The 120,493-nt window shown below is 37.0% G+C and overlaps 8 protein-coding genes across 15 annotated transcripts; 2 read left to right on the forward strand and 6 right to left on the reverse strand.

The window, feature by feature from the left end:
• Positions 1-5,393: 5,393 nt before the first annotated feature.
• tk1 (thymidine kinase 1, soluble) lies at positions 5,394-10,033 on the forward strand. The gene is made up of 7 exons (XM_053513063.1): positions 5,394-5,578; positions 5,794-5,825; positions 7,488-7,601; positions 8,153-8,246; positions 8,909-8,998; positions 9,281-9,400; positions 9,643-10,033. The coding sequence occupies exons 1-7, from the start codon at positions 5,513-5,515 to the stop codon at positions 9,823-9,825; spliced, it is 699 nt and encodes a 232-aa protein (XP_053369038.1). The 5' UTR covers positions 5,394-5,512; the 3' UTR covers positions 9,826-10,033.
• Positions 10,034-10,190: 157 nt separating this feature from the next.
• On the reverse strand, positions 10,191-16,365 carry syngr2b (synaptogyrin 2b). The gene is made up of 4 exons (XM_053513062.1): positions 16,069-16,365; positions 13,427-13,664; positions 12,743-12,879; positions 10,191-11,949 (listed from the first exon to the last, which is right to left on the reverse strand). Exons 1-4 carry the CDS (start codon positions 16,174-16,176, stop codon positions 11,719-11,721), a joined length of 714 nt encoding a protein of 237 aa, XP_053369037.1. The 5' UTR covers positions 16,177-16,365; the 3' UTR covers positions 10,191-11,718.
• A 2,455-nt stretch (positions 16,366-18,820) lies between these two features.
• On the reverse strand, positions 18,821-26,367 carry si:dkey-93h22.7 (titin). The gene is made up of 10 exons (XM_053513918.1): positions 26,079-26,367; positions 25,671-25,976; positions 24,458-24,739; positions 23,417-23,719; positions 22,590-22,892; positions 21,632-21,733; positions 20,987-21,011; positions 19,453-19,588; positions 19,305-19,370; positions 18,821-19,096 (listed from the first exon to the last, which is right to left on the reverse strand). Exons 1-10 carry the CDS (start codon positions 26,092-26,094, stop codon positions 19,055-19,057), a joined length of 1,581 nt encoding a protein of 526 aa, XP_053369893.1. The 5' UTR covers positions 26,095-26,367; the 3' UTR covers positions 18,821-19,054.
• A 2,166-nt stretch (positions 26,368-28,533) lies between these two features.
• On the reverse strand, positions 28,534-33,570 carry LOC128542680 (platelet endothelial cell adhesion molecule-like). Its single transcript, XM_053512634.1, has 8 exons — positions 33,403-33,570; positions 33,292-33,318; positions 32,884-33,189; positions 32,032-32,313; positions 31,422-31,694; positions 29,869-29,895; positions 29,460-29,765; positions 28,534-28,856 (listed from the first exon to the last, which is right to left on the reverse strand). The coding sequence occupies exons 1-8, from the start codon at positions 33,497-33,499 to the stop codon at positions 28,570-28,572; spliced, it is 1,605 nt and encodes a 534-aa protein (XP_053368609.1). The 5' UTR covers positions 33,500-33,570; the 3' UTR covers positions 28,534-28,569.
• Positions 33,571-35,567: 1,997 nt separating this feature from the next.
• On the reverse strand, positions 35,568-42,502 carry LOC128543403 (B-cell receptor CD22). 6 transcript variants are annotated; one of them, XM_053513813.1, is made up of 10 exons: positions 42,413-42,490; positions 41,122-41,385; positions 40,741-41,034; positions 39,616-39,885; positions 39,211-39,513; positions 37,776-37,826; positions 37,537-37,590; positions 36,130-36,258; positions 36,013-36,040; positions 35,568-35,932 (listed from the first exon to the last, which is right to left on the reverse strand). In XM_053513813.1, the coding sequence occupies exons 2-10, from the start codon at positions 41,345-41,347 to the stop codon at positions 35,860-35,862; spliced, it is 1,428 nt and encodes a 475-aa protein (XP_053369788.1). In that variant the 5' UTR covers positions 41,348-41,385; positions 42,413-42,490; the 3' UTR covers positions 35,568-35,859. The 6 variants fall into 6 exon arrangements, with proteins under 6 accessions (XP_053369788.1, XP_053369789.1, XP_053369793.1 ...); XM_053513812.1 differs by having other exon boundaries at positions 35,569-35,932; positions 42,402-42,502; XM_053513814.1 differs by lacking the exon at positions 36,130-36,258 and having other exon boundaries at positions 42,402-42,502.
• Positions 42,503-45,115: 2,613 nt separating this feature from the next.
• tmc8 (transmembrane channel-like 8) lies at positions 45,116-56,401 on the reverse strand. Its single transcript, XM_053513912.1, has 16 exons — positions 56,179-56,401; positions 55,282-55,471; positions 55,015-55,163; positions 52,613-52,753; positions 52,495-52,532; positions 52,138-52,277; positions 51,739-51,886; positions 50,927-51,094; positions 50,136-50,290; positions 49,874-49,955; positions 48,069-48,166; positions 47,777-47,963; positions 47,558-47,688; positions 47,287-47,439; positions 46,854-46,932; positions 45,116-45,880 (listed from the first exon to the last, which is right to left on the reverse strand). The coding sequence occupies exons 1-16, from the start codon at positions 56,222-56,224 to the stop codon at positions 45,779-45,781; spliced, it is 2,007 nt and encodes a 668-aa protein (XP_053369887.1). The 5' UTR covers positions 56,225-56,401; the 3' UTR covers positions 45,116-45,778.
• A 67-nt stretch (positions 56,402-56,468) lies between these two features.
• Positions 56,469-89,695, forward strand: tmc6b (transmembrane channel-like 6b). 3 transcript variants are annotated; one of them, XM_053513016.1, is made up of 21 exons: positions 56,469-56,580; positions 72,211-72,369; positions 73,284-73,405; positions 74,356-74,469; positions 75,740-75,901; positions 76,031-76,142; positions 77,707-77,785; positions 78,248-78,499; positions 79,039-79,217; positions 79,512-79,656; positions 79,770-79,925; positions 80,389-80,558; positions 81,653-81,737; positions 82,403-82,500; positions 82,633-82,728; positions 85,204-85,279; positions 85,755-85,888; positions 86,004-86,180; positions 86,317-86,395; positions 88,714-88,809; positions 88,914-89,695. In XM_053513016.1, exons 2-21 carry the CDS (start codon positions 72,311-72,313, stop codon positions 88,929-88,931), a joined length of 2,409 nt encoding a protein of 802 aa, XP_053368991.1. In that variant the 5' UTR covers positions 56,469-56,580; positions 72,211-72,310; the 3' UTR covers positions 88,932-89,695. The 3 variants fall into 3 exon arrangements, with proteins under 3 accessions (XP_053368991.1, XP_053368990.1, XP_053368992.1); XM_053513015.1 differs by lacking the exon at positions 56,469-56,580 and adding an exon at positions 61,033-61,118; XM_053513017.1 differs by lacking the exon at positions 56,469-56,580 and adding an exon at positions 61,033-61,118 and having other exon boundaries at positions 76,034-76,142; positions 88,914-89,694.
• Positions 89,696-92,212: 2,517 nt separating this feature from the next.
• notum1b (notum, palmitoleoyl-protein carboxylesterase b) lies at positions 92,213-110,643 on the reverse strand. Its single transcript, XM_053513018.1, has 11 exons — positions 109,979-110,643; positions 105,335-105,387; positions 105,152-105,247; positions 102,507-102,567; positions 100,962-101,020; positions 98,875-98,977; positions 95,256-95,447; positions 95,074-95,171; positions 94,804-94,951; positions 93,830-93,877; positions 92,213-93,714 (listed from the first exon to the last, which is right to left on the reverse strand). Exons 1-11 carry the CDS (start codon positions 110,308-110,310, stop codon positions 93,399-93,401), a joined length of 1,506 nt encoding a protein of 501 aa, XP_053368993.1. The 5' UTR covers positions 110,311-110,643; the 3' UTR covers positions 92,213-93,398.
• Positions 110,644-120,493: the final 9,850 nt, after the last annotated feature.

The following is a 120,493-nucleotide window of genomic DNA, read 5'->3' on the forward strand; positions in this document are numbered from 1 at the left end:
AAATGATCCTAAACACTTTTAGTGTACTGGTAACACATTTGCAATACTGTAATATAGAAGGTTGTATGTACTGTATGATATAATAAAGTATATTTGTATTAATCACAAAGTGTACTTTTTTAGTATTTGTAATTGACCAGAAGTATAACAGCATGCTACTGCTGCAACAAAAATATACTCATAGTATCTTAATCATGTATTTGTAATACAGTAAAAAAAAAAGCTGTAATGTACTTATAATACATTAAATATATACTTACATTTCATTAATTACTGTCAGGTATGTACGTTAGTACACACACAGCCATATACTTTAAGTGTACTAAGTGTACCTAAAGTTGTTCCATTTTAGCACACAAAAGTATACTTAATACACTTAAAATTGTGCTTTTGTAAAATTTAATTACAACTTAAATACACTTAGTACAAAATTAGTTGTTCCAAAATAGCAAACTTCAAGTATACTAGTCATTAGTCTGGCTGCAAGTACATTTAAGTATGCTTTGGCGTGCTAGGATTTAGTATACTTGGCATACTTTTTTTTTACTTGGTTGTGTTAAGCTACATAAAGGATTGTGTTAGCATGATTATCTACCTGCTACCCTAAACTATGAAAGTAACATTTAAAGACAATGTTTCATATAAGCTGGCCAAAGCTGGACAAAATGAGGGAAAATAAAATATCAGTAGTATTATCAGAATAAGGGTTATATAAGACAGCTTGCTGGATTCTCCTCCTCTGTTTTCTGTTGGAATCTCAGCTTTTAGCTATTATGCAGATCGCAGTTGGAACCAGCTTCCAGAGGAAATCAGATGTGCTAAAACATTAGTCACATTTAAATCTAGACTCGAAATTCATTTGTTTAGCTGTGCATTTATTAAATGCAATTTATTGGCTAAACTGACTGCACTTTATTTTATGTATAACATCTATTTTTAACTGTTTTTCTTTAACTGTTTTATTTTAAATCAATCGTTTAAAAAGTTTTATTGCTAACTGTTTTATTTTGATTATAAATGACATTTTAAATTGTTTCAAAAGTTTTACTGCTAAGATTGTTCAATTCTTTGATTCTTTTATTTTATTTTATTTAAAGCACTTTGAATTACCTTTGTGTAAGAAATGTGCTTTACAAAGAAACTTGCCTTGCCTATGTACCTTCAACTCGGTTGCACCATAAAAGGTAAAAAACTTTTTCATCAGAGGTCTTTTCAATACCATTAAGGGTACATTTATCGAAAAGACGCAAATAATGTTCCTTGAAGAACAATTTTGTATCACTGTGTACATTTTTTTCTGTGAAATGTAAATGACTGCAACTAGATCAAACAGAAGGTACAGTTAACAGCTTGAAAGATCAACCTCGATTACTTATTAATTACAGACTTAATTAGTTAATTACTTGATTAATGGTTTAAAACTATGTGTTGTTTAAGGCATAACCCTATACATTTTAATCTCTCCAACATTTGAAAACAGGTCAGGGAAAAGGAGAAAAAAGGAAAAATGACAATACCGTTCTTTGCTTTCATAGTTACATGTTTAGATTTATAATGTGCATGTGTGTGTGTTCATGCTTTGAATGCAAATAGATGCAGACAAAAAACTGTAAGTATACATTTTCAAGGTTTTTTCTTTCTTTCAAATTTTAAGGATTTTAGGATAGCTGTGATTTAAAAAATATCCTTTTTGCTCAAGGTCAAAGAGGGAACATTTTACGATTTTAAATGAGATATACCCAACAAATTAATTTATATGGGTAAAATAAAATTTTGATGTTGGAGGCATATTGAAAAATTTATAACCAAAATAAACAAAGTTTAACCTACACCATAAGTGAAATCAAAATGTTGAGTAAAAGTTATTTTATGAACAGTTATGTGTTGGATTAAATAATCTACTTTAAAATTAGGTACTTATAAGCAACTTGTTCAATATAAAATAACACCTGCACCAATAGGTATTAATTAAAAAAGCTAAAGTGAATATTTTTACTGAGATTTGTTCATATTTTTACCACTGAAATAACGACGCCAAAATGGTATATGTGAAATTTAACACGTTGGAGTCATTTTAAGACAAAATTATTCTTTATCAGATCTACTTTCCCAATTTCCTCTGTGATTCACTTTCCGAGTACTGAATAGGAAGTGTATTTGGCTGACGACTAAAAATTACAACAAGCGTAAACAAGGCGTGAAAAAAATCTTGTCTGTAAATTTTGTACAATTTCCTAATATTTAGCCACAAATCCAATGGAAGTCAATTCCATATAATGCTGTCACACCAAACAAAATTTTATGAAATTACAGTTCATATTAAAGGGTTCCCCTTTGTTGCAGGTAGACATGTATGTGGGTTTCTACCTGAAATAATAATATCACAGATTACATTAAAGCTGATCATTTTATTTCTGGCTTTAACCTTTTAACTATTTTTACAAACTCAAACAAAATAGTAAATGAGTTCCATTTAACTTGAGAAAGCCTCGAGTTTGTTTGTTTGTTTTTTGCTTTCCTTTCCTTTTATTTAATTTTAGTTGTATTATTAATGTATGCTTATGCAAATCACCCGTGCTTCTCTGCGAAAGCTGGACCCACATAGTCTGCTAAGGTTTGTCATTCCCATAGTACATATGATATTTATATAAACCCATTTAGAGTGAGGTTCATGTAAATTTACTATTCTGTATTTGTTTATCTTCCAACAGCGTAAAATTACAAGCGTGCTCCAAAGCTTCCTTTTCCTGTTAGACGTGGGAATGCTGGAGACCATCAGGGAGTGTACAGTCCATCAAGCCCGCAGAACAGAGCCGACTGGAATTTGGCAATTCATGAACTGATGGCATTCATTTTAATTCTGTTTGTAAGAGCAATCATGTGTCCCGTTGGTGCCGTTGTGGATTGCTGGTCAGAAAACTTTCTGGTTTCATCAAAGAGACAATGCCCCGAGATAGATTAATTTCAATTATGCAACACCTTCGATTTAATGACAAGGACATGCGGACAGAACGGGTAAAAACAGACAAATTTGCTGCAATCTCCGACATCTAGACACGCTTCAACAAGAACTGTGCTGAGAGTTTCACTCCAGGAGAACACATGGATATAACCAAGCCTACCAAATACATCCTACCAAGGTTTGTTGTCCGTTCACACAGTATATCGCAACCAGGACAGACAAATTTGGGATCAAGTTCTGGATGGCCACGAATTTGGAGACCAAATATGTCTGCAATGCATCTCCTTACTTGGGAAAGGACCCCAGTCATCAGAAGGGAGAGAGGCTGGCAGAGAATATGGTCATGAATCTAATGGAGCCATTTTTGTGACAGATGAGTTAAGACAGGAGTCTCCATGGACCTGAAGGATGAGGTAAGACAGGAGTCTCCATGGACTATGATGTTTGCAGATGACATTGTGCTTTATAGCAAGAGCGGGGAACAGGTGGAGGAAAATTTTGAGAGGTGGAGGTACGCTCTGGAAAGCAGTGGAATGAAGGTTAGCCGCAGCAAGACAGAATACATGTGTGTAAATGAGAGGGACCCAAGAGGATCGGTGAGGCTACAGGGAGCAGAGGTAAAGAAGGTGCAGGATTTTAAGTACTTAGGGTCAACGGTTCAAGAGTGTTCAAAGGAGTTGAAGAGGCTGGTACAGGCAGGTTGGAATGGGTGGAGAAAAGTGTCAGGTATGTTGTGCGATAAAAGAGTATTAGCGAGAATGAAAGGAAAGGTGTACAGGACAGTGGTGAGACCAGCAATACTTTATGGCTTAGAGACAGTGGCGCTGAAAAAAAGACAGAAGGCAGAGTTGGAGGTAGCAGAGCTGAAGATGTTGAGGTTCTCTTTGGGAGTGACAAGGATGGATAGGATCAAGAATCAGTTTATCAGAGGGACAACCCACGTTAGATGTTTTGGAGATAAAGTCAGAAAGGGCCAGATTGAGGTGGTTTGGACGTGTTCAGAGGAGAGATGGTGAATATATCGGTAAAGGATGCTGAGGTTGGAACTGCCAGGCAGGAGGTCTAGAGGAAGACCAAAGAGGAGATTTATGGATGCAGTGAGAGAGGACATAAAGTTAGTTGGTGTGAGAGAAGAGGATGCAGAGGATAGGGTTAGATGGAGGCAAATGATTCGCTGTGGCGACCCCTGAAAGGGAACAGCTGAAAGACAAAGAAGAAGAATCTAATGGAGCCATTTTTGGATGATGGAAGAAATGTCATGACGGACAATTTCTTTACTTCATTGTCACTGTCGCACAGATTGCTGCAGCGCAAAACAACGCTACTAGGCACGGTGAATAAAGTCCGGCGTGAACTTCCCAAACTTGCAAAAGACACTGCACAGCGAAAGGTATTCTCCACTTCAGTGCTTAAAAGTGGCAGCGTCTCCTTGACAATTTATGCAGCTAAAGAAACAAGACTGTGTGTGTTCTAAGTTCCAGGCACCAAGACGTGATGATCGGTGACGACAAAAAGAGAAAAACCTTATACTATACAGGCCTATAGAAAAAGCACATATACTCATGACTCTCTCTCTCTGCTTTTACAGTGTGGTGTAGACGTGTTGGACCAGATGTATTCCGTAAGAGCAGCAACACGCAGGTGACGCATATGCTGGACCTGGTGGCGGTGAATGCCTACATTTTGTACAAGGCATGTACAGGGTGGACAGGCAAAAGAAGATTGTTTCTGAGTCTTCTACCTAAGGAACTCTGTTGCCGATTCATGCAGCACAAGGAAAAATTGGCACAAAGGCAGGCTGCTGAAGCTGCTGTGCCAGGTACTGTACAGACAACGCAGTGCCAGGTGCAAGAAAGCTGCAACAAGAATCGCAGCAGGTTTACCTGTGCAACATGTCAGAAATTCACATGTGCCAAATGCAGAAACGATGAACACTGTGTCTGCAAACGCTGTAAAGTTTGAAACACTGTAAAATAAAACAGACTTCTGTATCTTATATACTTCTTTTGTATAAATACAGCAGGCATTTCTGAAAGTTTCCATGTCACACACAAAGGTTGGCCTGCCTTGGTTTAAGCTAACAAATGCAAATGTGCCAGGCCTCACAGGTAATGTGTTTGCAGAACAAATGCAAGAGAACAATGGAGCTGATGGCATGTTAAAAAACTCAGCAGGGGTGCCATTAGGTGTGAGTTCCAGGGAATTTACGCAAATTTGCGCAGGCCTAGAAAATCTACTGTTAAGACTGTAGTTGTTACATAATTTTGTTTGGTGCCCAATATTTTGTGTTAAGTTTTACTCAATAAAGATTTATATATATAAAAAATTGTCCTGAAAGTCTTTACAACATCTTGCTTTGTTCTGTAGATCTTTTTTTTGGGGGGAGAACGTGCGCGTCCGGTCTCTACGTCACTTCCTGTAATGTGTGTCTAAGCAGCTGGCGGGTGATTTCAAATCAGTTTGGGCAAAACCAGGGCTGTCGGGTCAGTGCTGAGGCGGCAAGGGTTATTTTATTGTGATTGTGTTTTATCCAGAAATAACATTTAGACAATGGACTGCTTGAATGTACCCAGGATTTTGCCAAATTCTCCAAGAAAAACGCGAGGTCAGATTCAGGTGAGTGTTTATGCAATACTCTTAAAGGTTTTACAGGCTAACCTAAACTAACTTAAACATACAAAAATGTTAAGTGCATCTTTATGATTGTTCTTTTGCCCTATATATGTACTTTACACGTTTGGTGTGTCAACAGTATGGTTTATTATTATTAATAATAATATTATTATTAACCTATGCTAACGGTGGCTAACGAGGCTTTTGTTTGGTTGCAGGTTATTTTTGGACCAATGTTCTCAGGGAAAAGGTGAGAGGATGTTTTTATTGAGACCTTTTTTTTTTTAAATGGATATACATATGCGTATCCCTGACAAAAATTGTGTGCTCATTTTGTTTGAGTTTCGTTAACTATCTTAGTTGTTTAAGCGGGTGGTTGAGGAGGAAACAAAAAAAAAATGAGCGCGAGGAAGAACCGCGAAAATCCAGTCACGTCGCCAGGGTGCACATATTTTTATTTTATTTTAGACCATTTTACCCCTTACATACATTTCTCAGGCCTCTCAATAGATTTAAGTCATACATATTTTATATACGATTAGTTATGTACAATAAAAAAAAAAAAAATCATATCGTGTCATATCGCTTTGTATTCCTGAACTTTCCCCATTTAATGTCAGTGACGTTCACAGTATTTATAACGCTTTATTAACTACTTATTAAGGTATGGATTATAAACAAGGCGAAAAAGAGTACTAACTATAAATGCAGTTATTAATATAATAGCAGCTTATTCTGGACATGGATTACATTTACATTGTTGCATTTTCCCCCTCACATCAGATCTGCACCACATTTGAATGTGGTTCTGAATAACTTTTTAAAAATTCTAATGTCTGTTCATATTTAAATATTTTCATATGTAAATACAATTTTTTTTTAATTACTTTTTAACTTTTAAGATTAGCTAAAATTTATTTATTATTTTAAATGATATGTTTGGACAGGATTCATCATTTGGTGCTGAAATGATGCATGCATCAGGGAGGGTGGTCAGTGGAATCAATATGAAATGCCCCCTTATCAGTCCTGTAAGATGGTACAGTCATTAAAAAGAAAACCAGTAACCAGGCTGTTTGGAATTTATTTCTTTATATTTCTAAGGCAATTAAAAGACTTCATTAAGAGCAAAATGCAAAGACTGCAATAATCACAGTGAAAATAACATAATAATTTGTCTTTCTACAACAATGATGATGGTTCTGATGAAAAAGTTGCTGTTTTCTACCCAACACGTTTTAACAGGGAATTGTTTAAAAGCAGTGATCAGATAGGAGCCGAATCTTATTTGTTTGTATCTAAACAGACAGGAAAAAATAGGGATGCTTTGATCAGGGTTTTTGGGCCGGATCCCCAATAATAGAAAGCAGAATAGGCTGATGCTGATCACAGGTATTTTTTATTTATTTATTTATTTATTTATTTTTAATATATCTACCATTTAAAGTGTTCTATTTATTGTAGTATTGTTTATTTATTCATTACTATTCAAAACAACAATGCACAATACAATTTAGATATGAGATAAGTATCATAAAATGAAATTAAGAGATAAGTATCATAAAATGAAAATATTTATTTATTGGAGGGCAACATATTCCAGTCCTATGCTACTATTCTCACACGTTATAATGTTCAACACATGGAACAAGCGGTTTATGTGTTCTGCCAGTTGAAAGACAACCGATCAATAGGGGAAAAAAAGGGATTTTTGGCCCCCTTGGAAGAGAAAAAAACTGTTTTGTGTCAAACCCTTGCACGTGTTCATCAAGGTCCACAATGTAAATTCAGTTTTTGAGACCACATTGGATATGCCACTATACATGTTAATGCAACATCATTTCTTTTTAAATAATTATAATATAATTTTGTTTTTAACTTGGCTCTCTTTTTTTTCTTCTGCAATTCATAGTACTGAGCTGATGAGGAGAGTCCGACGCTTTCAGATTGCCCAGTACAACTGCTTAGTCATCAAATATGCCAAAGACACACGTTACTCCGACTCGGGCATGGCCACACATGACAAGTAAGAGCTTTCACGTTTTATGGAGGTGTGCATATACTCCGATCAGCCATGATGGAGGATGATGAATGTATGCTCAGCACACCATGTGCCATGATTGTGTGCAGTCCCCATATGCTGCCAGTCTCTTTGTGTAGGATGCAAAACCCTCTCGGCGTGTGGTGTGCCTTGGTGCCTGGCATTGGATCTTTAGCGGTGGATTCACTGGTTGCTGTGGGTTGCGTTGTGGGGTCTTCATGAATCGTACTTGCTTGTCTGGCACATTCCATAGATGCTTGGTCAGATTGAGATCTGGGGAATTTGGAGGCAGGATCAACAACCTTGACCTATTAGGTTGCTAAGCCCCATATGTGACAGCTGTGAAACACTGAGTGTTCTGATATCTTTCGATCATGGCCAGCATTGATTTTTCAGCAATTTGTGGTACATTTGCCTTTTCGTGATTGGAATGGATACGCTGACCTTTGGTCCCTCCATGATGTAGTATATAATTGATGTACCATAATGCTTTAGATTTTAAAATGTATATAATTGTTTATGGTCTGTTCTGACAGAAATACAATGGAAGCTGTGCCAGCTAACTGTTTGAGAGATATCTGGTCTCGTGCTCTACAGGCCTGCGTCATCGGCATTGATGAAGGCCAGTTTGTAAGTACTGACTCATTTCTTGACTAATGAGGGTGCATTTACCTGTACAGGTCTGGAGGCTGCTGAAGTCATTATTTTCCAGTCAAATCTCAGGGACTGACTGTTGCTATAGTCACGCAATCATTCTTTATACCATTACTGTAACATGTTTGTCATGGGGGGAAAATAGCATTAAATGATTTCGTGATCCCCCTGTAAATTTCATGAGATGCTACTGAACCCAAAACATTTTTAGAGACTTTGATTCCTTTGGTGTTGATCTATTTCCTTTTAAAACAGGAAGGCAGGAAAGGTGCATGACTGATTTTCATACCAGCCAATTGCGTTTTAAACATGCCAAACCTTGTCCCAAATGTATGCTCAGCACTGACTAAAACAGGATAAATAATGCAGCTACTTTTCAGCTGTGTTGGATTTCTCACTGCCAGTTTGCCCAGTGGGAAAATGCATAATTGCTCCTTGTGACTGTAAAATTAATACAAGGCAGTAAATTTATGTATTATATATATGTAATATATAATAATAATAATATATCATGATGAAATGATCATTCTTCAACATAAATAGTAAAAAACACATTTGAGTGCAGTTTTTTTTTTTTTTTTGTTAATAGTTTTATTTTGCATTAATTTGAACTTTTTATTCTCTTTATTTCATTCTAGTTCCCAGACACTGTCGAATTCTGTGAAGCCATGGCGAACATGGGAAAAACCATTATTGTCGCAGCACTTGATGGCACATTTCAGAGGAAGGTGAGCATGCTCATGTATTCATCTGACTTTGTTATGCGAATAAATAAGGACTTGGTGTAATTATACAGTGTCATTTTCTTAAATTGTAATTAATTATTGAACATGTAATTACCTTCTGAATAATTAATGCGGTTATGTACAAATGCAGTTTTGATTTAGTGATTGAATGGAATAACAAGTACTACTATGTTGCATGGCAAAATGTGGTTAGAGATCTGTTCTAGCATCATTGGGTAACATTTTTGTTCACTCACTCACTCAATCCTGTTTTTTCCTCCATAGCCCTTTGGCAACATACTGAACCTGATCCCTTTGGCTGAGAGTGTCGTGAAGCTGAACGCAGTCTGTATGCAGTGCTTTAAAGAGGCGTCCTACACAAAGAGACTTGGAGCGGAGCAAGAGGTCAGACATGGGCTGGACAAAATGTTTTGTGTAACTTGTGTGTTTTTGGAATGAATCATGGTGCCCTGTTATACAGCAAACCCACTTATTGCTTTGATATGAATTGTAAAAGATATCCAGGAAGATTTTATTTTTTGGCTTTTGCTTAACATGCAAGCAAATGTTCATGGAAAAAAAAAGACTATCCTAGAATTTCTTATGACTGGACTGGGTTTCATTCATTTTTACTCTGGATGTTTCAGGTGGAGGTGATTGGAGGAGCTGATAAATACCAAGCAGTGTGCAGGGCATGTTATGGAGGTTTGATGGAGAATAAAGAGAACTGCGCCCCCCAGAGGGATGAGACACCCCCTCATGTTCTGAAGGGGAAGCAAGTGGACTGTAGTAGTACATCACGCAAGCTTTTCTCTTCTCTTCACTTATGAACACTTACTGTACCATAAAGCATTATTTAATTTAAAAAGAAAACCAGTTGCTGCAACAGCCACCCTACCTGACGTTTGAGCAGTGAGCGCTTAATTTATAACACCAAAATATAGTGCTCAAAGTGCTATAGAAATTTTTACATACTTGTCTTTGTCACTTTTATGTTGTGTGTGTGTGCGAGAGAGAGAGATTAAAATGTCAGTTTTTATTTCACACCAAATTTTGTTCAGTTGTTATTTCTACTTAAGCCCATAATGGTTAATTAATTGAGGGTAAGCTTTATATATTAATACTAGAAAATCTTAATGTATAATATGAATACATTTGGGAAGGAATTAAAAGGCCCATGAGATATTAGTTGCAAAAAAAAAAAAACCCTTTATTTTTTGTTCCCTGGTAAATGTACATTTCTTGTAAATTGGTGGTTTGTGCTTTACATCCAAACAAAGGATATCCCATATTCTCTTAAACATTTTAAACACTTAAAACCAGTGTTTTAAAAATAAAAATGTTAACATAGAAAATCTGATTAATAAAATAATGGCCAGTGCTTTAAGAATTACCCACATCCCAGAAAAAATGCATCAAATCAAGTAGTGCAAATCATTAGGCACATGTTCAACTGAGGTGAAATTAGGGTTAAATGATTAGTAATAAAGGTTCTTAAAGTGTACACTACACTACACTTCCAGAGGAAAACAATCTCTAACAGATTGAAAAGTTGTCTAATAAAAAAAAACTACTTAGAGTCAACAGTCAAAAGATTGGTGCTGTATGTTTGCTGCAATAAATGAAAAAAGACAAGAACCTGAAACTTTGGCACGATTGGTTTGGCTTGTATTAAAACGCTTTTCTTTTTAATTGATAATTTCCAATTGGTGCAATACTTCTGGGTTTTCTGTTGGAAAAGTGTTTTTACACCAATTAAATCAAACTGGATTCAAGGCACTTACAGTTCAGATATAAAATCTATTTTTTTTTTTCAGTAGTCTTGTATAAATTACAGGACAAAAACTAACTCTTCAAAGGCACATGTGAATGAAATCAGAGCTTCATTTTTACACTGCAGGCTATGGCTATACAGGGTGTCTCAAGTCTCCATACAGAGTAAATTAACACTTTAGTTTTAAGCATAATGTTTTCTAAAATCTTTCATACTCTGTTTAGTTATATAGCCTTTAAGAATGTAAAGGCCATAGTAGTACAAGGAAAATATATAGCAAAGAGACAATAGGAAAGGAACATGTTTTAAATGTGATTAACATTAGATGTGTTACCACTAGAGAGAGAGAGATGACTGTTTCATGTAAAGATTTTTTGTAAACTGAAGTATTCATTTCCTCTATGTATGGAGACACTTGGATACCCTGTATTTTGGGTCATAAGAGCACACAATGGACATTCCTAAGGAATTATGGTCAGCTGACTAAGTACTGCTTCACTGGAAAGCACAGCTAAATCTAAATGCAAGTAAGCTTTATAACTCTTATGTGCCATATCATTCAGGGTCACGATGCAATTTACAGTGTTATAACGTGGCATTGCTGAAGTAAAACATTCACTCACTACAGAGCAGTCAAAGTTTAAGCGCAGTAACAGCTTACTCTGTCAGCAGTATCACAATGACTTGCATTATATTTAGGCACCATTTGTGCAATCAGTGACAATCAGCTCTGGGTAACACAAACATACAAACAATTTCAGAACACAGAAAAGCTGTGCTTCGCTGAAAGCAAGCACAAAGAATAACTTCATGGTGACTGAGAGAACCAGCCAAGTTCAAGGAATGCCTGAGCCCATCAATACACAAGAGCTTTCACTGCTTGTACAGGCTCCTTCCATGCTGCATGTCATGATCATCCCTTTTTGCCTTCTCTCGAGAAGGGCCCTTGTCAGTAGTTTGGTGGCTGGTAGTTACTGCCAATCGAATCGGGTTTTCCAGTGAAGGGGGGTTGCTGGTACAGGTCTGACGGGTAAGTAGTAGGTGGGTATGGTGAGGAATTGTGAGGGATCGTTGATGCCTGGTAAGGTGAGGTGTGATCTGGAGCAGATTCTGCAAAACCTTGTCCAAGCTGTCCAAGGCCTTGGCGAAATCTCATTACGGCAAAAAAGGTGATCACACCCTGTGTGAAGAAATAACCAATTTATTCACAAGTCTATTCTGTCCTTTTTTTTTTTTTTTTACATAATTATAGAACTGGTATTGGTATTTTAAACATGTTAATTAACCTTATTCTCTGTGAACTACTTTAACAAACAGGCTTATTGTACCATGGTGTTCAGAAACATGTGTAGGCATGTACATATTCACTGAAATTTAGGAGAATATACCACCTATAGCCCAACTATTTGCCCATTTCACATAACTGGAAATCAAAGATAATGCTTTTGGTGGTTGAACTTTAGATTTAGGTTGCAAGATATCACAATCCCACTGCTTAGAAGAACCAATTTTAACAAATAAAGTAGAGGGGGAAAAAAAACCCATCAAATTCACGTACACAGTCATACACAGTACGATATGCAGTGAAATGCTTTTTCGACTACCAGTGACCTTAAAATAAAAACTTAAACATAAGAATAAATATAAATAAAAGGTAATATGGTAGAAAATAAAGTTAACTGGTAAAATATACTGTACAAGTAAAAATAAAGGCAAATTGTATTCCAATCCAGAATCTCTTTAATGCTGTTTTTCCAGCAGAATGACTAACAAATTTCTGCACTTCTTCTAGTTTATTTTAAGATAAGAAAAAAAGTCTATCCTTTAATTACAACTATATAACCTTATCAGAAGTGCTTTAATCCAAAGATCCTATACATTTAACATTGTGCTTTTCCCAGTAATCAATTCCTAATAATGATCTGCATAAGGAATGTAAAAAAAAAATAAAACTCATTGAAGTTAAGACTTACCCAAGCAACGAAAGAGAAGAATGAAAAGGCAATGATAGCTTGAGCTGCATCAACAGCAATGTGCCCTCGCTCTGTGGTGTTTGCCCACTGATTAGCCAAGTGGCAAAAACACACAAACCACAGAAATGTCCAGGCACCTGTTAAAGCATACAGAGAGTGAAAGAGAAATAATTAATTAACTAATCCTATTCAAATTATAACAGTACAAATGGACATATTTCTATGGACCTTCATATTAATTAAAAACATTTTTTATGTTTTTATTCATCTATAAATAAGACCATTTTATATCATCAACATTTGTGCAAGTTGCCTTGTGTTTTATAGACTTGGGATACTGTTGTCCTTGATTCTTTCAGTCTTGGGACTTCAGAGTTTCCTGTTTGCTTTAAAAATGGTATCATACATACCATCATTTTGCCCTTTAAATTCCTGCTCCTAAATCAGTCACTACACCATTTTTAGACCTTTTCTTACCTAAAGTGTAATATGTATATTTATTGTGAACTTGTGTTTTAACAAGAAGTCTCAGGGTTTATTTTTGCTAACTTCCCCGTACTGTAAATAAGTACAATATGGAAACTAATCTACTTCAGGGTCATGATGTGAGATGATGGTTTTTCTATTTTTGTGGATTTTCCATTTTTTCAATTTTGAGATGTGACCTGTTATGATCTGTGTTACCTGAGAATCCCATGTCAGCAATTACAAGACGCTTCCTGTCCTGTGCACTGCTCATCAGGGGAAGATAAGCATCAGCTAAAAGGAAGGCGATACTGGCGAAGAAGGCAATGATACCGATGCCCACTCCATAATTGCAGGATGAGTCATTTTGGTTAAATATGCAGACCACCTGCGATGAATCTTTTGGATTTACATATCCCTCTGCCGTAATGGTAGCAAAAACCACAATGGCAAACACCTAGATTTTAGCAGGATTAGAAAAGGGGAAATGAAAATAAGAAGAGGTTTAAAAACATTTAAGAAGAACCTATTTTTTTTCCACTTTACGGGTAACCAAATGCTTGCCTTTAGATTTAACTCTTATTATAAGATATTAATGTACAAATAACAATGACAAAAAATAAATTAAATATGTCTAAAATATTGAAGTGCTTACCATAAAATTATGGATTTATTCATGAGACTTACTGTACTTACGATATAAACTAATGAATTAACTACAAAGCGACATACGTGAATACAAAGTCCTTAAATAGAATAACCATATAAAATTGGATTTCTTAGAAGAATAGCTTCCACTAATCATAATCAGGATTAACAGACCTGCCTCAGCTCAATTAAATATTCAGTATGGTGTAAACAGGGTTTCAGTGGAAATGTACAGTAAATGTTGAATGTAGGTTTAGTTGAGTGTGTGTGTGTGTGTGTGGGCCTGGGAAAAATAAATTAAGGTTTCTTAAAGTGATTAAAGCTGCTGTCATTTGTATGCTCCGTTTAGATAATGTGACAGGATGAACATTTTGAGAGCGGTACGGTAATTAAAACTGAATTAGGGTTATATCATTTTTGCCTTGGTCTTAGTGGTAGGCTTCGACTCCCAGCCAATGCCCAAACCCAGCAACTTGATGCAGGGCATCCTTAGTGCCAATCCCTAGCTTGGTTATATTATGAGGGTTGCACCAGGAAGAGTACTAGGCGTAAAACCTGTGCCTAGTTTTATGCCGATCGGATGGCACTCTTTGGCAACCCATTGAAGAAAGCAGCAGAACAACAACAACAACATATTAATTTCGCCTTGGTATGTAACCATCAAAAAACTTGTGCAAGTGTTGGACAAGTATAGTTAGATTACCAGATTTTAAGCTGACTTTATTTGTTAAACTTGTTCACCATATTTGCAAGAAGAAAAGGTAGCCTAAATAGGAAACAAACGTGTCATTGTGTATTACTGGCAGAAAAAAACTAGATACAATCTTTTACTATTATTCAAATATAGAAACATTTGACGGGTTTTTCCAGCTGCTGCAAATGTCATAATTTCCAAAAAAAAAAACCCTTGTAGTTGTTTTCTTTCAATTCTTTTCCATGCATAATACATGTAGTGATGTGCTTAGAGCAACAGATCATTTGTAGCTTTCTTAAAGTAACTGTGACAGACATCTTGTCTGATAAGGAAATCAGAAACAAGGTCAACCCGATGTGGTCGGGAGCTGAACGGGTACATTCGGGAGATGGCATCAGAACAAAGAGAACAATCAGTAGGCAGTACATGGTCTTTCTCTGTACTTCCTATACTGAGCTGCAAACTTCCTGTGTAGTTTTTGTACCAAAAAACCCAACGTCTGACACATGCACCAAACCAAAAGTGACACAATGATGTCTACGGAAAGATAGAGAGTGTTGGGGACTTTTTGGCAGCCATGATCATAACAACTCTCATGTTACCCAGCCAGCTGTCCATGTATTCAGCGTTTGGACATGTCAGGCACACTGTGTCCTTTTTCCAAGGATTTACATCATGTTATTCTATTACTTTATCTAGATGACAAGCATCTCATAACATCTAGGTATACGAGTGATGAAAATGCACAAGTCTGCAAAGCCTTTCAGGGAATGAAAGTGACACACAAAGTTCACACAGACGCACACAAGTCCTCTTTTTTTTCTTTCGTCATGGCCACATGTGCAGGCCACGAATCACAAGATGCAAAGGGGGGTGATGAAGAAAGAGGAACATATTGTTTTCTATATCAGTACCGAACAAGCTTTCTGAAAGATGTCATTTGACTTGAAACCAAAAGATACAGTTCTTTATCTCGGTTCCTCTCTCTCTCTCTTACTAAAGAAAACAAATATTTGAACAAATAACCTAGAAATGTTACAAATGTAGCACTGCAAACAATATGCATGACGTCATACCTTTTCAGTTACGCATTAAACAAACTTTTACCAGAAGGATGGTTTATTTAACAGTGTAAACGTGGTAGTTTGGCAAAAAAAAAAACTTTGAACATTATAATAACAGAATAAAGACGCAAACCTTCTGGTCGTTCTAGTCCTACGGGTTCATTTACGCATATTCAAAACAGAAACCAACCCCCGAGCGACTGCGAACTTTTGAACGTTTGATGACCGTTGAAATGACGTCGACATGTACAAACGCATTTTTAGGAAATGTTCTGTCACATATTTCTTTTTTACCAATTAATGCCGACTGTTGTCGGCCAGGGACGCGACATTGCCGTCGAACCAATGTTTGCTCTGAGGGAGTGAACTCCTACGTCAACAACAAGAATAATATGTATTTTTTAAACCATACCTTCCGTAAAATGTCAGTGTCGTTTTATTTTTAGGTAACTTACCCAGCTGAGAAATCGTAAAATAGTTAGTGGCTGTTTGATAAACTTGTAAAAGTCGAAAGAGCCGCCGGCTAAGGACGCTCCGTATGCGGTAGTCTCGCCCGTGTCCATGTTTAATTCACACCCTCCGAAGACTCGCTTTTTTGGATTCGCTTCAGATAAACGATGCTGCCGGTTTTCTGCGCTCTCCTATTCTGTTTAATGTGAAACTGCTTAAAGTTCCTTCCTTTTCACCAGAGATTATCCGCGTGTCTGCCAGGTACTGCTGGAAATCCCGGATCTTTTCAGCGGTTCGTTCAGATCATTCGGTTCATCTCACCAAAAAGAGCCGACTCCTTCGGCCATTTTGTTCTAATCATCACTCGATAGATTCTGACTGGTGAAAAATATTTGTTTTGTAGCAAATAAAGTTCTAAAAAAATGTTTCGTGTTGTTAAATCAAGCTGATGAATTGAAAGAGGATTTATTACGTCTCATATGTAAGTCGGCTTGTAGCGTCACCTGAAAGAGCCGAGTCAAAGAGCCGAGTCAGTGAGTCGACTCGTTCGCGGCGACACAGAGTGTTGGTTAAGTCAAACATTGTAACCACTCCCAATTCGAGAACGGTAGTAAAACTAAAAGCAAGGACAAGTAGGTATACACAGCACACACACACACACACACACACACAAACCGATCATAAAAAAGCGAACATTAAAAAAGCACTGGGAAGTAAAGCGTATTGACCTCGTAATAATTAGTATTATATCACCCTTTGAAAAACACATATTGAAATGTAATCACTGGTGAATAGTTAGTTCACTCACTCACTCACTTACCGTTCATACCGGTTTATCCTGTATACAGGGTTGAAGGGGGCCTGGAGCCTATCCGTGGAGACTTACAAGGGTACGAGGCCGCCTGGACGAAACTGTCGGAGGAAACCAGAGCACTCCGAGAAAACCCACAAAGCACAGGGACAACACACGAGCTCCATGCACACAGACACAAGGTGGCAATCGAACCCGGACCCTGGAGGTGCAAGGCGACTGTGCTAATTACTAAAGCACTGTACAGCCTTGAATAATTAAAATGAATCATATGGATTATATTTTCTTTTGTACTGTATCATGTGAATAGATGAGTTTGTGTGCTTCACTTATCTGGACAATAGATGGCTCCAGGATGCACTATGGGATGAAGACATACCGATGAAGAAGATGTGATGTTCTGGGCTGTTTACAGAATGTTACACCTACATGCAGATCAATTCCTGCTTTCTGTTTCTCCCCATTGAGGATGGGTTCCCTGTTCAGTCTGGTTCCTCTCAAGGTTTCTTCCTATTACCATCTCAGGGAGTTTTACCTTGCCACTGTCGCCTGCGGCTTGCTCACCAGGGACGATCTGATCATTTTGATTCATGCACACTCACATTCCATACAGACTTAAATAATTCTTTTCATTGTGTAAGGCTGCTTTGCAATGACAGTTGTTAAAAGCGCTATACAAAAAAAATTGAATTGAATTGAATCAAATCTACAAAAGATTTTTGTAGTTTAATTTTTTCGAAGAGATGGCAGTGGCCTCTGTCATCAAGATAATGCACCCTGCTGAACTGCAAAATCATTTAGTAATGGATGGGAGAAAAAGAGAAGAAGTTTAAAGTGTTTTCTTAGCTTTAACTTTGAATATCCTTGATCTTGAACTGATTTACCATTTGTGAGATGTGTTGGACTATTTAGTCTGAATGACCCAACTTACTAATTTTTTTTGTGCCAGAGCACGCCACAGCAAACCTTCTATGGTCTTTTTGGAGTCCATGCCGGATGGTTCAGAGTTTTTTTGTGACACAAAAGGAACCTGGACTTTATAAGGCAGGTGATTTTACTGTAATGGCTAATCACTGTACAATCAGTTTGTAAATTATCATTGTAGCTATACTGTACTACACTGTATATGTAAAAGACAAAAGGTGGCCCAGGGTGGCTTTGGCTACCACAGATTAAAGGCCACCCATCATGACACTAATCATTTCAGATAATTTTGATTATTAAAAAAGTTACACACAAAAAATCAAAACAAAAATATCATGTTTTTATTAAATGTCAATGTGATATAATATTAACATAGTTTCTTACACAAAAATAGTATACAATGTCTTTATAAACCTGCATATGTTCTATTGTTTATCAACTATTTTCAAGCAAATTTACAGCACAGTAAATTCTTTTACTCTTTTACTAACACTATAAAATCAGAATAGTTACGTTACCACAAAGACTTTGGACTTAATAGCCGTACAACGTGAGCTAACACAGATTCCATACCTTCTGTAAAACCTGATTATCCATTTTACATCGAATACATTGTTGTGTCAGCTGAGTACAAGCATCAGTGGAAAGGATAAGACAGAAAATCTGGCCTTTTCTACAAAGGCATTAACATGGTTAATATTTTGCCTTAATTTGAAATCCGTCCATTCATCCATCTACGAGCCTCTGTAGTCCAACTAAGGACCGTGGAGGCCAGTAGTGACCATTGTATTTATTTCTATTTTTATAATCGTGCTACATTTCAATTGTCAACATTCACATGGACATTCATATACTACGGGGAATTTGGGAACACCAATTAACCTAATCTGCATGTCTTTGGACTGTGGAGGGGAACCGGAGTACTCAGAGAAAACCCACCAAGCACGAGGGGGAACATGCAAACTCTGTGCACACAGGCCTGAGACGGGAATCAAACCTGGTCCCTGGAGGGGCAAGGCCACCGTGGTGCCTACGTTTTAAATACTGAACTACTTTAGAAATTGTGTTACACAATTTTAACCTTGTTTTAGCCTTTTCACAATTCTAAACTGTTTATTTCCCAGATTTAAAAATTAAAATTTTCTATGTGGTCTCAGACTTTTCAACCTACTGTAGATGTTTAAATGTTGTTGTTTTTTTACACTCCTGTATTTAAAACTGAAATTCAAAATTATTTAGAAACTCTATACAAATATTCAAAGGTTGGGGAAATAGTCAGGCTCTTCCTCTTCTTCACTCTGTAAAATAAACAAAAAATAATCTAATAAGAGTAGGACTATTATTAGACTTTGAATTTTCGCACCGTAATGCAAGCGACAGAATTGTGCACTGTGAACATTACTGGTATTCTGTAGTTCTGTCAAACTATGGGTGTTTATGCAAGCCCTATAAATTCTAAAGCTTTTACATAAGAAAACAGGGGAGTCTTTGTGTAATTAAAAGTACCTCATCAGAGTCTTGCAGCATGGATGCTTGGACAACCTGTGTATCTTCAATATATGAGTCAGTATCCTACACAAGAAAAAAATAAATAAATGAACACAGCGCGTAACATCATCACGTTTCAAATCTTGGGGGCAATATTTGTTCTTACCAGGTCATAATATATTCCTTCTTCATATTCATGCTCTTTTGTGTCTTCAGTCATTTCAAAAACACCATCATCATCATCATCATCATAATCATCATCCAGCTTGCTATGCATGTCTGAGAAGTCTTTCACTCTAAAACTAAAGGAAAGGCGTTGTCACAAGTTTACTTTACCAGGGTCATAGCTCAGATGTGTATTTAGATAAATGGGGGATGGTAATGGTGTGTAAAACTAAGGCTTGTGTGAAATGTACATAATAGTGTAAAAATGAAGATATTGATACAGTGGATCCATGAAATAACTCGGTTTGTATAACAGTACCGGTGAATTCTTGATTCTGATTGCTCAATCTACTAAAAGGATATTTCACTAGAACTTGCATGGTGGATGATTCATAACTTTGTATACAATATTCTGCTGGGGTAATAAAACACCTCGGAAAGTGCTGTTATAAGAAAACAATAAATTTTAGTGTGATGTAAATCCACTTTGTGTTTGTTTCTCTAAATCACATTCCGTACATCGTGACTAATTATTGTGCGGTAACATTGTGTTTTTATTAATTGTCCAATTTCTGTTACCATATACTGTACAGTATACTGCCCTCCGAAAAGCCACCATTTCAGAAGTATCTAATTATCGGGCTGCATCAAACGAATAAAACACTCAAGGAAATTTAAATTTACTGGAACTTGTGTTAAGAACACTTCTACACGTTATTAAAACCTAGAAGGATAGTGCTGAACATGACAACTTTGTAAAAATAAAGTGGTTGGAAAGAAAAATAAGAAGATTAATTAAGAACTGAGATTGGTTAAATAAAAACGCAACAGTAAAAACCATAGCTATGTTTAATAGTGAACGAATTTCACTATAAAATTGTATAACATTTCCACATGCACACAATACGTGACGAGAACTTACAGGATTTGGACTAAACAGCTGTTCGGTTGTTAGATTGACTAATCAGAAAAATAAGCTTTGATTATTTTTACGAGAAAAAAGGGCTTGGTCTAATGGATCAAGACCATTTAGTCTGAGGAGTTCAAACTGTTCCTATTCCAGAGCGATGGGCAAGTCAGGGAAAGAAGGAAAGAGTGTGAGAAGAAGCACCCATCATGTATAGTGGCCACTGTACAAGCCCTTTGGAGGCTCTGGAGTGTTATGATCTGGGGTTGCTGTAGTTGGTCAGGTCTAGGCTCAGCAACGTTATGTGGTAATAAAATCAAGTCAGCTGATGACCTGAATGTACTGAATGACCAGGTTATTACATTAATGGAGTTTTTTTTCCTGACGGCACAGCCATATTCCAGGACTCAAATTGTGAAAGAGTGGTTCTCAGAATGAGGAATAATTTTCCCATATGAACTGGCCACAACTTTGTGTGTTTTTTTTGTTGTGCAGGCTATGTAGAGGATGTTAAAATTTGATCACATAGCAGACTAAGTGCATAATCAGCAAAATGTCACTGTGCAATAATTTCTTTTTTTTTTTATTCTTTTTTTTTTTTTAGCAATTTTGAACTTCTTATACTTACTTATATATCCTGGACTGCCTTTTTCCTAAAAAGAAAACAAAAAGCAAATATTACAATACTATTTCCTTATTTAAGTAATACTCAAATGCTTCTCAACCTAATCTGAATCAACCCTATCTACTATTTGAACATGTTTCCCTTCTCTTTAAGAAGAAAAGAATATGAAATCAGATGACCTGAAACACTCTTACAATGAAAGTCTAAAGGTAGTTCTTACTAAACATTCATGCAAAGCGCATAAACTTATACAGAGTTTTCATTAACCTTATTTTGTAATTGAGTTTTAAATGTGTAAAAGGAAATGAAACCTTTTTTTTTTCAACAGGAAGAACTTTAGATGGTTTCATTTCACAGCTTGATGATATCTCGAAGCTTGATTGCAATTGTAAGTAACTGGAATAACTCACAGTATTATTGTAATGCTCGAGTTGTAATGTGGGAAAAAAATGTTGGGAAAAGCTTTGGTAAGACTTCCTAAACCTCCAGAATTTCACTGTGAGTGATATTTAAACTATTTGTCTTCAGATTATTATTCATGGTAATTGTACATGTATGCCAGATGAGACAAATAGGTATAATGTTAAAAAAGATAATAATATTCCTTTAAAAATTGATTTAAAGACAAGAAATGAGATCTTTACTTACGTAACACCACTCCATAGATACAACAAGCGAACACAGCACAAATCAACAGCGCAAAAAAGGTAAAAACGATGATTACCACATAAGTTGGGATTTTGTTTAATGCTAAAAAAGAAAAAAAGTAATTAATAAGGATGAACCGAAATTAAATTAACATTACTACAAAAACATTACTACTTCAACAGACCCTAATACTAAAATTGAGTTTTTATTTTCATTTGCATCACAGACTTTCTATTCTTTTCCATTAAACTAAAAAAAGATAATCTATGCTAAGAATGTGTTTTTAAATATATAAATTCCATAAATCTTACTGTCTTATTTTCATGATGCATAATGACATCCTATCCTACAAGCCCATTTACACAAAAAAGTTAAAAAATGTATAAATAAAGGTATGCACACTGACAGTCACAACTATATGTGGTTCTTCCCCAAACTTTTAACCACAAGATGGAAGCATACACATGCCTTTGTATACTATAGCATAAAGATTTCCTCTTTAGTGAAATTAAGGGGCCAAAATCTGAAATGCATGAAAAATTCCTCCATGTGCACAAAAACCATATGGTCCATGAATCCATAGGTTGCCACAGTTGGTGTGAAAGAACACTTGTGGCTTGTACAAAGCCTTAACATTAGCCAGAAAATTAATACCTTTGGATGAATTAGAAAATAACCCCCAAATAAGCTTTAAAAACTAGTTTAAAGCCTTTCTAGAAGAGTGTCTGTGATTATAGCAGCAAAGGCAGGACTGATTCCATATTACTATCCTTAATTACTATCCAAGCACATATGGGTGTGATGTCAGGGTCAGGTGTCCACATACTTTTGACCAGGTAGTGTTGTCCTACCCCACCCAGCCAAAAGGACCATAAATGACAAAAATTATTCATTTCCTGGTACATGTTTTTTTAAATTATTATTATTATTGCACACCCAATGTTAAAAGTTCTGTTACCTTCATGACTAATCAGGTACTTTGGACTGCTCACACTTATAGTGTTATCGAATGAGTTAGCAGCCTCGCAGTGGTAAACCCCACTACTTGCAATGTCTGTCAGCCTAATTACGAGATCGGAGCCATCTGGGCGGTCTGTCCTGTAAAATTTTCCATTTCTTTCCAATCTTCTGTTATTGAGGAACCAGTAGTATTCTGGAAACGTTCCTCTCACATGGCAAGATATATATACAGCATAGACACTCAAGTCCTGCTGTATGTATTTATGTTCCAGTGTCATTATCGCATTGCCCCTTACTGCCTCTGCAAATAAGCCATATTTAGAGCATAATTATGGACAAATCAGTGCTTTGGTAATTATAATCTGTAAATATTACATCCTGTCATGTAAGAAAGAAAAAAATATTATGAGAGAAACAAAAAAGTGTAAAAATGTTATATAAAATTTAATTTTCAAATGTTAAAGAAAGAAAAATGTAGACATTTGGTGCAAATGGTCATATTGAGGTGCAAATACACCCTGAATGGGACATCAGTGCATCAAAGCAAAATTAAGAAAATATTAGCTAAGGAGCTACAAACTTACATTATCTTTCTTTAAAACATATATTTTTTTTGTAGAAAGAAAGATGATTTTATCTTGGTCTAACTTTTTTTAAACAAAACCCTGCAATTAGAACAGGGATGTGTAGAATTGGACGTCTACTGGACAATTCTCTGAGACTGTATTCAATACATACTGCATTTGAAAACTATGTTTTAAACACATTCATGTAATTGTATTTGGCATAAATTATTGGAAGTAAATTTATAAAAAATCTACATACCCACTGTGAGGTTCAGATCTCTGCTCTGCGCTGATGTTTTCCCATAACTCGCGGTGCAATAGACCATGCCCATGTCTTGGTCCAGTTTAATGGGCACATGAAATAAGGCGTTGTGGTATTTTGGTAAGGCGTCCTCTTCAAGGATGTAATGTTGCAATTTTTTCTTGTTTTTTGTATTGTGTATTGTAAGGGCGAAGTCTATGCGCGGGGATCCTTTTGTCACCTGGCATTTCACATAGGCAGTAAAGTTTCCGTCTGCATTCTTGACAACCCTAAATGAGATCTTAGGCTGTAACAAGTGCTCTGAGTTGGGCACAGTGGGAGAAGGGTGGTTAGAAGGAGACAGGGAATAAAAAATGAATTAAAAAAAATATATAAAAAAAAATAAATAAAGAAAGAAGACAAACTGATTTAAGCAAACGTCCACCCTGAGACATGTTAGATATATTTATTTTGAATATTTGTTACAGGTTTATTGATGCTGTCACTAATGTTTTGGTTCATGCTTTATTTTTGCTATCTGTAATATCGGAATTTGGATGTCTGTCACATTGATGCCACAGGTGCAGTAAGAGTGGTGTGTTTAATGGAAATAAATTATTTTAATTTATTAGTTAGTTAGGCTCAATCAGCAATACACAAGATGTTGAATATGATGGCTTTTTAAGGTTGTATTACCATGAAAATTTATATTTTTGAAGCTGATATGTTTGAGCATATAAACGAGAGCTGAATAGACTAAAAAATTAAAGTGCTGCTGCGTAACTCACTTTACATAGAGATGAAGAAAGGACTAAATCCCACTATATGAGTAGCAGCTGGTAGTCAAACAGCATTGTGGGTAATGTAGGAAACAGTTAACCAAAGTGAAAAAAGGTAACTTAGAATTTTATCATAAGAAAATTCAGGATCCCTTAGGAAATCTTATGTCCATCCAAAAATAAAAATTAATAGAAATATTGTTATGGGTAGATGCTGCCTTGTGTTTGTGCAATTACTGTATATTGTATAGATTCATCAAAAAAACTGCTAACTTCCTACCTTTAATACGAATGTTCATTCCTTCACTCTTACTGGTGAAATAAGTTGTCTCATTAAAGTAGTTTTTAGCAACACAGACATATTGTCCGCTGTCCCGGCTGGAAAGGGTTGGAATAGTCAGCTGGTTGTTAGAGCTGTCACTGTGGAGCAGTATATTATTCAGGAACCAGGCATATGTTACATAAGTCCCTTCAGTTATATTACACTCCAGAGTCAAGCTGTCTCCTTCCCAGAAATCTTCAGAAAAAGTTCTTGATATGATCTTTGCACCTTTTACAGGCACTGAAATACACAATTTCACATATTATTCCATGCAATTCTGTACATCTAATTTTCAGGATACACATTATACCCAAGCTTGCAGAAAATGTTTAGTGAAGAAACTAAGAATATAACAAGGGTATACAAGTGTATCTGAAATGAATATGAACAGTATTTTGCACATTTATTTTGCTCATATCTATATGTTTTAGAAAGTATTTATTTTCTAAAAGTGAAGATATTGCTAAAATTAATTATTTTAATTTATCATATCTTTGACAGGAATTTAAACAAAGGTTTCTTAAAACATACCCAGAAAATACACAGAAATGTGTTTCACTTACTCATCTTCTATACCGCTTTATCCTGTATTTAGGGTTGCGGGGACCTGGAGCCTATCCCAGGAGGCTTAGGGCACGAGGCTGGTACACCCTGGACAGGGTGCCAATCCATCGCAGGGCACACACACATACACACACTCACACGCTCATTCACAAACTACGGGAAATTTGGGAACGCCAATTAGCCTAACCTACATGTCTTTGGACTGTGGGAGGAAACTGGAGTACCCGGAGAAAACCCACCAAGCACAGGGAGAACTTGCAAACTCAATGCACACAGAGACGGGATCGAGCCTGGCTGGGAATCAAACCCAAACCCTACACCACCGTGCCACCTACTCTCATAACAATTTGTGTTTCAAATTTGAATAAATATTTGCCTAAAATTTCTGTTCATAATAAATTGTCCACATCAATTATGATTAAAAAGTCTCCTGGGATAGGCTCCAGGTCCCCGCGACCCTAAATACAGGATAAAGCGGTATAGACGATGAGTGAGTGAGTGAGTGAGTAATTATGATTAAGCTTTGTATTGTAATTACATTCCTAGGTTAGTAAATTATTATCTTTTTGACAGCAGGCATTTTATTTTATCTTCATTACTTACTTACCAACTACTTGGAAAATCTTCCAGGCACTGAAAGTGGAATTGATCTCGGTGTGGTTTTGTCCACTGGCCTTGCATATGAACCTTCCATCATGAGAAGGTTTAGTCATAATAATGAATGTGGCTTCCTCTTTATCATGAGCACTGTATTCCCCTATAGGCTTATTTAAATTATGTTCTCTAAAAAACTGATACAGAATTGTCAGGTTTGTTTGGATGTTGTCCAGTTTGCAGTAAAATTCCTCAATGGAACCCACAAGACTAATTGAAGGACCGCTGAGTACAGGTTTATCTAACGTGCTCTGAGCATCTGAAATAGGAAATAACACTAAGTAAATAACACCCAGTTAAACAGTGCACATACTCACATAATCATAACAGTCAGCTGGTGTCAGATATAATAATCACTTACCTGCCTCCTGCCACATGGCACAAAAGCCTAAACAAGAAAAAAACAAACTTTAAAACACTGTGTAAGTTGTTATTAAAGTTACGTTTACAAATGATGATCTGACTTTTTACCCGAAATAACCAGCAGCAAAAAAATCCTTTTGGTCATTTTCCAGCAGGTTGTGTTGATGCTTTTCTCATCAGAATCTAAGCATTGAGTATGAGACATGTCATTAGATTATATACATAAATGACAAATATTAAATTGTCATGCGCTCACACACGTCTATACATGTAGACTTTGGAGGGCACTCCTTACACTGGCAGGAGTTGGATAATGGGGCACACCTCTTTGAGACTCTCCTCACTTCACCATGTGCACTGAGCTGATAGGAACTCTTAGCAGTTTGATGTTAGAAGCTCTAAGCGGTGATGTTTGTTAGGAGTGATCTTCCTGTTTATACTGTAGAAACAACACTTTATGATACCTAATATTTTTTAATAAGTACAACTTGATGCCAACAGTCTGCTTGGTGATGTCTCTGTATAAGTTTTTGTTTTTATTAATTTGTGTGCTAAAAACATTTTTAAATATTCCTCAAAATAAATCTAAAGCATTTGACTTTGCAGTGACCTTAACTCTAATCAGTTTATCTGCAGGTTTCAATGATTATTCCATCGAAATCAATAAACATTTAGTCACTTGTTATAGCACAGTGAAATACGTTTTTCTCCATATCCTCATATGTTAGGAAGCTAGGGTCAGAGCGCAGGGTCAGTCTGCATCAACCCTAGAGCATACAGGGTTAAGAGCTTTGCTCAGTTTAACTTCTGGTTGTGATTATAACTCCCTATGAATACCATAAACATTTAACCACTCATTCTTAAGATATTGTGGTAACGGGAATTTTGGATGAATATTTGTTAAAGTGCTCTTCACATCACCACTGATATCAGTATATCTTTTGAGAAGAAAGACTTTGATGTCTTTTGTACAGGTTTTGTTTACAGGAAAAGGATAGCAACATGGATATTACCTGCTCGTTTGCCATTTTACTTGTCACTTGCAGAAAGCTTCTTTTCTTAAACTACCATTCAGTCTAGGATTTCACAGTGTGTGTATGTGTGTGTTTCTTGGATGTTTTTTAATGCAAATACTAAAAGAAGCTGTACTGCTTTTTGCACTTGGATTGGATTTGATGTTGCTAACAACATCTCAGATTGCTTACTGCATGTTTAATTCATAGAACATTGAGATATTTTCTATTTCCTTACAGACTATAAACTTTATTATTGTATGGGCTTGACAGTAACATGAGAAACATGATGAGCTTAATTATTGTTTCATGATAGTAAATTTGTTGATATAAAAATGTTAATGAAAAATATTAACCATATAGTGTAATCCTACACCATTAATACCACCATCTATAAAATTCTGCCCTATGTACAGTAATTTGTCAGTGTCTTTATCACATCGCAACTGACTCAAAGTTATAGTTAGAACATAATAATAAACAGATCATTCCTTTCTGTCATTATTGAATTTATAATCTGTATATATTAAATGATTTCATGCAAACTAACAAAGTTATAATCTGTTTGAGAGTACAGATGTATATAAACAATAACACAAAAAAAACAATATTTTCTAGACAGATATTTAATTTAGGCAGGATGGTGGCTAAAATGGTTAGCACCGTGGCCTTGCACTTCCAGGTTCCGGGTTCGATTTCGGCTTTGTGTGCATGGAGTTTGCATTTTATCCCTGTGCTTGCTGGGTTTCCTCCCACAGTCCAAAGACATGCAGATTGGACTAACTGGCCTTCCCAAATTTAGACATTCATTAAGTATCTCATTCACTCGTTGTCTATAGCGGCTTATCCTGTGTAGAAGGTCTGGAGCCTATCCAAGGAGACTTAGGGCATGAGACGGGGTACACCCTGGACAGGGGGCCAATCCATTGCAGGACATATTCTTTTACACAGGGCAAAGCAGTATAGATGATGAGTGAGTGAGTGAGATATTTAATTTAATAATTAGACTTTTTAAAATGAATTATTGACAAACACACACACAAACACATTCGCACTAAACATTATTTACAGATTACAATTATAAACACTCTTATCCTTAAACAAATACAAATGATTTTTCAATGTAAACAAAAACAAAAAAAACAAATATCCTCAGAAATACACTGTTGCGTAGGCAGATGATTGGACTTTTTACAAAATGAATTGTTGTCAAACACACACAGATTATGTTCATTATACTAAAACAAAAAAGCAAAATCTAATCCAAACACCATCCTCTATCAAACACTTCCACAGCCTTAAAGTTTTTTTTAAATACTTTCAAAATATGCCTTAAAAATCACACACACACACACACACACACACACACACACACACACACATATATATATATATATATATATATATATATATATATATATATATATGTATATATATATATTTATATCTTTTTTTTTTTCATGTGCTGCTCGAGATCTAAGGGTTAACACGAACGTTCATTCCTTCACTCTTACTGGTGAAATATGTTTTCTCATTAAAGTAGTTTTTAGCAACACAGACATATTGTCCGCTGTCCCGGCTGGAAAGGGTTGGAATAGTCAGCTGGTTGTTAGAGCTGTCACTGTGGAGCAGTATATTATTCAGGAACCAGTCATATGTTACATAAGTCCCTTCAGTTATATTACACTCCAGAGTCAAGCTGTCTCCTTCCCAGAAATCTTCCGAAAAAGTTCTTGATATGATCTTTGCACCTTTTACAGGCACTGAAATACACAATTTCACATATTATTCCATGCAATTCTGTACATCTAATTTTCAGAATACACATTATACCCAAGCTTGCAGAAAATGTTTAGTAAAGAAACTGAGAATATAACAAGGGTGTACAAGTGTATCTGAAATAAATATGAATATGTATCTATATGCTATATATCTACTGTATATCTATCTAGAAAGTATTTATTTTCTAAAAGTAAGGATATTGCTAAAATTAATTATGTTTATTTATCATTTATTTGACAGGCATTTAAACAAAGGTTTCTTAAAACACATACCCAGAAAATACACAGAAATGTGTTTCAAATTTGAATAAATATTTGCCCAAAATTTCTGTTCATAATAAATTGTCCACATCAGTTATGATTAAAAAGTCTCCTGGGATAGGCTCCAGGTCCCCGCGACCCTGAATACAGGATAAATCGGTATAGAAGATGAGTGAGTGAGTGAGCAATTATATATATATTCTAAGGTTAGTTAATTTTTTAACAGTTAATTTTTTAACACATTTTTTTAATATATTGTAAGGTTAGTTAATTATTTTTTGACAGCAGGCAATTTATTTTATTTTCATTACTTACAGTACTCACCAACTACTTGGAAAATCTTCCAGGCACTGAAAGTGGAATTGATCTCGGTGTGGTTTTGTCCACTGGCCTTGCATATGAACCTTCCATCATGAGAAGGTTTAGTCATAATAATGAATGTGGCTTTCTCTTTATCATGAGCGCTGTATTCCCCTATAGGCTTATTTAAATTATGTTCTCTAAAAAACTGATACAAAATTGTCAGGTTTGTTTGGATGTTGTCCAGTTTGCAGTAAAATTCCTCAATGGAGCCCACAAGACTACTCGAAGGACCGCTGAGTACAGGTTTATCTAACGTGATCTGAGCATCTGAAATAGGAAATAAAACTAAGTAAATAACACGCAGTAAAACAGTGCACATACTTACATAACCATAAAAAATCAGCTGGTATTCGATATCATAATCACTTACCTGACTCCTGCCACATGGCACAAAAGCCTAAACAAAAAAAAACATTGTGTAAGTTGTTATTAAATTCACATTTACATAAATATTTACATGTCAGTCATCTCACTTGCAGAAAGCTTCTCTTCTTAATTCAAAGAAAATTAAAACCTTGGTGAACTTTACCCATGAAGTTCCAAACAAGCTTCAAAACCTAGTTTTTAAATCCTTCCTAGGAGAGAAGTTGTGATTATGATAGCAAAGGTAGGACTGACTCCATACTTTGAGAATAATATGTTGAACAAGCACATATCGGTGTGATGCAGAGATCAGGGGTTGGTCAGTGGTTAAGGCATTGGACTACTAATTATAAGGTTCATAAGGACAGGCCGTCTGTCAAATGCCCAAATTGAGGTGTCCACATACTTTTGACCAAATAGTATAGATCTACACCATCTAGCCAAAGGGACCATGAATGACAAAGTTATTGGTATTTATGTACTGGTACTAGATTGACTTTACATAGATTAGTCTTATGTTTGTGCTAATGGGTACAGTATGTAATAAGGACATTTGTGCTTATTAATGCACAGCCAGTATTAAAGTTTCTGTTACCTTCCTAACTAATCAGAGACTTTGGACTGCTTACACTTGTTGTGTTGTTAAATGAGATAGCGGCCTCCCTGTGTCTTCATGGACCTTGCTTTGTACCCTTGTGCGCAGATATATTGGAACAAGAAAGGGCCATCCCCAAATTGTTTCCACAAAGTTGAGAGCATGAACTTGTCCAAAATGTATTAAAGCATGGCTGAAGCATTAAGAGTTCCTCTGACTGGAACTTAGGGGCGAGCCCAACTCCTGAAAAACAGATCATAATCTCCCTCCAGCGAACTTTACACTTGGCACAATGAAGTCAGAGAAGTAATGTTCTCCTGGCAACCACCAAACCCAGACTCATCCATCGGATTGTCAGACATAGAAGTGTGATTTGTCACTCCAGAGAACACGTCTCCGCTGCTGTAGAGTCCAGTGACGGCATGCTTTACACCACTGCACCTGATGCTTTGAATTGTACTTGGTATGTCAGCCTTAAATGCAGTTGCTCAGGCACATGAAGTTTGGAGGTCTATAGCTATTGACGTGACCTCTAAAACCACAGGTTCTGTTGTTCCTAATCGCTCCTACTATGGTATAATTCTACTAACAGTTGACTGTGGAATATTTAGTAGTGTAGGAAATTTCACGACTGGACTTATTGCACAGGGGACATCCTATTACGGTACCATGCTGGAATTCACTGAACTCCTGAGAGCGACTTATTCTTTCACAAATGTTTGTAGAAGTGGTCTGCATGCCTAGGTGATTGATTTCATACACCTGTAACCATGGAAGTGATTGGAATACCTGAATTCAATGATTTGGATGGGTAAGTGAATACTTTTATAATACTGTGCATCCACTGGATACTTTTCATGATACTCTATTCAAAACTTACTTCATTTAAAAACTGTTTTAAACACATTAATATAACTGTATTTGGCTCAAATAATTTAAAGTACATTTATTTCAAATCCACATACCCACTTTGAGGTTCAGATCTCCGCTCTGCACTGGTGTTTTCCCATTACTCGCTTCGCAATAGACCAAGCCCTTGTCTTTGACCAGGTTAATGGGCACGAAAAACACGCCGTTGTGGTATTGAGTGATGTCTTCAGCAAATTTGTGATTGTCTTTAATAAGGGTGAAGTTTATGGGCAGGGATCCTTTTTCCACCTGGCATTTCACAGAGGCAATGAGGTTTCCCTCTGCATCTTTGACAACCTTAAGTGAGATTTCAGGCTTTGACACGAACTCTTTTTGGGCACAGTGGGAGAAAACGTGGTTAAAACATGACACAGGGCAAAGAAAAAATTAATAGACATTAAACTTATACCCAGAGACACATTAGATATATTTACTGTATAGTTAAATATTCGTCAAACAGCATTGTGGGTAATGTAGGAAACAGTAAACCAAAGTTAAAATAGGTAATTAAAAATGTTATTATAAGAAAATCTAAGATCCCTTAGGAACTCTCATGTCCATCCAAAAATGAAAAATCAAAAGGCATGTTATTCAGGGTAGATGCCTTGCAACGGTGCAAATACTGTATATTGTACAGATTCATCTAAAATACTGCTAACTTCCTACCTTTAACAAGAACATTTCTTCCTTCACTCTTGTTGGTGAAATAAGTTGTCTCATTAAAGTAGTTTTTAGCAACACAGACATATTGTCCGCTGTCCCGGCTGGAAAGGGTTGGAATAGTCAGCTGGTTGTTAGAGCTGTCACTGTGGAGCAGTATATTATTCAGGAACCAGTCATATGTTACATAAGTCCCTTCAGTTATATTACACTCCAGAGTCAAGCTGTCTCCTTCCCAGAAATCTTCCGAAAAAGTTCTTGATATGATCTTTGCACCTTTTACAGGCACTGAAATACACAATTTCACATATTATTCCATGCAATTCTGTACATCTAATTTTCAAAATACGCATTATACCCAAGCTTGCAGAAAATGTTTAGTGAAGAAACTGAGAATATAACAAGGGTATACAAGTGTATCTGAAATGAATATAAACAGTATTTTTCACATTTATTTCGCTTGTACTGTATCTATATGCTATATATCTCCTGTATATCTATCTAGAAAGTATTTATTTTCTTAAAGTAAGGATATTGCTAAAATTAATTATGTTTATTTATCATATCTTTGACAGGCATTTAAACAAAAAAATACACAGAACTGTGTTTCAAATTTGAATAAATATTTGCCCAAAATTTCTGTTCATAGTAAATTGTCCACAATAATTATGATTAATAAGTCTCCTGGGATAGGCTCCAGGTCCCCGAGACCCTGAATACAAGATGAAGTGGTATAGAAGATGAGTGAGTGAGTGAGCAATTATGATTAAGCTTTGTATTGTAAGTACATTCCTAGGTTAGTTAATATTTTTCTTTTTGACAGCAGGCATTTTATTTTTTTCTTCATTACTTACTCACCAACTACTTGGAAAATCTTCCAGGCACTGAAGGTGGGATTGATCTCGATGTTGTTTTGTACGCTGGCCTTGCATATGAACCTTCCATCATGAGAAATCTTAGTCACAATATTGAATGTGGCTTTCTCTTTATCATGAGCGCTGTAGTCCCCTATAGGCTTATTTAAATTATGTTCCATAAAAATCTCATACAGAATTATCTCGTCTGATTGGATGTTGTCCAGTTTGCAGTAAAATTCCTCAATGAAACCCACAAGACTAATCGAAGGACCACTGAGTACAGGTTTATCTAACGTGATCTGAGCATCTGAAATAGGAAATAAAACTAAGTAAATAACACCCAGTAAAACAGTGCACATCCTTATATAATTATACAAACCAGCTGATGTTAGATAACATGGTCACTTACCTGCTTTCTGCCACATGGTACAAAAGCCTAAACAAGAAAAAAACAAACTTTAAAACACTGTGTAAGGTTTTATTAAAAATCACCTTTACAATAAAAGGATCTGATTTGTACCCAGAATAATCAGAAGAAAGAAATTCCTTTTGGTCATTTTCCAGCAGGATGTGTTGATGCCTTTTTCCTGAGAATCTGAGCAATGGGTACGAGACATGTCAGTAGATTATATGCATAAACAACTTTATTAAATTGTCAGGTGCTCACACACATCTAAACATGTAGACTTTGGAGGGCACTCCTTACACTGGCAGGAGCTGGATAATTGGGACACACCCCTTTGAGACTCTCCTCACTTCACCATGTGCACTGAGCTGATAGGAACTCTTAGCAGTTTGGCGTTAGAAGCTCTAAGTGGTGATGTTTGTTAGAAGTGATCTTCCTGTTTATACCCTAGACACAACATCAAGATGAAGTCTGGATTTTTCAACAAGCAGAACTTGATGTGAGCAGCATCACTCCACTACAAGTCCTTGTTATTAATAATTTGTTTGACATAAACATCCTCAGAATTTACTTTAAGCAAAAATGAACTTATTGAAGAAATCTAATTAACTATTTAATATAAAATTGCTAAAACTAAAAATTAAATAACATTTGACTTTGCATTGACCTTAACTCAATGTATTGCTCAATTCCAAAATCCAAAATTAGTTTATCTGCTGGTTACAACGATCATTCCATTAAAACTGACAAATGTTTATTCACTTGTTGTAGTAACTCTTTTCTTCACAACATGTTAGGAAGATGGGGTCAGAACTCAGGGTCAGCCATGACACAGTGACCCTGGAGCAGACAGGGTTAAGGGCCTTGCTCAAGAACCCAACCGTTGCAGTTTGGTGGAACTGGGGCTCAAACAGCCAAACTTCTGATCCGTAACCCAGACCCTTAAGCTAAGCTTTGACTGCACTGATCTTGTTGCCCTGATCCTGTTGGTATTAATGCCAGAAACTAATCAGTTTAGCTACAGATTACGATTATATTTCCATATAAATCCCATAAACATTCAACCACTCGTTCATGAGGATCCACCAACACCCTGAAAACATAATGCATAAAATGACTTAATTACCCTAAAATATTTAGTAATTAACCTCCAGTAAACATATTCAAAACATTCAGTAAACATGTTTGGCAACATTCAGAATAAGAGTTCCGTCTTCTGCAGTCAAAATGGTTCTTTGAAGTGATTTGTTATAAGTTGAAGTTAGGCTAATTGGCGTTTCCAAATGGCCCGTAGTGTGTGTGTGTGTGTGTGTGTGTGTGTGTGTGTGCCCTGCAATGGATTGGCACCATTTCCAGGGTGTACCCATACAGGATAAAGCGGTATAGATGATAAGTGAGAGTGAGTGAGTTATAAGAGTAAAAACTCCCTTTATTTCTCTATATAATCCTCTGCTACACCAATCCCATGCACTTATCCCAGCATTTCACTATTGCTTGGATATCCTCAAGGTAGAAAGTTTTCTCAGTACGCTGGAGCCATGATCAAACTGCCTGGTTCACATCTGAACCTAGGAACTTCTTTAATGGCCCAAACGGGTGGAAATCATTTAGTATGTGGTCAGGGATGTATAGGTGATATCACAATAACTCCCAGCCTCGTCTGTTTAATTTCAAGTGGTGCAGTGGGCAGTAAGAGACCTTACATTGTCTTGCAGTCCATTTTTTTTTCTATTAAATGAGTTCCTGGGAGGCCAGAATTTCATCAGTGATAATGACATAAAGCACTCAGTCTGATCATGGCTCTGGCATACTACCTTGATGATATCCAAGAACTAGTGAAACACTGGGATAGGTGCATTAGTGTATTTTCTCTTTATACAGTCTGCATACTTTTTATCATTACATTCTTGTAATCTATAGAGGTTTTAAGAAAAAAAAAATCAGAAAACAGACTTAAAGGTGGGATTCATTATATTCATATGTTATAGTGTTCTTCACCTTACTACTGATATTAATAAGATATCTTTTCAGAAGAATGACTTTGATGTCTTCTGCACACCAGGCTTTGTTTACAGGACAAAAGGCACAATGAGGACCAGCAACATTTATCCAAGCCAGATGTTACCTGGCAGTCATTTTACTCGACACTTGCAGAAAGCGTATTCTCTTACACTACCATTCAGCCTACGATTTCACAGTGCGTCTGTATGTGTGTGTTTATTTGATGCTTTATTTTTTTATGCAAATACTGAAAGGAGGAGAATAACAAGAGAAAACATGATTGAGAGGTTGATTGTTGTTTTATGGTAGTAAATTTATTGATATAAAAGTATTAATTAATCATAGTAATGTAGTGTATGATGTAAACAAAAAAAATACATACTGTACATTTGTACCTTCTTAGAATTCTTAGAAAGCATGTTTGTCTTTATACAAGACTCACTTGAGTGTCAACCAGAAAATGATTTTGAATCTAGTTCTCCTCTAGGATTCTTTCAGTGAAGTCCACATATTCATCATATTCACAAGTTAGAATCTACAACACTGACTGTTTAACAGTCATGCCTTAGTCTAGATTGTCGTTTCCATATCTTCATTGCGTGGCTCGAATATTGTCTCTGGCTTGTTGTGATGATTCTCAGGCCTAAAAGTAAAAGAAATTACTTGATAATGTAAAGGTAACATTTGCAGACACATCAGAAATGCTTAAAATAAAAGCCTTACCTTCTATGTTCTTGGTGGTTTACATGATCTGAAAGAAGCAGAGAAATCGTTATACATAATAAAACATTACATTATGAATAAAAGCAATGGCATCTGTCATGGCAAACTGAAACATACGGTTATCGCCTGTCGCTATACGCTCAGGGTTAATGCTCCAGAAGAGACAGCAAGCTCCGACCACAATCATCACAAACAGGAAGCAGCAGAACACCACAGCGATGACCTCTATAGGTGTCACTTCAAAATCTTTAAGATATTGTAAGACATACCAGTGATCAGCACTACAGTTAAAGATATTGAATAATAAGGCAATTCAATATATCCAACCCTTTTTTCTTCATATTTTGTTTCCATAAGACAGACTTTCTTGATTTTTATGCAGTCTTAAGAAATATTTTCCAGGCTTCCTAAAGGAAGAGTTATGTTTCTGTTTGTTAAACCACACAGTGACCTATGAATCATTCAAGCATAAAAATATCTAACTTAAAGCATGAATCAGTGAGAAACAGGTGCAGATGATGCCCGATGATCAGGCTGGTTACTAGTATACTGGTGATGCTGAATGTGGTTGGAACAGATAAGAGGGGAAATGAGGTTTTTGAGTTGTTTTTTTTACATAAACAACCTACAGTATTTAGAAATTTTATCTTTAGGCACTTGCAGCCTGTCAAGCCATGTAAAACATTTGTTTCAATCTTCTCAATCATTTAATTTATTTTAATATTAAGAAATAATGGGCAGCTCGAGGCTTTTGCACAGCACCGTGTATGTTACACTGACATATCTTGTAATGCAGCCATTAACATTTCAAATTTCTTTTTCTTATATCATGCTACATCTTTGACAGTTAATAATAAAAAAATTGGTTTATACTACATTGTTGTCATTCTTTTAGGTTATTGTCTCTAGGCTAATTTTAAAGGGGCAGAGCTAACCACACAGACAACCGTTTTTATTTAACCGTTTTGAAAGGAGTCTCCAGTGACAGTCCTTTGTTATACAGTCAGATCTAAAACCTTGGTTAAAGTTTTGTTGTTTGTTGCCTTTTTTCCTGGTGTGTTTTTTTTTTCTTAATGCACCTTAGGAGATATTACCCAGTATTACAATGGTATCTTGATAGTAAAAGCAGCAGAGATTATATGACATTACTTATTCACTGAAAAATGCGTCCTTTTTTTTATTAAAAGAACTTGATATTTCAGGTGTCTTCCTGAAAAAACTTCCCGAAGACATTTAAAAAGAGTGCTTAATAGTTCTGTAGGAATGAATATTGCCTTAGACGTAGTTTGTATGGGTTTCTAGTGCCAAAAGTCCTGTGAGAATCAGGGTTTATTAAATCCAATGAAAGATTCAAGAATGTCCACTATTGAACAATTGAAACATGAACAAGGAGTCATCTGGACTACTTTAACAACTGCTAACACTACATTATAGTACATAATATGGTACCTAAAGAAACTACTACCCAAATTAACTTATTATAATAAGTCATTTACTGCTCTGATTGCTATGACATGAACTCACCAGTAACCACATGTGTGGTGCTAGTATGTGTCCTGTTAAACAAGGTTGATAGATCTGAAATAATAATAGCATACAGATGTTCAAAAGTTAAGACATAGATAAGTAAAAAAAAATCCACAATCTACAAATTAACTCACAATATAAACTCTAAAGAGAAAACCTGTAGGTAGGTAATGTACAGTATATTGAAGCTGTATTACCTACATAATTGAATACAATGTTTATTACTCTGAACTCACCAGAAACCTCATATTTTGTAATAATGTTGCTGCTAAAGAGGATTGGTGACTCTGAAATAATAAAAGCATAAAATATTAATTTTAATGACAATTTCAAGACAAAAAATATATATATAGGAATAACTATAGAGACAATTAGGGTCTCACAATACCAGCAAGTAGTCCCACTTTGATGGGACTTACAGTATTTTTTTGTATGTGATATGTATTTCAATTCCCAGCATTCTTGGGTCAGTTATGTTTAATTCACATCCTGATTATGATTATGCTCAGGTGATTCTATTTATTCTTGATGTTACTCCGTCGTCACATGACAGAACACGGGACCACCATTTTAACGCAGCAGGCAAGGTAAGGAGCACTACTGTCGAGCTAACTAGGCTAGTGCCTCATGCTGGGGTAGAGCATAAACCTGTAAAATTTGTTCTTGCAATGTTAGGTCTGAAGAAAGAGCTCAGCAAATCCAAAGCCAGGGGAGCCAGAGTGGATTTACTTTATGGTTTCTGTGTGAACCAGGTGCCACATCTATAAGTGATATTCAGCAACATTCAAGGCTAAGGAACCTAGTAGAATTAATGCTGCTCAACATGGTGTTCCACATCAAAGGGTATGTGCCACCCCTAGTATTTTTGTGGGGACAGGGGCTCCGATGCAACAACCAATAAGTCCACAAGAGCAACTGATGATCAGGTTGTCCAGCCTAAATGGGTAGCTTCCTGCATTAGGCTCCATCAAATCCAGGGTGTCCTGGGTGAGGTTGAGAGGACAGCTTATTGAACTGCATTCTTATACTGCCTCATACAAGTATGCCATGCACTTTCTGAATAGTGCAATGCACTGTTTTAGCCAAGCCCTGTAATGCCCCCAACATAGAAGGCATCATATTTGCTCCATCTTCTGTTTTTAAAACCATCATGATGGCTTTGTCACTGGCTCCAAAGACATCACTGGTTTTAAAACCACTGTGCTGGCTATACAGGTTGGTTTTGAGGAAAATGAGCTTGTCCCACTGATGACTTTGAAGATGTCTATCCCATTCAGACACATGCCAAAAACCCATGTTCATCTCAGGTCCCATGCTCAGTTGCTATCCAGCTCTTACACTATGTTCCAGCCAGCAAATCTCTTGTTAATCTTTGGTCCAAGTTATCAGAGCCTCAACATCAGAAGAACCAATTGGAGTGGGTGTTGAGGCTGCGCTGAGCCAACTGTAAGCATATTGGGAGCTACAACTTAGGAGGGGTTACATATACAGTATTATTGCAACCTCATATTTTGTTTGTTATTTCAGTTAGCTATATTTTGTATTTCTATCAATTTATTTTGCGATTTTTATGACTTTGAACAGTCCTGTTTAAAGAACCCATTTATTGTCTCCAGAAAATGTACTTAGTATCAGCTTTTAATTGTAACCTGACTGATGAGAGGATCTCACCTGTCATCTTCACCAAGACCTCCTCACTCTCCAACCAGGATGAGTCAGAATTGAAACTGTCCCTCGCTCGACAGCTGTAATACCCTGAGTTCTCAGGGCTTATGTGTGTGAGAACTATAACCTGGTCATGTTGAACAAAAGTAGGAGAATTGGCCCCTAGGGGTATAGTGGAGCCATTGAAGGACCATGAGAAGACAGGAAACGTCCCTGCGGTGATCACACACTTGAGTAGGACAGCTGTGACTTCAGATTCTGCTCTGTGAAGGTACTCCACTTGGACAAGTGCAGTCCCTGTTACTAACACTGAAAGATATATACAGTACACAAATGAATCATGTATAAATACACCACTAATGTGTTACCTCTAAAACACGATGATAAACACGTAAAAACGAAGCTACTCACCAACTTCCAGACGTATTGAGTTACTGAAAAGGTGCTGGATGTTGTTCTTCGCTATGCACTGTACTTTACCCATATATAGTCCTATAGTAACAGGCTGAATAAACCAAGCTTCCAGTAAATTCAACTGCTGCACATCAACAGACTTCCCATTAAAGAACAGCTGGAACATCACTGGAGGGCTACCGTAGGCCAACTGACAGCTGAGGTTAGCATAGTAGCCTGTGCCATTTTGGAAAAGTGTGAATGACAGCCTGGGAGGTGATATGTATTCTGTGAACAATTAGGAAAATGTATTATCACTGAATGCATGATGCTTTTAACTACAGTAGTACGCTTATGTACAATGGTGCTATTAATAATAGTATGTAATACCAGTTGACTATTTTCCAATAACAGCCCATCTCGAAGTGTTTTATTCCTTTTATACCACTTAAATCCTTATTTTAGTTGATATTTTATAAGTATACATATTCACATTTACTTTGTAGCAGATATCGACAGTCGTTCCTTTGCCAGTGTCTAATGAGTTAATAGTTAAATTAACTGGTGAAAAAGTTTTTTTTTGTTTTTTTTTCAAGTGCTGGAGACTCCTTCCATAAATATTACACTGCCTTACAAAATGATTAACCTTATCAATAATTTTATAACCTTTGTCCTGTTTAAATAACAAATGTACAAGATACACTTTACACATTACATAATGCATCATCTATACATTTTCCTTAAAATTACCATTACCTGTTAATCTCGGAACAATAACAAAGTACACCTAAACCTGTGATCATTTATATTACACATTTCACAAACTATCTATCACCTAACATTAATATAAGATAATTTACTTTCACTTAGGCATGTAATGTATTCAGTAAGTCTAAATAGCAAATGCTGACATTTAAAGAGACATTCTTACTGAATTGTTTTTACTCTGGCATCATTCTTTTTTGCTCAGATGTCAACCTACGAGCATTCTCCTACGCCGTGCTGAATCTGGGGCTATTCTAAGGGAGTCTTTGTCCTGAGCAACTTGCGGTTGTGCAGCTAGATAGATATGGCATGAATTTCCACACATAAATAATTCCTTATTTTTAATCCTTATTAATAGATATTATGTAAACTAATTACTTTTTACCACAACGGTGACATGCTCACTGCTGGAGGATCTCGAGTTATTTCCCATCAAGTTTTTGGCCACACACAAGTAACTCCCAGCATGCCATTCAGATGAACTATTCACTGTCAGCATGTTACCAACAAAATGGTGAAGAGGCGAGGGTGACGACATTTCCTGCTCATTGTGGTACCAGGAGTAACCGAGATGAGTCCCCATTCTGGCCTCACAGCTCAGCTTAAACCCCTCTCCCTCATAAATGACAGGTGGGTTGGGTTCTGAGACTATGGAGACACCTTGGACAGGAACTGTAGGACATAAAACATCAAGTTAAGGCAAACATCGTGCTGGTTCCGTCCCAGACTCACATACACTTCCAGGAGACCATTACTCACTTACTACTTGTAAGTGTACTGGGTTGCTTATGCTTGTTTGGTTTCCTGATGTCACTCTGCAAACATACACGCCCTCTGAGCCCATGTTGACTTTTAGAGAAAATGTTATTGGGTTACTGTTTCTCTCCAGGACCTCGTCATTGTTCTTGATGAGTTCAAAGGTCAGTGGTGAAGGGGATCCTGTCAGCTTACATTTAAATGCTACTGTAGATTTCAGGAAGGCCATACTCGGCCCGGAAAGTTCTGGCCTGAGAGTAGATCCATCTGCACACAATACAGAGATTGAGATTAAGGTTATATTACTTAGCATATTATTTTAATACTGTATTATGTAATTTTATTACTCAACTCAACTTTATTTGTATACCACTTTAACATAATATAGACATAATTAAAATCACATCACGCACATAGAGCATAGTATGGCGCTCATTCATTAAGTCCATACCCAGAATGAGTGCTTGGGTTCAAACCTGTGAAAGAGTAGTTAGTGATGGACAGCAGCGCAGTAATCATGTATTTGTAGGAATATGTAACCACCTGATCAAGTAGTAAAGCAGCATTTACGAATAGAAATACATACATAACGCATTTACTGTTACATTACACCACTGTTGAAGTCGTAAATTAACTGCTTCTTTTATTAACTGTCACAGACAAGACTTTGCAATACTTTACAATGTATTTGTTTTGTTTTACTCATTTCAAGATAGAAAACAGATGGTTTTAGTTTATAGCTGCTATAATACAAATGAATAGAGCTCGCTTCTTTTGTAGACATACACATGTACTACAACATTAAATGTATCAATAAATGGATAAACCATAATACTTGTCTCTCTCTAATTAAGATAACTGGCAATTTGCTATAGCATAAGAGGAATAAACCATTTAATAATTAAAGGTGATTAAATTTAAATGAATTGAAAACAAAATGTAAGATGATTTTGTGCTGATTGTATTTGATAACGAACTTGAGTTTACTTCTAGTTCCTCCCTTATAGAACTGTTCAGTGCTATAAAAAAAATCTGCATGGGTACATAATGGTCAACTGACAGTAATAAAAAAGGTGTAATCATTAGCCTAAGGTGCTGTGTAGTATTGGCAGTGGAAAAGCAACATTAGAGACTGAAATGTGGTAAACAAAAATACTGGAAATGATCACATGCCGAGGCAAAACTATAAAACAACAACAGAAAGGACTATTAAGACTTATTAATTGTTTTATAATACTTAACTTCTGTGTTAAAAGATCTTGGAAGTATAATATCAAACTCACGTAGGACTGACATCAGAAGTAACAAGAGACATTGGTTCATTCCTGGCTCTTTCACTCTTTCACTTTACTGCTGGCATTTTAACTTCTGCATGAGCTTCTTAAGTGTGTGTGTGTGTGTGTGTGTGTGTGTGTGTATTTAGCCCTAAACACCACTCCTCCCTGTCATGTGTACGCTATAGATAAATATTTTTTTTTGAGTATTTGAAAAGCTTCAGAAAACACACCAATTTTTGCTCAGAAAATTTATTTAAAAAACAACAACAAGAAGACAATTTTTTAAAAAAGTCAATAGAAGGAAAAAGTTTATAATTTTACACATTGTTCAAGATAAACTGTCCAAAAATATTTTTCATTAAATAATCAAAGTATAAAGATGATAAAATATAATAAATTTCCTCCCACATTCCAAAGATATGCAGGGTAGGTTAATTGGCGTTCCCAAATTGCCCGTATTGTGTGTGTATGTGTGTACACTGCGATGGATTGGCATCCTGTCCAAGTTGTACCTTGCATCGTGCCCTAAGCCTCCTGGTATAGGCTCCAGGTCCCTGTGACCCTGAATACAGGATAAAGCGGTATAGAAGATGAGTGAGTGAGTGAGTGAGTAAATAAACTTACCCAAAGTGACATCTGCTGGAGAAAAGGTGAATTGCCGCTGGCTGTAATATACAGTAGACTCTTGATGCCGTAAACGAAGACTAATTTGTGAACGATTGGTAAAAACATATTTAATTACCCCACAAAAAGAGAAAGCTTAATAAATTTGCTGAATAAATATAGAAAAAACATATACAATATATATAACAATTCAAACTGATTATTTTAATACATTTTCAGTTCAAACATTTGCAAAAGCCTCTTTACCCCATTTGAAAAAAAATGATACAAACTGACTAATTCTTAGTAAAAAGGAAGCTTTTTAAGGCAGTAAATATTTGTCTTCTATATAGATAAAGGAAAGGTTTTGTCTGTAAATTGGTCATATCTTTTTTTTATTATTTATTTTTTATTATATCTTTATATTTAATACATTGGAGGAACAGAAATCCGTCTCGGAAAAATATCTGTATGTCTGTCTAGGCTAGATGAAATTTAATGTAACGTTGTCAGTCCTTCGATATTTGCCTGAAGTTTAATCTGCACCATAATTTAAATTGTTGGGTAAAAGGGACGTTAGGAGCAGTTTTGTGCCAGATTACCTCACAGCAGCCATCGCTTTCTCGGACGAATACAGCGCTTTTGTACCAGAAGTGGGCGTGGCTATGTGCGCCAATCAACGCGACAGTTTACCGTAAATACAGAGCATGTGGAACATACAGAAACGACCGTAAGGCCTTGTTCACACGGGCGTTGAGCTTTTGGATAAACGAACATGCTCTGAACGTCCTAGACGTTTATGTTGCGTTTTGTAGTGTCGCTTGATTGACTTCTACACCGGCGTTCGTTTGTCTCTGTCTAACGTCAGCCTGCAGCCCAAATTGTAGTTTGTCTGTAAGGCCTTGTTCACACGGATTAAAGTGGATCAACGTCGGATTAAAGGAAGGTTTCTTTTGTGGTTTAAAAAACATGCGAAAATTTCCGCGTAAGTTTTTTTTTACAATTATTTTATTTTGCCCTTTTCCGCATTTCCCTATGTATAGCATGTAGGATCATGGGATATATCCGGTCCTCCGAAGCGTAAAATGAACGCGCAGAAAACGAACTAGAAGCGGTTTCCTTGTGTTCGTTGGGTTTTGAACGCCAAGAAAAAGCTGCATGCAACGTTTTTTTAGTGCCGTATAAACGCGCAGCCGGACAAACGCACGTCACCAAAGCCCGTGTGAACACTCTCATTGATTCCTATGTGTAGAAAACACTCTGTGCTTGATCCGCGCTCACCGGACGCTACGAACGGGAAAAAACGCTCGATTTTAACGCCCGTGTGAACAAGGCCTTATGCTCCCAAATTCTCACGAAACACAAACCAACGCATTCCACCAGCATGGCTTACTCCAAAAAAGCTATGTAATTTTTGAAGGCTGAATTTTCAGAGATGACTGGACAGATCATAGTATGTTTGTTCTTTCTGCGGTAAGTTTAAACCCAGTTTGTCTCATATGTTCGAAACCGTGGTGCTAATTAAAGCAGATATGTAGAGCGACACTATGAAAGAAATCCCTGGTCGTTAGAGTGAACACACCCGCAGCAGTCCGACGTGAGGGCGTGTCAAATACCCGAACTGAAAAGGTTATGTGTTCAAATCAAAACCATTCTCTCAGCCGGTCACTTCAAGAGGTTGCCACAGCAGACCATCTAATTAGCATTCACTTTGGCACAGACTGGCACTGCACCCAGTAGCTGGCTTTGGGTATTGGGCATTGGCTGGGATTCAAACTAAGTCTTTCCACATGGTGGGTAAGAAGTCTATTATAATATATGATAAGCCATTAATGCTCTATATTATTATTATTATTATTATTATTATTATCATCAACTTTATTACAGGCTTATGGTAAAAACATCAAACAAAAAAAGATTTCAAAGACACAAAACACAAAATTGTGTGTAGACATATTATATATATATATATATATATATATATATATATATATATATGAAATATACTAAAAATAAAGCTAGAGTTTTACTATGGTACTTTTTGTAACTGTTTTTTTTGTAACAAACTTTAAATTTTTTTTTATTTCAATAAAGGAATAACTAAAATATTTTGTCTTACTGAAAGGATTATTAAACTGTTTATTCAACCAAAAAAACGTTTATTTAAAATGTGAAATTTATATACTGTATAAAATAATATACATAAATAAGTTAATTTAAAAACAAACAAACACTGATTTAACACAGATATGAAACACAGCGCTAGCAAAATTAAAGCTAATGTTATTTTGCTATAGAAATAATAGAAATTCAATGGTTATCACGCAGGTGAAAGTTATATGGTTGATAGCATTAGGCCTACAGAATACTGATATAATTTGCAAAGAGGCTATAAATGATTGATTTATTTTGTGTTGATTTACATAAAAAATGACTCATCTGGTATGGTAACCACTGACCACTTATCATCTAGAAAAGCCTCACATTTTCAGATCAATAATAGGTATTCTAACTTCAATGTCATTTCGGCCATTCAGGATGTTTTTCATTAAAATTTCACACTGCTACCAGTATTAAAATGTTAAGCCTATTGTGCTAACTAGCAGGTTTTGGCAAGCACAATGTATGACAGAATATTATTAATCAGCATCCGTTTTACTTCCCTATATGAAAACGGAGCCTTGCATGTGTCTCGTAGACAATTCTTTTAAAAAAAATCACATTATAGTTCCAGGCCCATTTGGTGTAGAAATCACACACAGGTGACTCATAGGTTCCCGTCATTGCTGTGGGACCACCTTTTGCGAGCGCTTGATCTTCTTCTTTTGTTTCCTGAGCAATGTGGCATGATGCTTCACCAGATAACGCTTGTCTGAGCTACACTGTAAGACAGAAACGTGTCCACAATACAAAATAAGTGAATGCCACTGTGTGTTTGAAACATAAGCCAAGAAAATTTCCATCTTTTCTCTACTAAACAACATGCATCACACAAGTTGACAAGTTTGACTGTTAGTTACTCCTTTGGAGTTGTTCACGCATTATGCTATTTGGTGGATTACCTGAAGACGCAGTACTACTTTATAGTCCTAGTCATGTTTAAAATAGAGAAACCGGTACATTAGAAAAACAAAATTAATGAAAATATTATGGCCAGGAGATATGAAATAAAACATTAAGCAAATTTAGGGCTGTGTTCAATGTTTGGCATGTATAGGGGAAATATAGAGGAAATATTAAAACTGATTGCATTAGTTTTATTTTTTAATTTTTTTATTTTTTTATATTGCATTAGTTTTATTTTTAATTTTATTGCATATTATTTATAGCTTTTAAACCTTTATATATATATATATATATATATATATATATATATATATATATATATATATATATATTTTTTTTTAATTTTTGCTCAGTCATGTTTGTAGAGTTGATTAAATTGAAATAAAATTCAGTTCATTATATTGCCTAGGATGTGCTGAAAAAAAGGTATGCCACTTTGTACTGCACAATCCTGAGCCCTATATATGTTTGGTAAAAAAACAGCAAAACATATAATAGCTAAAATGCTCTGAGATTTAAAGGCTACATGAAGTTTATCACTGCTCAGGAATTTGCAAATGATCTATTTATTTTCTATTTTATAATATTATAATAAAATATTACTATGTTTTTATTTGTTTGCTTAGTTATTATGCTGTAAATTATTCCATATGTCACACATAATCACACACACACACACACACACACACACACACACACACACACACACATTATATATATATAAGTTTAACCCTGCTCAAATATCCAATGTTATATCTTTTAAGTCCTGTCTCAGAATCCAATGCTTACCATAACAAGCATATCCCTAAGTCTTTCCATGGCCTTCTTATTGGCTCGCCCACGAGACATATAAAAAGTCAGGATGATACTATAAAACAGAAACACAAATTTGTTTATAACATTTACTGTTACAGAAACTGTCAGTGAGATTTAAAGAAAATTCAACTCTGTTATGCTGTGAAGTCATTTACTTATTATTCTGTGATTGCTTGCCTGTACTTGTCCACTTAGAGCGTGGCATCAATACTAAATTCCTCACACATGATAAACATATCTATTCTGTAAGGAGTGGCCTTTCGTCCAGTATGACCACGCCCACACCCTCAGGCCAGGAGGGTTTATTGAGTGATTTAATGAGGATGAAAATATTGTAAATCATATTTTATAACTTTCACATTCACTAGGCATACAAACAAATATAATTAAATACATAAATACTTACATCTCTGTTAATATGAGCGTGTATGCAAAAGCTTCAGATGTTATGTAACGTAGGCTTTCCTTTGCAGCAGGTGGGAGTGTGTTAACACAATTACTGGCCACAATATGCACAGACTCATTCCCTGGAAATGGACCACATTTTCCTGGGACGTCCCTGAGTAAAATTATGGAAAAGAGGAAAATGCATAGGCCCAATGTAAATAAATTAATCTAATTAAAACATGTTGAGTTGAATTCTTGGTTAATGAGAATGAGTTGTAGCGTTCCTATACCGTATTATGTTGACCCCAAGTGTCACAGCGGACATGATGAGGCCAAGTAAGAGCAGGAAATTAAACAGAACTGAAGAGCTGGCAGTTCGGAACATTTTCTTAGCTGGGTCGCAACATCGCACCAGATTGAACTTGGGAGAAGTAAAAAACATTTTTGAATGTATTTATCTCAAATATAAATTGAGCATATTTTGATAAATGCACGCAATATAGACGTACTTTGCTGATGTAAAAGATTGCCAGTAGCTTTAAAATGCTGATGGCTGGCAGGAGAGGACAATAAAAAACTCCCATCCAGGTGACTGTCTGGCTGTACACCAGATCTAAGACCTTCAGTGGGATCACAAACTGCTGCTTGCCCAATTTCTTTAAAAAATTTGAGGACAAGCAATTCTCCACCAACAACCTATCGTGGGGTCAAAATACATATAATTATGCTAAATATACCAGCTGATATTTTACAATACTCAGTTTTCTCTAATGACATGAAATAATAGTTAAGAAGTCATACTTTCTGGGATACGCCACCAAGAATGTACTGCAGAAAGTTGCCAAAGCGTGAAATATCATGAGCTTGTACATTTCCTTTCCAAACTCAGTCTCTGCACACTAAAAAAGAGAGAAATACACAACCATACACACAAGTATAGATAAAGGCATCGTTAAGGCCGTAGGTTATAAGCTCAACAATGCCAGCAAAATATCAGCCAAAAGAACATTAGCTGTTAGTTGCAAGACTACTATAGGTCAGTGTGACAGTTTGTGCTGTACTACAGCTGTACAACATGAACAACGTCTTTTATTACAATAATGTTTGTATACACTGTACACCTGCTAATTCATGTATTTTTTTTAATCTGCCAAATGCATAAAATAATGTAGAGGTCGAGTGGTTTATTTAATATTTAGAAATAAAGATAAAAAATAAAAATGGGATAAAGTTTGATTACAGTCATTTTGACTGTGGAATGGTTATGGGTGTTGGATGGGTTGCTTTTAGTATTTCAGAAATTACTAATGTCCTGGGGATTCTATACACAACAGGCTATAGAATCTACAGTGAATAGGAGAAAAACATTCAGTAAGGGATACAACAGAAGGAAATCACATCAGAATCTGAGAAATTAAATTAAATTAATTAAATTTGATCACAAAAATTCTGAAGTCCTGTAATTCCTATATGTATACTGTATATATACATAGAAAGCTATGCAAGACTTAAACGGGCCATTTTTAGGATGAAATGTATGCACCATAATTCACTAATTATATGTTGTGATTTCTTTTTCTTCTTTTTTACTCATACTAATATACCCTAGAAGTGAATAAAAAAATAAAAAAATTGATTTTTAAAGAGGCCAGATTCTTGGTCAGTTAAACTCTTGACATCACAGAGACAAACAGCTAGGAATGTAGGAATCTAGGGGATTTTTTTTATTTTTAACTTTTACACTTTTACAAAATTATAATTTAATTTAAACAAAAGTGTAAACTAATAATGGTCAATCTGGGCCTTGTGATTATTCTAACCTGAATTTTAGAGACCTGAATTTTTGCAACCTGAATTTTGTTACCTGAATTTGTAAGATTAAAAAATAATGAAGATTGTATGAATTTTTTGTTGTATTTTTGAACTGCAATTTAGTAACTTGAATATTTTTGCATTGAATTTTAAATGCTTGGATTACATTTTCACTTGAAACATACAACCACAATAAATTGCAGCGGCAAAAATTTCAAACACTGTGAATGCTCTACAGATTTTTTTTTTTACTTCAGATTAAATTTCAATGCAAAAAAATTCAAACATTTTTATTGCAACACGTTTTTTTTTAGTTCATGTAATTCAACCTGCTATTTTGCTTTGAAGAATTTTGGCACTAATATATTTCCATAGCGAGGGCCGATGCAGAGAAAGATGGAAACCTAATCACAGCGCCAAAACTCGCGGTGAATCATGATGATAGGGGTATTAGTAGTTAACAGATTATGAGACAAACTTTGCTGAGTGATGATGGTAGAATAATTATAAAGGTCTTGACTTAAACAACATACATGCGGAATCACAAAGGAGTTTTTATTTTTTGCAGTGAAAAAGTACTCAAACTAGTTACGTTTATTAGAAAGTAACTCTGTAATGTAAATGATTACTTTTTTAAGACAGTAATTTTGTACTGTAACTAGTTACTTAAAAAAGTAACACCCCCCTACACTGGTTAATCAGTTTTTAAAAGCCACCACAGATATATTGTACAGTTGTTGTTTTTTTTAAATGCTTGTGATTTGAATGTTTTTTTCTTGAAAAAAACAACTCACTTTGCTGCTCCCTTTGTTGCTTTCATTTCCTTTAAGGAAAAAGATGTACATGGCTAAGCTTCCCAATTTCAGCACGATGCTCCTGTTGGTTATAAGAACACAATCAATTTTAATGCACAGGGATGTATCAACATTGTAAATGCTGCAGTCCTAATAATGTGTACAGAACCTGATGTGAAATTATAATTTTAGTGGATGGATTAGAATGTCTGATTTTCAAAATAAAATAAAATAAACATTAAGATGATATATTATGACCTACCGAACCAAGGTGACATTAAGCTGTGTACTGAGAGAGTAGTCTTCATACACTGTGACTGAAGAAAAAATGTGTGGCATCACAGAATTGACTATGGTGATTGTAATGGGTGAACGATAGCTAACCAGGAGCTCCAATGTCCAATGAAGATTTTTAGGCTGAAAGAGTATAAGGGAGAGAGAGAGTCCAGGTTTCTTAATTTAATTCCTAAAGGCTTACAGTAAAAGCCTTTTTAAACCAATTTTCCTAAATAGATAGATGTGCCTAAGACTATTCTACACTACTGTATACAGTACCAGGCAAAAGTCTTGACATACCTTCCAATTCAATGTATTTTCTATTATAATACTGGAAATTTCAACAACAACGGAAGTGTTATTTTAAGACATGAAGGTGGGTCTTGCTTTCCTGGGATGGTCTTCATGAGAAGCAGATTTATCATGGTGCTTGATGGGTTTTGCTAACGCACTTGACTGGTAACTCTAACTGCACCTCTGCTGCAGAGCAGAAATGCGATTAGAGTTACCAGCTTCAGAAATCACCGATAAACAAACAGCAAATCAGATTAGAGCTGTCATGAAGGTGCATAATCTCAATATCAACTGTTCAAAAGAGATTACTGCTTATTTTTATGCCTTCAGCATTATTTTATAATGTGGAAAGAAATAAAAATTAGGAAATACCATGGAATTAGGAGGTGTGCCCAAAATTTTTGACTGGTAGTATACAATAATTCTTAATATGTTTTAGTTCTAAGAGTCACATGTTCCACAAGAGTCACATGTTTCCCTTACCATATATTGTTTTAGTTCAGTGGTGGAAAAATAGATCAGGTAGAAGGAGCTTCCAAGAAGAACTAACACTACAAAGTTGAGAATAACACGCAGGATGTGCAGGAGAACCCACTGCTTCAATGAACGTCCTAAGACTTTCTGACGAAACCTTTGCTCTTCAAGGTCCATCTAAAACAAAAGGGGAAACAGTATGTGTGATGTGTGTGAGAGATGGATTTTGAATTGAGGCCAAACTCCATCCCACAGGAAAACATACAGAGGAATGTATTGTCATAATGATAAGATATATATAAAAAAAAGAAACAATGATGTGGTTTGACAAGTGTTAGCAATTTACCCATACTAAAATGCTGTATGCTCTAATCCTGAAGTCTTTTAATCCTTATATTACTACTTCAGATTGTCTTCTACAGCAGAGTTTTCATTAATTATCGACATATACTTGGTTATTTTAGAAATGTTATAGAACATGCAATACAACAAGTCATGCAATTTCCTGTTCATGTTTAAGTTGCTGCTATAACCAACATCTCTTTTCCCTTTTTCTCTTGAAGTTGTGTAGTTTGTCATATTATTAAGAAAAACAAAGCATTCCAATGATGATAAACTACTCTGACCAACAAAAAGTGAGAATAATCCATAAGGATTATTATTACTATATAAACCACTGAAATTACTGTCAAAGCTACTATTATAGAATATTAGTCTCTGACGTATTCTAAAAGGTGAAGCACGACGGGGAATTGAACAGTGCCCTTGTGTAATAATCACTTTTGCAGTTCTTTTTCTTAGGCTGATGGTCAGGATCTCACCTTTAGTTCATTCCTGATTAAGCTGCGTTTAAGGATTGCTGCTTCAGGCTCCCGGATGCAGAAATCCCATCCACAGAACACTTTATAGCTCATATTTGCATTAAAATTAATGCCAGTCAGCCATGTGTGCTTATAACCAACCACTGTCCTATAAGAGAAAAAGCATATATTTAACCAAGTGTGGAGTGTTGTCTTTCATCAGCTGATTTAAGCTTGGCTTTAAACCAAAAACTAAATGTGTAAAACAAAGTCAAAAACATTTTTTATTCTTATTTTGTGTTTCCTTTGAATTCTATTATTATATTATCTATATTCTATTATTACCTCTTGTCACTTATAAATGTGTCACAGAAATATGCTCAGTAAAATTGTGATGCTTTGGTGATTAAATGCTCTGACCTGCGCACTATCATGATGAGATTAAGGAGGAGCAGGATGAGCATGCCAAGGAAAAAGAAGAAAGCTGTGTTTAAACATTTTGTTCCAAATGAGACATTTTTGTAGAAACCATAGAAAACTGGAGTGTCCTCCATAAAACCCTGTAAAACACAGAGTGGGATCAGAAGATCAGGAAATGTTTTGAAAAACTTTAGCTAATTAATTAGGAAACAATAATGTATTAATTAATAAAAATTTGCCCAGAAACTATTGGATCGATGCTGTTAAAAATTAATCAATTCATTAATCTGATTTAAACATTGCTTTAGTATAATTATCAAAGAAAATGTGTAGAGTAAAGAGCATAAAGCAACTTACAGAGCCCAGAAAAACATCCAAAAATAGTGACACGTTCCCTTTAAAAGAAAGGAAGGATGTCATTATTCGATAAACCAAACCAACAGAGACTCCCTAACCTCAACATCACTCTACTTACAGTTTGTGGTAATGTTTATGGTCCTGTTGTACAGAGAGGGACTCATCACAGAGCTACCGATGATGGCACAGTTGAGGAAATTTAGGAAGAGCAGGTACCTAAGGAAAACAAAGTATGCCTTCACCCCCGCACCAAATCTTCCTGTAGAGGAGACGAGACCATATGAAAGGTTAACACAGCAACATAGAAACATAACGGACATTGAACTCAGTACAGTGAAACCTCGGATTGCGAGTTACCCGGTTTGCAAGCGTTCCGCAAGACAAGCTAATTTTTTACAAATAAATTGTGGCTTGATAGACAAGCGAGTCTTCATATATGAGTACCAAATGTCATGGAGTTTCACGCTTCTGCTTCTTGTACACATGATCACAAATATGTCTCTGGCTGCGTTCCATTCCGAAGTGTGCTTCACAGGGTGCTCCCTACCTCCTGCTCCATTTGCAGAGAATGTCGGTTAAGGAACCTGCCCACGACAGAATTCCAGCATTCGGAACACCCTGCAAAGTCACCAGCACAGACGTCACTTCCTCCATGCGTTGCTATGGTAACAAGCACCTCGGAAACCTGTCGCTTCTGTTGTGTAAATTTTACACTAAGAAAGTGTTCCACACGGACATTAAATATAGAATTTGTTTTTTTCCAATTTTCTCCCTAATTTAGTCGTGGCCAATTCCTCCCCGTCACTAGGGGGCTTCCACATTAAGGCTACTACTACCACTCAGTCGGGAGGGCGAAGACTATCCCGTGTTTCCTCTGAACCGCGTGACGTCAGCCGACCGCATCTTTTCGAACTGCTTGCTCACGTACCATTAGGGGCGGCGTCACACACTCGGAGGAAAGCGCTAGCTGCTCCTTCCGCGCGCGCGAGCGAGCTCTCAGACGCCCCTGATTGGCTGTAGAGCCGTGATAAATGTGGGAGCGCAAGTACCTCTTATCCCTCTCCCCTGAGAGAGCTCGGCCAATCAGCTCTCTCTGTGCCGCCGGCTGTGAGAGGAAAACACCATCACCCGGGGTCGGAACCAGCGATCTCAGCGATCACTCGGAGGCCTCAATATTGAAAATTTATAGGAAAAATAAATATAATACCATTATAAAACCTACTATTAAAAGGTGTATAACTTGTAAATAAATGATTGATTAATTGTAATAATAATTGATTAAAGATGTACAGAGTTTTATTATTTTTTACATTTACATTTACATTAAGGCATTTGGCAGACGCTCTTATCCAGAGCGACTTACAAAAAGTGCTTTAATGTTTACAACATTGGATACATACTTACACTGGGTTAACTAGGTTAATAACTAAGTACCATTAGTCCAACACATCTGATTTTTTTTTTTTCTTTTTTTCTTTTTTTTTCGGGGGGTTAGTCCAAGTACTGGAGAAACAGATGCGTCTTGAGTCGTCGTTTAAAGATAGTCACATTTTTTAATACCGATTAGTAGCCTATATAATACTAAGGATTTTCTGATTAAATAAAAAAACATTTTTGTGTCCTTTTAATATGATGTGGTCCTCAATAATAATAAATTTATAAATCCTTTTTCGAGCTTAATTTTTCCACGCTCCAGCAAGACGCAATGACTGATTTTCCGGTGAAGTGAAGACCTGTTGTTCACTCGTTCCCTACAACGCTCGCTCGTTCCCTTTGAACTAAACGTTTTCGCTCCCTGCGGTTTGGAATCACACTTTCATGGCTGAAAACACTGTGTAGCATACTTCACAGGGTACTTCAGGCCGATTGAAACACACCTAATGGTCCTTCCCTCTCTCGTGCTGCAGAATTGTGGGTAATCGTCTCCCATGCTGGGTCTCAGTGCGTATGTGTCACTTGTATATTTAACATCTGTGTGTGCGTGTACTGTTTAATATGACACTGTGTGTGTAAAGCATCTTTTATGTTGTGTTTGTATGTGTGTGTGTGCAAGTCATCCACACGTCCTTTCACACGCGTGTGTACTGTTTCCCTCTCTCTTTGTCAGAAATCACTGATTCCGTTATTGTTTTTGCGCGCGCAAGTGTCATTAGAGAGTGTGTGCCTCCTCCCTCCTCCTCTCGTGTTCACGCTAACAGAAACACTGCTTTGTCGCGATTCTTTTTAAAGGTAATGAGCAGATTTATTTGTTTTATTTTTACTTTACAGCAGTAATTACGTTGGTGTGCGTGCACTCGAGTGTCATTCGAGAGGTTTCTTGTTAAATAAGCAGTGTTTCTGTTAGTGTGTGTGTGTGTGTGTATGTGTGTGTGTGTGTGAAAGTTTCCCAAACAGTAGAGTCCCAACTGTAAAGCGCAGGATAATTTTTCACTTTATATTATGTATTAATTATTTTTAGAAATTTGTTGTGAAACGAATAATCTTTGTTTTCTTTAAAAGGTAGAGAAAGAGAGTATATACCTTCAATGTTATGGAGGGTGGCTTTCCACAGCAGGAGTCCAGAGACGACTCTCCCCGAGTTCTCCCTCAGTCGTCTTCTTGCAGTTTCCTGACTTCGTTTCCATGATGCCCAGTAACCAATTGTGTGCCTCTCTATGTGTTGTCTCTCCCTGAATTTAGATAAAATGGACGATTAACTTTTTTTTTTCATTAAATAACATTAAACTAGTGACACAAAAACTAAAAAAATTAAACTACACCAGATGAATTCGCAAATAAATTAAACACCAAATGTTCCTTTTCTCCTGTAAACACAGGGGCAACGTCTTCAGTGGCTGATTAGGGTTCCAATAAGCCTCGGTTTCTGGTGATTGATCCTTATGCTGCAACCTTTTCTGTGAACTGGGCAGCTGCTCGTAGATATCAGTCTGATACTCCTCCAAGGTGAATTCTGAGTTAGCAGAGAAAGTGCTCTCCTCTGGAAATATACGAACAAAAAATTATGGAAAAGCTTTTTTTTTTTTTGAGATTTGAGAACATGTATGCAGGAAATCTCCAAAGTCACTTCTTTGTAACAGTAGGTTTGTTGCTAGTAAAACATCTTCAGAATGGAATTCAGTTCAGATTAATTGTATTTGTATAGCGCTTTTAAGAATGGATATTATATAAATATTACACAAGAAACATAAACGTTTCATAGTATTTAAGATATTACAGATATAAAATATTAGAATTATATTTCTGCAAAGTTTTATAATGTACAGTATGGACTGGCTGAATTAATGCACCTTATGGTAGTTTTAAATGCCACTTCCCTTTCATGTTGGTTTGCTTTATATGCATGACTGCCTAAATGGTTTTATTTTTAAGCCATGGATGGCTAAACCTTTTTTAACTTTTATGCATGAATTGCTACGTGTCTAAAAGTTTTACACCTAGTGGTTGTGCAAAACCACTTTAACATGTATTAGTTAGAATAAGAGGAAGTCCAGGTCTGCATGAAAGCAGTGAAAGAAAAGAAACACTCGATGAAAACAAATAAAGTTTTGGAGATCTTTCGACTTGCTTTTGTTGTTACATATACCCATCTGACATTAATAAAAAATATAAAATCACACACACGATAAGCTTGACTATCCGTACATGCATATAACACTTAGACATACAGACAGTTTTGACACTTGCCTGATAGCAGTCTTTCAAAACTGACAGCTCTGGAATCCAGCTCCATATTCTCTCAGTTTCTCACGAAATAAAATCCAACAATACAACGTCTCGGAAGCACACTTCTTGCTGTCAGTTGCACGTACATTTAAAAGCCACAAAAGGGACGAACGTTATCTCCAGCGGCCTTTGTAGGGCCAGTGTCATGGTGAAAGCTCAGGATGCGGTATTTGCTTCTGGGTAAAACTACAAGCATCACTGCTTACAGGAAGTCGTATGACACATTTTGCGCTTGTGGGCGTCAACGTCATGCAAAATGCCAAGAAGACTTCAAGTGCGAGCTAGTTACAAATCTGATGTACCTCCAAATTAGCTTGGAACTGTCTTCACTAATGGGAGTGCAAAGAGCTTTTCCATGGAGTTGTGAGTATGGCTGTTACTTATGCTTAGTGTGTAGAGTTTACTAGACAACTGTAGGAGTAACATACAATGTTGGCTTTAAGGTCGAGCATCTCTATTGTACTGTGGTGGACAATCAGGAACACTATGTGATGAGCTTGTTTAGCAGCATTTGTCATTTCATACTTATAATCTGTGAATTTTTAGTCCATTGTATAACGTAATAATGGAATATAATAATGACATAAAAGCGTAATAACTGTATCTTTCATATATAGTGGATCTTTAAAAATAATTCAAGGTACATACAGTAATTGGACCTAAAAGCACCACTAATTTACTTTTGAATTTTAATTTAAATGTTATTTAAAGGTACACCAAATAAAATATCACAAGAAAAAAAATATTCCTCAATACTAATAAAAACATTAGTAACCCCTCTTAAATTCTTGAACTCAGAATTGCTCTGCAAGGTAAAGGTAAAATATGTGGTATTTGTAAAAGATGTAATATGTGACATATTTGTCACACTTAAATGATTGACATCATCAAACTAATTTTATTATTATACAAAGATATCCCGAGCACAGAATGCAGTTAAATGATGATTTCATTTAAGGGAAAAAAGCTCTCCAAACAGCGCTCTACCTGGTCCCATGTAAAAGAGTATTTGTCTCAAACACACACATATACACACATAATAAATTATGAATGAACTATGATTAGACATAATTTTAGAAATCTTGCCACACCCAGGACTGATTCAAGTCATGCATGCTACAAGATCTCACATCATGCCGCGATCTGGAGAAACAGACGAGAAACAAAGTAATTGACATGCATCCATCTAGAAAGGGGAAGTTTTGGGACTCAAATGGAGAAAACTTGGAACAGTGCTGACCCTTCTTAGGAGTGGCCGGCGTACCCAAATTACTCCAAGAGCACAACAGCGACTCATTCAGGAGCTCATAAAAGAATCCAGAACAACATCTAAAAGACCTGCGGGCCTCATTTGCCTCAGTTTCATGATTCAACAATAAGAAAGAGAATGGGCAAAAATGGCATACATGGGAGAGTTTCAAGGCAAAAGCCACTGTTGACCAAAAAGAACACAAAGGCTCATCTCACATTCGACAGAAAACATCCAATACTTTTTTGGAAGGTGTGTGTCCTGTTACATCTAAAATAAAATGAAAACAGCATTTCATTAAAAGAACATCATACTAACAGTTAAACATGGTGGTGGTAGTATGATGGTCTGGGGCTGCTTTTCAGCTTCAAGATCTGGACAACTTGCCATAATTGATGAAACAATGAATTTTATGCTCCACCAGGAAATCATGAAGGAGAATGTCTGGTTATCAGTTCGTGACGTTCAAGCTCAAGTGCACTTGGGTTATGCAGCTGGCCAATGGTCCGAAACACACCAGCAATACACCTCACAAAATATACACAAAATAAGATTTTGGAGTGACCTACTTGAAGTCTGGATTTAAATTGATTGAAATCCTTAAACAAACCGTTCATGCACAAAGAAAACCTTAATTGTGGCTGAATTAAAATAATTCTGCTTAGCAAGAGTGGGCCAAAAATCCTCCCCAGCAATGTGAAGGACTCATTGACAGTTATTGCAAACGCTTGATTGCAGTTGTGACCACCAAGGGTGACATGACCAGTTATTAGGTTTAGGGGCAATTAATTTTTCACATAGGGCCAGGTAGGTTTGGAACATTTATTTTCAATCAATAAATTTAATTATCAGCATTTTGTATTTATTTGGGTTATTTTTATGTAGTATTTAAATTCCTTTTATTCTTTTATGCCACTCATCTAACTGAATTTAATCTAATCCAGCTATGGATCATCTACTAAGAAAGGCTTCTAGTAGATTTTGAACTGTGATTTTTTTTTTTTTGTTGTTTTTTTAGTTTTTTTGTCTTTGCGGTGCTTGCTTTGTGTATAGGCACATTTTATAATGAAACAGGGGCCTTTTATTTCCATTATGGGAAATTCTACAGCAAACAAAGACATCTTTGATATACTTATGGCAATCATCAGGGGAAGGCCCACATCTGGGTGTGATGGTCTGCTTTCCATTTAGCTATATAGTGAGTGTATTGCACATTCCGACAGTAGCTGAGTTTATGGCTATTTTATGGAGTTCTGTTGTTTATATTGTTCTCTATTCTTAGATTTTTCTCCCTAATGGACTAATCTTTAAATTCAATTATAATGTAAATTTTATTTATTACTTTACTTTAATTTTTTAGGTCGGACAGATTAGAACCTTTAACCAGAACCTTAGTATTTAAGATAGTGTGGTTTATCTTTCAGATAAAGGTAACACAAATCTACACACTGCATGTGGGCGTCACCCGCAAATGCAACCCGCAAAATGCAAAGGAATGGAAAAACAAACATGAATGAAATTTCCCCAGTGACGTTTAAGACACTCAACCTCACAGAATCTTAATAAACAAGCAATGTGAGCTGGCCCTGTAAATAACTTAGATTTGTGACAGCGATCACATGCCATTGATTTGCTATTCCAAAAAGTAACTTTGTTGCAATTACTTGGCTCAGTAGCCTCAGGTTTTTACCCCATTTATAAGAATTAAGTGGCTAATGACATAGTTTTACACCAACAAATGTGCACCTTTTGTCTCTGTATGTTTTTTCGGCTAGAAATGTGTCCGTAGTGTACCTTTAAATTATTACAAGGAAAAACACACTTTAGTACCTTGTTCTGAACATGTAGAGCATAGAATGTTTTTAACAAACTGATGCTTACTTTATAATGGTGAACTGATCAAAACATATTCTGGAGTGGCCAGACATCAACAGGGTGGACATAGCTAGTTAAAATAAATAATAAAAAATTTATTAAAAGAAAGGAAACTTGTTAGACTAAACTTATTCTGTTTAAGTAAATATGATTTATGTAATACAATATTTGCCTTTGTAAGTAGCAAGGTAATCTATATCTGGATAATTTTTAAATAGCCATAAAAAAGCAACTACCACACTCCGTTCTGACGTTGAAAGACCTGGATGGTGGTTGGACACTAAAAAAACACACTATAATTTGCCTTTTACTTGCACATTTGTGAGTGTTCACTGGATTATTGCTTGTGCATAGCTGTATGATAATAGTATCTGTAGCTGCAAATAGTATAATATGCAATAATTCTTTTTCATAAAAATGTATTTTAATGTAGTACACTAAAATTTTGGACTCCAATAAAATGCGCTCAATTACAGAAATGATTTATATGACATTAGTGCTTTGCATGCAATATGAAGTAATGTTGAAATCAATTTTGCCATACAGTATAAATTCAAATTCAAATTTTATTTGTCATACACAGTCATACACAGTACGATGTGCAGTGAAATGCTTATACCACCGCCAGTGACCTTATTAAAGCTTAGAGATAAGAAATAAATATGAGTAAAATAAATAAATATAAATAAAAAATATTGTTTGCCACTGATTAGAACGTCAAACTTCAAAAGCCTTAAAAATAGAGCTGGTGTTTTTTTTAATTTGCAAAGTCTCTGTAAAGCATTGCTTCAAGAATTTTGCACATTTGTATGTACATCATTGCTGTGAGATAAGAAAATATCTTTTTTTTTTATTAATATTTTGGACTAATAGAAATACTAATCTGCATTTTGAACGTATGAAATGTGCTATATATCTATGGGAATATAAGAAGCATTTAACAGCGGTGCCAAATTTTAATGCGCCAACTTTGTTAATGCTTCTCAGTAAATCCTTCCATCCATCTAGGTGATTATTGTATTTATCCCCATTTTTTTGGGCAACATTCACCCACTTCCCGCAATTTGGGAACGCCAGTTGGCTTAATCTGCATGTCTTTGGAAGGAAACCATGTCTTCTGGACGTGAAGGCGACAGTGCTAACCACTAAGCCACCATGCTGCCTTCTCAATAAATAGGGGGAATTATACTGTATGTCCTTACAAGTTTAGCAAAATGCCTGTTTAGTTTAAAAAAAGCTTCAATCAGTGGGAAAAGACATTTTAAAAATTTTAGATGAACTATGGGGTGGAAGGATTATTTAATCACTTTTTAAATAAAATTAATAAAAAATTATGAACAGTTATAAACTAATCAATTATAAAAAAAAAAATACAAATGCAATGATTATTAAGTTGCTGTCAGTCAGTGGTCATGAAGCATGCAGGATCCACTATGGATGGGACTGAACCACTTTTATAAAAACTTGGGGAAAGCTCTATTAAGAAACGATGTATAATTATTAAAATTATAATGCTGTCTAAGTATACTTTTTACAAATAATATTTTCAAGTGCTATATGTAATAAATAGACGTCATCGGTCGCTTTCCCCTCGCTCTGTGAGTTTGTCTAAGACTTGCAAACCCCACCTACCCTCCTTGGGGAAGCGGAAGTTGTCTGTTCCACTAAGTACACTAAGAGAGAGAGAGAGGGGGAGAGAGAGATACACACAGCTGTTGTGTGATAGGTGAAGGTCAGGTCTGCTCTGCTCTGCTGCGATAGTGGACCGGCAACTCGAGTGAGTAGTGTGTTTCAAGAATAGCAACTCTTAAGTTATGATGAGTTTTATTGAAGAATATACTGTTTTTAGTTCATTCTGCAAAGTTAACTCAAACTTTATACAGTCTGTTTACTGCGGTTTACTTTGTTATCACATGCGCTGCAGGTTTTGAGGAAGTGACGAGCAGTTGCGCTTGTAATAAATTGGGTTGATGTAAACATATGGGTTGATTAGAATTCTCTTTTATCGAGTGTAAGGATCCTGGTTCCCCAGCACCCCCCTGTCTCTTATTGTGTTCGTGTAAAAAGCCTGTCTCGGGTTTCTATGGTTTCAGTCAGCTTCTGCAAGAACAGCGCGCGCCGCCGACACCAGGACGCACGCGCGCGCGCGACGCAGTCAGTGATTATTAAAAAACCTGCCAAGATCAAAAACATCATCATCTGCTCTTTTTTATTCTTGTGCACGTGTCTATTCACGCCGTTACTAAATCTTTTGCCGTTAAAATCGCATGTTTTTTTTGTCGTGTTGTAACTCTTTTACACTATTTTCCACATAACCAGAACTACACACTGACTGCGCTGTTTCGGCTATGGAAGGCCAAAAGGCTCACATCGCTACAAACAATATGTGGGTTACTTTTTTCCCACCAGAAAATAAACATTTCTTAATGGCAGTTTGCCCAAAGTTGTAAAATATACCTCAGTATTGGTATATCAGTGTTTTTTTCCCCACCCAAGTATATTTGCTCCCACTTTTAAAACGTTTAAAAACGTTAAATGTTAAAAAATCTGTCCAGGAAACGATGCTATCCGTGATCAACCTAGTAGCAGGCAGTTAAATTTGTGAGACAGGGGTAGCTGCAGATCGGAGTAATGGGTGTGTCAAAAGGTTTGGGGGCGTGTCGAAAGGTTTGGGGGCGTGTCGAAAGGTTTCTCATTGGTGAAAGGAGCTTCTGCGTAATAGCTTCTATGTAATACGTCTACATACACAAATTTTGGCTATAGTTCCAGTAAGGAAAATATTACAATGCAGCTAAGGACATATTATAATAAGCAGAATGAGTAGCTCACCATCATATCTTTAAACGTCCGAGTCGTTTGTTCTTTTGAATCTATTGCACCGCATAGCGTCTATAGGAGTCACGTGACAAAGGAACGAACGACTCGGGACTTGTAGACTCATTGATGACTGTTCAATTCTGTTTCCTCTGTACTGCACTGCGTAGCGTCTATAGGAGTCACGTGATAAAAGAACGCACGACTCGGAGTAGATGAGTCATTTAAAACGAATATTAAAACTTATTAATTTTACTGATAACGGAATATTTCATGTCGGCCTGTTCCACTGGAAATATCTTTCACACCTGTGGGACAAACTATATTTCATTATTTCACATTTTGTTATCTTTTATCTTTCCTTAATTTGCAACAACATTTATCTTTTTTTTCCAGTAGTCCAATGTGATGAAACAAAAATTACTATTTATCCATGCGTCATGTCAGGGTAATGGGTAATGTTTCCATCTTAAAGTTCCAGGTTTCTGATTTTTAACTAATTTTTGTGTGTGTGATTTCTCATCCTACCTGCCAGAAACATGCCAGTACATTGATTAGTAATGACTAGTGTCTTATTTAAGGCATGTTCTCACTCGCATGCCTAGCATGTTCTCACTCGCACACTTGATTTACCTAGAAACAGACAGAAATAATTTGTTTAGTGATACAGTTATGCAGCCAGCTAGTTAGTTGAGGAGGAGCTACTCTACCCCATGTATGAACAACTAGCCGCAACCACATAACCATTTAATGTGTTTTGAATATAACTTACATGTGTGAAAATAAAGTAAATACACAAACATGTCCCACGAACTCGCAGACATTGTTCGTGGGACATTGTCTCTAGATCATTTCGACCCTGAGAAAGAAAGAGCATTTGTAGAAGTTAAGTGAATACGATTAAAAAAAATACAAAGATTTGCAATCCTACATATATATGTAATAGAGACTAGGCAACAGATTATGGTGCTTTGCATTATGGGTATTAGTTGACATGTTTAGTAGGATGCTTCTTCAAAAACAAACATGTATTTAGATTTTTTTTTTTTTTTACTTAAGTTTATTGAATTTTAATCTCAATTTTCAGAAATAAAAGTTACACCGACACATATTGCTTTTACCATTGTATCTGCGCTTGCTTTGGTATGGTGAACTTTACACATATTCGTTCCAAGTTCCACTAGTAAAAAAATATTACACAAATAAAGAAATACAGAACATTTACATTAAGGCATTTGGAAGATGCTCTTATCCAGAGCGACTTCCATTTTTATCTCATTATACATCTGAGCATTTAAGGGGTTAAGGGCCTTGCTCAAGGGCCCTACTGGGACAACTTGGTAGTCGTGTGATTTGAACCTGGTACCTTCCAAACCGTAGGCCAATGCCTTAACCACTGAGCTGCCCCTGATCCCTGAAGTAGAAATTAAATAATATGTAGTATGAAATGTATGACTAATGCTGTGGTACATATCATATCATATCACTGACCAGCCAGACTACAGGTTTCAGGTGCAGTGTTGTTTCCTGTGAGAGCTTGCTATTTCTCTCTCTCTATCACTCTCTCACTATCAACCAGGTAAACCATGTATGTGTTGCTTTGACTTATGTGTGCCTGAGGTGACATGCAAGCATTTTATAGATTGATTTGCCTAGAAACAGACAGAAATTGTTTAGTGATACAGTTATGCAGCCAGCTAGTTAGTTGAGGAGCAGCAAATCTACCCCATGTATGAACTAGCGGCAACCACATAACAATTTAATGTGTTTTGAATATAACTTACATGTGTGAAAATAAGACGAATACACAAACATTTGTTGGGAAATGCTGCTGAAATGTCCCTGAAGGTGGTTGATCTTACAGCTCCTACACATGCCATGCGATGCCTCTTCATTCCTTAGGCAACTCAAGTTTCACTGTTTTGCTTCCCTGCTGGAAAGATGCACTCCAGTTGCGATACGTTTCCCCACACTGGTCTTGAGAACAGATGTGCCAGTTTAGAATACAGAGAGCTTTCACCATTTCACAATGTTCAAGTTACTTGGGCACGTATCTTTGTCTCCACCTAAGATTCCATGTCTCTCAGTCCAACGCTGCCTTTTGTTCTGAAATCACAATCCTGTGCTTTATGCAGTGAGACCCCAAGCCTTGTCCAGCCTACATTCCAGATTTATAATCTAGGCAGTAGCGTGTAAATATTTTATTGTGTTACTGGCATGTACATGTAACATAACTGAGTACAACCCCCACACCAAAAAAAAAAACTTGTCGCACTAACTAACATTCATGATTTTGCATGCGTGTGCAGAAGCAGCAGGAATGCGAGTGGTATTGTGAACATGTGCACGTACACACACACACACACACACACACACACACACACACACACACACACACACACATGTTGCACATCCAGAACCAAAACATCCCTACTCCTTAAGGTTTCCAAGGCAATGTTGATTCCAAGTGAAACCATTATGCAGTTTCATGCACAGCAACATTAAACACACTGACGGTCTCTATCTCTCTTAAAACTTTCTCTCTCTCTTGTGAAGATTGTAGTCATGGGGTGTGTCTCCAAAAAGTATTTGCTGAGGTGAAAATTCTAGAAGACTGATATGCAAGCTAGTGCTTTCTGTACCTTTAACGCAATATCACAGATGTACTGTCAGCAAAAAAACACAGCTCATAAAGTGTCTATAAAAAACATTTTGTCTTCTTAGTATTCACTTTTAAGTCATTCTGAATTGTCTCTGGAGCACCCACGTTGTTCGGTTCACTGCTAACGCTAGCTACAAAGCTAACTAGCTGAATCCCAAATCCCTCTCGAAATCTTGATCAAGGGCACTACTTGGTGTGTGGAAAAAGAGATTGGGCACCCTAGCACACTAGCTTTTCTTTTTACACTATTTGAGGTTTAACCTCAGAACTGTTTAGAATACATGGTGTTGATGGTGCTGATATTCAGCATAACAGCATTCCCTCATGTGATATCGCTTAATTATTGACTTTATTATATATTAATCATTAATGGCTCAGTGGTAGGTTTTGTGCCTGCCATGCAGAACACTGGGTTCAATTCTCCCCCAAAGCCCAAACGCCAGCCACTGGATGCAGTGCTGGTCGCAAGCCTGGATAAAATGGCATGGTATTGGCTTTTAATACAGTAAGTTGCATGCGGATCAGATGGTCAGCTGTGGCGACCCCTTGATGGGAGCAGCCGAAAGACCAGCAACAACATATTTACATACTAATCTTTTTTTACATTTACATACATTTATTACATTTACATATTGAATTATTATTACATACAAAAGGACTACTTTTGCACTACTGCACTTTAAACGATGGACAATGTCACCGCAGCTCATCCTTCTATTTCACACTTTATAACCACACCATCGTGCTGCTGCTTGCACATTGCACATTTAGTACAATTTATATTTTAGCATACAATTTACTTTTGTTACAGTTTTACATTTATACATACTTTACATATTTCTACTTTATTTTATTCTATTTTATTTTATTGTAACAAAAGATAGTCAAATTTTTGTTGTATTATTTTCTATTAGCGTTTATGCCTCGTTACTTCCTTTTTTCTTTTCAAAGTCACAAACAGTTGTGTAAGCATTTCACTGCATATCGTACTGTGTCTGGTTGTGTATATGACTGTAAAGATTTTAATTTTTTAAACATTACTACTTATAGCCATCAGAGAGATGACAAATTACTTTGTATTATTGGCCGTGCTTTATAGTGAAATATGACCCAGTTGGCTTTCCATATAAGGCATCTAAACTTAACTTGAGATAAAAATCAAAGTTTTGTGAGTGAAGGAATCTGTATTGTATTGTGTTGTTGAGTACCTGGGAATATGCTTTAGTAAGAGTTTTCTTTTGAGATAAGAATGACTTAAAGGTTCTGAGGTTTGGTGCTCTTTAGGTCATGCATTGTTGTGAACCGCTTGAGAGAGAATTTGTGCATGTAAGAGAGAGAAACAAAGAGAACGAGAGAGAGAAAGAAAGTAATACTAATAACTTCCACATTTTTATTTTACAGCAGGTGGTTTAAAAATACCGTGTTTATAGAATATCTCGTAATGTTGGGGCTATTTCTGGGGTTCTATTTTTGGTAAAACTGTAAAACATCCATTTGTTTATTCGTTTGAACACAGTTTATTAAGGAGCAGCTAGACAGGGTTTGTGCCATTTTGTGTTACAGAAACAGCTGTGAATTTGTCAAACAGGATTTACTCATCCTGCTGACATCCTGGTTCGAGACTGACCTAATTATAAACACTAACTGTTTTACTTGTTTGTAGTATATGGATTGTTTTTGTATGGGTTCCTTGTGGTAATAAATCTAGATGACTAAAATAGTTTTCATTTTGGCCTTTCATGCTCATGTAAAGTAAACTGAGAACTGATAATGCTCCCCTGAAATCTTTAAGACTAAACACGTGTCCATTCAAGATGCCAATAAAGCAACATTGTGGATATACAAATACAGAACAGTTAAATGTGCTAAATATGTGTAATAGGTCTCATTCAGACAGGGACCCCAGCATGTAGAGTAGACTTTACACAAATACAGGACATAAAAGACTACAGATAAACAGCCAGTTGAGTCATTTATGTTCTTAGGCACTGTGCTATGACCATGTGGTGAAATTGCATCAGTTGCATCATCAGAATTACTCATCAAGGAGTGTTCTTCCTGTCAATTTCAACCTGCTCCAGTTTACATAGCCGCCAGCCATCAAAATGGACTTTTCACCCAATGCTATCACTCAGGAGATTATTAAGTGGTAACCAGTGATAGGCACGATAAAATAAATTGAAGAAAATTGAAACCAGCTACATTTTAGTGTTAAATGACGTCCTAATAGTGTACATTTCTCCAAGACATTTTTTTCCTTTATATTTTTGACATGGACATCACATATTAATGAACATTTATTGCAAATGTGCCAGAGGCTAATTTTCATCTAGTATCCCTAGACAGATCTTATAAATGTCCGACCTAAAAAGATAAAACTAAACAGTAGAATTAGACATAAAAACATATTAGAGCAATTACTAACAATTTATATGAAAGCAGCATCTGGCAAGCAGCAGATTTGACAGCACAAAACCATGGCCAGATTTTGGATAAGTGGTTGAAGATGGATGGATATATATATATATATATATATATATATATATATATATATATACTGTATAATACACACACTACAGTATATTGAAAGTATGAACAAGCTATTTGGGAGTCCACATAGAAAGCCTAAATGCAAACTGAAAAATAGTGACAAGAATGCTGAATATTAGGCCAAAAGTGAAAAAAATGCTTATCGGTCCTAATTCAGTTTATCTGTAGTGTTTATCTACGTTTCATATAATACTTCAACTTATTGTGTAATAATGTAATTGGATGACTGATTGCATGCAGAATAGATTACTTCAAATCACATGCACTCTTAACGGCAATCATTAATTCATGAAAATGCTATCAGTAAAAACCACATCATCGTACTACTTGAAGAGTTATCACATGCATGCATCAGCACATACTATGTTCTATTTCTAACAGGGATTTTTTTTTTTTGTTTGTTCTTCTTTTTTTGTTGAATTCTTGACACTTTTTGACACTTGGACAGAGTGTGCAACTGTGCGTGTGTGCACATTTACCAGACGTGTGCACATTTAACAGACGTTCGTATATCCCTCTCGTCATGGACTGTAAAAAACGGGATTCATTGTTTTTACTTTAAACATATTGTAGTAATATTTTGGCTATATTTTATGACGTACAAGCATTAATTTATTGTAGTTGCAATTCCCATTTTGTTAGTATTATATTGGGCATAATAGACTATGCCCATTATGTTAGTTTTACATATTGGGTTAAAGAGTTTTTAGAAATGGTTAAAAGGTTAAAGACAAATATAAGCTGATCAGCCTTAATGTAATCCGTGATTATTATTTTAGCTTGAAGCCCACTTACATGTCTACTTGTCTTTCTGCAGAGCTCTTTGTCTAACTTATTAACACTAAGAAATAAGATTTTGTAAGGTTGAGTATTTTACGCCTTGTTTACACTGAGTACTTCATTAGTCATCAGCCAAACACACTCCCTGTTCGGTAATTCGAGAGTGAATCACAGATGAGAAATCAAAAAAGTAGATCAGATAAAGATGATGTTTTGTCTTAAAACATCCCTGACTTGTTAAAATTCACTTGTACCAATTCAGCTAACTAATGCTAGTAAAATTATTTAGTTTAGCTTTTCTAATGAATATCTATTGGTGCAGGTGTTTGTTTACATTGAACAAATAGTTTATTAGAATCATAAAAAATTACATTTAAAATGATTAAATCTGGCAAAAAACAGACAGACAGGTTTTCTGAAACTGCTCCAATGTATGAAACGTAAAAATGTCATTGAAAGAGCAAGTTTTGAACCATGTACAGACAAAATCTTTCTTTTATATTTATACAGTAGATTATTTTATCCTGTGCTTTTATGTATGAAATTTCTCTAACCAAAACAAACTCTTTATATACAGTATAAAGTTGACTTTGATTCTGTAAAAATGACTTGGTGACTCTGGTCTTCCCTTCAATCCAAAAACAATAACTACAAAAATGCCTTTAGTACCAACAGCCCCAAGGTTTTCATTGTTAAATCAAACAAGTCCTTTATTTGTTAAAAAAAATAATAAAAATCAGATGAAATCCCATGTGTAGGTCAGAATTGAATTTCTTTCATTCTTCCACTGTTACTTTTTTATACAAAACTGAGCTCATGTTTCCTACAGTAACAGCAATGAGGAGAAACTGGGGCAGGGTCATTGCCTGAATGCACTCAGACCAAAAAAAAAAACTTGTGTGTGTGCACATGGGAAAGTAAACCAGACGGTTCAAAGTGCTGAAGTCAGCCCTTTCCTTAATAAGACACCGTGAAAGAGATTTATCACTCACACAGTTAATCTTTTTCTTTCTCTCATGCAGCCACACTGAAAGAATTTTGCACACAGAAAAAGAACGAACAGCAACAGCAGTTTACAGCACTGAAATTTGATCCTCACGACACTTTCCAACTTTCCATAGCAGTATGACATAAAGTAACATACAGGACCCTCAGTCTTTAGGGGGATGGAAACTGAACTCGCTCCATTCATCTTTCCATTGATTTCTAACCGCAGCCCTTTGCTGATGTCATCAATGCGTTTGCGTCAGACCGCCCACAAACAGATGGATTCTGAAAAGAGCCTCTTTTCTCATTCCCACACATACACACATACACTTACTAATGTGCCAATTACGAAGCATTTAGTAATTAATTGCCTAGTAATGTTTTCTCTATAAGCCTGTTAGTCTTCTTTATAAGCCTTCAGGTCAGCCAGTTGAAAACTTGTGGTTAGTGTTTTAGCATGCTCTCCAACTGGCCCTCACTACAGTTTACTGTTTAATTCAAATACGCACCCTTTTGAATCCAGTACATGTTGGGAAAACTAAAAAATGGAAGGAATGGCACCAGTCTTTTAATAAAAGATTGTTATTTGCCAGGTTTTTCTTTTATGAATAAACTATAACCAAGACTAATGCTAAGTGTATGCATGAAGAAGATGCTCACTCTTACACTTCACACTTACCCATGGGTGATTTATCTCAAACATTTTGATTTATGACATTCGGGTGAAGGCATCTTTAGTAAAGTCTGAGCAGTTAATGAGAGGAACAGAAGCCCTCACCGGAGAGATTGCTGAGCAACTATGCTTTCTGCACCACAATCTAGTGCTGCTGAATTGAGACGACTCGCTATGACTCACATTTCCATACAAGCTCTATTACTTCAGGCATGAAAACAAAACAGACTTTAAGTAACAACCAGTCCACTGTATGTGAATGTAAGAATGTTAATCTCCGACACCATCCCCAATATTAACCTGTTTAATGATATAAATGTTAAACTGACAACTGATACAGAGTTAAATCTCTTAGTCTGTCTGTTTACAAAAAATAAACAAAGGTTAGCAATATTAGCAAGCTAGATAGCTTTCATGGTAGCATTGTTTTACCATAGTAGGGTAAAGATTCTGTACATAAAGCAAAGTTCATATTATTTTATCATTTTTGTGGAATGCCTGGATTAGGTTTTATGTTTATGAACATGAGTTAACTCTTATCTCTAAATAATAGTGCTAACTGTTTACATTTGCAAGACGCACACACCAAAGTGAAATGTGTTGTGTTCAGGAAACCCTGATTAAGCAACACTCAAAAACTTATTCAGGTGGAACGAAAAGAAGCATGTTGTTCAGATTACATTGAATAAATGTCTTAGATAAAGTTAGTTTTTTCACACTGATAATATGCACAGAGCATGCATGAAAATACACACAGGTGCAGACAACTGCAAATCTGAAGGGTTTTCTCGAAAGGTCCCTTTTACATGAAAACATTACCTAACCAGCGTGCTAATTCGGCTAATGTTGCCTTATTTAGCTTTTCAGAAACGGACAGACCAGGAGATTCAGCTCCGCATCACTTGCATTTTAACTTGCATGGCAGTGGTAACCCAGCGGTCGGCCTGCTGATTGGACCGTCATGGGTTCAAACACAAGCAAGCTACCCTCAACCCACAGGTGCTCAGATGTATAATGAGATAAATGCAAGTCTCTGAGGGTTAAATGGCATAAATGTACATGTTTTATATTGTTTAACAGGTTAACACTGGGGATATCATTGTGAAATAGCAAGACACTGTCACTAGCTCCTATGAGTCTTGTTTAAGCAGCCTGTGTTTAAGCGCAGTGTTCTATACAGATAAAAAAAAAAAAGGGGGGGGGGGACTGCATTTTTTTTTTTTCATATTTTGTGTGGAGACACAAACACACAAGGCAGCACAGTGGCATTTATGTTTACATTCACATTTGGGCATTTGGCAGACCTGGCATAGTGGTTAACACTGTGGCCTCCAGGGTCGAGGGTTCGATTACTGTCTCAAGTCTGTGTGCATGAAGTTTGCATGGTCTAACTCTGCTTGGTAGGTTTCCTTCTGGTACTCACCTTTTAATTCAGTGGTCTTTTCATGATTTTTATTTCTTTTTACACTGTAAAACAATGCTGATGGTATTCAAAATATGCAATAATCTCATTTGAAGAGTAAGATGAGATGTGTCTGCTACTCATGCTTTGTAAAGCCTTTATATCGCCTCTAATCCGAGGTGCTGTTTGTTAATTGGTGATTTTTGAGGCTGGTAACTCTAAATGAACTTTTCTTCTGCAGCACAGGTAAGGTTTGGTCTTGCTTTTTGACGATGGTCTTCATGAGGGCCAGTTTCATCGTGGTGCTTGACGTATTTTTCAAAAGCATTTGACGATACTGTTCTTGCAAGATCTGTAACAGAACAGCTGACCTTAAACAGCTGATCATCTTAAAATAACAAATGATAAAATAATTGTTACTTAATTACCTAATGTCATATGTGTCATTCATATTTTTGCAATCTTTCTTTCGTTCTAGAATGTAGAAAATGAACAAACTAAGCAAAAAAAGTAAACATTGAATTGGTACAGTAGGTATGCCGGACGTTTGACTGGTACTGTATATTATCATCGTCGAATCTATACAATTTGCTACTCTTAGTTTGATCTAAATGAGTTGTCACTCTTGATTTGTTGCTTAATCAGGGTTTCCTTAGTGCCGCGTACACAACAAATTTCACTTTACTGTCAAACCAAAAATAGCAGAGATAAAAAAAAATAGGGATGAATAAGATTGGATCCATAAAGCATTTAGAGATGTGAAAATGTTGTCCCTGTTTTTTTCTTTTTTTTCTTTTTAGAATTTAGCCTAGAACATAGCTGGTGTATGTGGATTTTGGTGATGACACATCGTGTTCATTCATGTTCCCTTTGGAACGAGTGTGTATAGGTATTTCCATATTAGGAGACAGGCAACAGACATGTTGAAACATGATGAAGTGCTTAATGAGACTAAGCCACTTTTTGCTCTCTCTCTCTCTGCGTTTTTTATTCACTTCCAGAGCTGATGGAGCCGAATGACAGGAGGTAGGAGCAAGTGCTCGTCTGTGTCTGTGGACTTTGCATGACTAGTTGAGGCAGGACCCTCAGACTACAGTAAAGATGGCGCATCGTGGTGTGAGCTTCGACATAGATGACCACTTCATGGAGGCAGGACCAGAGTACGTATTGTTTACTCATAAAAAACGTAGTACACTCTTACTGTCTTTCTGTCTAACACTTCTCTTGCTGCCACCTTTGCACTTTCGCACCCTCTCATGTCTTCCTGTGTCATTTACGTCTTAGGCCATGAAGGCGTGCTTGTGGTGCGTTTCCTCTCTGCTTCTTTTTATTGAGCTGGTCAAAATGTCATGCTTTCAAGCTTTCCTGTTCTTTGTACACAAGAGTCTATACAGCAGAGAAGCCCCTTTGTTTTAGCTGTTTGTTTGTGCCACAGCTGAGGCACTGAGCATGTGACCAGTCACATCATGTGCGAGTGAGGCCCTTTTGTTTTGGTCTTTTGATATGGGGATGGATCGCTAGTGTTTATCTGGTACCACCCATCAACCATGAGCTTTTGATTCACAGGAAGAGATTTTACAAAGCTGTGCTCTCAACTCAAGTTCAGCCACTTTCAGCCAAGTTTGTCTTTGTTCAATTCATTCCACAGTGGTGACATTTATCTCATAAAGAGATTTACCCTTCACACTAAAGACCAACGGCTCCTTCATTTCGAGTAGAATTCTCTCTTTAATTAAACTATAATTTCATACATAATGTGTAAAATTCTATGATTTCAAAGGATTGCAGTATCCTTTTAAACCTGACCTCTACTGTTTTGTACATTGCAATTTCTACTGACTGTTTCTCTTTATTCAAAGCTGATAACTATAAATATAATCATAGTAATGTCTTAGACCTGGAGTACATTTGGCAAAATAATTATACCATTTATAATTATACCACCAATCATAACAGCCCTCATATGAGGATGGTACAAGGATATCCTCTATACGGCCAATGAAGTTGGGAGGATATGAAACTTTGACAATATTACCCACCCCTTACCGGTATTCGTCTGTTTTAACTTTTTTAGAAGCCCTGCAGATGAGGATGTGGTTCATGACTCCTTCACTCGGCTTATTGAAGAACAGACCCAAGATCTAAATAGTTATCAAGAGGCGATAGAGATGAACCCTCTTCAGGAAGAATCCGATGGTACACACACACACACACATACACACACACAGAGTTTCACACAACATGCTGTCGTAACACTGAATTTTAGTTAAGTGAGTACAATATGATCTGACCTCCTACAGACTTAATGTTAAAGCTGAAACCATTTAAGCAAGATTACTGTATTAGTTTTATTTATCTTCATTATTTATAAATAAGGTTGTAATGTATTTGCATCTGGCCTTTCCTAACATTATGAGACTGGCATACTTCTAACAAGCGCATTAAGGTCCGAGACCTTGTTAAATACTATCTAAGAGCTCAAATCTTTTTTAGTGCCTTAGCTTTTAAATGGTTTCTTTTCTTTTCTTGTACAAAGCAAAAATAATACAGTAATCCTGTTTAAATGCTTTCAACTTTAATATATATATATATCCATCCATCCATCCATCCATCTATGTATAAGAAGTATTTATTTTGGCGAGTGTGAAATTACATTGTGATGTTGCAGAAGTATATCCAAGTCTATCCAGTAAATTGTTTCACAGACAGACAGACAGACAGACTTGAATGTACTTAGATATACTTATCTTTAAGATGCATCTGAGCCATGGTCCCAAAATTTATAAAATATATCCTATGGACAAATGGACAAAACTATTGACTGGCCAAATCTAATAGATGTGTGTCTGTTGCACAGATTACCAAAAATAGCCCAGTTTCACATGAGAGCCAGGTGCCTAGTTTCACAACCATCAATAACTGCAAAAAAAGTCTATTTGATGTATATTACTAATATAATTGATGTTTTATGTAGAAATTTAATAAAGATGTATGCTAATCACTTCAATGTTAGTACCTCGCCATGTAAAACTAATGCAAATCCAAATGGCATCCTAAGCTCTTTAATTTTACAAGAGTAAGCAATATACATTGGGTCTTTTGCTGTTTTGTGCTCTAATGGCTGTTTGTCTCTGCACGTGTTTCAGATTTCTTACCCTTTGCTCTTGATGAGCAGGGGGGCGCGACTGAACCGTTGGTGGAAGAGCGCTGGTCCTCAGACACACTCAGGGTTCTTTCCTCAATGCCCAGCCGCACCATTGGTTAGTGTGTGTGTGTGCTAGCCACATACAGGATATAATAAATGCAAGAAAAGATTTTAAAAGCAGCAGGTTGGAACCTTACAAAACTAAAGATGTAAATATGACATACATTATGTTAGCTGATCAACTACATCTCGGTAATGGATCTATTCTTTTATATTTACTAAATAGAAGTTTGTTTTATAGGCAACAAAGTGAATTTCTGCTGTCTTCACTAGACAGTCTACCTGTAACCAGATCTGTAAATAACACGTTTATATGGGGCCAGGGATGTTTATGCTCTATGAACACTGTGTCTTATTTTATATCAACCATATATTATTTTATCAGCCTCCCACGAAACTTTGATGACTGTAAATGACTTCTCCTATTGTCTGTAATAGCTCTGTCACCTTGCACCTCCAGGGTCTGGGTTCGATTCCCGGCCAGGCTTGATTCCCGTCTCTGTGTGCATTGAGTTTGCATGTTCTCCCCATGCTTGGTGGGTTTCCTCCGGGTACTCCAGTTTCCTCCCACAGTCCAAAGATATGCTGGTTGTGCTAATTGGCGTTTTCAAATTGCCCGTAGTGTGTGAATGAGAGTGTGAGTGTGTGTGCCCTGCGATGGATTGGCACCCTGTCCAGGGCGTACTCCGCCTTGTGCCCTAAGCCTCCTGGGATAGGCTCCAGGTCCCCACGACTCTGAATACAGGATAAAGCGGTATAGAAGATGAGTAAGCGAGTGATGAATTACTTTTTTGTTGTCACTGTAACTAGCCTCTATGATTGACATTTCACAGTACTAGACTCTTTATGGTGTTTATATTGTCTGATAGTTGCATGTATTCATTGTCAGAACTAGGAATCCACAGTGAAAATTTTAACTTTTAACTCACTCACTATCAGCAGTCAGTGGTTTTTGTGGTTTTGCCTCTTGGCACAGTCAACATCTGTAATAAAACTTTTTAAACAAACAAAGTCATGATACTCAACATCCATTCTGCTCGCGTTCAGCCCTGCTCCACCCATACACACCGGTTCAGCTCACTACTCAGAGAGTTAAAAAAAAAAGGGCTGAGAAAATGTAATTAAACCTGGGGCATGGAGCTTGGGTGTGCTGTGTTAGTCATGATCCTTCTAGATCACCCCAAAAAACTTGTCCCTGTGTGTACTTGCTCTTAATCCTGTCCACCTGCCACACTATTTAGTACATGTGTTACTATAGCAACCTGTGCAAATATTTTAACCCTGCTGTATGAACAAAACCAAACCTTAGTCTTTTTGCATCCCAGGACGCAGTCGAGGCGCCATCCTTTCCCAATGTTATTCCCGCACCATGCAGATGTGCAGGCACAGACAAAGCCGACCCTCAATCCGCTCTTTCTCTCGCTCCGCCCGGCCCAGCATCTGTGGCTATCGTGTTGACAGCAACTCTGAGAACTTCGACAGGGAAGGTGAGGAGACCTAGTTTTGCATTGATGTGTATCTACTGTATATATGTAGAAAGAGAGCACTAAGTGATCAAATATGTGAAGATTCAGCCAGTTATTAGCAGAATAATTTGTATGACATGTGTTTGTGAGCAGAGAATAAGAGGGAGCGGCTGGTAAATAACTTGCAGAACCTGTCTGCGGGTGATCGCGTGCGCATGATAAAAGCTATTCCCTTGAACTTGGAAGAGAGGCGGAAACTCAGGTAAACACTTCCATACAGCACATGCTAATACATTGTCTCTGTTGTTTTTTTACTCCTTATATTTCAATAATACGTAGTACTAGTACAGAGCTTCACTGCTTATTTTAGTGGTGATGAACAGAACGTTCTACATCTAGACTAAGGGTGTAATCCATTACGTGCAACGATAATATCTCAAAACAAGCTCTTACTTGTAAAAAGTAATTATTACAGATAAAATGGATTAATTGCTTCAGAAATTAATTCACACATCTGCACATTAAAAATGAACAGGGTGTTACTTGTTGTCTAGATGCGTTGTGGGTAACACATAAAGCATGCATCTCTTTTTTTTTTTTTTTTTTTTCTTTTTTAAACCTACCCTACTGATATAGAACTCTGATGGAATGGATCTCTGAAAGGAGTTCCTGAATTCTATCAACAAAATGGTTAAAATATAATAAAAGAAGTTACACTCTATGAATACATGCTTTCAGGTGAAATAGACGTTAAACTTGATAAACTTTCCCATACTGGAGCAATCCTTTTTTTTTTTTTTTTTTTTTTTCTTCAATGGATCCCTACAAATAAGAAGAAAGGGTTCTGTTTACTGTAACCATAACATTAGTAACTACATGTTCTAATGTCTAACCACATGTTCTTCCACCTAAAAATAGTCTCCCCTCCAAAGGGATGAATTATATATGAAGATTTATTATTTATTAACTACAGTAACACATGAAGAAGTTTAAGAAGTAGCTTTTAGTTGTCACATATACTGTCTTAGGAATGCTGTGTTTTTTTAAATACGAACTAAAATAAAAAATATATTTTACATTTTTTAATTATTAATTATTAAGTTAATACAAAAAACATTTTTGATTTTCAAACATCAGTATTCCATTACAAAAGTAAAAGAAAAAGATTTGTATGCCAGAAAAGAAACTTCACGTTATATGAACAACCACTTTTCAGACAAAATAACAAAATGGAAGCTGCTGGGTTTTGCATGCAAAAAAGAATCGGGGCAACAGTCAAAGTTCTCGGAAGAGCTGTGGGTGGTTCTGCATGATGCTCGTCAGAGGAAACTTCCTTAAAACTGCACAAATTGTATCTTAGACTTATGGGTCCTCAAAGCATCATCATACCAAATACTGACCTTACTGTTTACTTGGCCTCTTATTATTATTATTTTTTTTTGTTCTTGAAGACATCCTTGCTCAACTGCATTTATGTGCAAGACTTTTGCACAGTACTGTACTTCATAGCACAATAAGAGAAATTCTTTTCTTTGCATACCCCAGCTTGTTAGGAAACTGGGTCAAAGTCCAGAGTCAGAAATAGTCAAGGGATCGGCTCAAGGGCCCATCAGTGGCAGTTACTCAGTGCTGAGGCTTGAACCCTTGATCTTCTGATCAGTAACTTTGAAAACTTTTAAGTATTTGCGCCACCACTCAAAAATATTAATCTAAATGTGTACGGTGCACAGTGACTCACAGTAACTCACAGTAATGTAGTGCCATTTGTGTGGGTATGCTGCACTATGCTGCGTGTAATATAATCATGCTGTCTTTTCCCCACACAGCCATTTGGCCAACTCTGGCCGGTCTACCTACCTCGACCAAGTCCCGTGCTGCAGCCACCTCAGAGATTGTTTTGTCATTGTAAGTCTAATTCTTCATTCTGCTTTGCACTACATAAAATGACTCACTCACTCATGCCTATATTTCATCATGTTGTCAAACCTACAGCAGCACACAAATTATGAATACCTTGATAAAAATATGACTAGATTAATGAAATGTTAAACCCATTTTATTGATAAATTGATGTTACGATAGGCATTTGCCATATATATTTACTAACACAGCTCAAGAAATAAATTTTGCCCAAGCAGCCCAAATTGACGTGTGTCTTGCGTCTGGTGTAAATTGCAGCTCCATATTAAATTGATAATTGCCATCTTTTTATTTTAACATAATCATTTTGTAAATGTAATCATCATAAACATTGTGTTTATGTTTTGTTAAATTGCAGTGTTTTAACAGAAATGCTGATCCTGCGGCAATTATTGTCGAAGTTTAAGACAATGATTTTTCACTTCCGTCTCTCTGTGTCCTTACCAGTCTCTGAAACAAAGGTGGTACACCTGGCTGTCCTTCGTCTCCTCACTGCAGTTATGGCAGACAGCTCTGAAGACAGTCAGTGGCCGCTTCGGGACTGGTGTCCTCTCCTACTTCGTCTTCCTCAGGAAGCTTTTCTTCTTTAATGTATTCCTTTTCCTCATAATGGGGCTGTTTCTAGTGATTCCTCAAGCCGTGCAGCTTCCAAAACAAACCAGATCTATGCTCTACGGCCTGGAGGTGCTCACCGGGACGGTAAGACCCAGTATGCATATAATGTGCATTACACCTCTGGTTGACGCTTAACATATATTTTAGATTTTCATCTCTATTGTCAAAACATGACAGTAGTTTTACAAATTTTAGAAGAATGCTGTTTATCCTGTCACTAAGACCCAAAACCTTACTGAGACACTTTATACTGTGAGACACTAAAATAAAATAAAAACCAGTTAGCTATATTCAGAACTGCCAAAATGCCTTTATTTCATGTAGACATCGTTACTGTTTAAGGGTGGTATAAGACATTATTTTATTTATAATGGCATCTGCTAAATGCAGTGTAAATAGAGTATTTTTCTAACTAGTTATCTTTTGATAGCCTGGGGTATTTGATTAAGCTGTAAGGTATTGGGGGTTTAATCATTGCAGATTAAAGCTCCAAGAAATCAACACTGAGTTAAGTATTAACCTGACAATAAGGGTTAATGCACTATAGAATTATTCTACACCATAACCAATTACTGTTCTTTCTCCTCTCTTTTTTGCTCTCTCACACATCCCCGCACACTCAGGGTTATTTTAAAGACTCTGTGATGTACTACGGCTACTATATTAACTACACTTTTATAAAGACCTGCAGTGATGGGAACCAGAGTATCTGTAGCTCTCATCTATCCTATAATATGCCTCTGGCCTATTTCTTCACCATCGGAGTGGCATTCTTCATCACCTGCATCATCCTCGTGTACAGGTCAGATTGAAGTGGAAATTTCAAAATACAGATTGGTGTGACAAAAATCCAGTGTATTTACACTTAATAACTAGAAGCAAATTTCAAACAAACATGTCTTTAGTGGCCATGGTCTTATTTTAGTTGTGTTCATATGATGTTTGACATTGGTTATTTAATCTTACATTTAAGCTGCATCTTGTGATTAAAATTTCAGGTTACTTTATCTAATCACAATCTGAGTCCTTGATGATGTCATCCATAGTAGAATAAAACACAGCTGAATACACTGCCTTTTAATGTCTCTCTTTACAGTATGTCCAAGTCATTTGGACAGAGTTTTCGAATTGACCGGTCCAAAGGTTTACTTGCCATAAAGGTCTTTAGTTCTTGGGATTTTAAAGTCAGTAAGAAATCCTCTGTTGGACTGCAATCTGAAAACATCACTACTCAGCTCAAAGTAAGCAGCGTCATTCTTCGGACACTGTGATTTGTACAATAAATTCTATTCGTACACACAAAAATAACCGGCGTGGACCTCACTCAGTCGCTGACTTTACATGGTGTCTGTAGGAGCTCTTAGCAGAGGTGAACCGTGAGAAGGTGAAGTCTCCTTTACTTCAGCGCGTGCCAGTTTTTCTCATCCAGTCACTTGCCTGGATCATATGCATCGTGAGCACTGGAGTGTGTTCCCTCGGCGTCTACTACTTCTGTGTATATGTGCATAAGGTGGGAAACCCTTTCTCTCTCTCTAACATACACACACACACACACACACAAATACATAAGAAAATTGCTTGTGTGCTTAATCCATTCCTAACAAGCTCAGTCCTTCGTACTAACATACTAATAAAAGACGTCACTGATGATGTTGGCAATTTGTTTTCCTGTTTTCTGCTAAATTCCAGTAAGAAATGGTAGAAGCTGAATAACGTACAGATGACTCTTATGCACAGTGTTTCGTTATTGTGGCTTTGAACTGAAATCTTGGCTTCCTGTTCCATAACGTCATGAATGTTACATTATTCGTAATAAGCGACAGCAAATTCTTGAACAGCAGTGTAAGTTGTGTGTGCGTGTTTGGCCTCTTCGGTGACATCTGATACTTGCAGTTTTATGAATGTTTTTTTTTTTTTAATTCAGACTCCTGTTGTTGTTCTATCTGTGTTGGTCTCTTTTTCTTAATCTGCAGAGTTACATAAACAGTACTGACCGTTCCGGACTGCTGGAAGAAGCTAGAATGCTGGCTCTCCCCGTGGTTGTGTCATCCATTAATCTGCTCCTGCCCGGCTTCTTTAATGTCGTGGCCTGGATGGAAGACTACGAGTCGCCGAGCACACACAACTACATTGCCATTTTCAGGTACCGTTCCAGAACTACAGCCAAAACACTACATTCTCACTAACTAGATAGTGAAATGTTCATCAACGTGGTTTCTATTAAATAGATAGTCAACACTCTCCCTGTTTAAGAAGTATCTAAAACTCTATGAAAAAAAACACTTAAACGGGCATTCAGGGATATTTTATATCTTGAGTTATTCATTTATTTATTTTTTATGTCGGCCTCAGTGTTTTCGCAGAGTTTATTATTTTAACGCAGCTATTTTAATTATCGATGCCTGTTCATTCATGTAGTTCTTGAGTCAGCCAATTATGTCACAGCGGTGAAATATGTTAAGTCATGCTGACACAGGTCAGGAGCTTCAGTTAATCCTGTTTTAATTCACAACCCAACAGAACCTCAGAAACTGTCTGGGTTCTCAAGAAATCTCTTGGGATTTTCACACATACCAGACATCTGAATAGTTGAAAACCCAAAAACATTAAGTTCTGCAAGTAGAAATGTCTCATTGATAAGAGAGGACATACTGTTCAAACAAATCTACACCTTTTTCGGGTATTTTCTGAGAAGTTGTGGGTTGCAAAAAAACGTGGAAGTTTCTCATTATTGTGAAACCTATACAAGTCTTAAGTCTGACATTGAGGTTAAGTGTGATTTAAGTCACACGGACTTTTCTTAGAAAATTACAACACGTCTTGTATGCCATGTGTGAGACAACATAGATAATCTTATTGTCATTTGCTACATCAGCTCGCCATTTTTTCCAGTCTCTAGCAAAACTATTGTGTCATCACAGTTTTAAGCACTGGATCAACTAATGTGTAGTGCATTACCTGTTTTCACGTCAGGCAAATGGGTTCACATTAACTCCAAATTCCTATTAAGTGGGAATTCTTACTGCCAGAAAACAAAACTGAATGTGTGTATGACTGTGTATGTGACAAATAAAATTTGAATTTGATTTGATTTGTTTGCTAGAGTTGGTGGAATCATGCATACATTATTCATATGTATCGAAAATAATTATTGTAAATAACAGTTGTATCAAAGAATGGCTGCTGAAACATTCATTCATTATATTCTTTCATGTATTTTATGTCTCTTTTTGGCAGGAACTTGATGTTGAAAATGAGCCTGCTTGCAGTTTTGTGCCATCACTGGCTGGGTCAGGTAGCAACTGGCCAAAATAAATCACTGGTGAGAGTCACTTGTTTTTTTTATTTATTTTTTTATTCCTGTACCATGTTATTAGTGGAAACATGACAATCTGTTATCAAATTGCGATAAAATGACACACTGTGATTAAGTTTCTATTCCAGTAGTTCTGATAGTGGTTCTGTCTGTTATTTAAATCATAGAGAAACGCTTTCGAATACTTAACGGTATCAGTAGTGTTATGTTGGGCGTGACCGGTCATGGTTCACACGTTATTCCTCTTGCATTCTTCACAGGCTCTCGCCTGCACAGGAATAACAACTTCCTGCTCCTAAGATTCCTTGGCGGGGTTGAAAGAGATTCCGCTACTATTTGCTACTTTTAGAAACACTGCCATTACATAATAAATTCTATAGCGCAGAGAAACAAATAGTCACATATCATCAGTGCTGTATTATAAGCATAAAATGAGACCGACTGCTAATATTTATTAAAGACGTCCAGCAGAGGTGCAGGCACAGTGTTATACGTATAGGAAAATGTGGCCATGACAAATCAAACACTGGCACAAAGTTTTGGCAGAAGCCGCACACGTTTAACTACACGTGATCGTAAACTTCGACGCTTGACGATGGTGTGTGTGCACACGTATCTGTGTGTGTATATATGTGGGTGTTTGTTTATATGCTGTTTTATGTTCTTGTCAGTGCTGGGAGAGTTTTGTGGGGCAGGAGCTGTATAGATTCCTGTTAATGGACTTCATCTTCACAATGCTCGATACCTTCTTTGGGGAGTTTCTGTGGCGGTGAGCTCTCAACCATACTGCACCACGTAAACATGAAATACTAAGCAAGACTAAAAAGAAAAATCGTAGCATTTTGTATTCCAGTACAACATTTTGCTTAAATTGACTTGTTCACATCATCTCCTCTTTTAGGTTGTTTTCACAGAAGGTTCTGAAGAGGGAAAGAAAGCCAGTGTTTGATATTGCCCGGAATGTTCTCGAGCTCATTTATGGACAGACATTAGCTTGGTAAACCACACACTTCATAATGCCATAGTGCCTTGGCACTTAGTGAAATAAAGTCACATGAAGATGGAAGGCTTGACTGATTATTTGTCAGGATGGAAAGACGGACGTTTTCTCAGTACTCATTTTAGTTTATTTTACTGAAGTGCTGTGTCTTAAGTGCTGCATTCTGGATGTGTGTTCTGTATATACTTCTAGTGGTTTGCACTTTGCTTAATGCTTGGGATGAAAATTGCCACTTGAATCATAATTCTGTGCGATAAGTTAAGCTTCGATAAAGTCATAAATAGCAAAACTGTGTACACACAAAACAAAACCTGATCCCATTCCTGCCATTAAAATATTGATTAAACACTAATGCATTTCTGTATGGAGATATTTATGATCCAAAGTGTGTTCAAACTGTTATGATAACACAAAGAAGAGTTTGAGCATGCACTGGAGACATTTTGAGAATTTGAGTGCACAGAAAACTGTTTTTTGGTAAGGGTTGAGGCCATATTTGCCAGTTCCGCTTATAATGCGCAACTTTGGGTTTCTTCTTCTTCTTCTTTGAAGCCGCTTAAATATTCATGATCGCTGGGCTCTTGCTGTTTAAATATGGTTGCTTAAGAGAAAAATCTAACAAGCGACTTTGTTTTTTACATTTATGGTCTCCTTTACCCCAAACACATTGTTTGACGTTGTCTAAACAGCCTCGCACTAATCAGCACTGTAACGCCCTCCCACACACCCCATGTGGACCTGCACAGGGCCCATAGAGATCCCACACCCCCGAGCTGTTATGGGTCTTCAGAAACATCACATCATTGACCATGTTAAGCTCGGTCGCTTCATATTACTCAAAAATGCAGCCAACAAAAATGTTCACGTATGGAAAAATAGAACAAAGATTAGGAAAAGGAAAAAGGTATTTTTTTGTTGTTGTTTTTATAATGTAGGCTAGTAATACATTTTTGCAGGTGGCGGAAAACAAGCACAACATCCACTTATACTAATATATATCTCATATTAGCTTACACAGTCCTGTTTACGTCAAAATAAGCGAAACAAAAGAAACCCACAAACTTTTTTGCAATTTTATTTTTCCTTTAAAAAAAAAGAATAACAAATAAATAAATAAAATCGTACTAGTCGAAAGTTTAGACACACCTTTTAATTTTTTTCTACAATCTAGGACAATACTGGAGATTTCAAAACTATGAAATAACACATACGACATTAGGTAATTAAGTAACAACACTAAAACACTAAAAGTTGTTATTTTAGGATGTGAAAGTCAGCTGTTCTGAAATAGTTCTTGCAAGAACAGTTTTTTCAAGTGCATATGCAAAACCCATCAAGCACCTTGATGAAACTGGCTCTCATCAAGACCATCCCAAAAAAGGCAAGACCAAAACTCACCTCTGCTGCAGAGGAGAAGTTCATTTAGAGTTACCAGCCTCAGAAATCACCAATTAAGAAACAGCACTTTAGATAGACATTTCAATATCAACTGATCAAAGGAGATTATTGTGTGTGTGTGTGTGTGTGTGTGTACATTATTTTTATTTATTTATATATATATATACTATAGTAATTTTGGCTTGTTTATGAAGCTGTGGCTGCCTATTTGTCTCGTGAGAGTCGGCAATCACGGTTAAGGCACAAAGTTACACAATATCAGTGTGATGTTTTTTCCCCTGCTTTTTTATTTATAATCTGTCTTTCATTGTTATTATCAAGGTTGTCCATGCTGCCCAGCAGCGACTTATGACTAATATCGGATACACCCACAATTATTCTGAACTTTACAGTTTTGTAGCTGTTAGTAAAATGTATATTTGTACTTTTATGTATGTGTATTTCTCCAGCCTAGTCAACATAGCATGTTCAAAGATGGTTAACATATTTATCATCTTTACACAACAAATCAAAACAATAAGTACAATGCCATTTGAAGTCTTGCCCTCTTCTATTTTTGCTGAAGTGTCACATTTGACATGCTCCAGAGCAATAACCAGTAGCAATAGGTATCACCAGAGACCACCTGATATATTATCACAATACCTAGGTGACCAGTTTTAAAAATATCCAGATTTTATCAAATTTTTTTAATGTAGCAAATAAGTTGCTCGTACTAGAAAGGGTCCTGTGTTCCCTGCCAGTGTGAAGTTTTCAGCACCACCTGTAGGATTATAGAAGAACAGCAACAGTTTACCTCCACAAATACATAAATACATATATTTATATATGTGAATAAATATATTCACACACATGCCACGTAAAAAAACTGCAATATGTCATTGAGTCATGAACCATGTTGTTCTCACTTTATGGTATGTTCCTCAGGCATTCCTAGAACATGGACAGAAAAGCACCTCTGATTGCTGCTCTGAATATAAGCCTAATGTAGCTGACACACCGTCTGAAAATGGCATTAAAATTATGCGGTCTGTGGTTTAGAAATTGACTAATGTGTTGTTCGGTTGTGTGCAGGTTGGGAGTTCTGTTTTCACCCCTCCTGCCTGTAGTGCAGGTTATCAAGCTGTTCCTGATTTTCTACATGAAAAAGGTGAGCATTGGCATTTTTTTTAATTCATCTGAAGTTTAATGCATTACAATTATTGTTGACCTTCATTAACCTCAAGAAAGAAAGAAAAAAACAGGAGAGGTTTGTTACTGTTATAAATGATAATAGAAACTGGTTTTATGGAGACTCCACAACATTAAATGTAACTCTAAATGGATTCAAATGTGGACATTTACTGTATATTGGCAAATTACCATGGTATAAAAGGGAAATCACACTACATCGTCATTGAGTGTGTTTTAAGGTCATTAAGGAAGTTTCTCATTTTAAGATTTTCGTTATTTAAAATAAAAGGAAATGCCGTATGATGCAAACTGATTGGCTTTGCATTTGTTTAGAATATTTAGCCATAAGGTTTTCACAGACTAGAATTAGTCATCTGAACGAGAAAGGGAGTGAAATGGTTCTCATAGCCCAAAATATAAGCCGTAAACATTTTACATACTCTGTCATGTAGACAAGTCTGATGATGAACTGTCAGGCTCCCAGAAAGGCATGGAGGGCGAGTCAGATGACCACCTTCTTCATTACCCTCCTCTGCTTCCCATCTTTCCTGGGTGCATCAGTGTGCGTCACCTATACCATGTGGACGTGAGTTAAGGAGTCATTTACTAATTCTGATTCTTTGTTCTCATGTGATCAAATTTGTACTTCCTCCTTTCTTTCGTCCTCCTTCCACATGTTCTGACATGTTCCTGTGGTGCAGGATCAGACCCTCCGAGAACTGTGGGCCGTTCCGTGGCCTCGCCACCATGTTTCAAGCAGGAAAAGTATGGGTGAAAGAGCTGGCCACTAATAACAGTCATCTGACCTGGCTCCCTTTTGTTCATTCATACCTGGTGGAGAACCCTTTCTTCCTCTTTCTCACTGCTGGAATCTTCATGTAAGTCAGACCTTTCCTGTCTTCTCTCATTTAACAAACCTTCGATAAATAAATCTGATCAGTGCAATAGAAGAAAAACAAGCTAAAAACATGACTACAGTATGACTAATATACCTATTTGGTTTTTCTTCTCCAGAATAGTTATCTATTTCCACAGCCAAGTGGTGGATGGACAGAGGAAGATTATTGAGCTGCTACAGGAACAGATTGAAAATGTAAGTGTGTGCCTAAAACCTTTTTAAAAGATACTAAAAAATTAACGAGGTTTACATCAGGTTCATTTATTGAAAAACTTCTGAGAAGACATGGGGAGGATAATTTGTTATCAGGATTTGTTTTATAAATCATGTACCTACATTTCATGAAAATGGGTTTTTATAAAATTCCTTTCTTCCAAATGTCTGGATAAGCAAAAAAACCCTGACTGAATGGTGAGATAATTTTTAATACTGAACAGTAAGTAATGTTCATGGGTATGGACAAGACGAAAATGTTTAGTTTGTGGTTATAGATAAGACAATTTCACAATGGTGCTTCACAACTTTTGATTATTTCCGTATCTGATCTGATATATTTTGAACTTACTGCACAAAAACACCGTCGTTTTTCTGTTCTTATATATAATTTTTAACCCATGTTGTAAAAGAAAATAATAATAATAATTTGAAAGCTATTGGGGCAGAGGTCGCTCAGCCTGTTACGACTCAAGTTTCCACTGTTGGGCCTTTGAGCAAGGTCTCTGACCCTGTCTCTCAAGGGGTGCTGTATAGTGGCTGACCCTGAGCTCTGACCTCAGCCTCGTAACAAACCTGGGATGTGAGAAGAATAAGAAATTTTACTGTGCAGTATATGTAATGAATAAAGGATAAACTTAATGTCTCCGTGGGTAGTCTCTTGTCTGCTGAGCTACCTTAAGCTAAATTATTTAGATATTAGGTTATGGTAGAAATCAGGAGGCAATGAACTATTGGCAGTTTCTTCACACTGTTTTCTTTAGTTTACTAAAACACTTTACTGGTTGCATATACAGAGTTTGGTATGGAAAATTAATGAAGCATGCATTAGACACTCTGGGTGATAAAAACACCATTATATTTGTGACAGACACTTCCTGTTATTTACTGAAATCCCATAGCAAAATTTTGTTGCTCAGAATAAGCTTTTTCTTCTCATTACAGGGTCTACTTTCTTTTCTATTTCTCCTAAAACCCACTTAGGTGATACAAAGAGACATAACTGAGACACAAAGAAAGACATACTTTTGAGAAACATTTGAGAAATCTGATATGTACATGAGAAGCAGAACAGAACAGTATAATTTATATAGGAGTTACACAAAGGCCACAGCATTGTGTCAATCTTCCATTGAAAAGAATCGGTCAAAAAGGAGATGAAAATTTTGAAAGGAAAATTGGTTGCTTGCTGTATATAAGGGCTACAAGAACGGGCCAATGCCAGGAAAAGTTTTTCCTTACCAGCTACATCAGTCTTCTCTTGTGGTGGATGTCCAACAAGTTTGGCCAAAGTCTGCAACTCCTGGAGTTGCTCAGTATCTAATGGAACAATATATATTGTTTCATTAGATACCTAAACACCATTCAGCTACCCTATTCTCAACTGTCTGAAGGTTGAGAGATGGGCTTGAGCTTGCTCATGGGCTGGTGCTGACCTGACTGATGATGTGGTGCTGATGGAGACTCCAAAACATTCTCCAGCGTTCTTGGTCTCCCAAGATGGCATACTTCTGAAAAGAACCCAGTTAAAGTAAAATTTACATTTAGGCACTTTAAAAATTTTTTTAACTCATTACTCATCTGAGCAGTTAAGGGCCTTGCTCAAAGGCCCAACAGTGGCAACTTGGTGGTTGTGGGGTTTGAACCTGGGATCTTCCGAACCGTAGTCCAATGCCTTAACCACTGAGCTACCGCTGGCCAAAAGATAATCACCTGTATAACCTTTCCACAAACAAACATATTGGTCTTAATTTATAGAATATAATTAATCGCTGTCTCTAAAGTTACATGTTCTAGTAACTACTGGTAAACACTGAACACTCTATAATAAAACTACTTGTTCTCAAAAACTGACCATAACATTAACTTACTATTTTAAAAAAGCCTAATAATAATACTGTAGCCAGCTGACAGATTTTTCCATTAATGAAAAAAAAAAAAAACTTTAAACCTTACAAGTGTTAGTTTACCTACGTATGCTAATCCACATGCTAAACCACCCACAGGTAGCATTTGATTTCCTTTTGCAATTTAAGAACAAACGTAAGCTGTGTAAATTTCAGCTGTATAGCAATTCAATTAAGAATGATCAGATTCTTGATGATTCAGATTTATCTCTGTGGCTTCAATGAAATCCACCAAACTCATATATGATTTAGTGTGATTTTACATTGATGCCAAATCTATTTAGATCTATTGTAGATAACATGGATATCCCCACCCATGGGTCATGACTATTTAGTGCAGAAAAAAGTGAACACTAAAAAAAAAAAAAAAACTAATTGCATTCTCATGTTCAGGAGGGAGAAGACAAGAAGTTCCTCATTACTCGATTACAAGACATCCACGAGCAGAAACGTCCACGTTCCCAGCATCACAGCAGGGCAACCAGAGAGGTTCGCCTGTCTCACACCTCTGTCTCACCCACATGAAACACACCATTTGTTGTTGCAAATGAAATGGTTTTTACAACGTCTCTTATCACATTTTTCCATTTCAGGAGTCCAGTTTCACATGACTTTGCCATGAAGTCACCAGCTCTTCAGTGGGAAAAGAGTTAAGTTGCAACTGGAGCCCCCTGCTGTCGCAGATCTGTGTTACAGGCTAACAGAAGTAACATAGCTAGTTCTGCACAGGCATTACCCTACAGCTTGGCATCACACCGATCGATGGACTTAAGCTTTTACTTTACTGCCCAGAAACATTTTATTACTCCTCAAACCAGTTTTGAAAAACATATTTTTATCTTGCATGGACTTGCACAGTTCTAGAAATGCTTTCTAGTATATTTCTAGTAAAACATTTTACATCCAAGAAAGTAGGAAACTGATGTTGTAGCAGGAAGTGAACTGCGTATATATACTGTATGCACCTGAGAAAACATATAATTATGTAAGCAAGGCTGTGAACAACATATTTATATAATGGTCAATTTAATATGTAAAGATCAGTTTAATATGTGTTTTAAATCTAAGGGTTTTTTACAGTGTCTCATCACAAATGATACATAAACGTGGGAGGGAAGAACCACTGAACAAAGGGATAGTTCCATTTTGGTCATGTCTTTTAACAGTTTTTCATACAGTATGTGATTTTATATGATAATTTTTGTATTACTGTGTTTTAAATAAATTTTAAAGATGTAAAGTCTACATTTAAGGTATACCTGTGATACACAATGAAAAGTCATAAGTTCCTGAACATTTGCATTCTGACCACTAGGATGCTGTGGCAATATTTAATCACAGTTATAAAATGTTGTGCCAGGAGCAGAGTGACGTTTTTTTTTTTTTTTATTTAAAATACTTTAAGTGCAATAGCAGTTTTTAGATAATATCAAAGTGGCTGTTTTTTTTTTCTTCATTATTTAGGTCAAGTCACATCTTAAGGTGCTAATCTATTAGTTTCTTTTTTAAAAACTTTTTTAGTTTAAAGTCCTGAAGCCAAAACCTGCTGGTTCCAACTGGGCATTGAGTCAAAAACGACACCTGCAGTACTCGCTCAATCCATGCTTGCAAATCATCTACAGTATATTGTAGTAGATGGTTTCTTGTCTGCTACTTTTTCTATTGGGTTTAGGTCTGAAGATGACCCAGGCCATGGCTCCAGAAGCTGAACCCCATTGTCACATATCCAGTTTTTCACTAGTTTTTCTTTTAATCCATTTCAAATAGCACAACTCTATAGACTAGTAGACTAACTAATTAGTGAAATAACCTGTTTTGGGCACAGGGAAAATTATAACACATGGCATATGCTGTCTCAATACTTTTGGCCACCACTGTATTTACAGTTGGAATCAGCCCCTGGACATCCATAATAATGTCAAAATTTGTCTAGTACATTCTGGACATTGCACTACACTGTCACTACTGTTATGTTTGTTCTGTATTACAATCTGGGATGGGATTGGGGAGGGGTGATGTTCTGTAAAATGGATTGTGATGATGATGATGTGATGTCCTGAAACAAGCCCTAATAGGAATTCTACTCCTGCAACAAGAACTGTTTTTTTTCCTCTTGTACAGTATATGCCTATGATTACAATTTGTAACCTAATTAATTGATGAACAACCATTTGTATCTTTTATTATTGAAAGTTGCATTTTGTGATTAGCCCTGTTGCCTTGTACCTCCAGGTTTGAGGGTTTTAATGCTTGCTTTTGTTCTCTGGCATGGAGTTTGCATGTTCTTCCCATGCTTGTTGGGTTTCCTCCGGGTACTTTGGGTTCTCCGACAGTCCAAAGATAGGCTTTGTAGGCCAATTGGCTTTTACAAAATGCCCATAGTGTTTAATTCTTCGTGACATTCATAGAACATCCATGAGCCAGGTTATGACTCACATTGTAGTAGTTATAAGTAGACGTTTCTTCATCAGCATCTTTTTTTTACTTTCCTGTCTTGTTTTTTTGTTACAGAGAAAACGGAAAGGACGAATTCCTTTGTTTTAATATGGCCAAAAACTTAATGCGCTTTACAAAGCATGATGCTAGAGACTCCTTCTATTGTTTTTGAGCAAGAATCAACTTACAAAAGGTTTCCGCAATATTTTGTTCATTGTTATATAACATGCTATTTAGCCTTTTTGTTATTCGACTCAGTGGTTGTAGCCTTATGGCCTTGCACCTCCAGTGTTAGGGTTTGATTCCCGCTACAGGTCTGTGTACATGGAGTTTACATGTACTCCATGTGCTTGCTGGGTTTCCTTCCACAATCCAAAGACATACAGGTTAGGCTAATTGACATTTCCAAATTGCCCGTAGTGTGTGACTGAGTGTGTGATTGGTACTTTTTCCAGGTGCAACCTATAGTGCTCCGGTCTCACGACCCTAAACAGGATAAGTGCTATGTAGAAAGAGAGAGGGAAATATCATGTGGAGCATCCACTGTGGCCACCAAGTAATGTAAATATGTTTATACAATATCGTTAAACAATAATGTATTAGAACGAGCACATTGATAGAAACCTATGATTTACATTACAGTCAGATTTACTTTAGATCTGGGAATTCAGCAAGCATAAAACTGTAAGGAAGAAATGTAAAGGACAAAGTCCTGATGAATTTACCATGGCCGAAAACTCACTAATGTTACCTTTGTAGTAAAAAATGTCAAACTTGTAAACATTTCATGCCATGATTATAATGTATCATAAAGATTTATTACAAAGACATGCGATCAAAACAGCAAAGAAAAAGTGAAAAGGTATGTACACTTTACAAAGAATCTCTTCTCTGTCTCAGTTACTCATAAATATGATTCACAAAATAAAATAAATAGATAACTTCATCAGTGTTACTTAAGCTTATTTTCTCTTTAGGAGCGTTACAAAATATGACAGAGTTTAAAAGCAGATTTTTTGTTCTTTAAAAATAGCATGTAATTCTCTTAAAAAAAAAAAAAATAGAATAAAAAATGCCCATGAGTTTATGTGGGGTGAGCAGCGCCTCTCCCTCCTGGGTTAGCAGTCTCTTCCTTCCTCTAGTGGAGTAAACAGTCCCGGCTCATCCTGAGGAAACCAGTTCATTTCCTTGTACAGTTCTGTGAGAGTCTGCTGTGAAACTGTAAAAAAAGAAAGTGCTATATAAAACGATTGAACCTAATTCAAAATGTTCTTGTAGCACCACAGGGCTTCTGTTTTAACAGTCCGTCTCGTCCTTGGCTGCCATGGTCCTCCTGCACGCGTCAAAATCCAAACACGAAAAAGTTGACGCCCAAAAGAAACACGGTTTATGAGACACATTGAAAAGACCCCTTGCTACGGATTGCAAGGTAGGTGTATTATTAAAAAAGAAAAAAAAAAAAGAAAGAAAAAAAAGCTTATCATTACAGTGAAACTACATCCACATGGCTTTTAAACAGTGAGGTCTGGAGAGCTGGAGGGTTACCCGTCCCGTTATCATTAAACATTTTCGCTATTATGCAGATCAAATATATTATATATGTTTCGGTGGGGATTTTGCATCCTCGGTTAAAACATAGACTCTGTATATCCTCAGCAAAGAAATACAAAGAAAGGAAAAAGAATAAACATCATTCTTAACCTGATCACCATCAACCCTAGTGTCGTTAAAGACAGACAAGAATTATTCAGTACTGAGAAAAGCTGTCAGGACTTTGTAGACCACACTTATAATGGACGTCTACAAACGGTTATCCATTCTTGAGTATATTTGCACTATATTCATGTTGTAGAAGAGCCTTAAAGTAAAGGCAGGACTATCAGGCAGACATCACACACACACTGGCACACACTCTCTCATATCTAAGACCAATGTTTTATTGCTAATCTTAAGACCTAGAAACTTAGACACAGGGAGAAAATGGAACGGCCCACACCCAAGCTCTAAATCTAACAGGAAACTTAGTGAGGCAGCTGTGTTACCTGCTACGCCACCTTGCTGCTATTTTTGTGTAATCCTTTTATGAATTCTTTGGACACTCACTCATCGTCTAGATCCTGTATACAGGGGGGGCCTGGAGCCTATTCCAGGAAACTTGGAGCACGAGGTGGGGTAAACATGCAAACTCTATGCACACATACCCGAGGCAGGATTCGAACCCCCGACCCTGGAGGTGCGAGTGTTTACCACTGTGCCACATATTGTACACATTTCTTAGTTTAGGTTGCAGTGATGGGGTTAATTTTATGGGAAGGTGCTTTGAAACAACACTTTGCTATATGGCAGTGTTTTATAGGTTTATAGTTTTATAGCCTATTTGAGATATTATTTACAGTGTCTGCAATTGTCCTTAGATTTACAAATGTGCATTTTGTGCATTGTTTTTGTTCCTTTTCTCAGTACTGTCTAATTAGTTTATGTCTGGTAATCACATGTAAGCTATAGGTTGAAAATGGCATCTTCCTTTAAAAGGAATCCACATTATCAGTTCATATTGCCATTTTGCTGTTTAACTTATACAATGATAATGTCGTATATGTGAGTGTGTGTGATTTCCTTCAGCGTCTCTCTGTCTACATGGCTCAGTTGCCATTATTGAGCATGCCCAGTAGGGTGCTAGCTTCCATGCCCTGCTGCTGTGCCATGCGCTGCACGTCGAAGCCCATGTGAGTGAGGAACTGGATGACGCTCATTTCCTGTCCGGTCAGCTGATCTCGGATCGTAGGGCACGTCGGGTTACAGTGAGGCCACGGGCAGCTGTCGATCAGATGCAGCGGACATGCGCGTGGCGGAGAGCGGTGGCTGCTGCTGTTCCGGAGACTGTTCTGGAGGCTGCGGTCCCAGCACTGCAGCGCGCGAGGCAGAGACGTACCCTTCACGTGCACGTCCATCCAGTAACTACAGAAAGAGAGTCGCGTGCAGAGAACTTAAAGAAGGGAATTGCAGGCTGACTGGAGAATGAACATGGATATCAGAAAAGTCCAGTAGGACAGGAAAATGCTTGAATACTCACTTTCTTGTGATGATCTCGTGTGATAAGCAGGCAGGTGCAAACATGGCACTGTTAATGACAAACAAAAACCACAATCATGTTTGATTTTTTTTATTAAGTGTGCTTTGTCTGCCCTTTTTTGATGTTTAATGACATTTTAGTGAAAGTATTTTATTTTTCACTACATAATATACAGCAATCAGCCATAACATTATGACCACCTGCCTAATAATGAGTAGCTCCTGCCTTGGATCACCATAGGAGTAATGCATTGTGTGTTCTGACTCCTTTTCATCACACCCAGCATTAACTTTTTCATCAATTTGATCTACACGAGCGCATTATTGGCTCAGACAGCCTTTGCTCTCCATGTACATCAGTAAACCTTTTGTCACTCATAACCCTGTTGCAAGTTCACCGGTTTTCCATCCTTGGATTACTTTTGGTAGGGCACAAGCCCTGCAGTTTTGCAATTGCCCTAACCCAGTCCTACTGTATGTCCATTAAAATTTGGCCCAAATCCTGATGCTTGCTCATTTTGTCTGCTTCTAACACAGGAAAAAGGGTTCACTTGCTTGCCTAATATATCCCACCCACTTTCAGCCACCATTGTAACAAGATAGAGCCAAATTGTGATGGCTGGGTCAAAAGCGATCCAAGAAAGGAAAACTGGTGAACTGGCAACAAGGTTATGGGTGGCCCAGGCTCACTGATGTACATGTGGACTGATGGCTGGCCCGTGTAGTTTGATCCGTGGGAAGATCTAGTGTAGCTTAAATTGATTAAAAAAAAAAAGGTTCTGATAGAAAGATGTAATAACACACAAGTCATTAATGCTTTGGTGGCAAAATGGGACCTACTCAATATTAGATGGGTGGTCATAATGTTATGGCTGATCATTGTACATTGTATAATATAATGTACATAATATTTTATTGTCTTGATGTTCTTTCATGCTGAAAACCTTTTCGCTGATAAAATGTGTAAATACGTACGGGACGTCTTTTAGAGTGTTCCTGAGCTCGATGCCCAGGTTCTGGATATAACGCCACTGGCCTTGTTGCACCGGCTGCCCCGTAAGGTGAATGTTATCAACTGTCAGCTGGGCCTCGTCGAACAACCACTGCACCACAAACACTGGACCTGAGAGAAAGAGAAACACAAAAAAAGAATAATAAATTTTTTTTGGATGAGGTAAATTTTTATGAATGCTCAGTTTTGCTCTTATGCGCCATACAGACACTAGAGGGCAGCATTTCTCTTACTTTTCAGGGTAGGGTAGACTTTATATCCGAAGAAGCAGTTCCATTCTTCTCCTATGTGAGCTAGTCTACAGCGCTCCGGTACAACACTGCCCCAATACCTGCAAACACAAAGAACACCATGAGAACCCCTGCTTTCTTTACTGGCTTGGTTTTCCGCCGTGTGCACTTCTTCGACTCTTTACCTGATTCCCCTTTTAATTGCCTCGGTTGGGGCACACCCAATGGTGTCCACACAATCTGTGCAGCGGTACTGCTTGTTGTCCAGAAACCATCCCGAGTCGGCTAGCCCTCGCACCTGAACCGAGCTGTGGCCCAGACCCTTCAGGAGCTCAGCCACACGGTCCACGTTCAGCAGAACGCCTGTACCTCCAGCACTGATGAACACACACACGGTTACAGTTTAGCTCAGAGTGACATTTTGAACATCCAATTTAGTTCAGCTTGATTCAGTTTTATTTATTTATGTAGCTGGGGCGACGGTGGCAAGGAAAAAATCCCTGAGATGGCAATAAGAAGAAACCTCCAGAAGAACCAGACTCAACAGGGAACCCAATATCCATCAAAACATCCAAGCAGACATTGCTATGGGACGGTTGGCCAAAGCAACTTTCACACCAGCACTTATTACTGGAAGGGGATGTTACGTTGCTGAGGAACCCAAACCTCTGGCACAAACACTCATATGTCCAATTACACACTACTGACAATTATGAAATATCAGTCAGCCTGCAACACATCTTTAGACTGTTGGAGAAACCAGGAGGACCTGAAGTGAACCCACCAAGCAAAGGGAGAACATACAAACACAAAGGTGAAACAGTGAGTTTTTAGATAGGATCATATAACATCATTTTTCATAATACTTAATGCTTCTTATCTTCTGATCCATGCTTCTTTTTATGCATACACATTTATATGTTTATCAGAAACACATTTTTTATTTAAATCTTTCAATGATCGTAATGGTTGTTCCGATGAAACTTGGCCAATTTAGATTTTACATGAAATGACATAAACCTGAAAAAGTGTATTATTCTAAAATGCAAATGACATGGATTTGACAAGGTTACGGACACTACAGATTTTTTTTTGCTTTTTAAGCTTTTACCAAGACGTTTAGGAGAACCATTTTTGAACCATTCCTCCTTGCAGGACTGCCTCAGCTCAGGGATATTCTTAGGGTGTCTGGTGTGAAAGGCTCTTGAAGTCATTCCACAGCATCTCTGTTGGCTAGAAGTATGGGTTCTGACTGGATGCTCTGAAGGCTGATATTTTGTCTCTGAAGCCATTCTTTAGTATATTTACTTCAGTGTTTAGGGTCATTGTCCTGGTGAATCGCACAACATCTTCTAAATTTCAGCTTGCAGCCAGACAGCCTGACATTCTCCTGCAGGATGGATCGATAAACTTGGGAATACATTTTCCCCCTTTAAAAGTTTCAAGCAGTCCGGGTCCAGAGGTAGTGAAGCAGACAAAATCATGATGCCGCCTCCACAATACTTCAAGTGTTGGGATGATGTTTTTATGTTGGTATGCAGTTCTATTCCTTATGCCATACGTAGTGCTGTGTGTTCCTCCCAAACAATTCTATCTTCGTTTAATCTGTCCACAATATATTTTCCCAGTAGTGTTCTGGAGTGTCATGCTGGTCTTTGGCAAGATTCAGATGTTTTTCTGGGGAGCAATGGCTTCCTCTGCGGCCTGCCATGGATACCATGCCTGTTCATTGTTTTATGTATGGTTGACTCATGAACAGAGATGTTATCCAGCTTCAATGAATTCTTCAAGACTTTAGCTATTCCTCTAGGATTATTATTTTTTTTTTTACTTTATTCAACATTGTGAATGAAGACACTGTGTTGTGTCTTCGGAGCGATCTTGGCTGGGCAGCCACGTCACTGGAGAGTAGCCACAGTACAAAATCGTTTCCATTTATAGACAATTTGTCTAACTGTGCACTGATGGATATCTGAACTTTTCTTGTTTTGTTTTTGAGATCATGCTACCTTTTCATGCTGCATGCGAATCAACAACTCTTGATCGTAGGGCTTCTGAGATCTCAGGAGAGTTTTTTGAGTCGTCGGCTGATGCTGAGGTGAATAGCGCATTGACACTGAGTGTTTTTTTAATTGAGTTAGCTCTAACCCACACCTCCATTCTCATTTCATTGATTGGAACTCCAGGTGGCATTTGGTGATGTCAAAAGCCTTGTGTTTGATTTGTGTATTTAATAAAAGATAAAAGATCATGACTGTCTTTTATCAGTTTAGAAATGATCTTTTATCTTAGAAATAAAAACACTTTCAATAAATGTAATGTAATTTTTTTCATTCCTTACATCTCTCATTTGCTCTCTCTCGACAGAAACAGTTGCGCATGAGGGTGCAACCCACTCCTGTACAGAGGACCACAGCAACTGTATCTAGGTTTAAGTAACTCTGACAAGCCTGTAAGTAAAGGTCTCGAGGAAACAGTGATATTTTTACTATATCTTGAACCTCAGACATCTGATTGGCTTGTAATCACCATTGATCTTGTTCATGAGTTTGTTAAAGTACAAAGAATGAAATAAAATGTAGAAATTGGCAGCTTATAATGCAGCACTCACCCACACCTCCCTTCCCCAGGGCACACTTTAATGCATTTTAGTTTCTCAATAATATCTTATGCTCTTTTTATCAACATGGTCATGCATTGATGAGATTAATTTGATGGCTAATTTGTCTTTTTAGGCAGATGTCGCATGAGTGGGCTAATAAAAAGGAATACACTCAGTATATACAAATACACGCCATCTTTTACTAATCACTAACCAACCGATTTAATAAGAAGACCTTTACTGTACCTGTCATGCACTTGTCCAATCATGCTGCAGCAACGCAATGCATAAAATCCTTTAAAAACCGGTCATGAGTGACAGTTAACCCTTATGTTAAATATGAGAATAGTGTTCTGCTTTTGTAGACTCTCTGTTTAATGCTTTGCGTGTTTTGAGATGCTTTTCTGCCCATTACAGATTAAATGTCTTATACAAAGACAAAGCGGTCTAGCCATTGTACTCAGATCTCTCTTATCAATAATATTAGCAATTTTTGAAATATACAAACAAGCCCATTTGCAATCCATGTTTTCTGTGAACATTAACTGAAACTCCTTATCTGTATCTGATTGAATGCATTGTGTCGCTGCCACATGATTGGATGATTGGAATGAATATAAATGTGCACATGTGGCAGAGCTACCAGGCTGCATAAACCAAACTGTTACATGATTACGTTTAGGTTAAAAAAGATGTGTGCATCTAATTAATATTTAAAATATTATATATATATATATATATATATATATATATATATATATATATATATATATATATATATATATATAATATATTTTTTTTTTTTTTTTTTTACATTTTTAAACTGGAAAGCAAAGTTGCTTAAAAGGTATGGTCAAATATATACACTGTGAACAGGCATAGCTGTTGTGGTTGATCATACCTTTACTTCAATGATGAAATATTTGAAAAAGGACACTACCATGAACAACTTTATTAAAAACAATCTATCTGTCCTATTAAACAATACAATTCACACCTTTCTCACAGCTTCCAAAACACCTGAGGCAAGAAATGTGTGTACTCTTATATCTTGGTACAGGTGTGTTAAGACGTGTGAGAGAACAAATCTAAAGCCCTGCCTCAGAACTTATTTTGAAAAAGAAAGAATGAAATCACTAATAGACATCCACCCACACACACACACACACACACACACACATGCACACACGTGGTGTACTGACCTGCTTCCAGCTAACAGGAGAACCTTTGCATTATCCAGGCCTTTCGTCAGAAGGTCCTTAACAACCTCCTGAATGATCAAGGATCCCATGAATGCATAGTCATCTAAAGGTGCGGAGGGAATGAAAGACACTGTTAAATACATGGCATCTGCCTCAGCTGTCATGCACAAATTAAACCAGGGTGTTTTGCAGAAGTAATGATAGCTGTGGCTAGGATTGAACAGCGCGTGCATAACTGCAGATTGCAAAAAGCATTAGCTCCAGAACTATCATCTATCATTTATGTAAATTAGTCAAAGTAAAGTGCGCTTCTTTTCTTCCACTAGTCCACGCATTTGTAACTGCACTATTGGCACACACTCCTGTTTACCAATCCTGCTGCATCCCTAAATAAGCTATGGCGTGTCCAGAACACTGCTGCCAGAGTACTTACCAGATCCAGGAAGGTCGACCACATCACTCCAATCTCGTCTGACCTACACTGGAAATTCTATATCGATTTCAAATTGCTATTCCTGTCATCAATCCTTACATGGCCTAGCACTATACCGTCTATCTGACTTGCTCTCACATGGCCTTTTGGCTCAAAAGGCTCATGGCTCAATTCCAAGAATAAAAAAAAACCTAAACAGATGGTTAAATGTTTGCTTACAGAGCACCATTTTTATGGCATCAGCTCCCTGAATCTTTAAGTCTCTAATTCAGTTAACATTCAAAGCTATATAAAAACATATGTTTGGGACATAAAACCAGCAGGAGTATAATCTGATCTTATTCTTTTTTTAAACCTATTTTATTTATTCATGCATTTATTTTCTGCTTCCTTTTCCCATTTTATATCACAAGAGCAGGATATATTATATATTCTACAAGAATCTTTGATTGGAATCTGAAATATAAGTGACTAAATCATTTGATCTGTAACAAATCGAACCAAACCAAAAGTTATGTCTATTAAATGTCATAATGTGATACTTGAAGATGCACAGATCATCACAATCTGCCTGGACAATAAAAAAGCCGCCATTTCAGAAGGATCAAATTATTGAACCTGCATCAAGCATAGAAAACAACTCTAGAAATTTAAAATGGTATTGTATTGAAATGACTAATATTGGGTTAGGAACATGTTTTTTAAAACTTGGAAAGGATAGTGCTGAACCATCAACTTTGCGGATGTTCATAAATAGAGATCACTTAAACGCTTGGTTAAGTCGCATCCCAAAAACCCAAAGTAGAAATCACAGCTTTGTGTAAAAGTCAAATTATATGCACAGTGCAACAGGATTGGGACTAAACAGCTGTTTAAGAAAACCACTAGTTAGAGAGCCTGATCAGGGGGAAAAAATCCTTCAATTTGCTAGAGCATAAAGATTGGACTTTGGAGTTCAGACTGACCCTATTCCAGAGCAATGAGCGTTTCAAGGTAGGAAGGGAAGCGGATTAAGCAAAGAACCCATCATGCACTGTACAAGCCTCTGGCATGGGAGGCAGTGTTATGATCTGGGCTTGCTTCAGTTGGTCAGGTCCAGGCTCTGTAACATTATGTGCCAATAAAATGAAGTCAGCTGACTACTGGATTATGAAAGAGTGGTTCTTAAAGCAGGAGGAATCATTTTTACATATGAATTGGACACCACATTGTGCCCTGTAATCAAAGATAAAGGCAGTCAAACTAAATACTAGAGTGCAAGACTTTTTTTTCGTTCTTTTTTTTTTTGTCCAGGCCACATATAATTACACAGAATCAATCAAATTTCGAACAAAATGGAATTATTACCAGATTTATGGAATTATTTAGCATTAGAGATATGTTACAGAACCTCATAGTGGCTTGCATATGTGAGTAAAAAAAATTAAAACATGATGCATGAGGCAACAGAAAAACATTTGCTGCATGTTCTGTCAGCCAAGTGGTTATTTAAACCACTAAAATATTGATGTCATATGTAAAGTGAAGTGTAATTGTATGTCATTACCAAAAACTGTTGGGACCTTTTGATAATGTTTCATAATGTTTTGCAGTTTAGGAGCCACAGAATCAAACAAGGATGAACAAACACATGTGCTCATGGACGACCACTTACTTTGGTCAGTCTTTGGCGAGGCTCCACTCCATACGTCACTGGAGCAGTAAGGGATGAATCTGCAATACATAAAAAAATATACAGTACACTAGTCAGACAGGCCAAACTAGTCTATGCATATAGGCTCTGATTTACTATGAATTTGTCAAACAATTATTTTTTGGTAACACATCGACTTTATGAGCATGCATATTACATACGCACAGACATAACGAAAGTGTTGCGGGAGTTACATCATGGAACATACTGTAGTTGTGAGATGCATCAGAAAACTGGATGAAATACAAACCTAAATGTTGAATGTAAGTGGCATTAAATGTGCGATATTATTAAATCAACCTTTCATCCATCCATTTAGGAACATCTGTAAAACAACTAGGGCCCATACTGGTGATTACCATTGTGTTTATTCCCATTTTACAACCATGATGGGACCTCTGGCCAACACTCACACACTCTCACACACTACGGGCAGTTTAAGAATTGCCCAGTTAGCCTAATCTGCATGTGTCTGAACTGTCGGAGGAAACCGGAGTACCAGGACCCCACCAAGCACAGGGAGAACATGCAAACTCCATGCACACAGCCCCCGATCGAACTCAGAATCTTGACTTTTGCTAACCACTAAGCCACTCTGCTGCCATAAAATGAATACACCACTCTAATCCAATATGTTACAAGACTTATCACATGACCAGCTTACTTTTGTGTGTTTATAGTGAAACTCGAACTTGATTTTAAAGCTGATGAACAGCTAATGTTTCGGTAACTTTGCTAACAACGTTATTAATGCTAATAGCAGAGTTTAGCGCTTGTAAAACTCCGGGCCAAACAAAACAACAGGACAGCACATGCACTCTCGTCTGTTTTCATAAATAAGTATGAATGCTCAGTAAAGGATCATTTTGTGTGTTTTTATAATTTTCCCCTTTGAGGAGTCGAATGGCTAAGTGCATGTGACACTGATGTCATGATGGTCTTTGCCAAAGCTAACTCTAGCTGAAACGCCATCATTCCTGGGGACAAAGCTTCCTGTAAAAAGGCAGGCTCAAGAAATATATAAATAATTCCAGTCTTATTCAGCTACATCTAATCATGATAGTTTCTGACAAAACCTGCCTAATGCAAACACATAAAACCAGACCACACATGCTATTCTGTTCATTTGTAAGATCCAGTTCTTTGCAGACACTATTAGGAACAGATCAGACTTTTTTGTTATTAAAAATTGCATGTTTCTATGCATGCAATCCTTCAGGGCCATGACTGGACATAGGAATAAATCCATACATCAACATGTATATAACCTAACCTACAAATATTGGGTGGTCTACTCTACATTAAAGCAGTGTGTGTGTGTGTGTGTGTGTGTGTGTGTGTTTGTGTGTGTTTGTTTGGCTCTGTGTTTGTTTAAAGCACACATCTTGTGTGATGGCAGTAGCAGTGGTTGGCAATGAGAGCAGGCTGCATTAATGAGAGCTCTCATTCACAGAGAGTGGAAAGGCTTCAGGGTGTGTTTGGAGAGTCCTGGTCTGGGGTACTTACACCATGTTTGCATTCCACCAATGTGGATTTTCCTCTGGTTTTGGAGACAGGATCCCTGTACCTGAAACACAAACATAACACACCACGATTAATGCATGGTAAGTGTATTAATGTAATGCTCTTCATCTTCATTGTGCATCAACGGCGTCCACCCCAAATATATATATATATATATATATATATATATATATATATATATATATATACGAACAGCTTTGTGTTACAAATTCTAACCTTAATGTCAGCATGTAGCCAAACTGAGCGCCAAGAGGAAGGCTTCACTTAACTCAATGGCATGTGAGAGAAAGCGAAAGAGAGTGTGTGTACACGCCTTAGTGGCTTTTATTCAAGAACCAGATTACATAGCTCTATTTGAAGTGTACTTTTTTTTTTTAACCAAATAACAGGCTGTTACACCAGAGAGCAGGATGGTGAATCAGAGCAGTGACACTTAAACCTCAAACCACAGCGTCTTACTCAACCTGATTAACAAGTCCAGCATAATCTACAGTGACTCAAAAGTAAGAATCAGAAGCATGACAGGAGAAACAGACTTCTGTCGAAAAATCCTGCATCGATGCTGCTGACTAATTTTTTCCCGTTTGGAGTTTTAGACCTGTAATAATCTAAGCATTTTAAATATGCCTAATAAAATAGCGTGAATCACATTAATGCTATGCAGTTTATCCGGGTAACTTTTTCCTTTTAGTTTTCTGCTTGAATCTTCCTTTCCGTATTTCAGCCTCATTTTCCTTAAAAGTAAAAAAGGGGACATCCATCCATTCAAGCTGCTAAGCTATGGCCGGCCGCGATGACCTTGCACTTCACTCCAGCGGTCACTGTTCTATGAGAATTTATGTCGGTCAGGACTCCACCGTCTGGCAATCCACAAGCGAACATTCACTCACGCAAGAAAATTAACTGCTACAGGCAATTTATAAATACCAACCAGTCTACAATGAATGTCTTTGGATGGTAGGGAAAATCTGCAACAAATCAATAACGAAGCTCAATTTCTAAACCAGCACAGCGGAGGGACATTTCCCTGCCAGAATCCTCTTCCTGCTGTACGTCTGCACACATTTTCTGTTATGTGAATGGTTTTACCTAAATATTCTAAAGAGCTTGACTTCCCAAAACCAGTTTATACTGTATCCATATACATTGGATGTTTTATAATTTAGTGCCTAAGAACTGCTGCTGTAATCAATTAATTTGGCGTCAAAGAGGATGAGAAAGAGGCAGCGTGCTGTGGTGTCTGGCACCAGAGCATTAACGGTGGTTCTTTTGGGTGCTAAAGGGTTGTGAGGTGGGGCCTCAGATTTGGACCTGTTGGATCAGATTGAGATCTGGGGAAGTTGGAGGCCTGATCTTTGCCTGCTAAGCCCCATGATTGTTCTGATACTTTTCTGTTTTTGGCGAACACTGCATTGGCTTTTCTGTGGAATGGAAACAGAGGAGCGGGTATTTGCTCCCTACAGGCACCAGTGTGACTTGGGTGCCCATGAATCTGTCACCTGTTCACTGATTTATAATTACTTATGTTAATGTGTTAATGTTATGGCTGGTCAGTGTATGTGTCTACTATCTTAAATCAACACACAGTGGGATAGGATTTTCTTTACTTGCAAACAATTAGTAGGATTGATAGAAGCTAGATAGAACATAATATGGAAGATGCTATTTTTTAAAGAAAAAAAACATTTTTTGCGCAAAAAAAAACATGTCATATGTGAAAATGTATACAAAAAGAAAACCACCTGCAAATATACTCAGCTTATAATTCACCGTAAATTGGTGCCATTAGTGTAGTGACTGATCAAAGGGGTAGCTCAGTGGTTAAGGCACTGGACTACGGTTCGGAAGATCCCAGGTTCAAACCCCACAACCACCAAGTTGCCACTGTTGGGCCCTTGAGCAAGGCCCTTAACCCTCAACTGCTCAGATGTATAATGAGATAAAAAATAAAAAGAGTAAGTCGCTCTGGATAAGAGCGTCTGCCAAATGCCTAAATGTAAAGGATATCTTCAGGTGGTTTTCTTTCTGTATACTTTTTAATATTTGAAACTTTTTAATTATCATGTGTAAGGTGAGATCCCCATATGATTCATTTATTTTGTTGGACATGAAATACTATTTAAATGATTATTTGTCTTTACTAGGAGTCACGTGAGCAGGTCAAAGCAAAATGTGCATGTACACCATGAAAAAAATTTAAAATGCAAAATGTACCTCACCCCCATTCCCAAGCAGGGTCTTGTTGAAATTATCATCTCAACAAAAAAAAAATCTCAGCAGTTTGACACATCAGAGAAACCACAAGGTTCTGTGTTCAAATCCCCAGACTCTCGGAAAGACATGGTTGGGTTTTTTGTAAAATACTGTACCATTACATGCTCAGGTCCACGCCTAAATTGGATCTTGCCTCATTTCTAAATCTACACTATTATTTTTACGTAATTTGGCAAAAGACTAGAGGAAACAATTGTTAAACGAGGCAAAACTCAATTAACAAGCTCAGCCCTCATGGTGTTTTATTGTAAATATGCATGAAGATACTCCCAGTATTCACATAACCCACACCAAAATAAACAGGGGGGCAGAGCGTAAGGACTAAAGGATCGTAAATATGCAGCTGAGCTCACCTGTGCGCGTCTGAGGCCACCTGGTAGAGCTCATCAGCCTCCTCATGGTGTCATACCTGGTGTCACAGTTCTGTTTGTTAAAGCAGTACCATCCTCCTGGAAATCATTCAAAATTAAATACATCATCTTTAATAAAGTAAGAGTTAAAATAGAGGCAGTTTTGCATTGTCTTTGTATATTTACCTTCCAGAAACAGCAACCATCTCCTGCTTCCCCGTGACTCCTTTAGATAGTACCTGCAACCAAACGAGAGTTAAACCATGTTAAAAGTTTTCTTTGCAGATTCTTAACCACAGGAATGCTTGAAAAAGATACACATTTTCTGCCTTTAGTTCTGTGATGCTGATATCTCAGCACGGATTCTGTTGGTGAGTGTTGGAGGCTCTCCAGTGTAAATGAGCTCAGATTTTGAGTGTAACCCAACCCATCAATTAGTTTCTTCTTTCCAAATTCTGCTCATTTCTATGACAACCTAACTCGTCCAATGACAAAAAAGGTACCAACTAGTGCTGCATCACATTCAGAGTAAAGCAATGAGAAGCAAGTGTCCAGTGTCCAATCTGATTTCCTTCTCAACCAGGGATAACTGTGGCATCGTCAGGATTCCTACTCATTAAAGACTTTTTCTAGATTGCCACTTCTAAACTTGACAACTTCAAATCTAAAAAATAATTGTACACTGTCTCCCAAATCTGCGCCTCAATGAAAGATCCTCCTGTGTAAAACTCACATCATGAAAGAACAGGTCTTTAATCATCTAAACACTTTTGGCAAAAGAGTGCAAGAGCATCATATCCACCAGGCTAGGTTTAATCTCTAGTCCAACTGATCTCACAGCACCAACAGCAGAGATCAGGCCTTTTTTGTTTCCCACTTAGAGGATTATAGAAATGCAAGTTTATCGCCATGTTAGAATGTGTAGACCACCTATTTCGATGACCAGTATTATTTTTTTATGTTTCCAGAAACAGAAAACTTTATAGAGGAGCCATAATATTTGATTATTTCCCCAACAAGCTTTGCTGAGTCTGGACAGCGCTGCATCTCGTCGGCACCAGAGTCCGCCAGCTTGCATCATATTACTCTCCAAAAAAGCTCCGCGCTTGAACCTTCGTCTTTGATCAGCAAATTAAAACATTTGGGTTTGATTTTATGCTTAAAGCCCTCCCTCTCCCTCTCCTCGTTTGATTTGGAGCCCTTTTCAAAGCTTTCGGAAAACTATTAATAATTATTGAATTTCTGGACTGAGTGGTGTGGCTTCACAACAGCTAATCATGCTCAATTGCCCATCAGACTCCATTCATTCCTCTTGGAAATAAAAAAGTTATTTCCAAAGACATCGCAGCAAGGCCACGGAAAAGGCGTTTTGTTGATGGTGATAAACAAGTGCTTTGGCACCCTTTGAGCGCAGTGGACAGCGTAGCTTGAGTGTTGAGACACTAATCAACAAGCTATTTTGAGAACACAAGGTTCTCGAAAGGGCTCTCTGTCTTCTTGTTGTATTTTGACATGGATTGCAGATCCGAATCCAATGACTGTTTGCTACTGGATTGCAGAAACACATTCCTGACATATCGATGATGTAACTGACATGTCAATGTGATCAATTTGTGGATAACACATATTTAATAATTCTTTACACGATTATGGAATTTGATTTGTTTAATGTTATGGAAAATCAATCAAATGCTTTGGTCATGAATGATTAGGATGTTAAAATTAAGGGCACACGCACGCCTTTTGTCCATACAAGCACACAAACAACCATAGCACTCTATGCAAATATTGCAACCATCTCTTACTCTATTAAATGGTGAGTCCATGTGTTCCATGTTAAAGGAGGGAAAAGTCCACCTCGGTGCCCGACAGCTGCTAAGGAACCACACTTGTTCACTCTCTCAATGTTCTCTCACTCTCTTCCGTCCTCCCTTTCAACTGCTTTATAACAGAGATCAAGAAGGAGCGGAAAACCCACCAGAATAAAGCCATCAGACACACATTGCGCCAAAGATGAGAGAGAGTTGAGAATCGTTTCATCTTGGGGATGAGAGAGATGGAGATGGATGGAGGGAGTGAAAGCTGAGGGAGGAGGGTGGGAGAAAGTGACCGTCTGTGTGCAAGGTTCAAACGCTGTGAACCTACATGCTTAGATATCTTCATGTATACATGCTCTGTCTTTAGGCACACACGCACACATTCACCAGAAAGCCCTCTTTGATCACTGATTATGCTCTGCAGACAGCTGTGAGTGGGTGTGTGAGTGTGTGTTTAAGGAAATGAATGTAGATGTGGACCGAAAAAATATGTTTGTATTTGTGTATGGGTGTGCGTGTTACACTCTCAGTATGGCAGCCAGATAGCCCTGGATCTGGAGTGCCGTGTTTCTTGGCGTGGAATCCCTTTGATGTGTCTCTGGCCCTGCTAAATAAACTGTTGCGCCTTAACATGTAAGGAAGCAGTGTGCCTCATGCTGTAGACCCTGGTCTGGATTAGTTTCGACGTTTCGGCTAATAACAGAAAACAGAGCCGCTCTCCAAGTAGTGGTGCAATTCACTCCCTTACACAAACCTCACGCACTATTCTTTACTCAGTGATACCCTGAGTCAGGTGCATCTGTCTACCGTTCTCTTGGGACCCAAAGTCACACACAGTGTCATCACTCTGCCATTACTTTCAGCTCGCGCCACAGACATGTACTGTACAACCTGTTGCTTCAAATGCACAGCGGGAGAACGTGAACTATTTTTGTAAAGCCACAAATTGGCTTTTCTCAGTCAAACCACAACCCAGCGATCCTCTCTCCACTGCCTGCCAGACGTCTGCACGTTGAAGACGAGTGCGGATATTTCGCTTTTCAGCATTCACAGGGTGCTTATTAAACAAGTTTGTCTGGGAATGCAGGGAATTCTCTTCTTACTTTTATTCTTAAGTGGAGAATTGATTCCTCTTGACTTTGATTTCCTCAAGTGATTCACCTTTTCCTTCACCTTGATACTTAAAGTGCCTGTCCATCATTGCATGCTGGTAAAAGCTTACGTGACTGTTCTTATGATGGCAGTCTTGCCTTGTATGCGTACCATTTTTCTCACACTATATATGGAGATATCGATGGAATTTAAATGTGTCTTGAAATGTATGCTAAACTTTTTCTACCCAGGGAAAAATTTATTATAATCAATATTACTCTCTTTCTCTCTTCCACTCTCTTTCTTTTTCTTTTTGTATCTGTATATCTATGCTTACATATTAACATACACGATTTTTCATTACACTGGTCATATATGGTCATGAGCATTTTTAAAAGAAAAACCTGGGCCATACTGCATGGCATCTTTAGCAATAAAATGTAATAAAATGGTTTGCATTGATGGCATACTTTACCATTCAATAAAACAATGTGCAACTTTCCCTGGATGATAGCGATGTAACATTTACAAAACTGATTCTTTTAAGTGAATCACGAGGCAAGTTTTGATTAATTTGACTTAATTTAGACACTTTGAATTCTCATAGGACTCAAACACACTGTAATTTTTCTCTCACTCACTCATCTTCTATACCGCTTTATCCTGTATTTAGGGTCGCGGGGACCTGTAGCCTATCCCAGAAGACTTAGGGCATAAGGTAGGGTACACCCTGGACAGCGTGTCAATCCATCGCAGGGCACACACAGATACACACCCATTCACACACTACAGGCAATTTGGGAATGCCAAATAGCCTAACCTCCATATATTTGGACTGCGGGAGGAAACCGGAGTACCCGGAGGAAACCCATCAAGCACATGGAGAACATGTAAACTCCATGCAAACAGAGACGGGAATCGACCCTGGCTGGGAATCTAACCTGGACCCTGGAGGTGCAAGGTGACAGTGCTAACAGAGATATTTTTATGAGCAAGAAAAACCTTTTCTTTACATTTCAATGTCACAGCTTGTCTCACTGACAAGTTGCTTGCACCACAGAATATTGCATTGTGATATTTTGTTGTTGTGTTGTTGCTCTTGTATGCAAATTTGCACTTTGTGTGGTCTTTTGTATAGTACTTAGATAGTTTTGTTAATTTATAGTTTTAATTTGTTTTGTCTCAACTAGATTTATTAGGGATCTTACTTACCTAGTTAGTTTTGTTAATTTATGTTGTTAATTTATATGTATGTAGCACCTTAATCCAGGAGGAACGTTATTTTATTTCACTGTACTGTAAACTGAACTGTATATAGTTGAAATGACAATAAAAGCTTACTTGATTTGACTTACAATTCACTCACTTACTCATCGTCTATACTGCTTTATCCTGTATACAGGGTCACGGGGGCCTGGAGTCTATCCCAGGAGACTTAGGGCACAAGGTGGAGTGCACCCTGGATGTGGATGCCAATCCATCACAGGACACACACACACATGCATACAATGGGAAAATCGGGAATGCCAGTCAGCCTAATCCGCATGTCTTTGGACTTTGGGGGAAAACCAGAGCACCCGGAGGAAACCCACCAAGCACGAGGAGAACATGCAAACCCCATGCACACAGACCCACGGCTGGAATCGAACCTGGACCCTGGAGGTGCAAGGCACCCTGCCACCACTTACAATTGATTATTATTTTATTTAGTTAGTTATAAATGGCTATAACAGGTGTAACTAACTTAAAACATTAAAGACTTTTTATGCAACCTTTCAAAAGAAGAAATAATTCTGCCCCTGTGAATCGTTCTGTCAGATCCGACTTACTTAATAGATTCATTCCAAGAACCGACTCATTCGGGACTCGCGCGTTACTGAAGTGGGTTTAACTACGAGAAGAGAAACAGGGGGAAACGTACCCGGCGGCTGTTCCGTCGTTGCAGGTCACTGAGGAGTTCTCCAAAAAGTGGAGCTTCATCTCATCCTCCAGCTTCTGAGCTGAGCACGGGTAGAGAGACTGAGCCAGGTTCTTCACCTGCTCCATGAACGTGTCCACGTTGCCGTCCTGCACGGCTGTAAAGTCCAGAGGGAAGCTCTCGGTCGGCTCCGTGCGCTCCCGCTGGGACTGGCGAGGCTGTGTCCGGCCACCGCGGGCCTTCCTGCCCTCTGAGATCTCGGGGACGGACAGGAGCATCAGCAGCACCGCGAACATTACCACCCGAGTCCGGCTTTCCATCACCAGACGGAACATTACTGATGTGTATTCCGGAGTAACTCCAGGAGCTTGTGGCTCGGTGATGGGCTCAGTGACAGCTGATCACTTCATGTGTTGACTTCCAGGCTGTTCTTTTTATTTTGTTGTCTTGTTCACGTCCTAGAAGTTAAAACCTAACGCTAAAGGTGCAAAGGTTATTACTATCTCAGTTCAGAGATCTCCATAGATCTCCTGATCAAACTGCGTGATCAGAGAGAAACCTTAAACATAAAGGACAGAATGAAATATTTTTTCAGAAACAAACAAATAAACATAACAGCCCAAACTAACTTAATTACTGTCGCGGGTTGTGATTGTAGACCCTGTTAAATAGACATCACTTTCCACCGCGCGCGTCAGTAGTGGATTCATAATTTCCACGCGACAAGCGGTGTGGAGATTTTATTCAAATATTTCGCCCTGTTCTGACCTCTCAGCCAATCAGAGCAGTGGGCTGGTCGAAGGGGCGTGGCTCGTCGGCACGCACGTTTTCTCGTTGGTCGAATTCCCAAGAGGCTTGTTGCTCACTGTGAGTGAATTAGATGAGATTAAAAAGTGCTCCATTATAGGCTAAATAAAGTGCATTATGTGTTCAGCAGGAAACTTTTTTAGATTCAGTCACTAACATATAGATAGATAGATAGATAGATAGATAGATAGATAGATAGATAGATAGATAGATAGATAGATAGATACTTTATTGATTTTAAAGGAAATTTCAAAAATCCAGTAGCAATAGTAACCTACAGTATGTCATAGACAATAGACATGTAGTTGCAGTTACAAAACCTCAATCTTCCACTTCCTGGGGTTTGATTTCCACCTCTGGTCTGTGTGCATGTGCTGAGTTTTCATGTTCTTCCCATGCTTGGTGGGTTTCCTCCAGGTACTCCAGTTTAATGCTGCCATCTCCGGGTACTCCAGTTTAAAGTTGCCTGATATATACAATGCATATATATATATAAAATATCTGCATATATGTACAATGCATATATAAAGAATAAAATGTTATCTTCCAAGCATTTTATCTTCTTGCAAATTGGGATGTAAACTGAGTTATAGCAATTGAAAGTGACAGTAGTGCAAAAGAAAGTGGTGCAAAACTTAGATAGTAGATAAATAAAGAAATATGACAGTGGGTCTGTTATGAAGGAGAGCTACATGTATAACAACGAGTAGTGGTTGTTGTGTTTTTTCAAGTTTATTGGGGGAAAAACACAGTTTTTTTAAAAGTACACACAGAATCTAAAAAGGATTAAAATGATCATTATACACAGGATACATTTTTGGACATGCCTAAAATTAGAAAGAAATGTGATCTATTTAAAGGTACTCTTTCAGCTGTGAAAAGGTATGGATTTAAAAAAAAATAACTATTAACGTATTGATATTAAAAAAGATTCCGGACACTTACTAGTCTCAAAGAAAATACATACAGGGAAATTATTAAAATGCAACTTTACAAAATAACCTCTACCAGATAGCCATTTTTATAAACACACACACACACACACACAGTTGTCTCTCCTACCTGTGATGAACTTGTTTTAACACATCTGTTGTTATGCATGTAATTCCTTAACTATGTTAATGTCCCCTATTGAGACTTCTGGGACACTCTGTACCACTTAACTACTCTCAGGGGTACATTTTCCCCCTAGTATCTTTTCACTAAAAAAATCCCTTTCTGGATGAACACACCATTCCAACTGGATAATAGATTTCATGTTTTAAATGTGTCAAGGAAAATAAACATATATACTCTTGATGGTTTAAATACTAACGAAAATGATAAAAGATCAATAAAAAGGTGTATGCTCTGTTCTGTACATGATATTACATTTATTACTTAGGGGGAAAAAGGGTCAAGTGCTGATCTACACTCTGAGGAAGCAGGTTTGTGTTAAACTTAGAGTGTGTGGTTCCCACAGGAGCAATGTTCTAATTTTGAAGATGCATTTATGTTGAAAACATGGCACTGAACTGATTTTGATTTGATCACCCAGTGTTCAAACTGCTGTCCTATGTGAACTCTTCTTTGAAGTCTTTTATTTATTTATTGTTGTTTGCTCGTGGCTATTTGACTTGGTAAATAATACACTTGATAGATTTTTTGCAAATTTTTGTGAAAAGTGTGCATGTTAAAGACAAGACTCAATATTAAATTAAACGTATATTTTAATGCATCAATTGGAGGGGTGGATTCGTCATGGCATATAAATAGTTTTAACTAAACAAATATTTTAAGCAGCATTTAAATAATCATTCATTAGAATAATTATATATTTATTGTCAGTTTTGTCAGATTTCAGGTAAAATCTAAGAACGATGAAAAGCCAGATATTGCGTATTTAAAGTGCCAGTGCAAGTCTTTTAGAGAAATTAATTAATTCATAATTATCTTTACACACGGATCATTGCGTTCCACCTGACGAAGGTGTCTGTGTGTAAATGACAACGTGTGCTTAATAAATCAGCAGGGTTAATCAAACAAATCAAAACAAACTCAGACGTTATAAATCGACTGGAAAAACCACGCCGAGGTTCAAACGAGAGCTCGTTTCCCATTTGCAGCGCACTTCCTCTGCTGTCGGAGGCAGAGAGGCAAACACTGGCCCTGAAAAGCCCGTTTAAGGGAAGCGTTTGAAGTTTTATTTCCTCGCTGATCGTTTGGACGGATAAGACCGACGCTGTTTGTTTATTCAGACGGCAGCAATTTCCCCCAGGGGCAAAAGCAGTCTGTCTGTCACCTTAATGCCCTTCAATAAACATAAACAGAAAGGTGTACAGAAACCAACCCGTGTGGATTCTACAAGAATAGAGTTTTTCGATGAGTATTAACAGTAAAACGTCGCCTGTTTGGCAAAGTTTGGTCATTGTTTGGTAATTGGAATGTTGTTGTTTTTTTCATTACATGTTTTCATTTAATACAGCATGAACAACGGTAAAAGTAATTACATTTGACTTAACTTCAGGATTATATCTACTTATAAGATAAATGCGTATTTAGAAAGCCTCAGAAGTTCTTCCAAAAAATCTTTAACTGAGGTCAAATGGGATGGAGTTCCCCGCGCGAGCCTAACGTGTCGCGCGATTTCCGACAAATTCACACCTGTCCGAGCGCGCGGTGCTCTTGCTAAGCAAACGCGCACGAGCCATAGAGCCAGTTTAGCGCCCTATAGGGATGACGGTAGGTTTTATAAATCCAGGTACATGAGTTAAGCTTACAATTCATCATTTACATACCTTAAGTACGTTAAAACGTACATTTCGTTTGTTTGTACGTTGTTGGTGATTATAGTTATTTTGAAAGATTAGTACTGATTTAACACTGTAGCTTATTCTGGCAGTATATATAGTATATTATAGCATAGTATAGTACCTTATTGTATAGTGTTCCACAGTACCATATTGTGTCAGTATAGAACATTATTGTTTTTTAACAATATATTACATTGCCTTATTCTGGCAGTATATTATAATTTACTAATCTATTGTGTCTGCATGTAACATGCTGCATGTACAAATTAAAATTTTATTTGTCATGTACACAGCCATACACAGTCTGATATGCAGTTAAATGCTTACAGTATAGTATGAGCACGGAGGCATAGTGCGTAACACTATGGCTTCACACCTCAAGGGTTTGATTCCCACTTCGGGATTGTGTGCATGGGTTTTACATGTTCTCCCCATGCTTGGTAGGTTTCCTCTCATCTGGTTATTTGGTGTTCCCAAATTGCCTGTAGTATGTGTGCCCTTTGATAAATTGACATTCTGTTCAGTGTACCCTCCCTCATGCCCAAAGTTTCCCTGAATTCCCCCCCCCCACTGCCCCCCCATGACCCTGTACAGGATAAGCAGTTTAGAAGAGAATGAATAGTATAGTGCCAAATTCTGGCAATATACTGTAGCCCATTATAGTGCTTCAGTATAGAACAACATCTTATTCTGGCAGTACCATATGTCATTATAGTACAATATCATGTATATATGTATAGTACAGAAACCTATTATGTAAGTACAGTACTGTATCTGTTCTTATAGGGTTATTATAGTACAGTACCTTATTGCAACAGCATAGTAAGCACCCTGTTGTGTTAGTATAGTGCAGCAACATATTCTTAGATTATCATGTTTGACAGTATAATGTTTATTTAACACCAGCAGTGTTGGGTTAATGTGTACAGCTTTTCAGTTTGTATCTAGCACTTCTTGGAGAGAGCCCTGTCTTATTCAGAGCCAGGAATCCTGGGGATGTGCAGGTAAGCCAGCCAGTATGGTCACTATGCTGTGTTCCAGCTTGAAGCTTAGGAACAGCCTTGTGATCAAGCAGTTCATTCCAGAGCTCTTTAAAGTCATGCATGTGCCTGGGTGTGAGCATATTGTATGTGTTTGTAGCCCCCCCATACCCTCCCCAACACACACAAAATCCCTCTTGCCCTCATGGCAGAGAAATGGATCTGTCACTGATATCCGCCCAGCCTCTTTGACTTATGTCTTTCTTTCTGTCGCAATTCTTTCAGTTAAGGGGGAAAACATGCCACTTAAATCACTCGCATATGGAGCCACAGCAGTGCGACACAAGACGAAAAAAAAAAAAAACAGGGGAATGAATCCAAAAACGAAGCTAGGTTATATTATAGACTTCAACTTCATGAGTTCTATTTAGCTGAAATCTGTGGGAGCTTCACAGAGAGGACACAAAAACGTCTCCTTAGTGATAGTGCAAGAGACGGTTAATTTATAAGTGTGCGTGATCTTTGTAGTCTGATGGTGTATAATTGTATATAATGTAGCAGTCAAATATTTTGGCACTAAAGTTATCTGTTAGTATATAACTTGCTCATTAGGGATTAAATGAAGTTTATTAGCTCCAGTACATGATCTCACTATGTTTTATTTTCATGTTGTAATGATGTTTTCACCCATTCTGTTTGCACTCTCTGTTGCGAACCTAATTTTCCCCTATTGGGCAATAAAGTTTGATTGATGTGCCATACTTGTCAGCAATTAATAGCTGGGCTTTGGCACGGTTGATGGCAAGATCCCCATGCATTTCCCTTCATCCCCCTCTGTGTTTCTTTTGATTAGTGCACGCTCACAATCCACTTATCTGGAGCCTTTTGATCTCGTCACATCAAAGAGATTTAGTGAAGGATCACTTTCACCAAAGAGACAGGGAAGCAATGATCCAATCATTAGAAACAGGCAAAGGGGCTGAGCACCTATGATCAGTCAGAGGGTTAAAACAATTAGCCTACTTCGATGCTTTTTTTTAAAAAAAACATCTGTCAAAGTAGCATCACCATCTTCTCAGCCAATCTTGGTGATAGGAGGAAGTGGACTTCCCTTTTATCCAGTCAACAGTTCCGGTTTGATGTGACCACAGGAGGAAAAAATGCTAAATGCTGTGTATATACCATTCTATATATTCTGCAAGGTACAAAAAGTATTATAGGTGCTTAGCATCTGCTATAACTTACACTATGCTTCTGTACATGGTTATATGTTGGCAAAACTCACTTAATAATTTGCTGTGTAGTAAGCCAGGTGTAGTTTAGAAATTAAATTATAGGATCTATGTACAGTTAGGCAAACAAACGTTTGAGCCATTCTGATTTATATAATTTTTAGGCATGTATCCCCTTAATTTTTTGTTCACCATGTTTTTTAACCTTGCACTTACGCATAATTTATAGCAAAAACGAAGATATAAGATATTAGAAATTTGATGCAAAATTGCTGAGTTTTGGCCCATTCCTCTTGGAAAATTGTGTTCAATTGCCTAAGGTCATGAAGATCCCTCTGATGGACTCACAATTCAATGGGATTCAAGTCAGGAAATTGGCTAGGCAATGCAAGCCTATCTTCAGTTTATTTTGGCTGCATGTTTGGGTTATTGTCTTATTGAAATGCCCATCTTCTTCCCAGATTCATTTTCTTGACCCATGAGATTAAAGTCGAAACCTAAAGTTTATATATATCTTAGCCAGATATTTTTTAATTCAGTTTTTCACTATTCATGGCATGTAAAACATTCCGTGTCTGAGGTCAATTAGGATAATCACTTTTTTTTCAGAATAATAGCAGAGAGAAAGATTTATTTCAGTTTTTCATTGCTTTCATTACATTTCCAGTCGGTCAGAAATTTACATCCACTTAGTTAGTATTTGGTAATTTTGACTTTGAATTGTTTAACTTGGGTAAAATGTTTTAAACGTCTTCCAATAAGTTGCTGGAATTTTATCCCAATCCTTCGACAGAACTGATGTACAGGAACTGAGTTGACTCCATATTATCTTGAGTATACTGAACTTCCAGGCTCCTAACACACAGGATGACTGCTAGTCAATCCCTGCTATCTGTTATTACCCAAACAAGAATGAATTCCCTGTTAAGTCTGGTTTCTCTCTAGGTTTTTCAAGTGCTAGAAATAAAACTGAATTGAACTGAATTAAGGCAGGTTTGTAGGCCTCCTTGCATGCACTCAGTTTTTAAGTTCTGCACCAAAAAAAATCTATTGGATTGAGGACAGGGCCACTCCAATACCTCATCTTTTTTGTCCATAAGCCATTCTACCACAACTTTGTAAGTAAAATATGCTTGGGGTCATTGTTCATTTGGAAGATACATTTGTGACCAAGCTTTAATGTCCTCTAAAGATGCTGCTTCAATATATTGTGCTACCAATTTTTTAAATGCAAATGCCTCCTGGAGCAAGGCACCCCTACAACATAATGCTGCCAGGTGTGCATTTCATTTCAATTCAATTTTATTTATATAGCGCCTTTAACAACAGTCATTGTCTCAAAGCAGTTAAAAAAAAAAGAAAAAAGAAAAATTGAAAAGAAAATTTATGGAAGTGTGTATTTTTTTTTCTTTTTTCCTCATTGTATAGAGAATTATTTTTATATTTCTTATATATTTGTACAAATATTTTAAATATTTTGTTCTATTTATTTCTTGTTAATTGTTTTTAAATTTTTAAGGTCACGGGTGGTCGTTTAAGCATTTCACTGCATATTGTACTGTGGATGACTGTGTATGTGACAAATAAAATTTGAATTTGGGTGATAACAGATATAAATAATATAACATCATGTGTTTTATGCAGCTGAAAGTTTGAAATGACAGAAGTTAAATTAACATGGTGTCCAGTTCAGCACAGGAAGTCAGCAGGTGCAAAGGGCAGATGGGGTCTGAATCACTGGGAGCACAGGAGCAGCATATGTAGCTCCAACCATCATAAAGCAGAATCCAGCTGGAGCTGGTCCTTCTCTGGATGCCTCAGGAACCTTGCAGGGTCGGCCTTTGTCTACTGAAGCTGGCACAATCTCCAGATGCCTCGGGATGGGTAAAAAAATAAAGAACAGGTGGAAAGAATTAGCGTAGTTGCCTTTCAGGATACAGTAGATGTACTGGAGTATGAAGTTATGGGATGAATTACGTGTATGCCAGATTAAAGAGATGTGTCTTGAGTCTCCTTTTAAACTGGGAAACTGTGTCTGAGCCCCGAACATTGTCTGAAAGGTTATTCCAAAGCTTTGGAGCTAAATATGAAGACCGGAGTACCAGAAGTCCGGAGTTGTGTGATCTTAAGGAATGTGGTGGATTGTAGTATATCAGAAAACTGTCTAGATACAGTATGTGGGAGCTAAACTATTTAAAGCCTTGTATGTAAGTAATACCATTTTGTAATTAATTCTAAACTGAACAGGTAGCCAGTGCAGGGATGATAAAATTGGGGTTATATAATCATATACTTTTTTATCTAGTGAGAACCCAGGCAGCTACATTTTGCACTAAATGTAGCATGTTTATTGAGGATGCAGGACAACCATTTACTAATGCATTAGTCCAGTCTGGAGGTCATGAATGCATAAACTAGCTTTTCTGCATCAGATACAAAAAGATCTAATCTTGGCAATATATCTAAGGTCGAAAAAGGCTGTTTTTGTGATATTGAAGATATGATTTTCAAAGGACAAGTTACTGTCTAATATTACACCCAGGTCTTACACTGTCGAGCTGGGAATAACAGTACATCCTTCTAAACCAAGCTGAATTGTAAGAGCTGTTGTGTACTGGTTATTAGGCCAGTAAGTAATATCTCTGTCTTATCTGAAGTTAGTAAAAAAATGGTTATCGGTCATTCATTCTTTTATATCCTGGACACAGTTAGTCTAGACAACTTTCATGTTTGGGATGAAACAAACTGGCTTTTCATGTATATCGGTCTCGTTTTTTTGTTGATATAGATACATTTGTACATGTTTCCTCCTCTGTCTTTGCAAGGTCCTTTGTTGTTGTGCATTTGGAAATTGTTCCTAAGGATGAACCTTGTGAAGGTCTACAGTTTTTTTTCTGTGGTCTTGGCTGATTGCTTTTCATTTCCCTATGATCTCAAACAAGGAAGCATTGAGTTTGAAGGCAGTCCCTAAAATATATCCAGAGATAAACCACCATCTCAGTTAAATGATGTCAGTTAGCCTATCAGAAACTTCTGGAATGTTCCAAGCTGACTAAAGGCACAGATAACTGATTGTATATAAATTTATGACCCACTGGTATTGTGATATAGTGAATTCTAGGATAAATAATATATTTGCATATAATTATTGGAAAATAATTAATTTTTTTTTAAATAAAATTATTTGTCATGCATAAAGAATATGTCCTAATTGACTTCCCAAAACTATAACTGACATAAAATTTGTGAAGTGCTTAAAAATCTGTACATTTTTGACTCTAAATGTAAACTCTACTATGTCCCAGGAAATAAATCTGTTCCTTAAATTTGATGACATCTAATGCACCCCGGTATCATTTATAGAGAATCATGTCATGCTGCTTTTACCTTTGTATCTCACTGTGGGTATCGTGGGATTTGAGATTATACAGAGTCGGCCAAAAAAATGTATATACACTTCAAGAAAAGAAAAGCTTGTATATTTTAATACTAAATGTATTGTTAGAGATTATATATTGATATATACAATAATATTATGAATAGTATATTTATATCATACTGTTTTTCTTTTCCCGGAGTGTGTATTTTTTTTTTTTATCTGACTCCGTATTTACAAACCTTTCACCAAAAGTGACATGCAGAATTATTGTCAAAGAGTATTGATTTTATTTAGCCTGACCATATACAGTATACATGCATAGTGGAACCTTCGGATTACAAGCATAATTCAATCTGGAAGCGGGCTCATATTTCAAAACATTTGTAATCCAAAGCGAATTTTCCCACAAGAAATAATGGAAATAAAAATTATTCATTCCACAGCCTAAAAACATAATACATAAAAATGACTAATACAAAATATAAAGTAAAAACAAAACAAATTAACCTGGGGTCCGTTCTTCTTACACTCGAAAACCGCGTTACTCGCAATCTGAGGTTCCAATTTATATATTTCCGAACTGATTTCTGTAGTATTTTTGCTGTCCTTTTTTATGCAGATGGCTTGCATGCAGGGTGTGGAGATAGAAATATTCGGAGACCTGTTTACTGCTACTGCAACTCCTTTTATGTGACTGCTGACTTCTCTCATACTGCCCTTATTATTATTACCTGAGAGCACATCCTTTGTGAAATCCTGTGTGTTAGATCTCTGATCAAAGGTGATTAGTTGTGGTTCCATAAACTTTCCACCTGCATTTAATTGAAACAGATGTACTGACAGGCATGTTTAGTCTTTTCTATGATTCAGTCGTTGTTTTTTTTATGCAAATGTCGTTCAGTAGTGCTATCCCTGAGCTCTTTGAAAACTCCTTCACCTTCACCATGATTGTTACTTGAAATCTCCCCAACCAATGGCAATATGTTTTGATCTGCACAGTGATATATTTTGCAGCATATACCTAGAACTATTTATTTATTTAACTAGATATTAAATTAAGAAGTCTACTTACACGGTCTATAGCCTTAGAAGTAGCTGTGTACATTTAACTTTCATACCTACAATAATTACATAAGCACACTGCATACATCCATCTACTGTATGTGTGGTAAGATCTGAATGGCCTTGAATTTCCTCTGGGTTTTTTTAAAGACTCTAAAGCACTGTGTGCACTTCAGTTAACTTTCACCCCATCCAACGTAAATACTTAAGTACACAGTAGTTACTACGTAGGTTCTCCTTCTATTTATCTATCTGCACCATATGAA

Source organism: Clarias gariepinus, chromosome 15 (genome assembly GCF_024256425.1).
Source record: "Clarias gariepinus isolate MV-2021 ecotype Netherlands chromosome 15, CGAR_prim_01v2, whole genome shotgun sequence".
Classification (NCBI taxonomy): domain Eukaryota; kingdom Metazoa; phylum Chordata; class Actinopteri; order Siluriformes; family Clariidae; genus Clarias; species Clarias gariepinus.

What these genes read in the sequence shown, in the direction of transcription:
- tk1 (XM_053513063.1), top strand. Translation starts at nt 5,513, where the DNA reads ATGGACTGCTTGAATGTACCCAGGATTTTGCCAAATTCTCCAAGAAAA. An exon ending in GGCATGGCCACACATGACAA is followed by an intron (nt 7,602 to 8,152) that starts GTAAGAGCTTTC and finishes CTGTTCTGACAG; the next exon opens with AAATACAATGGAAGCTGTGC. An exon ending in GCATTGATGAAGGCCAGTTT is followed by an intron (nt 8,247 to 8,908) that starts GTAAGTACTGAC and finishes ATTTCATTCTAG; the next exon opens with TTCCCAGACACTGTCGAATT.
- syngr2b (XM_053513062.1), bottom strand. Translation starts at nt 16,176, where the DNA reads ATGGACACGGGCGAGACTACCGCATACGGAGCGTCCTTAGCCGGCGGC. An exon ending in TTTTACGATTTCTCAGCTGG is followed by an intron (nt 13,665 to 16,068) that starts GTAAGTTACCTA and finishes GCTAAAATCTAG; the next exon opens with GTGTTTGCCATTGTGGTTTT. An exon ending in TGCTGACATGGGATTCTCAG is followed by an intron (nt 12,880 to 13,426) that starts GTAACACAGATC and finishes ATGCTTTAACAG; the next exon opens with GTGCCTGGACATTTCTGTGG.
- si:dkey-93h22.7 (XM_053513918.1), bottom strand. An exon ending in GAAGATTTTCCAAGTAGTTG is followed by an intron (nt 24,740 to 25,670) that starts GTAAGTAAGTAA and finishes TGTGTATTTCAG; the next exon opens with TGCCTGTAAAAGGTGCAAAG. An exon ending in GTACCTGATTAGTCATGAAG is followed by an intron (nt 21,734 to 22,589) that starts GTAACAGAACTT and finishes TTTCTTTTTTAG; the next exon opens with CATTAAACAAAATCCCAACT.
- LOC128542680 (XM_053512634.1), bottom strand. Translation starts at nt 33,499, where the DNA reads ATGTCTCGTACCCATTGCTCAGATTCTCAGGAAAAAGGCATCAACACA. An exon ending in TACCATGTGGCAGAAAGCAG is followed by an intron (nt 33,190 to 33,291) that starts GTAAGTGACCAT and finishes TTCCTATTTCAG; the next exon opens with ATGCTCAGATCACGTTAGAT. An exon ending in GAAGATTTTCCAAGTAGTTG is followed by an intron (nt 28,857 to 29,459) that starts GTGAGTACTGTA and finishes TGTGTATTTCAG; the next exon opens with TGCCTGTAAAAGGTGCAAAG.
- LOC128543403 (XM_053513812.1), bottom strand. Translation starts at nt 42,441, where the DNA reads ATGAACCAATGTCTCTTGTTACTTCTGATGTCAGTCCTAC. An exon ending in TGTCACCGTTGTGGTAAAAA is followed by an intron (nt 39,886 to 40,740) that starts GTAATTAGTTTA and finishes AATTGTTCACAG; the next exon opens with AATACATATCACCTCCCAGG. An exon ending in AACCACCAAGAACATAGAAG is followed by an intron (nt 35,933 to 36,012) that starts GTAAGGCTTTTA and finishes TTTTACTTTTAG; the next exon opens with GCCTGAGAATCATCACAACA.
- tmc8 (XM_053513912.1), bottom strand. Translation starts at nt 56,224, where the DNA reads ATGGAGCTGGATTCCAGAGCTGTCAGTTTTGAAAGACTGCTATCAG. An exon ending in CAATCTTTTACATCAGCAAA is followed by an intron (nt 47,689 to 47,776) that starts GTACGTCTATAT and finishes ACTTCTCCCAAG; the next exon opens with TTCAATCTGGTGCGATGTTG. An exon ending in TTAGGGATATGCTTGTTATG is followed by an intron (nt 45,881 to 46,853) that starts GTAAGCATTGGA and finishes TCTGTCTTACAG; the next exon opens with TGTAGCTCAGACAAGCGTTA.
- tmc6b (XM_053513016.1), top strand. Translation starts at nt 72,311, where the DNA reads ATGGCGCATCGTGGTGTGAGCTTCGACATAGATGACCACTTCATGGAG. An exon ending in AATGCCCAGCCGCACCATTG is followed by an intron (nt 74,470 to 75,739) that starts GTTAGTGTGTGT and finishes TTTGCATCCCAG; the next exon opens with GACGCAGTCGAGGCGCCATC. An exon ending in TTTGGGGAGTTTCTGTGGCG is followed by an intron (nt 82,501 to 82,632) that starts GTGAGCTCTCAA and finishes CTCCTCTTTTAG; the next exon opens with GTTGTTTTCACAGAAGGTTC.
- notum1b (XM_053513018.1), bottom strand. Translation starts at nt 110,310, where the DNA reads ATGTTCCGTCTGGTGATGGAAAGCCGGACTCGGGTGGTAATGTTCGCG. An exon ending in ATGGTTGCTGTTTCTGGAAG is followed by an intron (nt 105,248 to 105,334) that starts GTAAATATACAA and finishes AATGATTTCCAG; the next exon opens with GAGGATGGTACTGCTTTAAC. An exon ending in GTGGCCTCAGACGCGCACAG is followed by an intron (nt 102,568 to 105,151) that starts GTGAGCTCAGCT and finishes TTTGTGTTTCAG; the next exon opens with GTACAGGGATCCTGTCTCCA.